The 144,179-nt window shown below is 42.6% G+C and overlaps 3 protein-coding genes and 2 long non-coding RNA genes across 8 annotated transcripts in view; 1 reads left to right on the forward strand and 4 right to left on the reverse strand.

The window, feature by feature from the left end:
• Positions 1 to 13,124: 13,124 nt before the first annotated feature.
• Positions 13,125 to 19,766, forward strand: si:dkey-3h3.3 (RING_Ubox and Deltex_C domain-containing protein). Of its 2 annotated transcripts, none has more exons than XM_021622258.2 (4): positions 13,125 to 14,091; positions 16,844 to 17,821; positions 18,140 to 18,357; positions 19,062 to 19,766. In XM_021622258.2, the coding sequence occupies exons 1-4, from the start codon at positions 14,068 to 14,070 to the stop codon at positions 19,129 to 19,131; spliced, it is 1,290 nt and encodes a 429-aa protein (XP_021477933.2). In that variant the 5' UTR covers positions 13,125 to 14,067; the 3' UTR covers positions 19,132 to 19,766. The 2 variants fall into 2 exon arrangements, with proteins under 2 accessions (XP_021477933.2, XP_021477934.2); XM_021622259.2 differs by having other exon boundaries at positions 13,125 to 13,937.
• A 661-nt stretch (positions 19,767 to 20,427) lies between these two features.
• On the reverse strand, positions 20,428 to 22,017 carry LOC118937423. The gene is made up of 2 exons (XR_005034758.1): positions 21,759 to 22,017; positions 20,428 to 21,721 (listed from the first exon to the last, which is right to left on the reverse strand). It is a non-coding gene; the product is annotated as an uncharacterized LOC118937423 (long non-coding RNA).
• Positions 22,018 to 23,741: 1,724 nt separating this feature from the next.
• On the reverse strand, positions 23,742 to 107,948 carry LOC110535140 (poly (ADP-ribose) polymerase family, member 8). The gene is made up of 27 exons (XM_036936522.1): positions 107,202 to 107,948; positions 105,245 to 105,299; positions 89,317 to 89,354; positions 73,691 to 73,780; positions 72,595 to 72,665; positions 64,335 to 64,403; positions 55,580 to 55,674; positions 54,031 to 54,091; positions 49,594 to 49,751; positions 45,715 to 45,843; positions 45,082 to 45,452; positions 44,778 to 44,886; positions 42,435 to 42,573; positions 42,239 to 42,292; positions 41,994 to 42,089; positions 38,717 to 38,809; positions 38,511 to 38,636; positions 37,538 to 37,603; positions 36,865 to 36,932; positions 35,781 to 35,829; positions 32,871 to 32,983; positions 32,278 to 32,350; positions 31,665 to 31,734; positions 30,586 to 30,653; positions 27,967 to 28,036; positions 26,244 to 26,328; positions 23,742 to 24,330 (listed from the first exon to the last, which is right to left on the reverse strand). The coding sequence occupies exons 1-27, from the start codon at positions 107,290 to 107,292 to the stop codon at positions 24,228 to 24,230; spliced, it is 2,610 nt and encodes an 869-aa protein (XP_036792417.1). The 5' UTR covers positions 107,293 to 107,948; the 3' UTR covers positions 23,742 to 24,227.
• Positions 107,949 to 115,301: 7,353 nt separating this feature from the next.
• On the reverse strand, positions 115,302 to 120,231 carry LOC110536485. Its single transcript, XR_005034759.1, has 2 exons — positions 119,561 to 120,231; positions 115,302 to 119,514 (listed from the first exon to the last, which is right to left on the reverse strand). It is a non-coding gene; the product is annotated as an uncharacterized LOC110536485 (long non-coding RNA).
• A 372-nt stretch (positions 120,232 to 120,603) lies between these two features.
• Positions 120,604 to 144,179, reverse strand: part of LOC110536484 (PDZ domain-containing protein 2) — a 264,553-nt gene continuing 240,977 nt past the window's right edge. For all 3 annotated transcript variants that reach the window (XM_036936523.1, XM_036936524.1, XM_036936525.1), the window contains 6 exons: positions 140,980 to 144,179; positions 140,651 to 140,768; positions 130,212 to 130,313; positions 127,873 to 128,170; positions 122,619 to 122,753; positions 120,604 to 121,864 (listed from right to left, as the gene is read on the reverse strand). The exon at positions 140,980 to 144,179 is cut by the window's right edge and continues 1,097 nt beyond it. In XM_036936523.1, the coding sequence (XP_036792418.1) occupies positions 121,698 to 121,864; positions 122,619 to 122,753; positions 127,873 to 128,170; positions 130,212 to 130,313; positions 140,651 to 140,768; positions 140,980 to 144,179 (4,020 nt within the window). In that variant the 3' untranslated portion in view covers positions 120,604 to 121,697. The remainder of the gene's footprint in view (positions 121,865 to 122,618; positions 122,754 to 127,872; positions 128,171 to 130,211; positions 130,314 to 140,650; positions 140,769 to 140,979) is intronic.

Raw genomic sequence — 144,179 nt, forward strand, 5'->3', positions numbered from 1 at the left:
TTCCCGTTCTCCTGCTTTTTGCTATTCTCCTTTCTCCTAGTCCTCTTGGTTTTGAATCTTGCCTGTTTCTGGACTCTGTACCCGCCTGCCTGACCATTCTGCCTTCCTTGACCACGAGCCTGTCTGCCACTCTGTACCTCCTGGACTCTGATCTGGTTTTGACCTTTTTGCCTGTCCACGACCATTCTCTTCCCTACTCCTTTTGGATGAATAAACATTGTAAGACTCCAACCGTCCGCCTCCTGTGTCTTCATTTGGGTCTCGCCTTGTGCCTTGATACTCTCCTTATGTAGCTTTTCTCTTATTGAATTCAACTCCGACGTTGTCCTTGTTGCCTCAGTGGATCGACGGTAACTTTTTCTGCCCTAAAATTATTTTGCAGTTGACGCACTGCAGTTATGCCCTAAAGCTGACGCTACGCACTAACGGCAAATTATAAACTAAAAAACCTCAATGTAGCCTATAGATGTGATAGAGTATATTTACAGTACATCAAGACACTAAACCCGCCCTTCCCCGGGGATATAGCCACGGGGAAGGGCGGGTTATGAGTCAACCCAAGCAGCACAATCATCCATTCCCACGAATCACAGGCAAGCAAGGAGAGTGGTTGTTGTCTATCCTCCAGCTGCTTGGCCTGTCTGTGACTCTGGTGACACCCACGCTAGTCTGGTGGTGACACACACACACACACACACACACACACACACACACACACACACACACACACACACACACACACACACACACACACACACACACACACACACACACACACACACACACACACACACACCGCAGTGAAAACAGTCGGAGCTGCAGTTGAAGAGCCTTGTACAGCACGGTATAGTTTCAGATTTTACTCGTTCATCTCAAATTCTACTAAAAGAGTCATGTTCTAAATGAAAGTTAGTTTGGTGTTAATTTTAGAAACAGATTTTGTGTCATCCCAATAGCAGATGGTGAAATCTTGAGATCACATGAATAGTAAAGGTCTAAGATTTTCTCTGAGACTGTCAAAATGCCCCTCCCCCCCAAAAAAATTACAATATCAAATCAAATCAAGTGTATTTATAAAGCCCTTCTTACATCAGCTGATATCTCAAAGTGCTGTACAGAAACCCAGCCTAAAACCACAAACAGCAAGCAATGCAGGTGTAGAAGCACGGTGGCTAGGAAAAACTCCCTAGAAAGGCCAGAACCTAGGAAGAAACCTAGAGAGGAACCAGGCTATATGAATGGTGGCCAGTCCTCTTCTGGCTGTGCCGGGTGAAGATTATAACAGAACATGGCCAAGATGTTCAAATGTTCATAGATGAACAGCAGGGTCAGATAATAATAAACACAGCGGTTGTCGAGGGTGCAGCAAGTCAGCACCTCACCTCAATACATTTTCAGTCGTTAGGTGTACCCTATCCAAGCAGGCCTCATCCTACTTATACTCTATATCCCTTTGATTATCTCTATACTTCTGTTTTCCCATCAGAATCTCTACATTTCACATGGTTCCCGGTTAAACTAGCTGAGAATAGAACGGAGATTCTCTCAGGATTTTGATGAGTCATCTGAGCGCTCCTGACAGGCTCACTAAAACATTTTGATGAGTCATCTGAGCGCTCCTGACAGGCTCACTAAAACATTTTGATGAATGTGTTGTTTCTCCGTCAAGCACAGGATGCTCGCAAGAGATCACTTCAATTTCTCTTTTACTGTAACATGAATATTAGAACATAATTACTGTAATATAATTATTGTAACATAATTACTGTAATATGATTACTGTAACATAATTACTGTAATATAATTATTGTAACATAATTACTGTAATATGATTACTGTAACATAATTACTGTAATATAATTACTGTAATATAATTACTGTAACATAATTACTGTAATATAATTACTGTAACATAATGACTGTAACATGAATATTAGAACATAATTACTGTAATATAATTACTGTAATATAATTACTGTAACATAATGACTGTAATATAATTACTGTAACATGAATATTAGAACATAATTACTGAAATATGATTACTGTAACATAATTACTGTAATATAATTACTGTAACATAATTTCTGTAATATAATGACTGTAATATAATTATTTTAACATAATTACTGTAATATAATTACTGTAACATAATGACTGTAATATAATGACTGTAATATAATTACTGTAACATAATGACTGTAATATAATGACTGTAATATAATTATTTTAACATAATTACTGTAATATAATTACTGTAACATAATTACTGTAATATAATTACTGTGATATAATTACTGGTTATTTTGAAGGGAACAACAGCAAATTAGTTTCTTATTGCTTTTATATTTGTATTTATATTTATTATGGATTCCCATTAGTTCCTGCCAAGGCAGCAGCTACTCTTCCTGGGGTTTATTATGGATCCCCATTAGTTCCTGCCAAGGCAGCAGCTACTCTTCCTGGGGTTTATTATGGATCCCCATTAGTTCCTACCAAGGCAGCAGCTACTCTTCCTGGGGTTTATTATGGATCCCCATTAGTTCCTGCCAAGGCAGCAGCTACTCTTCCTGGGGTTTATTATGGATCCCCATTAGTTCCTGCCAAGGCAGCAGCTACTCTTCCTGGGGTTTATTATGGATCCCCATTAGTTCCTGCCAAGGCAGCAGCTACTCTTCCTGGGGTTTATTATGGATCCCCATTGGTTCCTGCCAAGGCAGCAGCTACTCTTCCTGGGGTTTATTATGGATCCCCATTAGTTCCTGCCAAGGCAGCAGCTACTCTTCCTGGGGTTTATTATGGATCCCCATTAGTTCCTGCCAAGGCAGCAGCTACTCTTCCTGGGGTTTATTATGGATCCTCATTAGTTCCTGCCAAGGCAGCAGCTGCTCTTCCTGGGGTTTATTATGGATCCCCATTAGTTCCTGCCAAGGCAGCAGCTACTCTTCCTGGGGTTTATTATGGATCCCCATTAGTTCCTGCCAAGGCAGCAGCTACTCTTCCTGGGGTTTATTATGGATCCCCATTAGTTCCTGCCAAGGCAGCAGCTACTCTTCCTGGGGTTTATTATGGATCCCCATTGGTTCCTGCCAAGGCAGCAGCTACTCTTCCTGGGGTTTATTATGGATCCCCATTAGTTCCTGCCAAGGCAGCAGCTACTCTTCCTGGGGTTTATTATGGATCCCCATTAGTTCCTGCCAAGGCAGCAGCTACTCTTCCTGGGGTTTATTATGGATCCTCATTAGTTCCTGCCAAGGCAGCAGCTGCTCTTCCTGGGGTTTATTATGGATCCCCATTAGTTCCTGCCAAGGCAGCAGCTACTCTTCCTGGGGTTTATTATGGATCCCCATTAGTTCCTGCCAAGGCACCAGCTACTCTTCCTGGGGTCCAAACACATTAAAGCACTTACATCACATATAAAACAGTACATTATATAACAATATTACACCACTACATATCTACAATACCAAACATTTGATACCACTACAAAACAATATCACAATGCATGCATATGCATGTGTTGTGGTACCTTTGTTTGTGTGTCTCTTCACAGTTTATATAGTTGGTAGACTAAGAATTTTGTCCTGTTTTGTAATGTTAGATCATGTAGATTAATCAGCTGATTGCTCTGTTACAGTATCTTACCCACCTGCTAAATCAGCCGTGTGATTGATCGTATCCATGCAATAATGACTGATCATTAGCCAATTAAAATTCAGATAAAGCTAGCCCACAACGCAACGAGACACCTTCTCGAGAATATAAAAAAAAAAATGATGAACCGCCGGAAGAGTCAGTCCTCGTCTTGGCATTCACATTATGAAGATTGAATCTATTTATTTATGCCATGCCACTACTGGCATCAGTTAGCTATCATTAATTATCATCATGTTGACTCATTAAGCAGTCGGGTGCATCTCCTTCGATGTGTCCCAAATGACATACTATTTTCTATGTAGTGAACTTCCCAATGGGGCTCTGGTCAAAATGTGTGCACTATATAGGAAATAGGGTGCAATTTAGGACTTGTATTAGCTGCCTCCATGCTGCTGTCTCTCTGGCTCCATAGTTCCAGTGTCAGCTATAGTCAATAAAATGGCTTTGCCCAGCCCCATGTTCCCACATCACTTATCACCTCATTGATCCACTAATCACATCATCATAATGTCTCATCATCTCATCACATCTCATCACAATGTCTCATCACCTCATCACATCTCATCACCTCATCATCCTGTCTCATCATCTCATCATGATGTCTCATCACCTCATCAAAATGTATCATCATAATGTCTCATCACCTCATCATAATGTCTCATCACCTCATGATCTCATAATAATGTATCATCACCTCATCATCTCATCATAATGTCTCATCACCTCATCATAATGTCTCAACACCTCATCATCTCATCACCTCATCACAATGTCTCATCACATCATCATAATGTCTCATCTCATCGCAATGTCTCATCACCTCATTACAATGTCTCATCACCTCATTACAATGTCTCATCTCCTCATCACAATGTCTCATCACCTCATCATAAGGTCTCATCACCATGTCTCATCACCTCATCATAATGTCTCCTCACCTCATCTCATCACCTCATCACAATTTCTCATCATCTCATCATAATGTCTCATCACCTCATCACAATGTCTCATCACATCATCATAATGTCTCATCACCTCATCATAATGTCTTATCACCTCATCATAATGTCTCGTCACCTCATCATAATGTCTCATCATAATGTCTCATCACCTCATCATCTCATCATAATGTCTCGTCACCTCATCATAATGTCTCATCATAATGTCTCATCACCTCATCATCTCATCATAATGTCTCATCACCTCATCATAATGTCTCATCATGTCTCATCACCTCATCATAATGTCTCATCACCTCATCATAATGTCTCATCATAATGTCTCATCACTTCATAATAATGTATTTCTAATGATTCTAGGGATGGTGGGATAATGCATTCCAAATAGCACCATATTCCCTATTCAGTGCACTACTTTTGACCAGGGCTTTTATTACGGGCATGCAGCGAAATCTTCAAAATATGTACATCCTTCCACTTCCACTCTTCAAATTGGATTGCCTAGCATTTGTAAACTGAAGGGTAAGGTAGTATCCAGACCCGGTTGTTGAGACTATGACAATTTAAAGACTGAATTTATGTGGTCTTGAGTGGACTACTAGATCAAAAGTCCATGGGCCCTTTCTTCAATTGTAAGAAAGTCAAGTAAACCTGAATACAGTAGAGTAGAATACAGTAGAGTACAATAGAGTATAGCAGAGTATAGAACAGTACAATAGAGTATAGCAGAGTACAGTACAATAGAGTACAATAGAGTATAGTACAATAGAGTACAGTACAGTAGAGAAGAGTACAGTAGAGTATAGTACAATAGAGTACAGTACAGTAGAGAAGAGTAGAGTCGAGCACAGTAGAGTCGAGCACAATAGAGTATAGCAGAGTATAGAAGAGTACAGTACAGTAGAGTAGAGTAGAGCACATTATATTACAGTACAGTAGAGTACAGTAGAGTACAGTACAGCACAGTAGAGTACAGTACAGTAGAGTAGAGTACAGTACAGCACAGTAGAGTACAGTACAGTACAGTACAGTACAGTAGAGTAGAGTAGAGTACAGCACAGTACAGTAGAGTACAGTACAGTACAGTAGAGTACAGTATAAAACAGTACAGTAGAGTACAGTAGAGTAGAGTACAGTAGAGTACAGTACAGTAGAGTACAGTAGAGTAGGTGGAGTAGGGTACAGTAGAGTAGAGTACAGTAGAGTACAGTACAGTATAGTACAGTACAGTAGAGTACAGTAGAGTACAGTACAGTATAGTACAGTACAGTAGAGTACAGTAGAGTACAGTACAGTAGAGTACAGTACAGTAGAGTACAGTACAGTAGAGTACAGTAGAGTATAGTAGAGTACAGTACAGTATAGTACAGTACAGTAGAGTACAGTAGAGTACAGTAGAGTATAGTAGAGTACAGTAGTTTCAAATGTTATTGTCATGTGCACAAATACAGTGAAATGCCTTTTTTGCTTGCTCTTTCCCAACAATGCAGTAATCAATATCAGCAGTAATCAATATCAGCAGTAATCAATATCAGTAGTAATCAATATCAGCAGTAATCAATATCAGCAGTAATCAATATCAGCAGTAATCAATATCAGCAGTAATCAATATCAGTAGTAATCAATATCAGCAGTAATCAATATCGGTAGTAATCAATATCAGCAGTAATCAATATCAGTAGTAATCAATATCAGCAGTAATCAATATCAGTAGTAATCAATATCAGCAGTAATCAATATCAGCAGTAATCAATATCAGCAGTAATCAATATCAGTAGTAATCAATATCTACGTACTGGGCTGTCCGCACCCCCCTCTGTAGCACCATGCGATCGACGGCGGTGCAGTTGCCGTACCAAGCAGTGATGCATTAAGTCAAGATGCTCTCAATGGTGCAGCTGTAGAACTTTTTGTGGATGTGCAAGGTAGGGTACAGTACAGTATAGTACATTATAGACGTTTATGTTTTGTAAAAATCGATGTTTAGGCTCTTGGAGGTTGGAGCCACTCTGTCGGCTATGCATCTCAAAACTCTGTACTTGACCACTAGACACATGGTTGTCCTCTGTAGCTCAGTTGACAGAGCACAACGCGATGGCTCTGTCACAGAGGCAATAACAGAACAGACACAAAGATGACACCTCTATATATTCTATGGTGTCAATTGTTTTGGATGTGACCATTTCTGATTGGACAATTTGGAATTATTTTGGAATTCAAAGAATCCACCACCTCTTTCATTTGGAACAGATTTACATTCCAGCAAACATATACTGTATATTGATTGCTCAAAATAATGGCGAAATTATAATATTAAATATCAATGCAATTCCTCCAAAAAATAGATTTAGCTTAATTAACAAGTAAGGTTTTTTGAAAGACATGCTAACCTCTTAACATTAACCAATAACATTGATTGTGATTGTAACATCTTAACATTCTAGTATGGGTCGGTTAAGGTTAGTGCATTTCAAAACAATAAATACCACTTGTGTCTGTGCGCTGTAAACAAATAAGCATGCAACAGTAATTAGTGCATTGTGAACATTTGTTAATTAGCAACTGTAATTGAAAGAACAGAGCCACTTGTTCGTTTATTGAGTGTTGTTGTTTTATCTGCTTTGAGGTCTTAGAGTACAGTAACATAGATCTGCACTTCATGTAAAATAGATATAGTACCATAGATCTGCACTTCATGTAAAATAGATATAGTACCATAGATCTGCACTTCATGTAAAATAGATATAGTACCATAGATCTGCACTTCATGTAAAATAGATATAGTACCATAGATCTGCACTTCATAGCTAATAGATATAGTAACACAGATCTACACTTCATATCTCTATAAATATAGTAACATAGATGTACACTTCATATCTAATAGATATAGTAACACAGATCTACACTTAATATCTAATATATATATTAACATAGATCTAAACTTCATATCTAATAGATATAGTAACATAGATCTACACTTCATATCTAATAGATATAGTAACATAGATTCTACACTTCATATCTAATAGTACAGTAACATAGATCTACACTTCATATCTGATAGTACAGTAACATAGATCTACACTGCATATCTAATAGATATACACAATAACATAGATCTACACTTCATATCTAGTAGATATAGTGCAGTAACATAGATCTACACTTCATATCTAATAGATATACACAATAACATAGATCTACACTTCATATCTAATAGTACAGTAACATAGATCTACACTTCATATCTAATAGATATAGTAACATAGATCTACACTTCATATCTGATAGTACAGTAACATAGATATACACTTCATATCTAATAGATATAGTACAGTAACATAGATATACACTTCATATCTAATAGTACAGTAACATAGATCTACACTTCATATCTGATAGTACAGTAACATAGATATACACTTCATATCTAATAGATATAGTAACATAGATATACACTTCATATCTAATAGATATAGTAACATAGATCTACACTTCATATCTGATAGTACAGTAACATAGATATACACTTCATATCTAATATATATAGTGCAGTAACATAGATCTACACTTCATATCTAATAGATAAAGTAACATAGATCTACACTTCATATCTAATAGATAGATAAAGTAACATAGATGTACACTTCATGTCTAATAGATATAGTACAGTAACATAGATCTACACTTCGTATCCAATAGATATAGTACAGTAACATAGATCTAGACTTCATATCTAATAGATATAGTAACATAATCTACACATCATATCTAATAGATATAGTACAGTAACATAGATATACACTTCATATCTAATAGACATAGTAACATAGATCTACACTTCATATCTAATAGATATAGTATATTAACATAGATCTACACTTCATATCTAATAGATATAGTATATTAACATAGATCTACACTTCGTATCTAATAGATATAGTACAGTAACATAGATCTACACTTCATATCTAATAGTACAGTAACATAGATGTACACTTCATGTCTAATAGATATAGTACAGTAACATAGATCTACACTTCATATCTAGTAGATATAGTAACATAGATCTACACTTCATATCTGATAGTACAGTAACATAGATATACACTTCATATCTAATATATATAGTGCAGTAACATAGATCTACACTTCATATCTAGTAGATATAGTAACATAGATCTACACTTCATATCTAGTAGATATAGTAACATAGATCTACACTTCATATCTGATAGTACAGTAACATAGATATACACTTCATATCTAATATATATAGTGCAGTAACATAGATCTACACTTCATATCTAGTAGATATAGTAACATAGATCTACACTTCATATCTGATAGTATATTAACATAGATCTACACTTCATATCTAATAGATATAGTACAGTAACATAGATCTACACTTCATATCTAATAGTACAGTAACATAGATGTACACTTCATGTCTAATAGATATAGTACAGTAACATAGATCTACACTTCATATCTAATAGATAAAGTAACATAGATCTACACTTCATATCTAATAGATATATACAGTAACATAGATATACACTTCATATCTAATAGTAGAGTAACATATATCTACACTTCATATCTAATAGATATATACAGTAACATAGATATACACTTCATATCTAGTAGATATAGTAACATAGATCTACACTTCATATCTAATAGATATAGTAACATATATCTACACTTCATATCTAATAGATATATACAGTAACATAGATATACACTTCATATCTAGTAGATATAGTAACATAGATCTACACTTCATATCTAATAGATATAGTAACATAGATCCACACTTCATATCTAATAGATATAGTAACATATATCTACACTTCATATCTAATAGATATATACAGTAACATAGATATACACTTCATATCTAGTAGATATAGTAACATAGATCTACACTTCATATCTAATAGATATAGTAACATAGATCCACACTTCATATCTATTAGATATAGTGCAGTAACATAGATATACACTTCATAATAATATGGTGAAGTTTATTAGGCCTACTCCTGTAGCAACTGTGTTATTTTGATATAGACAATTAGAAAAGTCTAATTACAAATTATATGTTGTGCATTTCCATATGCCGTCATTAATATAAGCAATTAGACAACTAAGTGTGAAGCCTACAAAATAGCAATATATTGTGCGATGTTGATGTCTGTATAGCCTAGTTTACTATATGATATAAACAAACACACAAAGGACGCTTAACAGAGGATGAACCGTAGCTTATAGTCAAAAAAACACGGAATTATAGCTGCCTTTTCACAACAGAAAACAAGATAATTTTGCTAATGACAATGACAGTTTCATGAACCTTGAATCAAAGTGTCAATGAAAATATTTTCCACCCGTTACAAAAAACAACAACAGAGTCATAACAACAAGGTAATTAGTACGTGTGCCCCATGACATCTCTAGATGGGATTAGTGATGGGTTCTTGGAGGCTGGCTGGCTGTTCTGGGTGACTGTTGTCTCTCTATCCAGTTTATAAAAAGAGAGAGAGAGAGAGAGAGAGACAGAAAGAGACAGAGACAGAGAGAGAGAGAGAGAGAGAGAGAGAGAGAGAGAGAGAGAGAGAGAGAGAGAGAGAGAGAGAGAGAGAGAGAGAGACCCATTGTTTGACACGCGTCGAGGCGAGCCTGGCTTTGGCGCAACAGACAAACAGAGAGACCTGGCTCCAACCAGCGGCTGGAATCCAATGATTCGCCTGGCAACCCTTTTTTTTTGATTCAGCTACACATGGCACCTAGACCTTTATACCGGCATCAATTCCCTTTCAACCACTCGTAGAACAGTATCGATAATTAAACATTAATTTGGGAACAATAAAGCGTTGTTTATTGTGGGTAAATTGTATTCTCCTTTCGTTCCTTTTAGTTGGTCAACACACGCAGCAACAGAGGTCTGTGCACTTGAGATGTTGACGCCATTTAGTATTTCGGATATTTGATTAACTAAATTAAAGCACTTTTCGAAATATAAACCGAATTTCTAAATAAAGCGGATATTATACTTTATAGTTCCCCCATAAGAACACACAGTGAATAAGACAGCTAGGCGTTTCACATGACAGCTAGATGTTTTCCGTTTTCTCCATTTTTTTTAATGTAACCTGATATCAGCCAGTTGGAAATCAGCAGTAGGGCTGTTCAGGATATGGAATTAACTGTGCTGCTCCCTTGTCATCCCTGCCACGAGCCTGTTGGGGATGTGAACTGTGCTGTTCCCGTGCCATCCCTGCCATGAGGCTGTTGGGGATGTGACCTATGCTGCTCCCGTGTCCCGTGTCATCCCTGCCATGAGGCTGTTGGGGACGTGAACTATTCTCTCGTGTCATCCCTGCCATGAGGCTGTTGGGGATGTGAACTATTCTCCCGTGTCATCCCTGCCATGAGGCTGTTGGGGATGTGAACTATTCTCCCGTGTCATCCCTGCCATGAGGCTGTTGGGGATGTGAACTATTCTCCCGTGTCATCCCTGCCATGAGCCTCTTGGGGACGTGAACTATTCTCCCGTGTCATCCCTGCCATGAGGCTGTTGGGGATGTGAACTATTCTCCCGTGTCATCCCTGCCATGAGGCTGTTGGGGACGTGAACTATTTTCCCGTGTCATCCCTGCCATGAGGCTGTTGGGGATGTGAACTATTCTCCCGTTTCATCCCTGCCATGCCGTGCCGCCTGGATGCTCTCAATCAGCATTGCCGTTTTCCCTTGGCAGATTATGAATTGTACTTAATCCTTGTTGGATCCGCCACCGGCGTCCCTCCCTTGGTTCAATATTACTAATGTACATTCTATTGGCTGCATTAGACAGATGTCTAAATCTCCCTCAATCCGATTCGACATAATACTTTCACTGCTATTAAATCCACAGTGGTGTATTGTATGGTGGGCGCTGGGCTGTCTGGCTGGCTGCATAAATGCGTGGGCTGATATTTCGTTCACGAGAGGCAGCAAAGTGTCACATGGGTGTCTTTTTAGTTCTCAATTCAAGTTGTTGTGTTCTGAATGTGAACGGGTCTGTAGAGTCAGCGACTGGAAAGATGCTGTATCCTGCGAGATGCGCAAATCAATATAGAAAGAGAGACACATAAATCTGCCATCATGTCAGGACAGGACGGATCAAAAATAATGCTGGTCTTTTTTTTCCAATCCATGCATCATTTTCATCCGCAGCGTCAGATGGTTGGGTGTGTGTCTAGATGAGATACCCTACCTCGGCTTAAAGTATCTGAATAGGCCTAGGCTACTTATTCACAGATGGTAGGCTAGCGATGTACATACCCGAATGTCCATATCGCGTATGCTTTTGATATCTTTGATTTTAAATTTTTATTATCTTGGATTTTCAATTGTTATTTGATATCTTGGATTTTCAATTGTTAAAACGGCTGAATAATAATTATACATTAATGATAGTAACAATACTTGTTCTAATAATTCATAATATTACAGGCTAATCATTTATCTACAAATCAAAATGAAAAGTTAAAGTAATATGTCTTTAATGTTGATACATATTATTTGGAGATAAATACATGACAAGATTGTTTCATTATATTGTAGCTTATTTATTTAGAAAAAAAGGTGACTGTCAAGAAATATATCCGTTGTTATTTCCATATTCATTATCCAGTATGCAATATAGAGTTACAGTACAATGACGCCATACAAATGAATGGCTAAAATCTTTTTTATTTTGCCAACCAAAATATTTGTTACCGATAACTAGCACATTTTCGGTAACAAGGTACTACACCTTGACATTTGTGCTAAGGTTTTCTCAAGTTCCGTTTGCATTTGAGGTATGACATTGACATAAACAGAAGATTGATTTATATTTTTTGGGGGTATTTTAATGCATGTATTCTTTAAGCACAAAATATTAATTATAAAATCAACTATTGACCAAACATTTAGATGTATTAAAGAATTCACATCCTTTAAATTGAAATATAGTATTTGTTTTCCCTTACAAACAAGTGGTATAAAGCATGTTACATCATTTTATAAATTATTATAATTTAATAGCTAGAATTTTTTTTAAACTATGAAAAAAAGTCTACAGCGCTCTCTAAAATTATTATCACATAGGATGCATTATCAGGATTAAAATGACAAAATACTACCGAATAGAATCACAAGATAACACATTGTTAAAACATACTTCGTGTTATTACTACAATACAGAAATTGCAGAAATTTGAGGACAACACAAAAACAATTTTGAGGTTATTAAAAGACAATTAGTCTTCAACGAATCTGAATAGGCTAAATAAACCTTGAGGATAAAATTGTCCCTTACAAAACTCAACTCATAATCTTTCCGACTCCATCCATTGCAATAGCCCCATGCTCCACAGTCTAAACCGCCCGCGGCATGTATACAATAGGCTACAAACATACATACTGTGATCTCTGTTCCGGTCAGGCAGTCTCCAATTTTTTTTTTTTAGAAATGCTGCCTAAAATCTCTGTGCTCTCGTCTTCTTATATGGAGACTTAATTTAGAGTCTTTCATTCAGTGGCAGTCCTAGTGCAGGTGGCGTGTCTGTGAATACTGCGCCGATTCAATTGCAGAGCCTCACTCTTAGTCGAGTACCGTATCATTAATTTTAAGTTACTGAGAGCACCATATCATTACCGGCCAGAATAGAAAAAGTGTGTCACCAAAACAGCTGATTTGCATACAGAGATCTGTCTCTCAGTGTTGCCAATATAGCGGGTTTATCAGATTTGTTCACTAAAAAATAAAAAATAAATAAAAAAAACATAGATAAGGGAAACTCTCATACAGATCATGAAATATAGTTTCGTGTGATGTTTTGTTTGTGGGATGCTGGTTTATCCAAATGACATTCAATTCTAGCCAATCTAATATGCCAACTATCTTTACCCGAATTTAAAACATGTGTAAGGCTATGTGATTTAGCATTGTAGCGCATCGACGAAATAATCAATGAAAGCAATGTTAAACAAATATGATCCCAGTGTAAATAGAAATGATGACGATACCTGCTGTCACTTCTGTGGAGGACAGCACCATCTCGCTTAAAGAGAAGTCTCTGTGAAGAGTGTATATACAGTGTTCTACTGTCCTCTAGCGGACGAAGAGAAGCGGAGCAGCTGATCTGGGATGAACACAAGAGATCACTCCCCTTTATCAAAACGAAACTAAATGGTTGGACAGTTTAGGATCGGTTTCAAATTTGAAAAATGCTGAATGCGACTCAAGAATAAAACGACGGACATCGATCAAATAGATTGCTACGGTAAAGACAATATAGCCTTGATCATTTGTTTCTATATACTGCAGAAGTAGATTTAGCGAACCCCGGGAACAGGAAAGTTAGTTGGCTCTACCTCATAGCAACGAAGGACGCACAACAACATACTTGCACCATGGCAAATGCGTCATTGAAAGAGGTATGTATGTGTACCCTAAAAATACAATTAAGAAAAAACAACATTCTAATCTAGCCTTAAAACGCATTTAAACTGGCTCATTACATTTCGATCTACTCATTTATGTAATCGAAGATTCCCAAACACAGTGTAACGTTACCGTGTGGATTTGAGTCCGTTTTGGCTCTATCGAGCTCTATGGTCGACCGAAATGGTTCATCGGAGCACTAATATCAGCTTAATAACATTGGAAGTAAATGGACCAAATATGATTTTAATGCTACCATGCTTTTAGCGAAACCCAACCCAGGTATATTGCCTCGTGATAGACTGTAGTTGTTCATCAAAATGCAGGTGGAAACCAGTTTTAGCCACACTGTAAAAAAAAACACCCACCAATCTAGTTGTTTCAACTAATTATTATTAAGTAACTGGTTTCAGTCTTCTTTTTATTTTCTATACTGGACGTTTTGGGCCAAGTGTTACCTGAACTAAAAATATTTAGTTAGGCCAACTTTCGCTCAAATTTGAGAAAACTTCAATTTAAAACGTGTTGGTTCATAAAACTATACATTATTATTTAAGCATCTTAACTAAAAAAAAAAAAGGTAACGTTACACGCGGTTCTTGACCGGCACATAACATTTTCTACTGCTTGAGTTCCTGTTACTCGTATAGAATATTAGCTCAAAAGTGTTGTGGAGCTCCTGCATCTATATATAAACAGTACCGGCATCCAAAATAAGTACCGGAACCGATTTCAGTCCAAGTTAAGCACTGGTTACAAACACACAGTGCTTTTAACATATACACTACCGTTCAGGAGTTTGGCATCACTTAGAAATGTCCTTGTTTATGAAAGAAAAGCACTTTTTTTTGGTTCATTCCAAATAACATCGAATTGATCAGAAATACATTGTAGACATTGTTAAATGTTGTAAATGACTATTGTAGCTGGAAACGGCTGATCTACACAGGCGTACAGAGGCCCATTATCAGCAACCATCACTCCCGTGTTCCAATGGCACGTTGTGTTAGCTATCCCGTGTTCCAATGGCACGTTGTGTTAGCTATCCCGTGTTCCAATGGCACGTTGTGTTAGCTATCCCGTGTTCCAATGGCACGTTGTGTTAGCTGTCCCGTGTTCCAATGGCACGTTGTGTTAGCTATCCCGTGTTCCAATGGCGCGTTGTGTTAGCTATCCCGTGTTCCAATGGCACGTTGTGTTAGCTATCCCGTGTTCCAATGGCACGTTGTGTTAGCTATCCCGTGTTCCAATGGCACGTTGTGTTAGCTATCCCGTGTTCCAATGGCACGTTGTGTTAGCTATCCCGTGTTCCAATGGCACGTTGTGTTAGCTATCCCGTGTTCCAATGGCACGTTGTGTTAGCTATCCCGTGTTCCAATGGCACGTTGTGTTAGCTATCCCGTGTTCCAATGGCACGTTGTGTTAGCTATCCCGTGTTCCAATGGCACGTTGTGTTAGCTATCCCGTGTTCCAATGGCACGTTGTGTTAGCTATCCCGTGTTCCAATGGCACGTTGTGTTAGCTATCCCGTGTTCCAATGGCACGTTGTGTTAGCTATCCCGTGTTCCAATGGCACGTTGTGTTAGCTATCCCGTGTTCCAATGGCACGTTGTGTTAGCTATCCCGTGTTCCAATGGCACGTTGTGTTAGCTATCCTGTGTTCCAATGGCACGTTGTGTTAGCTATCCCGTGTTCCAATGGCACGTTGTGTTAGCTGTCCCGTGTTCCAATGGCACGTTGTGTTAGCTGTCCCGTGTTCCAATGGCACGTTGTGTTAGCTATCCCGTGTTCCAATGGCACGTTGTGTTAGCTGTCCCGTGTTCCAATGGCACGTTGTGTTAGCTGTCCCGTGTTCCAATGGCACGTTGTGTTAGCTATCCTGTGTTCCAATGGCACGTTGTGTTAGCTATCCCGTGTTCCAATGGCACGTTGTGTTAGCTATCCTGTGTTCCAATGGCACGTTGTGTTAGCTATCCTGTGTTCCAATGGCACGTTGTGTTAGCTATCCTGTGTTCCAATGGCACGTTGTGTTAGCTATCCCGTGTTCCAATGCCACGTTGTGTTAGCTATCCTGTGTTCCAATGGCACGTTGTGTTAGCTAATGCACAACTGAGCAAAAGGACAAGTACATTATTATGTCTAGTTTTGAGAAACAGACGCCTCACAAGTTCCTAACTGGCTTCTTCATTAAATAGTACCCGCAAAACACCAGTCTCAACGTCAACAGTGAAGAGGTGACTCTGGGATGCTGGCTTTCTAGGCAGAGTTCCTCTGTCCAGTCTCAACGTCAACAGTGAAGAGGTGACTCTGGGATGCTGGCCTTCTAGGCAGAGGTCCTCTGTCCCAGTGTCTGTGTTCTTTTGCCCATCTTAATCTTTTCTTTTTATTGGCCAGTCTGAGATATGGCTTTTTCTTTGCAACTCTTATGTCCATAGCCTCTTTTTTTTGGTAAGATGCCCAAATGATAATTTCTAATTGAATGAACATATGAGACAATTTGAGTGAACACATGTTTTTAAGTTGACTGAATTTTTTTGCCTAAAAATGTTAAGTTCAGCTAACCCTTTGACTGAAAAGTTGAGTAAACAATTGTATTTATTTATTAGTATTTCGTTGAAAGAACTAGATGCATTTTACAGTGCAGGTTTGGTCAGATAAAGGTCTCGTAATGAGCCATCTGTCATTGTGCTATTTATGTCACACTCATTTACGTATTGAACTCGCTGAATGCTTCATGTTTTTCAGGTATTTTCAGATGTCACTCTCACTGTAGATCCTAACACTTTCAAAGAGCCCAACCAGGTGAAGTACCTTCTCACTGGATGTGGTAACCGCGTTACAAGAACCTTGCACTACGAAGTGCGGGGATCATTTGATGAAATAGAGGACCTGTTTGTGAAGATGTCAAGTCTAGACAGATGTGCCGCCCCCAATCTCAGAGACAGTCCTCTTCGTCACCGACAGCGTCCTCGGTCACCTAGTCCAGTGAAACCAGTGGCGATAGTTGGAGCCGTTTGGGATTTCATCCAACAGAGATGCTCAAAGGAGTTGAAGAGAATCCAAGGGGAAGACGTCTTAATTCGTAAACCTCGGGACAAAATGGTGGTGACCTTTCAAAGCCACGGAAAAGACCCGGTTCGGGTTCATTTCGCCAGAGAGCGCTTTGTCACGTTCTATCAGAGACTCGCTACAGATCTGAAAGTGAAGACTTACAGTTTGGATCCACAATACTACAAAAGCTTGCAGGGACAGTTTCCAGAACTTTTGATTGAAGGAGGCCCCAGTAAAGACAATATTACAGTGACAGGGCGCTACATGCATATTGTGATGTTGGAGGATTTTCTACGGCACGGTTCCAGTTCCCCTGTGACATCACAACGACCCCTGACACCCCAGAGAGTTAGCCCCCGAGCCTCTGGTACTACACGCAACAAGCAATCGGACGACAAAGAATTAGAGTCATGTCCGATTTGTCTGGACACCATTAAAGAGGACAGAAAGAAGACGTTGGCATGTAAACACTCGTTCTGTAGAGGCTGTCTGGAGGAGGCGTTCAAGACCAAACCTGTCTGTCCAACATGTGGGGCAGTCTATGGGGAACTGAAGGGGACGCAGCCAAAGGGCGGGACTATGGCTGTTACTAAGGAACGATCTTCTTTGTCTGGATATGAGAAGTATGGAACAATCGTGATTCAGTACCACATTCCAAGTGGAATACAGAAGGTAAGCGAGTTAAACATTCAAACTACATACAAAGCCACTACTCTACCACGGGCACATATCTAGCAGTGCTGTGTATTTTTTCATCCTTTCCTAGTTTATCCTTTCCTAGTTTCCATCCTTTCCTAGTTTTCATCCTTCCTAGTTTCCATCCTTTCCTAGTTTTCATCCTTCCTAGCGAATGTCCTTCCTTCAGCGAGACGATGGCCAGAATCCCAAGCACCCACCCTTTTTACGTGATCAAGATGCGCAAATCTACACAAAGCCATCTTGCTCATGTCGATCCTCTTCTGTTATACTAATACTGATCTGGTCACATAGGAGGAGCATCCCAACCCAGGTCAGACTTACCAGGGTGCATCCCGTACAGCGTATCTCCCAGATTCCTCGGAGGGCAGGAATGTTCTGGCTCTCCTGAAGAGGGCCTTCGACCAGCGACTCACGTTCACTATTGGCCGATCTTCCACCACAGGCATGGAAAACATGGTCACGTGGAACGACATCCACCATAAAACCTCCAGGAGCGGAGGCACCAGTTGGTAAGTACAGTATGGATGGATGCACTCCATTCTGTAGAACGGGTTACATGTTGCAATGCATGACTTACACGCATAATGAGCTAATTACAAGACATTTTATAAACTGGGTGGTCCGATCCTTGAATGCTGATTGGTTGACGGCCGTGGTATATCAGACCGTATACCACAGGTGTGACAAAACATGTATTTTTACTGTTCTGATTGGTAACCAGTTTATAATAGCAATAAGGCAACTCGGAGGGGGTTTGTGGTATATGGCCAATATACCACGGCTAAGGGCTGTGTCCAGGCACTCCGCGTCGCGTCATGTTAAATCAGCCAGGGGAGGCTGGCTCATAATAATGGCTGGAACGGAGCGGATGGAATGGAATCAAACACATGGAAACCGTATGTTTGATGTATTTGATATCATTCCATCTATTTCGCTCCAGCCATTACCACAAAGCCCATTTTCCTCAATGAAGGTGCCACCAACCTTCTATATTGTCCATATACCACACCCCCTGGGCCTTATTGCGTAATTATAAAGGGGGTTATACATTCTCATAACATGTCTGTCAATGCATTATAACGGCATCATACTGCATTAGATCTGCGAGATGGAAGCGTTACCTTAAATTCCATTATAGGAAGTACAAACTCAAAAGGGGGACAGTCGTTATGAACTTAAGGTTTTAAAAAAAACAATTTTTATGGTTTCCCAGCTATGGATACCCTGACCCCGACTACCTGAGACGTCTACAGGATGAACTGAAGGTCAAAGGAATCTATTGACATGTCATCTGCATGTCACGCAACTACCGATATGCAAGAATGAAGAAAGAGAGGTCACAAATACATGTGGTACACACAGCTTCAGGTTAACTCTTGTGAAATGAAGATGTTTTTTCTTGTTGGGGAAACGTAACAAAATAATGTCACTAAAACAGAAGGGGTACTTAACAGTCACTGATAATCAGAACAAAACAGGTTTTAGGAGGGGTTCTGAAAGACAGTCATGGGCATGGTGCTAACAACACCCACGGTGCTAACGACACCCACCGAGATCTGCCCAAGAAGAGGCAAACAAAAGGCCACACACCAAACTTAAAAGACAGGAAACAAACCAAAATGGTGAGCAAAACAAAAACAAAAAACCAGGGAAGATCAGACAAAGGAATGTTTGTCTAGAAATCACACAGGGATCGGCAACTAAAAGGTGTTAACCCTCCACTTCTGTGAAGACAACTAGAGCACTGGGCTAGCCACTCTTAAATATCACCGAAACCAACTTACCACTAACGAGATGGTAACCAGCATAAGTGTAACACATACTAACGAGGTGCCCCCACTCAGTGTGCCCTACGTGCCAACGTGCTAAAAAAAAAAAAAACTTGACCAAATTTTTATTTGTAGGCTGTCACTCAAAAGAAAACAACACTAAGAAATACACTGAGTTTAAGATGTAATAAAATTACAGAAAAATAACCCCCCTTCCCCCCCCCATCTCCCACTCACAGAAACCATTCAGAGTAAAGAACCCCCCATCTCCCACTCACAGAAACCATTCAGAGTAAAGAACCCCCCCCCCCCCATCTCCCACTCACAGAACCCATTCAGAGTAAAGAACCCCCCCCCCCATCTCCCACTCACAGAAACCATTCGGAGTAAAGAAATTAACAAATTGTGGTTTCTTCTTTTAATTTATTGAACATAAACAAGTACATAAGCTACTATTTTCATAACTTGTAAAAAGCCCCCCCCCCCCAAAAAAAAGCTGAATTCATTTGAAGAAAAAGCCATAAAAACTGAATACAGAAAATATTTGGCCTTGTTGTTGTGACAATATATTCAGTATGTATTGTTATATTACCATTAATTCATGTCTATAAGGCACCAAATGATAAGTAGCATAATAACATAATACTTTAAAAAAATTAAATAAAATACAAAAATCATCCAGATAAAAGAGATCAAAAATCCAAGTATACCACTGACCATCATATACATCTCCAACTGATTAACATTTCCTGTGAAATATTTGACTTAAGTTTGTACTTTTGAGTTGCTTTTAAAAAATAAAAAAAAATGTTTATGTTAATTGATATTCATGACGTCATCCCTTGGTGCACTTGATTTATGTGCTTCCAGTTGCAACAGTATACCCTTCTTCATTAGATACATGACACTGTGGTACTGCTAAAAAAAAAAAAATGGCAAGATAGCCTTATAAAATGTCAGTAATACAGATTATGAACAACGTGTTAGTAACAAAACGCCTTTGGAATCTTTAATAAAACCAAAGTCAAGAAACCAACGTCCACCTGTGTGCTGATCCGGTTCGTGTTACTATTCCAACGACCGGTATTTAAAACAATATTCATGTGATTTGGCCACTGAATTATGGAATACAAAACGAACAACGTGTTGCTAAATTAACTCTCCGTCGGTGTTTATATTTGTTACAATAACCTGACGTATATTTAAAATGGTAAAATCATTAGTCATTCATTTTTGTTTTATTAAAAAAAATAATATATAAAATAAAATAATATATGACCTGTTTTTTACAGTACTGTTTTTATTTTTGCTAGGAAACTTAAGACTTGTATCATGTACAGAGTGGTTGGTGTCCTCTATGACCAAATGTTGACTTTAAACTAACATCCATTCTTAGAAATATATAATTTACAATTAACACACGGGTTAGAATACATCAATCTGAGCTCTGATTGGTCATTGAAATCACAGCAATATATATATATATATATATATATATAAACAACAGCAGCGAACACCAATGCTTTATATGTATAGAACAAAAGGAAACTATTTTAAAATGTTATTTTAAATTGGCGTGTCGATTATACAATCCACCCATAGTTTTTAAATCAAAAGTACAAATATCAATCTGAAATGTTTTATTTTATATTTGAAAATAGGTGTTGGAACTGGTTGTGAGTGGTACGTAACTGTGTGAATTGACAAATGTATCACATCCATACTGTAATATGTATCTATTCTTGACTGGAATCAAAGTCTTCCCCATTGTAAAACCAGTAGACCCCCCCCCCTTATAAAAGGAGAAGAAACCAATATATACATTTCTTGTTATGATATGTGAAGGAAATGGATCTACTTTCCTAAATTAACACAGCATACATTTCTGCTCATTTTTGTGATGACATGTCAGTCAAGGGTCTTTACACCAGGGTCAGGGTCCGAACGGCCATTTTGGGCTATGCACCATTTAAAGGCAATGTTACCACGATCGAGGAGATGGCCTAAGTAAACGCTGCAGATGTCGGCCTCGAATGGGAAATCACCTTTAAAATGTCAACTGCACTAAAATGCGGATCGTCCGCAGTCCTGATTGAACCCTGACCTTAATGTTGATTCTACTCAATGTCTTGAATCCTGACCTTAATGTCGATTCTACTCAATGTCTTGAACCCTGACCTTAATGTCGATTCTACTCAATGTATTGAACCCTGACCTTAATGTCGGTTCTACTCAATGTATTGAACCCTGACCTTAATGTTGATTCTACTCAAATGTATTCAATCCTGACAATGTCGATTCTACTCATTATTTTGCTGTGTGCCTCAGTCTACATGGAATGGTTACCAATATAACGTATATACACACACACACACACACGTTATATTGGTAACCATTCCATGTTATATATACACAGTACCAGTCAAAAGTTTGGACACACCTACTCATTCAAGGGTTTTTCTTTATTCTACATTGTAGAATAATAGTGACGACATCAAAACTATGGAATCATGTAGTAACCAAAACAGTGTTAAATAAATCCTTTGCCATGACAGCGTTGCACACTCTTGGCATTCTCTCAACCAGCTTCATCTGGAATGAATTTCAATTAACAGGTATGCCTTGTTAAAAGTGAATGTGGAATTTCTTTCCTTCTTAATGCGTTTGAACCAATCAGTTCTGTTGTGACAAGGTAGGGGTGGTATACAGAAGATAGCCCTATTTGGTAAAATACCTATTTGGCAAGAACAGCTCTAATAAGCAAAGAGAAACGGCAGTCCATCATTACTTTAAGACATGAAGGTCAGTGAATACTGAAAATGTCAAGGAATTTTAAAGTTTAAAGTTTCTTCAAATGCAGTCGCAAAAACCATCAAGCACTATGATGAAACTGGCTCTCATGAGGACCGCCACAGGAAAGGAAGACCCAGAGTTACCTCTGCTGCAGAGGATAAGTTCATTAGAGTTACCAGCCTCTGAAATTGCAAGCCAAATAAATGCTTCACAGAGTTCAAGTAACAGACACATCTCAACATCAACTGTTCAGTGGAGACTGCGTGAATCAGGCCTTTATGGTCGAATTGTTGCAAAGAAACCACTACTAAAGGACATCGATAATAAGAAGAGACTTGATTGGGCCAAGAAACACTAGCAATGGACATTAGACTGGTGGAAATCTGGCCTTTGGTCTGATGAGTACAAATGAGATTTTTGGTTCCAACTGCTGTGGCTTTGTGAGACGCAGAGCAGGTGAACGGTTGATCTCTACATGTGTGGTTCCCACCGTGACGCATGGAGGAGGTGTGATGGTGCTTGCTGGTGACATTGTGTGATTTATTTAGAATTCAAAGGCACACTTAACCAGCATGGCTACCACAGCATTCTGCTGGTTTGGGCTTAGTGGGACTATCATTTGTTTTTCAACGGGACAATAACCCACACACCTCCAGGCTGTGCAAGGGCTATTTGACCAAGAAGGAGAGTGATGGAGTGATGCATCAGATGACCTGGCCTCCACAATCACTCGACCTCAACCAGATGCTGTCCAACAAATCCCAAAGCAGAGTGAAGGAAAAGCAGCCAAGTGCTCAGCATATGTGAGAACTCCTTCAAGATTGCTTTTCCAACATTCCAGGTGAATATGGTTGAGAGAATGCCAAGAGAATGCAACGATGTCATCAAGGCAAAGGATGGCTACTTTGAAGAATCTCATAAAATATTTTGATGTGTTTAACACTTTTGGTTACTACATGATTCCATATGTGTTATTTCATAGTTTTGACATCTTCACTTATTCTACAATGTAGAAAATAGTAAAAATAAAGAAAAACCCTGGAATGAGTAGGAGTGTCCAAACTGTTGACTGGTACTGTGTGTCTGTACGTACACACACACACACACACACACACAAAATAATAAGGTGGGAAATAAGTTGTAGTTTTTTAGGTTATGAACCAGTTGTATGACATTAAGAAACAGTGCATGTCAACACCTTCAGTATACATTGTACTTTAAAAAGGTACAACTCTATAGTAAACCAGGTCAGATGGATGGGACCATTTTCCTAGACAGGAAGGAACTTTTTCCTAGACAGGAAGGACCTTTTTCCTAGACAGGAAGGACCTTTTTCCTAGACAGGAAGGACCTTTTTCCTAGACAGGAAGGACCTTTTTCCTAGACAGGAAGGACCTTTTTCCTAGACAGGAAGGAACTTTTTCCTAGACAGGAAGGAACTTTTTCCTAGTTATTTTTCCCCGAAAAGGCCCACTAGCAAAAAGTCTCAAAATATTCACCAAAGAGTTACCGTTTTAAACGTTCTCTACAAAAAAATGAAATCGTCCCAATCAGTCAAACAAAGACGTACTGTGTCTTCAGGAAAAGCAGGATTCTTCATAGTATTTAGAAACTTAGCAAAAATGTGTTCTTCCCTCGAGTTCTGTTGCGTTTCAGTTGTACATGTGTGTGCTGAGGTTTCAAACTTTGAAGTTGTTTGTGTGTTCTCTGCGTTGATCGGAAGGAAACACTTGGTACGACGGGCCTCCGCAGCTCAAAAAAAATCCAGCTTTGAGCTGAGAGGTGGAGGAGGAGAGGCAGCAGTATTGCTGTGTTGTTCATCCCGTGGCAGTCTGGTTGCCGATGACTCGTAGGATCTCTCGATGGATGCCAGCGTCTTGTGTGTTGATGCTCGTATCCCCCACCTGACCATCTTCATAACTGGACCAGAAGAAGAATCACACAAGAACACCACTTCTCAGTACCAACCCCCCCATAGAACATAATTCCCTGAGGGAACTCCAGCTATTAATAAGACTCTTGTAAAATGTCAAACGTAAATGTTTATTCACTTGTATTATCAAATACTGGTATGTGTTATTTCTTTAACAGACCACTTTGATAAACATCCATTTTCTGTAAAGGACCTTTAACCCCTAGTCTGTTACCCTAACCCCTAGTCTACTACCCTAACCCCTAGTCTACTACCCTAACCCCTAGTCTACTACCCTAACCCCTAGTCTTCTACCCTAACCCCTAGTCTTCTACCCTAACCCCTAGTCTTCTACCCTAACCCCTAGTCTTCTACCCTAACCCCTAGTCTTCTACCCTAACCCCTAGTCTTCTACCCTAACCCCTAGTCTTCTACCCTAACCCCTAGTCTTCTACCCTAACCCCTAGTCTTCTACCCTAACCCCTAGTCTTCTACCCTAACCCCTAGTCTTCTACCCTAACCCCTAGTCTACTACCCTAACCCCTAGTCTTCTACCCTAACCCCTAGTCTTCTACCCTAACCCCTAGTCTTCTACCCTAACCCCTAGTCTTCTACCCTAACCCCTAGTCTGTTACCCTAACCCCTAGTCTTCTACCCTAACCCCCAGTCTACTACCCTAACCCCCAGTCTACTACCCTAACCCCCAGTCTACTACCCTAACCCCCAGTCTACTACCCTAACCCCCAGTCTACTACCCTAACCCCCAGTCTACTACCCTAACCCCCAGTCTACTATCCTAACCCCTAGTCTGTTACCCTAACCCCTAGTCTACTACCCTAACCCCTAGTCTACTACCCTAACCCCTAGTCTACTACCCTAACCCCTAGTCTACTACCCTAACCCCTAGTCTACTACCCTAACCCATAGTCTACTACCCTAACCCCTAGTCTACTACCCTAACCCCTAGTCTGTTATCCTAACCCCAGTCTACTACCCTAACCCCTAGTCTGTTACCCTAACCCCTAGTCTGTTACCCTAACCCCTAGTCTACTACCCTAACCCCTAGTCTACTACCCTAACCCCTAGTCTACTACCCTAACCCCTAGTCTACTACCCTAACCCCTAGTCTGTTACCCTAACCCCTAGTCTACTACCCTAACCCCTAGTCTACTACCCTAACCCCTAGTCTACTACCCTAACCCCTAGTCTTCTACCCTAACCCCTAGTCTACTACCCTAACCCCTAGTCTACTACCCTAACCCCTAGTCTGTTACCCTAACCCCTAGTCTGCTACCCTAACCCCTAGTCTACTACCCTAACCCCTAGTCTACTACCCTAACCCCTAGTCTGTTACCCTAACCCCTAGTCTACTACCCTAACCCCTAGTCTACTACCCTAACCCCTAGTCTACTACCCTAACCCCTAGTCTTCTACCCTAACCCCTAGTCTGTTACCCTAACCCCTAGTCTACTACCCTAACCCCTAGTCTACTACCCTAACCCCTAGTCTGTTACCCTAACCCCTAGTCTACTACCCTAACCCCTAGTCTACTACCCTAACCCCTAGTCTACTACCCTAACCCCTAGTCTACTACCCTAACCCCTAGTCTACTACCCTAACCCCTAGTCTGTTACCCTAACCCCTAGTCTACTACCCTAACCCCTAGTCTACTACCCTAACCCCTAGTCTACTACCCTAACCCCTAGTCTTCTACCCTAACCCCTAGTCTACTACCCTAACCCCTAGTCTACTACCCTAACCCCTAGTCTACTACCCTAACCCCTAGTCTACTACCCTAACCCCTAGTCTACTACCCTAACCCCTAGTGTGCTTTGATGAATTGGAGGCGACTGTAAGGGATGTCAATAAAGGGCATACCGTCCAGTAACTACTGCAAGGAATACTGTTTAAGCCTACTTACACGAAGAAGAAGCGTGTACAGACATGATCAGTGTTGGGAACGACCCAGATGTCTCCATGTTTGTGCAGGTCAGGGGATGTGATTACTGTTAAGAGGACAAACAGTTTATTGCAAAAACAATGCTATATATTCATTTTCAGAAATGTTTTTTTATTTAGTAAATTAACATTTATTGTTTAAAGAAATTATGAAATGTAATCTTGTCTGTCCCCCCCTCACTATCTAATCATGGCATGGTGTTTGTTCAATGACAGTTGTGTTTGTTTAAAATCGTACCGCTTGGTTTAATTTCAGAGAGACAAATAATAATTTTGTTTGGCAAAACTCTATACGGTACATCCACCTCACTCTCAGAGAAATAAGTAGCACTGCTCGGTTTTACACAGTCAAATGTAACAAATAACTACATTTTTAATAAACAACTGTTCAAATAATACATTTGTAATATTTTTTTCTCCTAATTCAATACAGTAATGAGATCTGTATGCAAAACATTTACATTTAGCAGATGCGAGTGACTTATAGTGAATGCATTCATCTTAAGATGAATCTTAAGACCACATATCCCAGTCATCTTAAGACCACATATCCCAGTCAATTATACAGGAAACCAACATTCCGTTCCAGCTAAACAATGGATCTATTCAGATGTAGGATTTTAATTTGATCATTTTTGTTGCTGAGAATTTCCTTGCACAGTAGGAAATGCAACCTTGTAGTGTATTCAATTTTTAAAAAGGCTTCTAAAGTTAAAATTTCCACTTTAAAATGTAAGACTTTATTTGTCCTTAAAAAAAAAAAAAGGTCAAACCTTAATTATAATCCACATAATTCACATTTCCTGTTGCTGCGGGATTATTTTCATGACGTAGCATACTGGCTCAAATTAAGATCCTACATACATCTGTAGCGTTTTGTGAAAATGAAAATGCGAATAAAAAAAAAAATCTGTGAATAGGAATATTGTACACACAGGTAAGCAATACTTCGATGAAAAAGTCAAAGATGTGAAATATTTCATTTTGGAAATAAACTCTATGTACACATATATTAAAATAGAGTTCACATGCTGTGGCTTCAGAGTGTAGTAGCCACTTATTCCACATTTTGTTGCGTTACAACCTGAATTCAAAATGGATTACATAAAATTTGTTTTAGGTTATTGCTATTGTGAATTCATCTCCCAGTGTCTGGTGGAAAGCAGACAACCAGGTTTTCCTCTAGGATTTTGTCTGTGCTTAACTCCATTCCGTAATTTTTAAACCTATTATTGCACACATAGTGAGACCCTGCAACTTATTATGTGACTTGTGAAACACTTTTTTTTTTTAACTCCTGAACATATTATGTCTTGCCATATAAAAAAGATGAACACATTTTTAAAAGGGAACAAGTCTTTGTTTTAACTGTGAATATTCCGTCTACAATATTTTAGAAATAACAAAGGGGTTGAATACTTATTGACACAAGACATTTCAGCGTTTCAATTTTTTTTAAATTAATTTGTAACACATTTCGAAGAACATAATTCCACTTTGACATTATGGGTAATTGTGTATAAGCCAGTGACATTTCTTTTTTTTAATCCATTTTAAATTCAGACTGTACCAAAACAAATCAAGTCCCGGGGGTGTGAATACATTCTGAAGACACGGTATGTGTTATAAGTTAATGTCTCCATGGTTGTTCTGTGGTTACTCCAGCCCAGAGCACACATACCTACCTTCACATAAGGCTATGCACTTTAGGTTCCGACTTTGCAAAAACTGGGGCTGCTGTCCTTTCTTTGTTGACTGCAAAAGGACACAACTCTAGTGAACACAACGTTCGTTTCCCCCCAGTTAACACCAGTTTTAACACAATGTTCATTTCCCCCCAGTTAACACCAGTTTTAACACAACGTTCATTTCCCCCCAGTTAACACCAGTTTTAACACAACGTTCATTTCCCCCCAGTTAACACCAGTTTTAACACAACGTTCGTTTCCCCCCAGTTAACACCAGTTTTAACACAACGTTCGTTTCCCCCCAGTTTACACCAGTTTTAACACAACGTTCGTTTCCCCCCAGTTTACACCAGTTTTAACTCAACGTTCGTTTCCCCCCAGTTTACACCAGTTTTAACACAACGTTCATTTCCCCCCAGTTTACACCAGTTTTAACACTGTACAGAAGTGAACACAACGTTCGTTTCCCCCCAGTTAACACCAGTTTTAACACAACGTTCGTTTCCCCCCAGTTTACACCAGTTTTAACACTGTACAGAAGTGAACACAACGTTCGTTCCCCCCCAGTTTACACCAGTTAACACAACGTTCGTTTCCCCCCAGTTTACACCAGTTTTAACACTGTACAGAAGTGAACACAACGTTCGTTTCCCCCCAGTTAACACCAGTTTTAACACAACGTTCATTTCCCCCAGTTTACACCAGTTTTAACACTGTACAGAAGTGAACACAACGTTCGTTTCCCCCCAGTTAACACCAGTTTTAACACAACGTTCGTTTCCCCCCAGTTAACACCAGTTTTAACACAACGTTCGTTTCCCCCCAGTTTACACCAGTTTTAACACAACGTTCGTTTCCCCCCAGTTAACACCAGTTTTAACACAACGTTCGTTTCCCCCCAGTTTACACTAGTTTTAACACTGTACAGAAGTGAACACAACGTTCGTTTCCCCCCAGTTAACACCAGTTTTAACACAATGTTCGTTTCCCCCCAGTTAACACCAGTTTTAACACAACGTTCGTTTCCCCCCAGTTTACACCAGTTTTAACACAACGTTCGTTTCCCCCCAGTTAACACCAGTTTTAACACAACGTTCGTTTCCCCCCAGTTAACACCAGTTTTAACACAACGTTCGTTTCCCCCCAGTTAACACCAGTTTTAACACAACGTTCGTTTCCCCCCAGTTTACACTAGTTTTAACACTGTACAGAAGTGAACACAACGTTCGTTTCCCCCCAGTTAACACCAGTTTTAACACAATGTTCGTTTCCCCCCAGTTAACACCAGTTTTAACACAACGTTCGTTTCCCCCCAGTTTACACCAGTTTTAACACAACGTTCGTTTCCCCCCAGTTAACACCAGTTTTAACACAACGTTCGTTTCCCCCCAGTTAACACCAGTTTTAACACAACGTTCGTTTCCCCCCAGTTTACACCAGTTTTAACACAACGTTCGTTTCCCCCCCCCCAGTTAACACCAGTTTTAACACAACGTTCATTCCCCCCCCAGTTAACACCAGTTTTAACACAACGTTCGTTTCCCCCCAGTTTACACCAGTTTTAACACTGTACAGAAGTGAACACAATGTTAGTTTTCCCCCAGTTAACACCAGTTTTAACACAACGTTCGTTTCCCCCCAGTTTACACCAGTTTTAACACTGTACAGAAGTGAACACAACGTTCGTTTCCCCCCAGTTTACACCAGTTTTAACACTGTACAGAAGTGAACACAACGTTCATTCCCCCCCCAGTTAACACCAGTTTTAACACAACGTTCGTTTCCCCCCAGTTTACACCAGTTTTAACACTGTACAGAAGTGAACACAACGTTCATTCCCCCCCCAGTTTACACCAGTTTTAACACAACGTTCGTTTCCCCCCAGTTTACACCAGTTTTAACACAACGTTCGTTTCCCCCCAGTTAACACCAGTTTTAACACAACGTTCGTTTCCCCCCAGTTTACACCAGTTTTAACACAACGTTCGTTTCCCCCCCCCCAGTTAACACCAGTTTTAACACAACGTTCGTTTCCCCCCCCCCAGTTAACACCAGTTTTAACACAACGTTCATTCCCCCCCCAGTTAACACCAGTTTTAACACAACGTTCGTTTCCCCCCAGTTTTAACACTGTACAGAAGTGAACACAACGTTCATTCCCCCCCCAGTTTACACCAGTTTTAACACAACGTTCGTTTCCCCCCAGTTTACACCAGTTTTAACACAACGTTCGTTTCCCCCCAGTTTACACCAGTTTTAACACTGTACAGAAGTGAACACAACGTTCGTTTCCCCCCAGTTTACACCAGTTTTAACACAACGTTCGTTTCCCCCCAGTTTACACCAGTTTTAACACTGTACAGAAGTGAACACAACGTTCATTCCCCCCCCAGTTTACACCAGTTTTAACACAACGTTCGTTTCCCCCCAGTTAACACCAGTTTTAACACAACGTTCGTTTCCCCCCAGTTTACACCAGTTTTAACACAACGTTCGTTTCCCCCCAGTTAACACCAGTTTTAACACAACGTTCGTTTCCCCCCAGTTTACACCAGTTTTAACACAACGTTCGTTTCCCCCCAGTTTACACCAGTTTTAAGTTTGCATTATGATTACCTGTAAGTTGGTCTTGTTTGTAGCAGTTTCGTCCTTCGAAGTAACTTTCAGCTGTTTTTTGTTCATCCCTGAATGGGAGAGATGTTATAATAACAATCAGGACAACATTTGGTCTGCAAATCAGACACTGCTCTGCTCTGAAAACCCGGCACGTTTAAAACAATTTTTTTTAATGTTTTTATTTTTAAAAACAGGTGAGTAAATGAATCTTGACTTTATTGTGCAGAAAGAACATGTCGGTCACAATGTCTTGGTTCACGTACTGCAGAGTTGAACTGTTACATTGTAACTTTAACTACTCTGGTAGGACAACAGACTCAGTCATCACATAACTTTAACTACTCTGGTAGGACAACAGACTCAGTCACACAACTTTAACTACTCTGGTAGGACAACAGACTCAGTCACACAACTTTAACTACTCTGGTAGGACAACAGACTCAGTCACATAACTTTAACTACCCTGGTAGGACAACAGACTCAGTCATCATATAACTTTAACTACTCTGGTAGGACAACAGACTCAGTCACATAACTTTAACTACCCTGGTAGGACAACAGACTCAGTCACATAACTTTAACTACCCTGGTAGGACAACAGACTCAGTCACATAACTTTAACTACTCTGGTAGGACAACAGACTCAGTCATCATAACTTTAACTACCCTGGTAGGACAACAGACTCAGTCACATAACTTTAACTACCCTGGTAGGACAACAGACTCAGTCACATAACTTTAACTACCCTGGTAGGACAACAGACTCCGTCACACAATTTGTAATTCACGTATTAATGGCTCAGCGATATGACAGACGCACAAAGTAAATAGCATAAAGGGGGGTCAATTTCCGCAACTACTAAGAGCGTTGAAGCGCGAGGCTCAACTTGTCCCTCTGTTTTGGTGCCCTGGCGACCACGCTGTAACCTCTCTTAAAGCCAAACCGTACAGATACTGCGTGACAGCGAAGTCTTGCATCTCGCTCATCCTAATATCTGCGGCGCTGTTAGTGTCAACGTAATTTCGCTGAGTCTACCTGTTAAAATGAATTACAAAGTTCCTGTAGGTTTTCTGGGTACCTGAGTAACCAAATGATATGCTTGACATTGGGCTGATATAGATCCCACTCCCGTAGATGGCGCCATGGAGCTGCCGACAGACAACAACCACAACTATTAGAGGTGTTTGGTCTACAGAGATAACGTGCAAAATATATGCAACATATTTTAAATATGTATGGTAAAGGTTAGGGCCGCGACGATACCAGTATCGCGATACAAAACACAAAGCAGATTTAACTTGTTTAAGGAAAAACGGCCTTAGTGTTGGAAAACAAACACGTTGTCATCCACAATTACATGTATTTATTATCCAGGCTACACACACACACACACACACACACACACACACACACAATATATATATTACATACTAAAAGGACCAACGAGTTGCCTGCTTCATGTTTTCATTTTTGTCTCGGGGAAAAAAACATTGCAATACTGGTGTCATCACAGCTCTAGTAACAGTGTGGTTTGGAGTGAATGCTGTTTGTGTTCAGGTCTTGAAGAGTTATTACATTTACTCAGACCTACTGTTTATCATACACAGTAGTCTCAGGCAGTTGAAATCACAGATTGTGCTTTTTAAAAGGCTGATAAAACAATTATTGGATTTGAAGATATATATTTTTACCTGAAGTCTTGTGTTGGATGCAACCACCAAACCGTTTCTCAAAATGGAGTGCCAATTCTCTATGTGAGAACCACTGAACAGAGAAAAGGTCATTATTAATTATCCAATACATGATCTACTGTGTTCATCAAATAAAAGTTCATTCTCCAACTGAAAATAGCAGTGATTATAAAAACAACATGTTTCAGAAACATAGTGTACGACTGAAGTACTTTTAAAACAAGTGTAAGATTTTTTTTTTTTTAAACTTCAAAAACAGTGAGTGCACTGTGTGCCTTCATGAGCATATGAATGATACAAAGGAAGACCAGCTAACGTTACCAACATATCCTGAAATAACATTATATATATATATTTATTTTTTGATAGTTAAACTTAAAATGGGCATGGTCTAAATTGACTCAACAACCAAAAACAAATCTCTATATTTAACTTTCTTAAAATGACCCAACAAATCTAGTTATTTCCAGTTGTTTATCAAAGTTAACTGGTTTTGTACTAACCCCCCCCCCCTCCCCCCTCTGTTATATATATATATATATATATATATATATATATATATATATATATGATGAAAAAAAGGGGGAACATACTGGAAAGCGAAGGTACTCCCAAAGAGGTTTTTGGCAGCTCTGAAGTTGGACTCTTTGGCAGGAGGACTGCTGAGTAGAAGGAACTGGTGCGGGGTGTGCATGAACTTCAACTGCTGCAGTCGTGACACGAGAGACAGGAGACAACAACACGTCACAGGTGTCCCAAAGGGCACCCTAGTCCCTATATAGAGCAGGTAAAAAGTAGTGCACTATATAGGGAATAGGGCTGTAGGATAAAGTAGTGCACTATATAGAGAATAGGGCTGTAGTATAAAGTAGTGCACTATATAGGGAATAGGGCTGTGGTATAAAGTAGTGCACAATATAGGGAATAGGGCTGTGGTATAAAGTATTACACAATATAGGGAATAGGGTGCGATTTGGGACACCACATTCACTCTCTCCTTTTCTGTTCTCTCTGTTCTTCACAACTCTACAATCAGCCTGTCTTCTGACCTCACTCTACAATCAGCCTGTCTTCTGACCTCACTCTACAATCAGCCTGTCTTCTGACCTCACTCTACAATCAGCCTGTCTTCTCACCTCACTCTACAATCAGCCTGTCTTCTGACCTCACTCTACAATCAGCCTGTCTTCTCACCTCACTCTACAATCAGCCTGTCTTCTCACCTCACTCTACAATCAGCCTGTCTTCTGACCTCACTCTACAATCAGCCTGTCTTCTGACCTCACTCTACAATCAGCCTGTCTTCTGACCTCACTCTACAATCAGCCTGTCTTCTCACCTCACTCTACAATCAGCCTGTCTTCTCACCTCACTCTACAATCAGCCTGTCTTCTCACCTCACTCTACAATCAGCCTGTCTTCTCACCTCACTCTACAATCAGCCTGTCTTCTCACCTCACTCTACAATCAGCCTGTCTTCTCACCTCACTCTACAATCAGCCTGTCTTCTCACCTCACTCTACAATCAGCCTGTCTTCTCACCTCACTCTACAATCAGCCTGTCTTCTCTCAATCAGCCTGTCTTCTCACCTCACTCTATAATCAGCCTATTTTTATAAACATTTTATTTAACCTTAATTTAACTAGGCAAGTCAATTAAGAACAAATTATTATTTTACAATGACGGCCTACCCCGGCCAAACCCTCCCCTAACCCGGACGACACTGGGCCAATTGTGCGCCGCCCTATAGGACTCCGGATCACGGCCGGCTGTGATACAGCCCGGGATTGAACCAGGGTCTGTAGTGAAGCCTTAGACCGCTGCGTCACTCGGGAGCCCATGTCGTATGACTTCATTCTATAAATCAGCCTGTCTTAGGACTTCACAGGAACACCCAGAAAAGACCTAACGCCGGACGAGAAAATACCATCAGAGATATATTACATCTTAATAACGATACATATAGATATTACATCGTCTAGGGAGATTAAGATTAAGCCAGACTTAATAACCATACATATTATATAATGTCTAAAGAGATTAAGATTAAGCCAGACTTAACCATATATATATATTTTTTTTTTATTTGTAGTTTTTCAGTAACTCTAGTTCCATCTAGTGGGGCAGCAGGGTAGCCTAGTGGTTAGAGCTTTGGACTAGTAACCAGCAGGTAGCCTAGTGGTTAGAGCGTTGGACTAGTAACCAGCAGGTAGCCTAGTGGTTAGAGTGTTGTACTAGTAACCAGCAGGTAGTCTAGTGGTTAGAGTGTTGGACTAGTAACCAGCAGGTAGCCTAGTGGTTAGAGCTTTGGACTAGTAACCAGCAGGTAGCCTAGTGGTTAGAGCGTTGGGCTAGTAACCAGCAGGTAGCCTAGTGGTTAGAGCTTTGGACTAGTAACCAGCAGGTAGCCTAGTGGTTAGAGTGTTGGACTAGTAACCAGCAGGTAGCCTAGTGGTTAGAGTGTTGGACTAGTAACCAGCAGGTAGCCTAGTGGTTAGAGTGTTGGACTAGTAACCAGCAGGTAGCCTAGTGGTTAGAGTGTTGGACTAGTAACCAGCAGGTAGCCTAGTGGTTAGAGTGTTGGACTAGTAACCAGCAGGTAGCCTAGTGGTTAGAGCTTTGGACTAGTAACCAGCAGGTAGCCTAGTGGTTAGAGCTTTGGACTAGTAACCAGCAGGTAGCCTAGTGGTTAGAGCTTTGGACTAGTAACCAGCAGGTAGCCTAGTGGTTAGAGCTTTGGACTAGTAACCAGCAGGTAGCCTAGTGGTTAGAGCTTTGGACTAGTAACCAGCAGGTAGCCTAGTGGTTAGAGCTTTGGACTAGTAACCAGCAGGTAGCCTAGTGGTTAGAGTGTTGGACTAATAACCAGCAGGTAGCCTAGTGGTTAGAGGGTTGGACTAGTAACCAGCAGGTAGCCTAGTGGTTAGAGGGTTGGACTAGTAACCAGCAGGTAGCCTAGTGGTTAGAGGGTTGGACTAGTAACCAGCAGGTAGCCTAGTGGTTAGAGCGTTGGACTAGTAACCAGCAGGTAGCCTAGTGGTTAGAGCGTTGGACTAGTAACCAGCAGGTAGCCTAGTGGTTAGAGTGTTGGACTAGTAACCAGCAGGTAGTCTAGTGGTTAGAGTGTTGGACTAGTAACCAGCAGGTAGTCTAGTGGTTAGAGCGTTGGACTAGTAACCAGCAGGTAGCCTAGTGGTTAGAGTGTTGGACTAGTAACCAGCAGGTAGCCTAGTGGTTAGAGTGTTGGACTAGTAACCAGCAGGTAGCCTAGTGGTTAGAGCGTTGGACTAGTAACCGGAAGGTTGCAAGATCGAATCCCCGAGCTGACAAGGTACAAATCTGTCGTTCTGCCCCCTGAACAAGGCAGTTAACCCGCTGTTCCCCGGTAGGCCTTCATTGTAAAATAAGAATTTGTTCTTAACTGACTTGCCTAGTTAAATAAAAGCTAAAATTATTATTGTTTTAAAAAATGTAATCTCCTCTAATGATGTATAAAACTCACTCTGGTTACTGGTAGCTTGACGATGTGTGACCTGTTACTGCATATTACCCTAGAGAGAAAAACAAAACGGGTTACATTAGACATGAACAGTTTGCAATACAATACCTCCTTCTACTGTTAGATTGACCTGTTGGTACATACTTAAACTGTCATTCACACTTTCTCTTCTGTTGAATGTATGAATCCACTGTCTCATGTCCTGGTCTAACTGTACATTCAATATGACAGTCAATGTCTCTGACTACTGATTGAATTGCAGGCTGACAATAGCCTAACAGCCGGAAACATTGGTTTTGCTCCTTTTGCCTCTTGAAATGAATAAATAACATAAAACAATTTGGAAACCTTTTTTTGATTTCGGGACTCAGTAAAGGGTCTCTTACCATGGCAGTAAGGGGTTTACTTACCATGGCAGTAAGGGGTTTACTTACCATGGCAGTAAGGGGTCTCTTACCATGGCAGTAAGGGGTTTACTTACCATGGCAGTAAAGGGGTTACTTACCATGGCAGTAAGGGGTCTCTTACCATGGCAGTAAGGGGTCTCTTACCATGGCAGTAAGGGGTCTCTTACCATGGCAGTAAGGGGTCTCATACCATGGCAGTAAAGGGGTTTCTTACCATGGCAGTAGGGGGTCTCTTACCATGTCAGTAAGGGGTTTCTTACCATGGCAGTAAAGGGTCTCTTACCATGGCAGTAAAGGGGTTTCTTACCATGGCAGTAAGGGGTTTACTTACCATGGCAGTAAGGGGTTTCTTACCATGTCAGTAAGGGGTTTCTTACCATGGCAGTAAAGGGGTTTCTTACCATGGCAGTAAAGGGTCTCTTACCATGTCAGTAAAGGGGTTTCTTACCATGGCAGTAAAGGGTCTCTTACCATGGCAGTAAAGGGTCTCTTACCATGGCAGTAAAGGGGTTTCTTACCATGGCAGTAAAGGGGTTTCTTACCATGGCAGTAAAGGGTCTCTTACCATGTCAGTAAGGGGTCTCTTACCATGTCAGTAAGGGGTCTCTTACCATGTCAGTAAGGGGTCTCTTACCATGTCAGTAAGGGGTCTCTTACCATGTCAGTAAGGGGTCTCTTACCATGTCAGTAAGGGGTGAGCTAAAGGATCATGCTTGTCCATCTGCCTCTTAATCTCCAGGTAAGGTGCCTGTAGAGAAACAACCTTGATTTAACACCACTGGCTCAATGGGTACAACGGGACAGCACACACACACACACACACACACACACACACACACACACACACACACACACACACACAGGGGAGACATAGGAGGGGATGAGAGACATGATGAATTAGGTCCTAAACACGATGAAGAGGTAAGGGTCAAGGGTTAGGGTTAGTTACCTGGGACATTTCTCTGATAGAGCTAAGGGTCAAGGGTTAGGGTTAGTTACCTGGGACATTTCTCTGATAGAGCTAAGGGTCAAGGGTTAGGGTTAGTTACCTGGGACATTTCTCTGATAGAGCTAAGGGTCAAGGGTTAGGGTTAGTTACCTGGGACATTTCTCTGATAGAGCTAAGGGTCAAGGGTTAGGGTTAGTTACCTGGGACATTTCTCTGATAGAGCTAAGGGTCAAGGGTTAGGGTTAGTTACCTGGGACATTTCTCTGATAGAGCTAAGGGTCAAAGGGTAGGTAGGGTTAGTTACCTGGGACATTTCTCTGATAGAGCTAAGGGTCAAGGGTTAGGGTTAGTTACCTGGGACATTTCTCTGATAGAAGTAAGGGTCAATGGTTAGGGTTAGTTACCTGGGACATTTCTCTGATAGAGGTGAGACTGTCAAGGGCTCTCATCACTCGGTCATAGTCCTTTTTCTGAAATGAACCACAAGCATCATGGATCACAGGCAGTATGAACCACTTCAGAAAAGGACACAGTGAAACTCAGCAAGGATCTACCAACAACAACTAAAGTCCTCTGCATATTCAACTAAATGGTCTCTATATGGATTAGTCTTATAAATCTTATATTTTTTGTGGGGGGGGGGGTGGATTTATTGCGGGAATTCATCAAATTACTGCTGATAAAAGCTATATCCTGGGGTTGAAGGTCTAAGGCTGTTAGTAGGTTCAGGGTTAGTACACCATACCAGGGGGTTGAAGGCCTAAGGCTGTTAGTAGGTTCAGGGTTAGTACACCATACCCGGGGGTTGAAGGCCTAAGGCTGTTAGTAGGTTCAGGGTTAATACACCATACCCGGGGGTTGAAGGCCTAAGGCTGTTAGTAGGTTCAGGGTTAGTACACCATACCCGGGGGTTGAAGGCCTAAGGCTGTTAGTAGGTTCAGGGTTAATAAACCATACCCGGGGGTTGAAGGCCTAAGGCTGTTAGTAGGTTCAGGGTTAATAACCATACCTGGGGGTTGAAGGTCTAAGGCTGTTAGTAGGTTCAGGGTTAATAACCATACCTGGGGGTTGAAGGTCTAAGGCTGTTAGTAGGTTCAGGGTTAATAACCATACCTGGGGGTTGAAGGTCTAAGGCTGTTAGTAGGTTCAGGGTTAATAAACCATACCCGGGGGTTGAAGGTCTAAGGCTGTTAGTAGGTTCAGGGTTAGTACACCATACCCGGGGGTTGAAGGCCTAAGGCTGTTAGTAGGTTCAGGGTTAGTACACCATACCCGGGGGTTGAAGGCCTAAGGCTGTTAGTAGGTTCAGGGTTAATAACCATACCCGGGGGTTGAAGGCCTAAGGCTGTTAGTAGGTTCAGGGTTAGTACACCATACCCGGGGGTTGAAGGCCAGTGCCTGGGAGTCACACGGATCCACCACAGAGGGATATGGCTCAAAGATGACCACTTTCCTGGGAGACTCTAGAGCAGACCTACACATGGACACCAACAGGTCCACCACCTAGGAAACAGAGACGGACACTTAGTCAGCTGTGTGTGTGTGTGTGTGTGTGTGTGTGTCTCGTGTGTGCGCGCGCATACCTGAGCCCCTGTGGCGATCTCGTCGGCTGCCTCGTTCATCACCCCCAGTGTTTGAAAGGCAAACACACACAGTTCCCGCTCACACACGGTGGGCTGTGGGGTGGACACACCACATAGGATCATTCAGATAGATCTCTTGTTTAGCGTTATAGCACATTTTCTCCCTCTAACTCATATATATATAGATAGTAATGGGTGTGCTGCTCGTTAGCAAGTAGGTTGTTTTGGGTTAATTGAGTCAGATACAGCCACAGTCACTCTACCAAAAGTACTACTGGTATACAAAGCCCTGACCTACAGTCGTATCATTAGGACTCAGGACAGTGATCTATAGTTGTATCATTAGGACTAGTTAGGACAGTGACCTATAGTTGTATCATTAGGACTCAGGACAGTGATCTATAGTTGTATCATTAGGACTAGTTAGGACAGTGATCTATAGTTGTATCATTAGGACTAGTTAGGACAGTGATCTATAGTTGTATCATTAGGACTAGTTAGGACAGTGATCTATAGTTGTATCATTAGGACTCAGGACAGTGATCTATAGTTGTATCATTAGGACTCAGGACAGTGATCTATAGTTGTATCATTAGGACTCAGGACAGTGATCTATAGTTGTATCATTAGGACTCAGGACAGTGACCTATAGTTGTATCATTAGGACTCAGGACAGTGATCTATAGTTGTATCATTAGGACTCAGGACAGTGATCTATAGTTGTATCATTAGGACTCAGGACAGTGATCTATAGTTGTATCATTAGGACTCAGGACAGTGACCTACAGTCGAATCATTAGGACTCAGGACAGTGATCTATAGTTGTATCATTAGGACTCAGGACAGTGACCTACAGTCGTATCATTAGGACTCAGGACAGTGACCTATAGTTGTATCATTAGGACTCAGGACAGTGACCTATAGTTGTATCATTAGGACTCAGGACAGTGACCTACAGTCGTATCATTAGGACTCAGGACAGTGATCTATAGTTGTATCATTAGGACTCAGGACAGTGACCTATAGTTGTATCATTAGGACTCAGGACAGTGATCTATAGTTGTATCATTAGGACTCAGGACAGTGATCTATAGTTGTATCATTAGGACTCAGGACAGTGACCTATAGTTGTATCATTAGGACTCAGGACAGTGATCTATAGTTGTATCATTAGGACTCAGGACAGTGACCTATAGTTGTATCATTAGGACTCAGGACAGTGATCTATAGTTGTATCATTAGGACTCAGGACAGTGACCTATAGTTGTATCATTAGGAGGACTCAGGACAGTGATCTATAGTTGTATCATTAGGACTCAGGACAGTGATCTATAGTTGTATCATTAGGACTCAGGACAGTGATCTATAGTTGTATCATTAGGACTCAGGACAGTGATCTATAGTTGTATCATTAGGACTCAGGACAGTGATCTATAGTTGTATCATTAGGACTCAGGACAGTGACCTATAGTTGTATCATTAGGACTCAGGACAGTGATCTATAGTTGTATCATTAGGACTCAGGACAGTGATCTATAGTTGTATCATTAGGACTCAGGACAGTGACCTACAGTCGAATCATTAGGACTCAGGACAGTGATCTATAGTTGTATCATTAGGACTCAGGACAGTGACCTACAGTCGTATCATTAGGACTCAGGACAGTGACCTATAGTTGTATCATTAGGACTCAGGACAGTGACCTATAGTTGTATCATTAGGACTCAGGACAGTGACCTACAGTCGTATCATTAGGACTCAGGACAGTGATCTATAGTTGTATCATTAGGACTCAGGACAGTGACCTATAGTTGTATCATTAGGACTCAGGACAGTGATCTATAGTTGTATCATTAGGACTCAGGACAGTGATCTATAGTTGTATCATTAGGACTCAGGACAGTGACCTATAGTTGTATCATTAGGACTCAGGACAGTGATCTATAGTTGTATCATTAGGACTCAGGACAGTGACCTATAGTTGTATCATTAGGACTCAGGACAGTGATCTATAGTTGTATCATTAGGACTCAGGACAGTGATCTATAGTTGTATCATTAGGACTCAGGACAGTGACCTATAGTTGTATCATTAGGAGGACTCAGGACAGTGATCTATAGTTGTATCATTAGGACTCAGGACAGTGACCTATAGTTGTATCATTAGGACTCAGGACAGTGATCTATAGTTGTATCATTAGGACTCAGGACAGTGACCTATAGTTGTATCATTAGGACTCAGGACAGTGACCTATAGTTGTATCATTAGGACTCAGGACAGTGATCTATAGTTGTATCATTAGGACTCAGGACAGTGACCTATAGTTGTATCATTAGGACTCAGGACAGTGATCTATAGTTGTATCATTAGGACTCAGGACAGTGACCTATAGTTGTATCATTAGGACTCAGGACAGTGATCTATAGTTGTATCATTAGGACTCAGGACAGTGACCTATAGTTGTATCATTAGGAGGACTCAGGACAGTGATCTATAGTTGTATCATTAGGACTCAGGACAGTGACCTATAGTTGTATCATTAGGAGGACTCAGGACAGTGATCTATAGTTGTATCATTAGGACTCAGGACAGTGACCTACAGTCGTATCATTAGGACTCAGGACAGTGACCTATAGTTGTATCATTAGGACTCAGGACAGTGACCTATAGTTGTTTCATTAGGACTCAGGACAGTGATCTATAGTTGTATCATTAGGACTCAGGACAGTGACCTATAGTTGTATCATTAGGACTCAGGACAGTGACCTATAGTTGTATCATTAGGACTCAGGACAGTGACCTATAGTTGTATCATTAGGACTCAGGACAGTGATCTATAGTTGTATCATTAGGACTCAGGACAGTGATCTATAGTTGTATCATTAGGACTGAGTAATTCTCTGGTTGGTGCCAACATCACATCATGCTTTAAAACAGGAGTGGGCAACTCCAGTCCTCCAGGGTCTGATTGGTGTCACTCTTGTTCTCCATCCCTGACAAACACAGCTGATTAATCAAATTGCATTCTAAACTGAAGATCGTGATTAGGTGATTATTGGAGTCAGGTGTGTTAGCTGGGACCGGTGTCAAAACTGTGACACCAAATCAGGCTCCCGAGGACTGGGGTTGCCCATCCCTGCTTTATTAAAACCTTACGGGGGGGGGGGGGGGGGGGGGGGTCTGGTTACATTTAGCTGTATGGGCTGAACTGAATATAGCTCTGTTTTCTTCTTCTCTCTTCTTGTACTGTGTGTTAGTATGTGTGTACAGTACTCACTCGGAGCATGGGTCCGTTCCTGAACACATGTGGTTCGTCACACACCACACAGAACTCGTTCAGGACCGGAATCCTCTGCTCAGCATATTCCATGGTCTGAAGACAGAACACATGATTAGAGGACATGATAAATGCCTATAACACATGTCAACTCATTCTACATGTACACATTTGCTTGAAGTAAACGTTTACAAAACATATTATTGATAGAAGAAGAGCTCAGGTGAAATTCAGGGAGTATTTACCTGGACGAGGAAACCTCTGTCTTTTATTGGTATGGACTTGGCTCCATTGTTTGGCTGTAAAGGAAGAGAGGGAAGTTTGTTACCTGCCTGTGATCCAAAAAAAGGTCAACAATCCCTGTTTCTAATGACAAATCAAGATCAACCAATCATGAGAGGATGCCTTTCGGATCAACCAATCACCAGCAGCCTTACTGACCGGCGTTGGCGTGGCGAGCGAGGGGGCGAGGATCCCGATGAGCCCTGAGGTAAGAGAGAGCCGCCTCCCCTCAGACAGAGACACAGAGTCCTTGAAGATGTCCGCTGCTTTGCCCATCTTGGTACTGCTGGAGTAGGACCTGAGGTAACATGGAGGCATTGATGAGGCAGTAGGACCTGAGGTAACATGGAGGCATTGATGAGGCAGTAGGACCTGAGGTAACATGGAGGCATTGATGAGGCAGTAGGACCTGAGGTAACATGGAGGCATTGATGAGGCAGTAGGACCTGAGGTAACATGGAGACATTGATGAGGCAGTAGGACCTAAGGTAACATGGAGACATTTATGAGGCAGTAGGACCTGCAGTAACATGGAGGCATTGATGAGGCAGTAGGACCTGCAGTAACATGGAGGCATTGATGAGGCAGTAGGACCTGAGGTAACATGGAGGCATTGATGAGGCAGTAGGACCTGAGGTAACATGGAGGCATTGATGAGGCAGTAGGACCTGCAGTAACATGGAGGCATTGATGAGGCAGTAGAACCTGCAGTAACATGCATTGATGAGGCAGTAGGACCTGAGGTAACATGGAGGCATTGATGAGGCAGTAGAACCTGCAGTAACATGCATTGATGAGGCAGTAGGACCTGAGGTAACATGGAGGCATTGATGAGGCAGTAGAACCTGAGGTAACATGGAGGCATTGATGAGGCAGTAGGACCTGCAGTAACATGCATTGATGAGGCAGTAGGACCTGAGGTAACATGGAGGCATTGATGAGGCAGTAGGACCTGAGGTAACATGGAGGCATTGATGAGGTAGTAGGACCTGCAGTAACATGCATTGATGAGGCAGTAGGACCTGCGGTAACATGCATTGATGAGGCAGTAGGACCTGCGGTAACATGCATTGATGAGGCAGTAGGACCTGCAGTAACATGCATTGATGAGGCAGTAGGACCTGCAGTAACATGCATTGATGAGGCAGTAGGACCTGCAGTAACATGCATTGATGAGGCAGTAGGACCTGCAGTAACATGCATTGATGAGGCAGTAGGACCTGCAGTAACATGCATTGATGAGGCAGTAGGACCTGCAGTAACATGCATTGATGAGGCAGTAGGACCTGCAGTAACATGCATTGATGAGGCAGTAGGACCTGAGGTAACATGAGTTGATGAGGCAGTAGGACCTGCGGTAACATGAGTTGATGAGGCAGTAGGACCTGCGGTAACATGCATTGATGAGGCAGTAGGACCTGAGGTAACATGAGTTGATGAGGCAGTAGGACCTGCGGTAACATGAGTTGATGAGGCAGTAGGACCTGCGGTAACATGCATTGATGAGGCAGTAGGACCTGCGGTAACATGCATTGATGAGGCAGTAGGACCTGAGGTAACATGGAGGCATTGATGAGGCAGTAGGACCTGAGGTAACATGGAGGTATTGATGAGGCAGTAGGACCTGCGGTAACATGCATTGATGAGGCAGTAGGACCTGCAGTAACATGCATTGATGAGGCAGTAGGACCTGCGGTAACATGCATTGATGAGGCAGTAGGACCTGCAGTAACATGCATTGATGAGGCAGTAGGACCTGCGGTAACATGCATTGATGAGGCAGTAGGACCTGCAGTAACATGCATTGATGAGGCAGTAGGACCTACAGTAACAGGCATTGATGAGGCAGTAGGACCTGCAGTAACATGAGTTGATGAGGCAGTAGGACCTGCGGTAACATGGAGACATTGATGAGGCAGTAGGACCTGCGGTAACATGCATTGATGAGGCAGTAGGACCTGCAGTAACATGAGTTGATGAGGCAGTAGGACCTGCAGTAACATGCATTGATGAGGCAGTAGGACCTGAGGTAACATGGAGACATTGATGAGGCAGTAGGACCTGCAGTAACATGGAGACATTGATGAGGCAGTAGGACCTGCGGTAACATGAGTTGATGAGGCAGTAGGACCTGAGGTAACATGGAGGCATTGATGAGGCAGTAGGACCTGCAGTAACATGGAGGCATTGATGAGGCAGTAGGACCTGAGGTAACATGAGTTGCTGCTTTTAGTGTTTGTTTTTGCGTATTTATGTATCATCTGGTGCCAACAAATGTTCCTTCCTTTGGGGATCAATAAAGTACTATGTGACGTTAATATGTTATCTTTGGGGATGTTACGTTAATATGTTATCTTTGGGGATGTTACGTTAATATGTTATCTTTGGGGATGTTACGTTAATATGTTATCTTTGGGGATGTTACGTTAATATGTTATCTTTGGGGATGTTACGTTAATATGTTATCTTTGGGGATGCTATGTTAATATGTTCTCATCTTACCTGCTGAGGAGGTGGTGGTGTTTCAGTCCATCCAGCTCCTCCGTCCTGATAGAACCAGAGCACGACCTACTGAGCAGCCTGTGGTGCTTTAAACCTCCCCCAAGACTACCTCCACCAAGACTACATCCACCAAGACTACCCCCTCCACCACCACTCGGGCCCAGCCCACCAACACCTCCCCCAAGACTACCCCCTCCACCACCACTCGGGCCCAGCCCACCAACACCTCCCCCAAGACTACCTCCCTCAAGACTACCTCCCCCAACACTACCTCCCCCAAGACTACCTACACCCCCTCCCCCACCTCCTCCCACTCCCGCATGCTCACAGCGGGGGTCGCCAGAGCACGAGCGAGGCAGGAGCTTATGGGGAGCGGGTCGGAGGTCCTCTGGTTTGACCACAGCCATGCAGGGCCTGCCCAGGCGGTGGGGTTTGAAGGGCAGTGGTCCGGGCCCTCCTCCGTGGTCCATACGGGGGTCTCCGCTGGACAGGGAAAGGCCCAGGAGACGGTGGGTAGTCTTGGTCCCGGGGCCGCAGCCGTCCACCTCCACCTGCTGTTTGGCGGTGCTGGTGTAAGTCCGTCGGAGAAGGCGGTGGGATTTAGAGACGCCATCTTGTTCTGGCTTCAGCTTCTTTTTGCTCTTGACACAGCCGGGAGGCGGGTAGCTGGGAGATCTGAAGACGAAGATAACTTTATTGTCCAATATACACAAATGATGGGAACGGAGAGAGTAAACCCAGGCTCAATTCTGCCTAACCAATCAGAGAGCAAAGTGGAGATACTACCATATCATACCTATCTGATCCTTTCAGATACAGTAAGTGCCTATGTGGTAAGGAACAAGAAATGTCTGTAGTTTAATTACAGTGACAGACAGGTTTCAAATCGATAATTATGTTAGACGTAAAAATGTCAGTATTATGATGTTTCTCTGACCTGCGGAGGGTCGAGAAGATGTGGAGGGGAGATTTGCCCTTCTTGTCGCCCTTGTTTTTGTTGCGAGAGCAGTTGAGTTTCTCTTCACTTTGGAGTTTCCACTGCAGGGTGACAAACGTCTGCATTATCCTGAAGAGAGAGGGGGGGGGGGGGGGGGGAGGATGTAACATCTACATTATCTTTGTAGAGAGAATAGAGAGAGGGGAGGGGGGGGGGGGAGGATGTAACATCTACATTATCTTTGTAGAGAGAATAGAGAGAGGGGGGGGGGAAGGGTGTAACATCTACATTATCTTTGTAGAGAGAATAGAGAGAGGGGAGGGGGGGGGGAATGATGTAACATCTACATTATCTTTGTAGAGAGAAGAGAGAAGAAACAAACGTGTTATCCAATGAAGGGATCCACAATTCAACAGATTCGGGCTCATTTCCTTCAAAGAAAGACATTTCCTTGTCTCCACTAATTTCAACTATTGAGAACTGTATCTGGTTGTATAAAAAATGAAAACCCCACGGGGTTGGATTGACACACCAGTGCGTAGTTACATAACAAAACAATACCCATAGAAATCCATACATTTAAGAGATATGTTGTTGTTTTTTTGTTGTTGCATTGGATACGTCTCAATCCACCAGTTTCGCACTTCCGCCTCTGCGGTGAAATATTGCCACCTACACTGCCATCAGAATGTATTCAGACCCCTTCCCCTTCTCCATGTGTTGTTAAGTTACAGCCGTATTCTAAAATCTATCTACACACAATACCCCATAATGACAAAGCGAAAACAGTTTTTTGGGGGGGAAAAATGTGCTAATTTATTTTTTAAAAAGAAAAGAAAACAGAAATACCTTATTTACATAAGTATTCAGACCCTTTGCTATGAGAATATAATTGAGCTCAGGTGCATCCCTGTTTCCATACATCTTCCTTGAGATGTTCCTATAACTTGATTGGAGTTTGCGGCATTGAAGGTCCCCAAGAACACAGTGGCCTCCATCATTCTTAAATGGAAGAAGTTTGGAACCACCAAGACTCTTCCTAGTGCTGACCGCCTGGCCAAACCGAGATATCGGGGGAGAAGGGCCTTGGTCAGGGAGGTGACCAAGAACCCGATGGTCACTGACAGAGCTCTAGAGTTCCTCTGTGGAGATGGGAGATCCTTCCAGAAGGACAACCACCTGTGCAGCACTCCACCAATCAGGCCTTTATAGTAGTGGCCAGACGGAAGCCACTCCTCAGTAAAAGGCACATGACAGCCCGCTTGGAGTTTGCCAAAAGGCACCTAAAGAACTATCAGACAAACGAGAAACAAGATTCTCTGGGCTGATGAAGCCAAGATTGAACTATTTGGCCTGAATGCAAAGCATCAAACCTGTCACCATCCCTACGGTGAAGCATGGTGGTGGCAGCATCATGCGGTGGGGATGTTTTTCAGCGCCAGGGACTGGGAGATTAGTCAGGATCGAGGGAAAGATGAACGGAGAAAAGTACAGAAAGATCCTTGATGAGAACCTGCTCCAGAGTGCTTAAGACCTCAGACTGGGGTGAAGGTTCACCTTCCAAGAGGACAACCACCCTAAGCACACAGCCAAGACAATGCAGGAGTAGCTTCTGGACAAGTCTCTGAATGTTCTTGAGTGGCCCAGCCAGAGCCTGGACTTGAACCTGATCGAACATATCTGGAGAGACATGAAAATAGCTGTGCAGCGACGCTCCCCATCCAACTTGACAGAGCTTGAGAGGATCTGCAGAGAAGAATGGAAAAAACTCCCCAAATACAGGTGTGCCAAGCTTGTAGCGTCATACCCAAGAAGACTCAAGGCTGTAATCACTGCCAAAGGTGCTTCAACAAATTACTGAGTAAATGGTCTTGTAATTTTATGTAAATGTGATATCAGTTTTGTATTTTTGTACTAAATTTGCAACAAAAAAAAATTGTCATTATGGGGTATTGCTTGTAGATTGAGGAAAAACTAAATTTTATAAATTTTAGAATAAGGCTGTAACGTAAGAAAATGTGGAAAAAATCAAGGGGTCTGAATACACTGTACTTTATATATTTATTTATGACAGACACTTCTAAACCTGGTTGCTTATCATACATTGTTTGACCTTCAGTTCTTGCTATTTATGAACGCATTTCTATGGGCCATAGTAGTAAAGTTTCAGCACCTCCTCATTCACAGGGTTTTTTGTCTTCACTATTATTCTACAATGTAGAAGATAATCAAAACTATGAAATTCCACATATAGAATCATGCAGTAACCAAAACAAGTGTTAAACAAATCAAAATATATTTTAATATTTGAGATTCTTCAAAGTAGCCACCATTTGCCTTGATGACAGTTTTGCACACTCTTGACATTCTCTCAAGCAGCATCATGAGGAATGCTTTTCCAACAGTCTTGAAGGAGTTCCCATAGAATATTATGCTGAGCACTTGTTGGCTGCTTTTCCTTCACGCTGTGGTCCAACTATTCCCAAACCATCTCAATTGGGTTGAGGTTGGGGGATTGTGGAGGCCAGGTTCTCTGATGCAGCACTCCATCACTCTCCTTGGTTAAATAGCCCTTACACAGCCTGGAGGTGTGTTTTGGGTCATTGTCCTGTTGACAAACAAACCAGACAGGGTGGCGTATCGCTGCAGAATGCTGTGGTAGCCATGCTGGTTAAGCGTGCCTTGAATTCTAAATAAATCACTGACAGTTTCACCAAAGCACAGCACCCCCACACTATCACACCTCTTCCATGCTTCACGGTGAGAACCACACACGTGGAGATCATTCGTTCACCTACTCTGCGTCTCACAAAGACAAGGCAGTTGGAATCAAAAATTACAAATTTGGACTCATCAGACCAAAGGACAGATTTCCACCAGTCTAAGGTCCATTGCTCGTGTTTCTTGGCCCAAGCAAGTCTTCTTGTTGGTGTCCTTGAGTAGTGATTTCTTAGCAGAATTTTGACCATAAAGGCCTGATTCACGCAGTCTCTGAACAGTTGATGTTGAGATGTGTCTGTTACTTGAACTCTGGGAAGCATTTATTTGGGCTGCAATCTGAGGTGCAGGCAACTCTAATGAACTTATCCTTATCTTCTGGGTCTTCCTTTCCCGTGGCGGTCCTCATGACTGCCAGCTTCATCACAGCGCTTGATGGTTTTTGTGACTGCACTTGAAGAAACTTTCAAAGTTCTTGAAATGTTCTGTATTGACTGACCTTCATGTCTTAAAGTAATGATGGACTGTCGTTTCTCTTTGCTTATTTGAGCTGTTCTTGCCATAATATGGACTTGGTCTTTTATCAAATAGGGATATCTTCTGTATACCACCCGTACCTTGTCACAACACAATTGATTGGAAAGAAATTCCACAAATTACCTTTTAACAAAGCACACCTGTTAATTGATATGCATTCCAGGGGACTACCTCATGAAGCTGGTTGAGAGAATGCCAAGCTGTCATCAAGGCCAAGGGAGGCTACTTTGAAGAATCTCACATTGAAAAATATATTTTGATTTATTTAACACTTTTTTGGTTACTACTTGATTCCATATGTGTTATACAATGTAGAATATAGAAAAACCTTGAATGAGTAGGTGTGTCCAAACGGGTACTGTATATTTATATATATTTTTCTTATATACCTAAAGTATATAAGTAATATTCCTAAAATTCAAAATCAAATAGCCAAGTGAAACATAGTATGCCCATTTTAAAACAATTCCATATGTCCGATTATCACCCCGCTCTCTCTCTCTCAACTCTAAAGAATTAAGTAATTGTATCTATTAATTGAGAGATTGAAGTGCATGCAAGCAATTCCACTGAACTCTCTAGGTGTTGAAAGGGCACGTGATATTAGAACCATCTGTCACTTACTTCTTCATCTGATGTCCCAGTCCAAACCGGTCTTTAGTCGACACCTGGAATACGTCCACCGTGGGGACCGGTCCATTCAGGTACTGTGTCAGAGAGCAGTGGAGACGCACGATCACTGGCTCCCTGCGGATCACGTCCCACGCCAGGGCTATTTCCTCCTGCGACCAAAACAAAATCAAAAACATGTCTTCTTCTATTCTTTTCTTTTTAGTGTTGACATATTGTTGTTTGCCTTGTTTGATTGCAAGACAAGGTAATCAAACAAGCTAAGCGTCAGTATAGAGACAAAGTAGAGTTGCAATTCAGCGGCTCAGGCACAAGAGGTATGTGGCAGGGTCTACAGTCAATCACGGATTACAAAAAGAAAACCAGCCCTGTCACGGACCAGGATGTCCTGCTCCCAGGCAGACTTAATAACTTTTTTGCCCGCTTTGAGGACAATACAGTTCCACTGACACGGCCCGCAACCACAACCTGCGGACTCTCCTTCACTGCAGCCGAGGTGAGTAAAACATTTAAACGTGTTAACCCTCGCAAGGCTGCAGGCCCAGACGGCATCCCCAGCCGCACCCTCAGAGCATGCGCAGACCAGCTGGCTGGTGTGTTTACGGACATATTCAATCAATCCCTATCCCAGTCTGCTGTCACCATTGTCCCTGTTCCCAAGAAAGCTAAGGTAACTGAGCTAAACGACTACCGCCCCGTAGCACTCACTTCCGTCATCATTAAGTGCTTTGAGAGACTAGTCAAGGACCATATCACCTCCACCCTACCCGACACCCTAGACCCACTCCAATTTGCTTACCGCCCAAATAGGTCCACAGACGACGCAGTCGCAACCACACTGCACACTGCCCTAACCCATCTGGACAAGAGGAATACCTATGTGAGAATGCTGTTCATCGACTACAGCTCAGCATTTAACACCATAGTACCCTCCAAGCTCGTCATCAAGCTCGAGACCCCGGGTCTCGACCCCGCCCTGTGTAACTGGGTACTGGACTTCTTGACGGGTTGCCCCCAGGTGGTGAGGGTAGGTAACAACATCTCCACCCCGCTGATCCTCAACACTGGGGCCCCACAAGGGTGCGTTCTGAGCCCTGTCCTGTGCACCCTGTTCACCCACGACTGTGTGGCCATGCACGCCTCCAACTCAATCATCAAGTTTGCGGACAACACTACAGTGGTAGGCTTGATTACCAACAACGGCGAGACGGCCTACAGGGAAGAGGTGAGGGCCCTCGGAGTGTGGTGTCAGGAAAATAACCTCACACGCAACGTCAACAAAACAAAGGAGATGATTGTGGACTTCAGGAAACAGCAGAGGGAGCACCCCCCTATCCATATCGATGGGACAGTAGTGGAGAGGGTAGTAAGTTTTAAGTTCCTCGGCGTACACATCACGGACAAACTGAATTGGTCCACCCACACAGACAGCGTCGTGAAGAAGGCGCAGCAGCGCCTGTCCAACCTCAGCACTCACAAACTTCTACAGATGCACAATCGAGAGCATCCTGTCGGGCTGTATCACCGTACGGCAACTGCTCCGCCCACAACCGTAAGGCTCTCCAGAGGGTAGTGAGGTCTGCACAACGCATCACCGGGGGCAAACTACCTGCCCTCCAGGACACCTACACCACCCGATGTCACAGGAAGGCCATAAAGATCATCAAGGACAACAACCACCCGAGCCACTGCCTGTTCACCCCGCTATCATCCAGAAGGCGAGGTCAGTACAGGTGCATCAAAGCTGGGACCGAGAGACTGAAAAACAGCTTCTCTCTCAAGACCATCAGACTGTTAAACAGCCACCACTAACATTGAGTGGCTGCTGCCAACACACTGACTCAACTCCAGCCACTTTAATAATGGAAATTGATGGAAATTGATGAAAAATATATCACTAGCCACTTTAAACAATGCTACTTAATATAATGTTTACATACTCTACTAGAGGTCGACCGATTATGACTTTTCAACGCCGATACCGATTAGTCGGCCAATTTTTTTATTTCTATATATAATAATGACAATTACAACAATACTGAATTAACACTCATTTTTAACTTAATATAAAACATCAATAAAATCAATTTAGCCTCAAATAAATAATGAAACATTCAATTTGGTTTAAATAATGCAAAAACAAAGTGTTGAAGAAGAAAGTAAAAGTGCAATATGTGCTATGTAAAAAAGCTAACGTTGAAGTTCCTTGCTCAGAACATGAGAACATATGAAAGCTGGAGGTTCCTTTTAACATGAGACTTCAATATTCCAAGGTAAGAGGTTTTAGGTTGTAGTTAATTATACTACTTATAGGACTATTTCTCTCTATACCATTTCTATTTCATATACCTTTTGACTATTGGATGTTCTTGTAGGCACTATAGTATTGCCAGTGTAACAGTATAGCTTCCGTCCCCCTCCTTGCCCCTACCTGGGCTCGAACCAGGAACACATCGAAAACAGCCACCCTCGAAGCATCGTTACCCATCGCTCCACCAAAGCCGCAGCGCAAGGGGAATAACTACTCCAAATCTAAAAGCGAGTGACGCTTGAAACAGTATTAGCGCACACCCAGCTAACTAGCTAGCCATTTCACATTGGTTACACCAGCCATTAGGCTGGTGGCTTGAAGTCATAAACAGTGCTGTGCTTGCGAAGAGCTGCTGGCAAAACGCATGAAAGTGCTGTTTGAATGAATGATTACGGGCCTGCTGCTGCTCAGTCAGACTGCTCTATCAAATCAGACTTAATTATAACATAATAACACACAGAAATACGAGCCTTTGGTCATTAATATGATCGAATCCGGAAACTATCATTTTGAAAACAAAACGTTTATTATTTCAGTGAAATACGGAACCGTTCGGTATTTTATCTAACGGGTGGCATCCCTAAGTCTAAATATTCTTGTTACATTGCACAACCTTCAATGTTATGTCATAATTACGTAAAATTCTGGCAAATTAGTTCGCAATGAGCCAGGCGGCCCAAACTGTTGCATATACCCTGACTCTGCATGCAATGAACGCAAGAGAAATGACACAATTTCACCTGGTTAATATTGCCTGCTAAACTGGATCAGTAGTTATTATTAGTGATTATGATTGATTGTTTTTTATAAGATAAGTTTAATGCTAGCTAGCAATTTACCTTGGCTTCTATTGCATTCGCGTAACAGGCAGGCTACTCGTGGAGTGCAATGGTTAGAGCGTTGGACTAGTTAACTGTGCGGTTGCAAGAATGGAACCCCTGAGCTGACAAGGTGAAAATCTGTCGTTCTTCCCCTGAACAAGGCAGTTAACCCACAGTTCCTAGGCCGTCATTGAAAATAAGAATGTGTTCTTAACTGATTTGCCTAGTTAAATAAAAGGTCTAAAAAATATATTTTTTTTAATGTTAAATAAAAAAATAATCGGAAGTCGACGCCCAAAAATACCGATTTCCGATTGTTATGAAAACTTGAAATCGGTCCTAATTAATCGGCCATTCCGATTAATCGGTCGACCTCTATACCCAACATTACTCATCTCATATGTATATGTATATACTGTACTCTATATCATCTACTGCATCTTTATGTAATACATGTATCACTAGCCACTTTAAACTATGCCACTTTGTTTACATACTCATCTCATATGTATATACTGCACTCGATACCATCTACTGCATCTTGCCTATGCCGCTCTGTACCATCACTCATTCATATATCTTTATGTACATATTCTTTATCCCTTTACACTTGTGTGTATAAAGTAGTAGTTGTGGAATTGTTAGGTTAGATTACTCGTTGGTAATCTACATCTGCATTGTCGGAACTAGAAGCAACAAGCATTTCGCTACACTCGCATTAACATTTGCTAACCATGTGTATGTGACCATTAACATCTGCTAACCATGTGTACGTGACAAATTTGATTAGATTTTTTATTATTTTAACATTATTATTTTAACATGGGGTCAATACATTAAAACCATGTTATCTAAATGGTACAGACCTACAAGGTTAACATGGGGTCAATCCATTAAACCATGCTATTTTAGGGTGCAGACCTACACGGTTAACATGGGGTCAATCCATTAAACCATGCTATTTTAGGGTGCAGACCTACACGGTTAACATGGGGTCAATCCATTAAACCATGCTATTTTAGGGTGCAGACCTACACGGTTAACATGGGGTCAATCCATTAAACCATGCTATTTTAGGGTGCAGACCTACACGGTTAACATGGGGTCAATCCACTAAACCATGCTATTTTAGGGTGCAGACCTACACGGTTAACATGGGGTCAATCCACTTGTGTGCCTGAATTACATTTCTCCATTTTTTCAAAATAGTCAAATAAATTTGAAATGCCAGCGTTAAGCTCATCAGATCAAAACGGACAACATGAAAGGAACGGTAGGTAATAAAACCATAATACTTACATCTAGGAAACTGACGTCGATGTGGAGATCAATGTCCACATCGTCGATGGCACCGTATTCCCTACGACAGGTTAGGAAGATGAACAGATTTCACTTCTCTATGGTCTCATAAAGACACCTTCAGTCAGAGTCAACATGCATGTTATGGAAAACATGGGAGATTTCCGCATTGTCCCTTGGCTACTTTGATATCTCAAACATAGAAATGCCACAAAGAGGCTGATCGAGAGCTTTTTGCATCTTGAAAACATGTTTGAAGTCGTATATCAGCATTACAATGAAAATGCATTATTCAGCACAGCTATCCTTTCATATCTTATTCTCAGCATAGAATGGTGCGCGCACACACACACACACACACACACCCCCCCCCCCCCCCTGGAAGACCAGCTCTCTACTCTGTGATGAGTCATCCAGTAGGCCCTGCCATACACCACCACCCCCCACCCCCTCCCCATTCCACAGGGATGCTGGCCTATGTTGACTCCAATGCATTCCACAGTTGTGTCACGTTGGCCAGAAGTCCCTGACCAAAGGCCCTTCTCCCCCGGATCACTCAGTTTGGCTGGGCAGCGCTAGGAAGAGTCTTGGTGGTTCAAAACGTCTTCCATTTAAGAATGGGAACCTTCAATGCTGCAGACATTTTATGGTACCCATCTCCAGCTCTGTGCCTCAACACAATCGTGTCTCGGAGCTCTACGGACAATTCCTTCAATCTCACAACTTGGTGTTTGCTCTGATATGCACTGTCAACTGTGGGACCGTATATTGACAGATATGTGCCTTTCCAAATCATGCCCAATTAATTGAATTGACCACAGGTGGACTCCAATCAAGTTGTAGAAACATCTCAAGGATGATCAATGGAAACAGGATGCACCTGAGCTCAATTTCGAGTCTCATGGCAAAAGGTGTTTTAAATTTTGTATAAACTTGGAAAAAATAACAAATGAACGTATATTCGCTTTGTCATTATGGGGTAGTGCGTAGATCAAATGAAGATTTTTCATTTATTTAATCAATTTTAGATTAAGGCTGTAACGTCACAAAATGTGGAAAAAGTCAAGGTGGTCTGACTACTTCCCGAATGCCCTGTATATTATTATCACCTGAGAGATACTGCGTGGTGTCACTGTATATTATTATAACCTGAGAGATACTGCGTGGTGTCCCTGTATATTATTATTACCTGAGAGATACTGCGTGGTGTCCCTGTATATTATTATCACCTGAGAGATACTGCGTGGTGTCCCTGTATATTATTATTACCTGAGAGATACTGCGTGGTGTCCCTGTACATTATTATTACCTGAGAGATACTGCGTGGTGTCCCTGTATATTATTATTACCTGAGAGATACTGCGTGGTGTCCCTGTACATTATTATTACCTGAGAGATACTGCGTGGTGTCCCTGTATATTATTATTACCTGAGAGATACTGCGTGGTGTCCCTGTACATTATTATTACCTGAGAGATACTGCGTGGTGACCCTGTAAATTATTATTACCTGAGAGATACTGCGTGGTGTCCCTGTATATTATTATTACCTGAGAGATACTGCGTGGTGTCCGTACATCTCCCGGACCGCAGCCAGGTCCACCTCCAACTGGGGGTGCTTGTGGAGCTCGCCATCAGAGTTCACCTACCAGAGAGAGACGTCACCCACCCATCAGCAGTATAGTCAAACCTCTTCACAGTAACTTAGACCCCAAAGAGCAAAGACAATCACAGTGAACAGCAAAAATCTCCCTAGAAGGACGATACCTAGAAAGGAACCGGACTCAGAGGGGAGACCTGAAAGGCTTTTTTTTTTTTTTTTTTTTTAAGTGCGGTCCTTTGCCCTCCCCCTTCCACTAAAATGTAATGATTGGACAGTTTTCTAAAGAGAACCAAAACACGACCAATCAGCTGCTAAGGACATTTTGTGCTTTTGTCTGGCAAGTTCAACCTACAGCAGAACAATAATCCGTTTGTGGGATGTGTTTGACCACCTACAGTATACCCACTGTGCAAAACTGATTGAATCAATGTTGTTTCCACGTTATTTCAACAACTAAACTCAATGTGATGATGTTGAATCAACGTGGAAAAACTGATTGTATTTGTAAAAAGTCAAATCAATGTAAAGGAAATGGTATACATTTTTTTCACTCAACTTTTAATATAAATCCAATGACATTGTGTTTTTTCTTTGTGAATTTCACGATGAATTCAACCAAAATTGTATCAAAACTAGACGTTGAAATCTGTGCCAAGTGGGTATGCTTTAATCTTTCATCCAAATACTCGTGGAGAACAAAAAAGTTTCACTGAGCAGGACTGTCTTCGTCCCATGTAGCACCCTATTCCCTATGTAGTGCACTACATTTGACTAGAGTAGTAAAAACGAGGGCACTACATAGGGATAAGGATGCCATTTGGGAGACAAACTGTATAAACAACCAGCTAACTCACTGTGTCATCTCCTGTTCTATTTCATTGGCCGGTTCAATTTCTGGGAGGAGCTAAATGAAATCCAATATATTCACTGGAATATCAACAAACAAATTCTCCCTAGAGCTGTCCAGACACATTAAACATGAAGTCTCCTAGAGCTGTCCAGACACATTAAACATGAAGTCTCCTAGAGCTGTCCAGACACATTAAGTCCCCTAGAGCTGTCCAGACACATTAAACATGGTCTCCTAGAGCTGTCCAGACACATTAAACATGAAGTCTCCTAGAGCTGTCCAGACACATTAAACATGAAGTCTCCTAGAGCTGTCCAGACACATTAAACATGAAGTCTCCTAGAGCTGTCCAGACACATTAAACATGAAGTCTCCTAGAGCTGTCCAGACACATTAAGTCCCCTAGAGCTGTCCAGACACATTAAACATGAAGTCTCATAGAGCTGTCCAGACACATTAAACATGAAGTCTCCTAGAGCTGTCCAGACACATTAAACATGAAGTCTCCTAGAGCTGTCCAGACACATTAAACATGAAGTCTCCTAGAGCTGTCCAGACACATTAAACATGAAGTCCCCTAGAGCTGTCCAGACACATTAAACATGAAGTCTCCTAGAGCTGTCCAGACACATTAAGTCCCCTAGAGCTGTCCAGACACATTAAACATGAAGTCTCCTAGAGCTGTCCAGACACATTAAACATGAAGTCTCCTAGAGCTGTCCAGACACATTAAGTCCCCTAGAGCTGTCCAGACACATTAAACATGAAGTCCCCTAGAGCTGTCCAGACACATTAAACATGAAGTCTCCTAGAGCTGTCCAGACACATTAAACATGAAGTCTCCTAGAGCTGTCCAGACACATTAAACATGAAGTCTCCTAGAGCTGTCCAGACACATTAAACATGAAGTCTCCTAGAGCTGTCCAGACACATTAAACATGAAGTATCCTAGAGCTGTCCAGACACATTAAACATGAAGTCTCCTAGAGCTGTCCAGACACATTAAACATGAAGTCTCATAGAGCTGTCCAGACACATTAAACATGAAGTCCCTTAGAGCTGTCCAGACACATTAAACATGAAGTCTCCTAGAGCTGTCCAGACACATTAAACATGAAGTCCCCTAGAGCTGTCCAGACACATTAAACATGAAGTCTCCTAGAGCTGTCCAGACACATTAAACATGAAGTCTCCTAGAGCTGTCCAGACACATTAAACATGAAGTCTCCTAGAGCTGTCCAGACACATTAAACATGAAGTCTCCTAGAGCTGTCCAGACACATTAAACATGAAGTCTTCTAGAGCTGTCCAGACACATTAAACATGAAGTCTCCTAGAGCTGTCCAGACACATTAAACATGAAGTCTCCTAGAGCTGTCCAGACACATTAAACATGAAGTCTCCTAGAGCTGTCCAGACACATTAAACATGAAGTCTCCTAGAGCTGTCCAGACACATTAAGTCCCCTAGAGCTGTCCAGACACATTAAACATGAAGTCTCCTAGAGCTGTCCAGACACATTAAACATTAAGTCTCCTAGAGCTGTCCAGACACATTAAACAGGAAGTCTCCTAGAGCTGTCCAGACACATTAAACATGAAGTCCCCTAGAGCTGTCCAGACACATTAAACATGAAGTCTCCTAGAGCTGTCCAGACAGATTAAGTCCCCTAGAGCTGTCCAGACACATTAAACATGAAGTCTCCTAGAGCTGTCCAGACACATTAAACATGAAGTCTCCTAGAGCTGTCCAGACAGATTAAGTCCCCTAGAGCTGTCCAGACACATTAAACATGAAGTCTCCTAGAGCTGTCCAGACACATTAAACATGAAGTCTCCTAGAGCTGTCCAGACACATTAAACATGAAGTCTCCTAGAGCTGTCCAGACACATTAAGTCCCCTAGAGCTGTCCAGACACATTAAACATGAAGTCTCCTAGAGCTGTCCAGACACATTAAACATGAAGTCTCCTAGAGCTGTCCAGACACATTAAACATGAAGTCTCCTAGAGCTGTCCAGACACATTAAACATGAAGTCTCCTAGAGCTGTCCAGACACATTAAACATGAAGTCTCCTAGAGCTGTCCAGACACATTAAACATGAAGTCTCCTAGAGCTGTCCAGACACATTAAACATGAAGTCCCCTAGAGCTGTCCAGACACATTAAACATGAAGTCTCCTAGAGCTGTCCAGACACATTAAACATGAAGTCCCCTAGAGCTGTCCAGACACATTAAACATGAAGTCCCCTAGAGCTGTCCAGACACATTAAACATGAAGTCTCCTAGAGCTGTCCAGACACATTAAACATGAAGTCTCCTAGAGCTGTCCAGACACATTAAACATGAAGTCTCCTAGAGCTGTCCAGACACATTAAACATGAAGTCTCCTAGAGCTGTCCAGACACATTAAACATGAAGTCTCCTAGAGCTGTCCAGACACATTAAACATGAAGTCTCCTAGAGCTGTCCAGACACATTAAACATGAAGTCTCCTAGAGCTGTCCAGACACATTAAGTCCCCTAGAGCTGTCCAGACACATTAAACATGAAGTCCCCTAGAGCTGTCCAGACACATTAAACATGAAGTCTCCTAGAGCTGTCCAGACACATTAAGTCTCCTAGAGCTGTCCAGACACATTAAACATGAAGTCTCCTAGAGCTGTCCAGACACATTAAGTCTCCTAGAGCTGTCCAGACACATTAAACATGAAGTCCCCTAGAGCTGTCCAGACACATTAAACATGAAGTCTCCTAGAGCTGTCCAGACACATTAAACATGAAGTCTCCTAGAGCTGTCCAGACACATTAAACATGAAGTCTCCTAGAGCTGTCCAGACACATTAAACATGAAGTCTCCTAGAGCTGTCCAGACACATTAAACATGAAGTCTCCTAGAGCTGTCCAGACACATTAAACATGAAGTCTCCTAGAGCTGTCCAGACACATTAAACATGAAGTCTCCTAGAGCTGTCCAGACACATTAAACATGAAGTCTCCTAGAGCTGTCCAGACACATTAAACATGAAGTCTCATAGAGCTGTCCAGACACATTAAACATGAAGTCTCCTAGAGCTGTCCAGACACATTAAACATGAAGTCTCCTAGAGCTGTCCAGACACATTAAACATGAAGTCCCCTAGAGCTGTCCAGACACATTAAACATGAAGTCTCCTAGAGCTGTCCAGACACATTAAACATGAAGTCTCCTAGAGCTGTCCAGACACATTAAACATGAAGTCTCCTAGAGCTGTCCAGACACATTAAACATGAAGTCTCCTAGAGCTGTCCAGACACATTAAACATGAAGTCTCCTAGAGCTGTCCAGACACATTAAACATGAAGTCTCCTAGAGCTGTCCAGACACATTAAACATGAAGTCTCCTAGAGCTGTCCAGACACATTAAACATGAAGTCCCTTAGAGCTGTCCAGACACATTAAACATGAAGTCTCCTAGAGCTGTCCAGACACATTAAACATGAAGTCTCCTAGAGCTGTCCAGATACATTAAACATGAAGTCTCCTAGAGCTGTCCAGACACATTAAACAGGAAGTCCCCTAGAGCTGTCCAGACACATTAAACATGAAGTCTCCTAGAGCTGTCCAGACACATTAAACATGAAGTCTCCTAGAGCTGTCCAGACACATTAAACATGAAGTCTCCTAGAGCTGTCCAGACACATTAAACAGGAAGTCTCCTAGAGCTGTCCAGACACATTAAACAGGAAGTCCCCTAGAGCTGTCCAGACACATTAAACATGAAGTCTCCTAGAGCTGTCCAGACACATTAAACATGAAGTCCACATGAGTTAATGTGTCATAATTATTTGCTTTAAAACTAGGGGTGTGTCAAGTACTCAAACAAAACGAGTATCGTAACGGATATTGAGAATTTTCCCGAAATAAAATTATGACAAGTATTTTTAGTAATTATGAGTGCCAGCAAACATCTCTCTTTCACTCAAACAGTATGAAGCACTGTGTTCTCTCAACAACTATTGGCTAGTTCTTCTGTCTGTAAAGAAACAGGGCGGGGGTGTCAGTTGAGCCTGCTGTCACAATTGGCTTAGAACAAGCCACTCCTCCTCTGCTCTCATTTCCCCAGACAGACAACAGACTGTTTCGGTCACTGTCTCAGGACACAAGTCTCTCCTTCTCCAAACATCATGCATGAATCAGAATCCATAGCTAGGTCATTTTTTGTTCAAATCGAGTAACTTCCTGTCAACTGAGTCCATATGGTTGTTTTGGTCTGTCTACTTGGCGTTGTTCAGCAGGACTACTTCGTCTTTCTGTATACTTATTGCATTCCTGACCACATCTGTCATTATGTAAATCGGTGAATAGCCCACCCAATTTTACATACCTCATCCCCATACTGTTTATATTTATTTACTTTTCTGCTCTTTTGCACACCAGTATCTCTACCTGTACATGACCATCTGATCATTTATCACTCCAGTGATGCCTCATGCCTTTTGCACACAATGTATATAGACTCTTTCTTTTCTTTCTACTGTGTTATTGACTTGTTTATTGTTTACTCCATGTGTAACTCTGTGTTGTTGTCTGTTCACACTAATATGCTTTATCTTGACCAGGTCGCAGTTGCAAATGAGAACTTGTTCTCAACTGGCCTACCTGGTTAAATAAAGGTGTTCTCAACTGGCCTACCTGGTTAAATAAAGGTGTTCTCAACTGGCCTACCTGGTTAAATAAAGGTGTTCTCAACTGGCCTACCTGGTTAAATAAAGGTGAAATAAAAATAATACAAATGAAATGTAGTGATCCAAGCCCATGCTTGCTATTATTATTTCTACTGGGCCAGGCATGTTGACCGAGCGACATGTCATTACAAAATAAAAAATGTTTATTTTGATTGTACAAATGTACAATCAGCAGAGTATCATATTTACATTAGTATTCAGACCCTTTACTCAGTACTTTGTTGAAGCACCTTTGGCAGTGATTACAGCCTCCAGTCTTCTTGGGTATGACGCTACAAGCTTGTCACACCTGTATTTGGTGCCTTTTGGCAAACTCCAAGCAGGCTGTCATTTGCCTTTTACTGAAGAGTGGCTTCCTACTGGCCACTCTACCATAAAGGCCTGATTGGTGGAGTGCTGCAGAGATGGTTGTCCTTCACGAAAGGTTCTCCCATCTCCACAGAGGAAATCTGGAGCTCTGTCAGAGTGAACATCAGGTTCTCGGTCACCTCCCTGACCAAGGCCCTTCTCCTCCGATTGCGCAGTTTGACCAGACGGCCAGCTCTAGGAAGAGTCTTTCCCAGATCTGTGCCTCGACACAAGTCTGTCTCGGAGCTCTAAGGACTATTCCTTCGACCTCGTGTCTTGTTTTTTTTTGCTCTGACATGCACTGTGCTTTTCCAAATCACGTCCGATCAATTGAATTTACCAAAAGTGGACTCTAATCAAGTTGTAAAAACATACGATTACTGGTATGATGAGATCAGCACTCCCCTATTTAAACCATTGGTTATGTTATTGATAAAGAAAACAATAACTACAGTAAACCTACTGACATCAAGTAAACATTATCTAGGCCAACAACCATTAATGGCTTTTAAGCTAGCCTGAGGCTAGTACTTTTCAGACCAGGCTAGTAGAAAACATTACATTTTGACACTGGCAAATGCCATTTTTTTCTTTTCAAATATCCTATGGCATATTTTGTACATGGGCTATTAAAAGAAATGGTGGTCGACTGGCTAGAGCCCAACATCCTTAAAATGACATCCCTGCCTTCTCCCCATACTACATAATCAAAGATCCAAAGAATATCAATCATCACAGGTGTATGAAACAAGGTCCTACTCACTCTGTAATTGTTTATGACAGCTTCAACATTATGTAAATTAAAAACCCACGAGTTACCCTCCAATCTAGGAGGTTAATAAGGAGTGTTTTATCTAGAAGCTTTTAAAGAATAGCCAATAGGGCCCATATATAATGTGTTGCTGACGTGACACGTTTCCCAAAGCCTCACCACAGGGCACACACACACACACCCCCACACACACAATACCCCTCCCCCCACACACACACACAATACACCCCCCCCCACACACACACACACACACACACTCACACAATACCCCCCCCCACACACACACACACACACACAATACACCCCCCCCCACACACACACACAATACCCCCCCCACACACACACCCCCCCACACACACACACAATACACCCCCCCCGACATACACACAATACCCACACACACACAATACCCCCCCACCCCCCACACACACATACAATACCCCCCCACCCCCCACACACACACACACAATACCCACACACACACACAATACCCCCCCACACACACACAATACCCCCCCTCCTCCCACACACACACACAATACCCCCCCCTCACACCCCCACACACATGACCCCTCAGAGGAAGACGGCCATATTACGGTGCCTGACTTTGCAACGGCATTAAATTCTAAAGCCTGTCACGCGAAACAATTTGGACGCAATTTAAGTTGCAGATGCACACTCCCAAGTGACATGCTGATACACGAAGCAATTCAAACAAAAATGTAAATTGCAAGCAACATCCAATTCTATCATACATCACATGATTTCATAAATGATTTGCTTAGCCAAATGTCTGGTAATTGTAACAGCATCGAGACACAAAATGCTGATTGTACAATTTAGATAGCTAGCCAAAAATGTTGCCCAAAACGATGTTTTACCAAGCTAGTAAGCTAAGCTAGCTAGCTGTAGTCATGTTGGAACAATGTCAGCTGAAACTGGACAGAGAAAAGGTCTAGTTTCACTTTTAAAATGACACATTTATTGACTGCCAGACCATATACATAAACCACGACTAGCCATGCGGTCTAGGATTTTTTTTTTTTTATACATTTCCCATTTGGCATGTCTCTTTTCGTCCTGCTTTGCGGCAGCACCGACACCTGTGTTGGCATGGCAACTGGGTCGGAGTTCAGAACGGAACAATATGACGTGTCATGTGAACTTTTTTCTGCTCACTGATTGGACATTGCATACAGACAATTGAGTGAAATAGGATTGATTTCTATCGCTGGCGATGCAATGCAACTAATTTGCAGGGGGAAATTGTTTGAGGGTTACACATGGAGCAACCCAGAAGCAAGCAACATAAATTTAGTCCAGATTGCTTCGTGACCGACCGGAGGCATCAATCACAATCTTTAAAACAGACTCGCTACTCTCACAGAAACTGACTAATCACTCAAACAAACTTCAGAAACTGTCGCTTTGTCACAAGAGGCCGAAACAAAGTTCACCAATCAACAGTTAGGAGGAGAAGGAAGGAAAGAGACGATGCGAGAGCGAGAGAGAGAGAGAGGCAGCCATCGCTCATCAGAACAGCCGTATATTTCCATATGGAAAGTCATTTCATTTTGGTGACAGAAACGTCCCACTACGGTGAATGAGCAGCCTCGGGTCTCTTTCTGAGTGAGCGGACTGAAAATATAAAAGAGCTTTATATACTTGATGAGTCTAGGACCACTTTAGGGAATTCTGCCATGGACTCAGGTGGAGAAGCCAGGGGAGGTCTGGACCTTTGATTTCTGCCTTCTCCTTAGTCTCTCACTGCCACTGTAGCTACGGGGTGGTTTCCTGGACACAGATTAAGCCTTGACCCGGACTAAAAAAAAACAATATTTTCCAAAGTGCTTTTTAGTCCAGGACTAAGCTTAATTTGAGTCTGGGGAAACCTGCCCTAAGAAATCTACTGCCTCTGTAGCTAAGAGAGGGCTGAACACTGGCGATCTAATGGTTTGATAAGTTATAGCAGTTGTTATGGAGGAGATGAGGCTTGATGCTTACCTGACCTCCATAGTAAAACTCCTCAGAGTCAGCATCCCCCTCAGAGTCCTCCTCTATGGCATAGTGGCACTGGGGGAAGTTAGACATGTTATTACACACTATTACACCGTTACTACACCCGTTATTAACTGTTATGGCTGGGGGGCAGTATTGAGTAGCTTGGGTGAATATGGTGCCTAAAGTAAACGGCCTGCTCCTCAGTCTCAGTTTCTAATACATGCATTTTCGTAGTAGTATTGGATAGAAAACACTCTAAATTTTCTAAAACTGTTTGAATGATGTCTGTGAGTATAACAGAACTCATATTGGCAGGCAGAATCCTGAGTTGAAATCAAAACAGGAAGTCAGAAATCTGAGCTTTGTATGTATTCACCAGAGTCCCCAATGAAATCCCCTTGAGATATGAATGATGTTGCACTGCCTAGGGGTTCCACTAGATGTCAACCGTCAATATAAATTATAATGAGACTTCTATGATGTTGCGGGAGTGAATGATAGCAGAATCAGTCAGGTGTCTGGCAGTCAGCCATTTTCTGATCATGTTTATTCCTCATGGTAGTCACTTGCGTTCCATTGCTCATGAAGACACAAAGGAATACTCCGGTTGGAACTTTATTGAAGCTATATGTTAAAAACATCCTAATGATTGATTCTGTACTTAGTTTGAAATGTTTCTTCGACCTGTAATATACCTTTTTGAAGTTTTTGTCTGATATAACGCTGACCAGAATTAGCGTTTGGATATGTATACCAAACTCGCTAACAAAAGAAGGTATTTGGACATAAATAATGGACATTTTCGAACAAAACAAACATTTATTGTGGACCTGGGATTCCTGGAGTGCTTTCTGATGTAGATCATCAAAGGTAAGGGAATATTTAACATGTCATTTCTTGTTTATGTTGACGCCATCGTTGCGGCTATTGTGATTTTTACTTCTGAGCGCCGTCTCAGATTATTGCATGGGTTTCTTTTTCCAGTAAAGTTTTTTTAAATTCTGACACAGCGGTTGCATTACGGAGAGGTATATCTATAATTCCATGTGTATAACTTGTATTTATCTACATTTAAGAGGAGTATTTCTGTTGAATGATATGGTTATGCAAAATCACTGGATGTTTTTGGAATTAGTGAATCTAACGTGCCAATGTAAACTCAGATTTTCTGATATAAATATGAACTTTATCAAACAAAACATGCATGTTTTGTGTAACATGAAGTCCTATGAGTGTCATCTGATGAAGATCATCATGATTTTATCTCTATTTGTGCTTTTTCTCTCTCTCTCTTTGGCTGGTAAAATTGGCTGTGTATTTTAGTGAGTTGTTGGTGACCTAACATAATCGTTTGTGGTGCTTTCTCCGTAAATCCTATTTGAAATCGGACACTGGTGGGATTAACAACAAGATTACCTTGAAAACGATATAAGATACATGTATGTTTGAGGAATTTAAATTATGAGATTTCTGTTCTTTTGAATATGGCTCACTGCACTATCACTGGTTGTTGTTACATCTCTCCCGGTAACGGGATCTCAGCCATAAGAAGTTAAACACTATTACACTGTTACTACACCCATTATTACAGTTACTACACCTGTTACTACACACTATTAGTTACTACACCCATTATTACACACTATTACACCTTTACTACACCCATTATTACAGTTACTACACCTGTTACTACACACTATTAGTTACTACACCCATTATTACACACTATTACACCGTTACTACACCCATTATTACAGTTACTACACCTGTTACTACACACTATTAGTTACTACAGCCGTTACACACTATTACACCTTTACTACACCTGTTACTAAACACTATTAGTTACTACACCCATTACAGTTACTACACCCGTTACTACACACTATTAGTTACTACACCCATTATTACACACTATTACACCTTTACTACACCCATTATTACAGTTACTACACCCGTCACTACACACTATTACACCATTACTACACCCGTTATTACACCCTATTACACCGTTACTACACCCATTATTACAGTTACTACACCTGTTACTACACACTATTAGTTACTACACCCATTATTACACACTATTACACCTTTACTACACCCATTATTACAGTTACTACACCCGTAACTACACACTATTAGTTACTACACCCATTATTACACACTATTACACCGTTACTACACCCATTATTACAGTTACTACACCTGCTACTACACACTATTAGTTACTACACCCATTATTACACACTATTACACCGTTACTACACCCATTATTACAGTTACTATACCTGTTACTACACACTATTAGTTACTACACCCATTACACACTATTACACCTTTACTACACCTGTTACTAAACAATATTAGTTACTACACCCATTAGTTACTACACCCGTTACTACACCCATTATTACAGTTACTACACCTGTTACTATTACACCATTACTACACCCATTATTACAGTTACTACACCTGTTACTACACACTATTAGTTACTACACCCATTATTACACACTATTACACCGTTACTACACCCATTATTACAGTTACTATACCTGTTACTACACACTATTAGTTACTACACCCATTACACACTATTACACCTTTACTACACCTGTTACTAAACAATATTAGTTACTACACCCATTAGTTACTACACCCGTTACTACACCCATTATTACAGTTACTACACCTGTTACTATTACACCGTTACTACACCCATTATTACAGTTACTACACCTGTTACTACACACTATTAGTTACTACACCCATTATTACACACTATTACACCGTTACTACACCCATTATTACAGTTACTACACCTGTTACTACACACTATTAGTTACTACAGCCGTTACACACTATTACACCTTTACTACACCTGTTACTAAACACTATTAGTTACTACACCCATTACAGTTACTACACCCGTTACTACACACTATTAGTTACTACACCCATTATTACACACTATTACACCTTTACTACACCTGTTTCTACACACTTAATTACTACACCCATTATTACAGTTACTACACCCGTCACTACACACTATTACACCATTACTACACCCATTATTACACACTATTACACCGTTACTACACCCATTATTACAGTTACTACACCTGTTACTACACACTATTAGTTACTACACCCATTATTACACATTTACTACACATGTTACTACACGCTATTAGTTACTAAACCCATTATTACACTGTTAGTACACCCATTATCACAGTCACTACACACTATGAGTTACTACACCCGTTACTACACACTATTACGGCGTTACTACACACTATCACAGCGTTACTACACACTATCACAGCGTTACTACACACTATCACAGCGTTACTACACACTATCACAGCGTTACTACACACTATTACATCACTACACTATTACACCACAACACCACTATAATATTACACCACTTTAACACCACTATTACACCACTAAACGATTACACCACTATAATATTACACCACTATTACACCACTATAATATTACACCACTATTACACCACTACACTATTACACCACTATAATATTACACCACTACACTATTACACCACTACACTATTACACCACTATAATATTACACCACTATAATATTACACCACTAAACGATTACACCACTATAATATTACACCACTATTACACCACTATAATATTACACCACTATTACACCACTATAATATTACACCACTATAATATTACACCACTACACTATTACACCACTACACTATTACACCACTATACTATTACACCACTATAATATTACACCACTATTACACCACTATACTATAACACCACTATTACACCACTAAACGATTACACCACTATTACACCACTATAATATTACACCACTATAATATTACACCACTATTACACCACTATACTATAACACCACTATTACACCACTAAACGATTACACCACTATTACACCACTATAATATTACACCACTATTACACCACTATAATATTACACTACTATTACACCACTATAATATTACACCACTAAACTATTACACCACTATACTATTACACCACTATTACACCACTATACTATTACACCACTATTACACCACTACACTATTACACCACTATAATATTACACCACTATTACACCACTATAATATTACACTACTATTACACCACTATAATATTACACCACTAAACTATTACACCACTATACTATTACACCACTATACTATTACACCACTATAATATTACACCACTATAATATTTCACCACTATAATATTTCACCACTACACTATTACACCACTATAATATTACACCACTATACTATTACACCACTATAATATTTCACCACTATAATATTTCACCACTATAATATTACACCACTACACTATTACACCACTATTAATCCACTACACTATTACACCACTATAATATTTCACCACTACACTATTACACCACTATTACACCACTATTACACCATTATAATATTACACCACTACACTATTACACCACTATACTATTACGCCACTATACTATTACACCATTATAATATTACACCACTACACTATTACACCACTACACTATTACACCACTACACTATTACACCACTATAATATTACACCACTACACTATTACACCACTACACTATTACACCACTACACTATTACACCACTATAATATTACACCATTATAATATTACACCACTACACTATTACACCACTACACTATTACACCACTACACTATTACACCACTATAATATTACACCACTATAATATTACACCACTACACTATTACACCACTATAATATTACACCACTACACTATTACACCACTATTACACCACTATTACACCATTATACTATTACACCACTATTACACCACTACACTATTACACCACTATACTATTACGCCACTATACTATTACACCATTATAATATTACACCACTACACTATTACACCACTACACTATTACACCACTACACTATTACACCACTATAATATTACACCATTATAATATTACACCACTACACTATTACACCACTACACTATTACACCACTACACTATTACACCACTATAATATTACACCACTACACTATTACACCACTATTACACCACTATTACACCATTATAATATTACACCACTACACTATTACACCACTATACTATTACGCCACTATACTATTACACCATTAAAATATTACACCACTACACTATTACACCACTACACTATTACACCACTACACTATTACACCACTATAATATTACACCATTATAATATTACACCACTACACTATTACACCACTACACTATTACACCACTACACTATTACACCACTACACTATTACACCACTACACTATTACACCACTATAATATTACACCACTACACTATTACACCACTATAATATTACACCACTACACTATTACACCACTATTACACCACTATTACACCATTATAATATTACACCACTACACTATTACACCACTATACTATTACGCCACTATACTATTACACCATTATAATATTACACCACTACACTATTACACCACTACACTATTACACCACTACACTATTACACCACTATAATATTACACCACTACACTATTACACCACTATTACACCACTATTACACCATTATACTATTACACCACTATTACACCACTACACTATTACACCACTATAATATTACACCACTACACTATTACACCACTATTACACCACTATTACACCACTACACTATTACACCACTACACTATTACACCACTATAATATTACACCACTACACTATTACACCACTATTACACCACTATTACACCACTATTACACCACTACACTATTACACCACTATTACACCACTATAATATTACACCACTACACTATTACACCACTATTACACCACTATTACACCACTATACTATTACACCACTATTACACCATTATACTATTACACCACTATTACACCACTACACTATTACACCACTATAATATTACCCCACTACACTATTACACCACTATACTATTACGCCACTATACTATTACACCATTATAATATTACACCACTACACTATTACACCACTACACTATTACACCACTACACTATTACACCACTATACTATTACACCACTACACTATTACACCACTATACTATTACGCCACTATACTATTACACCATTATAATATTACACCACTACACTATTACACCACTACACTATTACACCACTATACTATTACCCCACTACACTATTACACCACTATAATATTACACCATTATAATATTACACCACTACACTATTACACCACTATAATATTACACCACTACACTATTACACCACTATTACACCACTATTACACCATTATACTATTACACCACTATTACACCACTACACTATTACACCACTATACTATTACGCCACTATACTATTACACCATTATAATATTACACCACTACACTATTACACCACTACACTATTACACCACTACACTATTACACCACTATAATATTACACCATTATAATATTACACCACTACACTATTACACCACTACACTATTACACCACTACACTATTACACCACTATAATATTACACCACTACACTATTACACCACTATTACACCACTATTACACCATTATAATATTACACCACTACACTATTACACCACTATACTATTACGCCACTATACTATTACACCATTATAATATTACACCACTACACTATTACACCACTACACTATTACACCACTACACTATTACACCACTATAATATTACACCATTATAATATTACACCACTACACTATTACACCACTACACTATTACACCACTACACTATTACACCACTACACTATTACACCACTACACTATTACACCACTATAATATTACACCACTACACTATTACACCACTATAATATTACACCACTACACTATTACACCACTATTACACCACTATTACACCATTATAATATTACACCACTACACTATTACACCACTATACTATTACGCCACTATACTATTACACCATTATAATATTACACCACTACACTATTACACCACTACACTATTACACCACTACACTATTACACCACTATAATATTACACCACTACACTATTACACCACTATTACACCACTATTACACCATTATACTATTACACCACTATTACACCACTACACTATTACACCACTATAATATTACACCACTACACTATTACACCACTATTACACCACTATTACACCACTACACTATTACACCACTACACTATTACACCACTATAATATTACACCACTACACTATTACACCACTATTACACCACTATTACACCACTATTACACCACTACACTATTACACCACTATTACACCACTATAATATTACACCACTACACTATTACACCACTATTACACCACTATTACACCACTATACTATTACACCACTATTACACCATTATACTATTACACCACTATTACACCACTACACTATTACACCACTATAATATTACCCCACTACACTATTACACCACTATACTATTACGCCACTATACTATTACACCATTATAATATTACACCACTACACTATTACACCACTACACTATTACACCACTACACTATTACACCACTATACTATTACACCACTACACTATTACACCACTATACTATTACGCCACTATACTATTACACCATTATAATATTACACCACTACACTATTACACCACTACACTATTACACCACTATACTATTACCCCACTACACTATTACACCACTATACTATTACGCCACTATACTATTACACCATTATAATATTACACCACTACACTATTACACCACTACACTATTACACCACTATAATATTACACCATTATAATATTACACCACTATAATATTACACCACTACACTATTACACCACTATAATATTGCACCACTACACTATTACACCACTACACTATTACACCACTATAATATTACACCACTATAATATTACACCACTATTACAATTCCACCACTACACACATTGCTACACATTACACACTAATAGTCATTACATACTACCATGCAGTTAACATTTATACACTAAACAGTTCTTACCCATTATTACATACTATTATAGTTATTACATAATACTATATAGTTACACATTACATACTATTATACCTGTTATTACATACTAGTTCACACTGAAAAAGTTCTCTATAAACTTGATATTAAATAGCTGACGTTATAATGCTTAATGACTTGCTTGGAGCTTTTATAATGTCTTATTAAATCAGTGATGTACATCTCACCTGATTCTTGTCTATCTGATGTTTGGACTTGATGGACAGGCAGCAGTTGGCGTCATTATTGACCCTAATCTCTGTTTACAAAACACACACACACACACACAAAAACAAAACAATACACAGTTAGCCAGGACGTCTGTTCATCTAAGTATCTGCTATACCAACAAACAGTCTGATAAACAGAGATATGACAGCAGAGTGGCTACAGACAGTCTGATAAACAGAGATACGACAGCAGAGTGACTACGGACAGTCTGATGAACAGAGATACGACAGCAGAGTGACTACGGACAGTCTGATAAACAGAGATACGACAGCAGAGAGACTACAGACAGTCTGATAAACAGAGATACGACAGCAGAGTGACGACAGAGAGACTACAGACAGTCTGATAAACAGAGATACGACAGCAGAGTGACTACGGACAGTCTGATAAACAGAGATACGACAGCAGAGTGACTACAGACAGTCTGATAAACAGATACGACAGCAGAGTGACTACGGACAGTCTGATAAACAGAGATACGACAGCAGAGTGACTACGGACAGTCTGATAAACAGATATACGACAGCAGAGTGACGACAGAGAGACTACAGACAGTCCGATAAACAGAGATACGACAGCAGAGAGACTACAGACAGTCTGATAAACAGAGATACGACAGCAGAGTGACGACAGAGAGACTACAGACAGTCTGATAAACAGAGATACGACAGCAGAGTGACTACAGACAGTGATAAACAGAGATACGACAGCAGAGTGACTACAGACAGTCTGATAAACAGATACGACAGCAGAGTGACTACGGACAGTCTGATAAACAGAGATACGACAGCAGAGTGACTACGGACAGTCTGATAAACAGATATACGACAGCAGAGTGACGACAGAGAGACTACAGACAGTCTGATAAACAGAGATACGACAGCAGAGTGACTACGGACAGTCTGATAAACAGAGATACGACAGCAGAGTGACTACGGACAGTCTGATAAACAGAGATACGACAGCAGAGAGACTACAGACAGTCTGATAAACAGAGATACGACAGCAGAGTGACGACAGAGAGACTACAGACAGTCTGAAAAGCAAACAAACCTGTTGCTATCCTGTGGAAGATGACGGGGATCTGGTCTCTGGTGACTAGAACTTCATCCTCGTTCTCAGAGTTTGACACGTATGTATTGTCTGGATTGGGAAAAGAAGAAAGAAGACACTTAATTTGGAGGCTAACTAAGATAAGTGCTCATAACTCATATACCGTTCAAGTCGGGAAGTTGAGTCAAATACATTTAACCTCAGTTTTTCACAATTCCTGACATTTAATCCTAGCAAATTTGTCTTGGGTCAGTTAGGATCACCACTTAATTTTAAGAATGTGAAATGTCAGAATAATAGTAGAGAGAATGATTTATTTCAGCTTTTATTTCTTTCATCACATTCCCAGTGGGTTAGAAGTTTACATACTCAATTAGCATTTGGTAGCATTGCCTATAAATTGTTTAACTTGGGTCAAACGTTTCGGGTAGCCTTCCACTAGCTTCCCACAATAAGTTGCTTGAATTTTGGCCCATTCCTCCTGACAGAGCTGGTGTAACTGAGTCAGGTTTGTAGGCCTCCTTGCTTGCACACGCTTTTTCAGTTCTGCCCACAAATTTTCTAAAGGATTGAGGTAAGGGCTTTGTGATGGCCACTCCAGTACCTTGACTTTGTTGTCCTTAAGCCATTTCGCCACAACTTTGGAAGGATGCTTGGGGTCATTGTCCATTTGGAAGACCCATTTGCGACCAAGCTTTAACTTCCTGACCGATGTCTTGAGATTGTTGCTTCAATATATCCACATAATTTTACTGTCTCATGATACCATCAATTTTGTGAAATGCACCAGTCCCTCCTGCAGCAAAGCACCCCCACAACATGATGCTGCCACCCCCATGCTTCACGGTTGGGATGGTGTTATTTTGCTTGCAAGCCTCACCCTTTTTCCTACAAATACAACGATGGCCATTATGGTGAAACAGTTCTATTTTTGTTTCATCACATCAGGGGACATTGTCCCCATGTGCAGTTGCAAACCGTAGTCTGTCTTTTTTTTGATGGCGGTTTTGGAGCAGTGGCTTCTTCCTTGCCGAGCGGCCTTTCACGTTATGTCGATATAGGACTCGTTTTACTGTGGATATAGATACTTTTGTACATGTTTCCTCCAGCATCTTCACATGGTCCTTTGCTGTTGTTCTGGGATTGATTTGCACTTTCGCACCAAAGTACGTTCATCTCTAGGAGACAGAACGTGTCTCCTTCCTGAGCGGTATGACGTCTGCGTGGTCCCATGGTGTTTATACTTGTGTACTATTGCTTGTACAGATGAACGTGGTACCTTCAGGTGTTTGGAAAATGCTCCCAAGGATGAACCGGACTTGTGGAGGTCTACAATTGTTTTTCTGAGGTCTTGGCTGATTTCTTTTGATTTTCTCATGATGTCAAGCAAAGAGGCACTGAGTTTGAAGGTAGGCCTTGAAATACATCTACAGGTACACCTCCAATTGACTCAAATGATGTCAATTAGCCAATCAGAAGCTTCTAAAGCCATGACATCATTTTCTGAAATTTTTCAAGCTGTTTAAAGGCACAGTCAACTTAGTGTATGTAAACTTCTGACCCACTGGAATTGTGATACAGTGAATTAATCTGTCTGTAAACAACTGTTGGAAAAATTACTTGTGTCATGCACAAAGTAGATATCCTAACAGACTTTCCAAAACTATAGTTTGTTAACAAGAAATTTGTGGAGTGGTTGAAAAATGAGCTTTATTGACTCCAACCTAAGTGTATGTAGTAAACTTCCGACTTCAACTGTATCACGTTGAACTAGATAAGTGGTCATAACCCGTATATCACAGTCAACTAGATAAGTACTCGTAACCCATATATCACAGTCAACTAGATAAGTACTCGTAACCCGTATATTACAGTCAACTAGATAAGTACTCGTAACCCATATATCACAGTCAACTAGATAAGTACTCGTAACCCATATATCACAGTCAACTAGATAAGTACTCATAACCCATATATCACAGTCAACTAGATAAGTAATCATAACCCATATATCACAGTCAACTAGATAAGTACTCGTAACCCGTATATCACAGTCAACTAGATAAGTACTCGTAACCCGTATATCACAGTCAACTAGATACAGTGCCTTGCGAAAGTATTCGGCCCCCTTGAACTTTGCGACCTTTTGCCACATTTCAGGCTTCAAACATAAAGATATAAAACTGTATTTTCTTGTGAAGAATCAACAACAAGTGGGACACAATCATGAAGTGGAACGACATTTATTGGATATTTAAAACTTTTTTAACAAATCAAAAACTGAAAAATTGGGCGTGCAAAATAATTCAGCCCCTTTACTTTCAGTGCAGCAAACTCTCTCCAGAAGTTCAGTGAGGATCTCTGAATGATCCAATGTTGACCTAAATGACTAATGATGATAAATACAATCCACCTGTGTGTAATCAAGTCTCCGTATAAATGCACCTGCACTGTGATAGTCTCAGATTTCCGTTAAAAGCGCAGAGAGCATCATGAAGAACAAGGAACACACCAGGCAGGTCCGAGATACTGTTGTGAAGAAGTTTAAAGCCGGATTTGGATACAAAAATATTTCCCAAGCTTTAAACATCCCAAGGAGCACTGTGCAAGCGATAATATTGAAATGGAAGGAGTATCAAACCACTGCAAATCTACCAAGACCTGGCCGTCCCTCTAAACTTTCAGCTCATACAAGGAGAAGACTGATCAGAGATGCAGCCAAGAGGCCCATGATCACTCTGGATGAACTGCAGAGATCTACAGCTGAGGTGGGAGACTCTGTCCATAGGACAACAATCAGTCGTATATTGCACAAATCTGGCCTTTATGGAAGAGTGGCAAGAAGAAAGCCATTTCTTAAAGATATCCATAAAAAGTGTCGTTTAAAGTTTGCCACAAGCCACCTGGGAGACACACCAAACATGTGGAAGAAGGTGCTCTGGTCAGATGAAACCAACATTGAACTTTTTGGCAACAATGCAAAACGTTATGTTTGGCGTAAAAGCAACACAGCTGAACACACCATCCCCACTGTCAAACATGGTGGTGGCAGCATCATGGTTTGGGCCTGCTTTTCTTCAGCAGGGACAGGGAAGATGGTTAAAATTGATGGGAAGATGGATGGAGCCAAATACAGGACCATTCTGGAAGAAAACCTGATGGAGTCTGCAAAAGACCTGAGACTGGGACGGAGATTTGTCTTCCAACAAGACAATGATCCAAAACATAAAGCAAAATCTACAATGGAATGGTTCAAAAATAAACATATCCAGGTGTTAGAATGGCCAAGTCAAAGTCCAGACCTGAATCCAATCGAGAATCTGTGGAAAGAACTGAAAACTGCTGTTCACAAATGCTCTCCATCCAACCTCACTGAGCTCGAGCTGTTTTGCAAGGAGGAATGGGAAAAAAATTCAGTCTCTCGATGTGCAAAACTGATAGAGACATACCCCAAGCGACTTACAGCTGTAATCGCAGCAAAAGGTGGCGCTACAAAGTATTAACTTAAGGGGGCTGAATAATTTTGCACGCCCAATTTTTCAGGTTTAGATTTTTGAAAAAAGTTTGAAATATCCAATAAATGTCGTTCCACTTCATGATTGTGTCCCACTTGTTGTTGATTCTTCACAAAAAAATACAGTTTTATGTCTTTATGTTTGAAGCCTGAAATGTGGCAAAAGGTCGCAAAGTTCAAGGGGGCCGAATACTTTCGCAAGGCACTGTAAATAAGAATTTGAGGTTAACTGACTTGCCTAGTTAAATAAAGGTTAAATTAAATACTTATTTTCCACCATAATTTGCAAATAAATTCATAAAGTCCAAGGTTCTTGGCAGTCTGGCGAAGTACACTTTCAAGCAAGTCTTTGGGATGGAGATGCAGTATGGCAGTCGTGCCAAACATCTTATCAACCACCTGGTGGAAGGGACTTTGTGGATCTGAGGCTCTTTCCCCTGTTGCCTCCATCATCCTCCAAATCCCACCAACAACAGTCGCCTCAGAGAGCAACTAGTCCATGTTTGGGAACACACACACCAAAGCACGCAACAGGCTGACCAATACAAGGGTTGAAAGATTGGTGGCCATCCGAGCAAATTTGAGGCTTTTTGAGCCAAGGTTGGAAAGCGACAGTGAAGATGAGGCCCCAGAGTCTAATGTTCAAGAGCTGGACCTTGAGGAGGTCCAGGGAGAAGACATGGAAGCCTGAGAGAAAGACAACCAAAGCTTTATTTTCTATACTATAATTTTACAGATGTTGAAAACGCTTTTGGGAGATGCGATGGATCGTTGGGGATCATTCAATATTCCCTTTTGTTGTACAGTGAAATCCTCCCATGTGAAGAGTCAACTCATTTAATTAAAGTTCAATTCGTAACTAAATAGTTTTTTACATTTCTAATGGAAGGATTTACTCATTTGCAATTATGTGTAGTTGATGATATGATATGATATGATATGATGTAAAAAGTGTATGTTTCTGTCTCCATATGATATGGTAAACATACATTTAAATAGTATTAAAATTAATTTGCATATATTTCTGTTGATTCCCACGGAAAGTTTCCAACTCTGAATATTCCCCAAAATGTCACCTAGTCATCACCAATGTTTCCTCGTTTTTTTCCCCACACTGGTCAACATTCAGGTCTACAAACTTGAACATTGTGAAAATTCTGTGCAACTTCCAGTGTGTGTTTCCTGTAAACATTGAGGCTTTGCCCACTTTAAGTTACAGTTGTAGTTACCAGTGGCCAAGTAGGCTACTGTGGCTATGTGATCATAATGTAGGCCTACCAGTGTGGCCATTCATCAAAAACAAATGGAAAAAATGCATCCCAACACATTTAAAACAATAGCTGTTTTATCATTCAACCTACAGTAGCAGCCAATATGTGGTGTTACATGTACTGTAGGCCTACATTCCATGAGATTCTTGAAAAAAAGCATGCAGGGCTTGACATTAACCGGTTAACCCACTTCTCTTTTAAACAAGGAAGTGACTGAAAATGTTGCAGTGTTTGATGCAAGAGACCACTTTACAAAATAAAATGCATTATTCCCATACAGTTATTACAGAGTATCAGACAAATTATACTATTCCCTGCCTATTGGGTTACTCAAAATACAAAACTGCCCCTTTAAGACAAAAAGAAAGCTCTCTGACTCCCTTTTCAAAGATGTTTTGACATCTACACGTTTTGTGCTCTTGTAGGAAGCTATCACTCCTTTTTTGCTGACGAAAAAGTTTCTAGAATTGGGCTAATAACTCACTAACTAGAGAAGGATATGAACAAATGGTCAAATGATCTATAACTACATGTAGCTTTCGCTTTCATCTCAAAATAAGAGCATTTACCCATCACCGCTCATGCTGTAAACACAGTCCAGTTCAAAGTGAATAGCACAGAGGCTGTACTGTAAGCATGTCTATTTGCATATAGGCCTACTACAGCTCTGATTGGTTATGGTCGTTCTAGCTATAACAGAATCTCTTGCATGGACAACAGTGAGGAACCGCTGGAACATTGGGACAAACACAACACAGTCGAGAACAGGGTCTTCCCCTCAGGAGGCTGAAAGTCCTACAGCTGCACCATCGACTGGCTGCATCAAATCAAATTGTATTTGTCACGTGCGCCGAATACAACAGTGAAATGCTTACTTACAAGCCCTTAACAAACAATGCAGTTAAGAAATTGAGTTGATAAAATATTTACTTAATAAACTTAAGAGCCGGTGTAGTAGGATTCAATCTTAGTCCTGTATTAACGCTTTGCTTGTTTGATGGTTCGTCTGAGGGCATAGTGAGATTTCTTATAAGCATCCGGATTAGTGTCCCGCTCCTTGAAAGTGGCAGCTCTAGCCTTTAGCTCGGTGCAGATGTTACCTGTAATCCATGGCTTCTGGTTGGGTACGTTCGGTCACTGTGGGGATGACATCGTCGATGCACTGAGGTGGTGTACTCCTCCATTGGATGAATCACAGAACATATTCCAGTCTGTGCTAGTAAAACAGTCCTGTATCGTAGCATCCGTGTCATCTGACCACTTCCGTATTGAGCGAGTCCCTGGTACTTCCTGCTGTAGTTTTTGCTTTTAAGCAGGAATCAGGAGGATATAATTATGGTCAGATTTGCCAAATGGAGGGTGAGGGAGAGCTTTGTACACGTCTCTGTGTGTGGAGTGAAGGTAGTCTAGAGTTTATTCCCCCTCTGGTTAGACGTGACATGCTGGTAGAAATGAGGTAAAACGGATTAAAGTGTGCCTGCATTAAAGTCCTCGGCCACTAGGGGCGCTGTTTCTGGATGATCATTTTATTGTTTGCTTATGGCCTTATACAGCTTGTTGAGTGCAGTCTTTGTGCCAGCATCGGTTTGAGGTGGTAAATAGACAGCTACAAATAATATAGATGGTAGATAGTGTGGTCAAATTCACTGCCCTTGACAACAAACCGCGACAGAGTGGGGTGCGGAAAAGCCCAGTACATCACTGGGGCCGAGCTCCCTGCCATCCAGGACCTCTATATTGGTGTCAGAGAAAGGCCCTGAAAAATTGACAAAGACTCCAGCCAGCCAAGACATAGACTGCCAGGCGGTAGCAGGGTGAACAAATTGTACCAGTGCATCAGCTCTCCGTATAACAGACTCCAAGACAACTTCTACCCTTGAATGAGTAGGCGTGTCCAAACTTTTGACTGTTACTGTACATACCTACACTACCGGTCATAAGTTTTAGAACACCTACTCATTCCAGGGTTCTAGAACACCTACTCATTCAAGGGTTCTAGAACACCTACTCATTCAAGGGTTCTAGAACACCTACTCATTCAAGGGTTCTAGAACACCTACTCATTCAAGGGTTTTAGAACACCTACTCATTCAAGGGTTTTAGAACACCTACTCATTCAAGGGTTTTTCTTTATTTTTACTATTTTCTACATTGTAGAATATCAAGATATCAAAACACATCCGGAATCATGTAATAACCAACAAAGTGTTCAACAAATAGCCACCCTTAGCCTTGATGACATCTTTGCACACTCTTCACATTCTCTCAACCAGTTTCATGAGGTAGTCACCTGGAATGCATTTCAATTAATAGGTGTGCCTTGTTAAAAGTTAATTTGTGGAATTTCTTTCCTTCTTAATGCGTTTGAGCCAATCAGTTGTGTTGTGACATGGTAGGGTTGTTACACAGAAGATAGCCCTATTTGGTAAAAGACCAAGTCCATATTATGGTAAGAACAGGTCAAATAAGTAAAGAGAAACGACAGTCCAGCATTACTTTAAGACATGAAGTCAGTCATGTATAGCTCCACATTGATCTGGTACTCCCTGTATATAGCTCTACATTGATCTGGTACTGGTACTCCCTGTATATAGCTCTACATTGATCTGGTACTGGTACTCCCTGTATATAGCTCTACATTGATCTGGTACTGGTACTCCCTGTATATAGCTCTACGTTGATCTGGTACTCCCTGTATATAGCTCTACATTGATCTGGTACTGGTACTTCCTGTATATAGCTCTACATGCAGCTATTCCCTCCGCAAGGCTATCAAACAAGCTAAGCGTCAGTACAGAGACAAAGTAGAATCTCAATTCAACGGCTCAGACACAAGAGGCATGTGGCAGGGTCTACAGTCAATCACGGACTACAGGAAGAAATCCAGCCCAGTCACGGACCAGGATGTCCTGCTAACCAGGCAGACTAAATAACTTTTTTGCCCGCTTTGAGGACAATACAGTGCCACTGACACGGCCTGCAACGAAAACATGCGGTCTCTCCTTCACTGCAGCCGAGGTGAGTAAGACATTTAAACGTGTTAACCCTCGCAAGGCTGCAGGCCCAGACGGCATCCCCAGCCGCGCCCTCAGAGCATGCGCAGACCAGCTGGCCGGTGTGTTTACGGACATATTCAATCAATCCCTATACCAGTCTGCTGTTCCCACATGCTTCAAGAGGGCCACCATTGTTCCTGTTCCCAAGAAAGCTAAGGTAACTGAGCTAAACGACTACCGCCCCGTAGCACTCACTTCCGTCATCATGAAGTGCTTTGAGAGACTAGTCAAGGACCATATCACCTCCACCCTACCTGACACCCTAGACCACATATGTCAGAGTCAAGGCCCGCGGGCCACATCCGGCCCGCAAGAAGGTTTTTTACGGCCCCTGGGATGATCTTGATTTATTATTAGAACCGGCCCGCAGCAAGCCGGCAGCCCGCAGATCTTTTACACGCACCAATACTACATTTCCCACAATGCAAAGGTGACGCACCGAGCAGTAGGCTGCTTCATTTCAATATTTATTGGCACAGCAGTCGTCAGCATCACAGTAAAATTAACTTTCAGATACCCATCAAAAATGGCAAAACGGAAGGTGGATACTGAGAACCGGGGGTTTCAAACAAGGTGGGAGTCGGAGTATATGTTCACGAAGGTAGCTGGAAAACCTGTGTGTCTTCTGTGTGGAGAAAGTGTGGCGGTACTGAAAGAGTATAATCTGAGACGACATTATGAAACGAAACACGCGGACAAAAACAAGAATATGGACATGGAACAAAGGCTACAAAAGGCAGAGGAATTAAAACGAGGCCTCAAATCTCGACAGGCTCTGTTCAAAAAAGCCAAATCACAAGGCCAGGCTGCTGTCAAGGCCAGTTTTATTTTGGCAGAAGAGATCGCTAAATCAGCCCGGCCATTTACGGAGGGGGATTTCATCAAAAACTGCATGATTAAAGTTTGTGACGAAGTTTGCCCAGAAAAAAGGCAACTCTTTTTAAATGTGAGTCTGAGCAGAAACACCATTGCCGAGAGAGTAGACCAGTTGTCCATCAATCTAAAAGAGCAGCTTGTGAAAAAGGGAAAAGATTTTATTGCATATTCCTTGGCTGTGGATGAGAGCACCGACATTTCTGACATTGCCCAGTTGTCAATTTTCATCCGCGGAGTGGACTCCAACCTAAGCGTGACAGAGGAGTTTTTGGCTTTACGTCCTATGCATGGCACAACTACGGGGCATGATTTGTATGAAGAGGTGTCAAGATGTGTAAATGAGATGGAGCTGCCTTGGGAAAAACTCGTGGGTTTGACAACCGACGGAGCACCTGCGATGTGTGGACACAGGAGCGGACTGGTGGCGAAGATACGGGAAAAGATGCAAGAGGAAAACGCGACAGGTGAGCTGACAGCTTATCATTGTATCATACACCAGGAAGCGTTGTGCGGTAAAGCCTTGAAAATGGAGCATGTAATGAGCATCATCACGCGCACAGTTAACTTTATCAGAGCCAAAGGTTTGAATCACCGCCAGTTCAAGGCATTTCTGACGGAGTTAGAAACGGAGCATGGTGATTTGCCTTATCACACAGAGGTGCGATGGCTAAGCCAGGGAAAGGTGCTTCAAAGATGTTTCGAGCTTCGTGAGGAGATTTGTCTGTTCTTGGACAGCAAAGGGAAAGACACAACACAACTCCGAGACGAAATGTTTCTGTGTGAAATGGCTTTTCTGTGTGACATTACGAGTCATCTGAATGCAATAAACTTGCAGCTGCAGGGTCGGGATCGTGTCATCTCTGATATGTACAGTACAGTGAAGGCATTTAAAACCAAACTGACTCTGTGGGAGACGCAGATGCGGAAAGAAAATTTGAGCCACTTTCCCAGCTGCCAGACCATGAAAGAGAAGCTCTCTACCAGTGCGTTCCCGAGCACACAGTTGGCTGATAAAATAGGTATGCTTGCCGCTGACTTTCGACGCCGATTTGCTGACTTTGAAGCACAAAAAAGCAGGTTGGAACTGCTCGGTAACCCATTTGCTGTTGACGTGGAAAGCTCACCACCAAACCTCCAAATGGAGTTGATTGACCTCCAATGCAATGATGCACTGAGGGCAAAATATGCGGCAGTGGGTGCTGCGGAGTTCGCCCGTTTCCTCCCCGGCACAATGCCCCAGCTGCGCATCCAGGCTGCTCAAACGTTGTCTATGTTTGGCAGCACATACCTGTGTGAACAACTGTTTTCTTTGATGAACCTGAACAAAACATCACACAGAAGTCGACTTACTGCTGAACACCTCCACTCAATTCTGAGGATTTCTTCAGCTCAGAGCCTTACCCCGAACATTGATGAACTTGTGGAAAAGATGGGACACCACCAAGTATCACCCTCAACCTCAAACAAGTGAACATTACTGTGCAATCACATATTTAGAGTTTTTACTCAGTTCAAGTTTAAAAGTTAAAATTTAATATTTGTTTTCACTGCATGTTACTTCTCCTTAAACAAAGTGTTGTTTTTGATTAATAGATTTTTGCACTTTATTTTTTTGTATTTCAATCCAATTATATTTTAAAAATATTTCAGTTGAGTGGATGATAGAAAATTGCTATTATTGTTTTTTCTTTGAAGTAAATTTAGCCCACTTTTGCTAAAATAGAAAATATAGTCTACTGATGGTGCCTTGAATACCGGTTTCTTTCATTTAATGTTCATGTTATGGGGATATTTATATAAAGGAAATTTGTCTTTTGTGTCTGTTGAAAATTAAAGATTACTGACAGAGCCATAAGAAAATATTGCTTTATTTATCTGATCATATTGTAATATATTTGTTAGGTTTTCAGTAGGTTCAATTAGGTTCACTAGACTATATGCGTCATTTAAAAATTTTTCAATGAACATTCGAACAGTCCGGCCCTCGTCTTGTAGCTGATTTTTTTATTTGGCCCTCCGTCCATTTGACTTTGACACCCCTGCCCTAGACCCACTCCAATTTGCTTACCGCCCAAATAGGTCCACAGACGATGCAATCTCAACCACACTGCACACTGCCCTAACCCATCTGGACAAGAGGAATACCTATGTGAGAATGCTGTTCATCGCCTACAGCTCAGCATTCAACACCATAGTACCCTCCAAGCTCGTCATCAAGCTCGAGACCCTGGGTCTCGACCCCGCCCTGTGCAACTGGGTACTGGACTTCCTGACGGGCCGCCCCCAGGTGGTGAGGGTAGGCAACAACATCTCCTCCCCGCTGATCCTCAACACTGGGGCCCCACAAGGGTGCGTTCTGAGCCCTCTCCTGTACTCCCTGTTCACCCACGACTGCGTGGCCACGCACGCCTCCAACTCAATCATCAAGTTTGCGGACGACACAACAGTGGTAGGCTTGATTACCAACAACGACGAGACGGCCTACAGGGAGGAGGTGAGGGCCCTCGGAGTGTGGTGTCAGGAAAATAACCTCACACTCAATGTCAACAAAACTAAAGGAGATGATTGTGGACTTCAGGAAACAGCAGAGGGAACACCCCCCTATCCACATCGATGGAGCAGTAGTGGAGAGGGTAGCAAGTTTTAAGTTCCTCGGCATACACATCACAGACAAACTGAATTGGTCCACTCACACAGACAGCATTGTGAAGAAGGGAGCAGCAGCGCCTCTTCAACCTCGGGAGGCTGAAGAAATTCGGCTTGTCACCAAAAGCACTCACAAACTTCTACAGATGCACAATCGAGAGCATCCTGGCGGGCTGTATCACCGCCTGGTACGGCAACTGCTCCGCCCTCAACCGTAAGGCTCTCCAGAGGGTAGTGAGGTCTGCACAACGCATCAACGGGGGCAAACTACCTGCCCTCCAGGACACCTACACCACCCGATGTTACAGGAAGGCCATAAAGATCATCAAGGACATCAACCACCCGAGCCACTGCCTGTTCACCCCGCTATCATCCAGAAGGCGAGGTCAGTACAGGTGCATCAAAGCTGGGACCGAGAGACTGAAAAACAGCTTCTATCTCAAGGCCATCAGACTGTTAAACAGCCACCACTAACATTGAGTGGCTGCTGCCAACACACTGACACTGACTCAACTCCAGCCACTTTAATAATGGGAATTGATGGGAAATGATGTAAATATATCACTAGCCACTTTAAACAATGCTACCTTATATAATGTTACTTACCCTACATTATTCATCTCATATGCATACGTATATACTGTACTCTATATCATCGACTGTATTCTTATGTAATACATGTATCACTAGCCACTTTAACTATGCGACTTTGTTTACATACTCACCTCATGTATATACTGTACTCGATACCATCTACTGTATCTTGCCTATGCTGCTCTGTACCATCACTCATTCATATATCCTTATGTACATATTCTTTATCCCCTTACACTGTGTACAAGACAGTAGTTTTGGAATTGTTAGTTAGATTACTTGTTATTACTGCATTGTCGGAACTAGAAGCACAAGCATTTCGCTACACTCGCATTAACATCTGCATGTGACAAATAAAATTGGATTTGATTTGATTTGACATTGATCTGGTACTGGTACTCCCTGTATATAGCTCTACATTGATCTGGTACTCCCTGTATATAGCTCTACATTGATCTGGTACTCCCTGTATATAGCTCCACATTGATCTGGTACTCCCTGTATATAGCTCCACATTGATCTGGTACTCCCTGTATATAGCTCCACATTTATCTGGTACTCCCTGTATATAGCGCCACATTGATCTGGCACTGGTACTCCCTGTACAGTGCCTTGCGAAAGTATTCGGCCCCCTTGAACTTTGCGACCTTTTGCCACATTTCAGGCTTCAAACATAAAGATATAAAACTGTATTTGTTTGTGAAGAATCAACAACAAGTGGGACACAATCATGAAGTGGAACGACATTTATTGGATATTTCAAACTTTTTTAACAAATCAAAAACTGAAAAATTGGGCGTGCAAAATTATTCAGCCCCCTTAAGTTAATACTTTGTAGCGCCACCTTTTGCTGCGATTACAGCTGTAAGTCGCTTGGGGTATGTCTCTCTCAGTTTTGCACATCGAGAGACTGACATTTTTTCCCATTCCTCCTTGCAAAACAGCTCGAGCTCAGTGAGGTTGGATGGAGAGCATTTGTGAACAGCAGTTTTCAGTTCTTTCCACAGATTCTCGATTGGATTCAGGTCTGGACTTTGACTTGGCCATTCTAACACCTGGATATGTTTATTTTTGAACCATTCCATTGTAGATTTTGCTTTATGTTTTGGATCATTGTCTTGTTGGAAGACAAATCTCCGTCCCAGTCTCAGGTCTTTTGCAGACTCCATCAGGTTTTCTTCCAGAATGGTCCTGTATTTGGCTCCATCCATCTTCCCATCAATTTTAACCATCTTCCCTGTCCCTGCTGAAAAAAAAGCAGGCCCAAACCATGATGCTGCCACCATCATGTTTGACAGTGGTGATGGTGTGTTCAGGGTGATGAGCTGTGTTGCTTTTACGCCAAACATAACGTTTTGCATTGTTGCCAAAAAGTTCAATTTTGGTTTCATCTGACCAGAGCACCTTCTTCCACATGTTTGGTGTGTCTCCCAGGTGGCTTGTGGCAAACTTTAAACAACACTTTTTATGGATATCTTTAAGAAATGGCTTTCTTCTTGCCACTCTTCCATAAAGGCCAGATTTGTGCAATATACGACTGATTGTTGTCCTATGGACAGAGTCTCCCACCTCAGCTGTAGATCTCTGCAGTTCATCCAGAGTGATCATGGGCCTCTTGGCTGCATCTCTGATCAGTCTTCTCCTTGTATGAGCTGAAAGTTTAGAGGGACGGCCAGGTCTTGGTAGATTTGCAGTGGTCTGATACTCCTTCCATTTCAATATTATCGCTTGCACAGTGCTCCTTGGGATGTTTAAAGCTTGGGAAAAAATATTTTTGTATCCAAATCCGGCTTTAAACTTCTTCACAACAGTATCTCGGACCTGCCTGGTGTGTTCCTTGTTCTTCATGATGCTCTCTGCGCTTTTAACGGACCTCTGAGACTATCACAGTGCAGGTGCATTTATACGGAGACTTGATTACACACAGGTGGATTGTACTTATCATCATTAGTCATTTAGGTCAACATTGGATCATTCAGAGATCCTCACTGAACCTCTGGAGAGAGTTTGCTGCACTGAAAGTAAAGGGGCTGAATAATTTTGCACGCCCAATTTTTCAGTTTTTGATTTGTTAAAAAAGTTTGAAATATCCAATAAATGTCGTTCCACTTCATGATTGTGTCCGACTTGTTGTTGATTCTTCACAAAAAAATACAGTTTTATATCTTTATGTTTGAAGCCTGAAATGTGGCAAAAGGTCGCAAAGTTCAAGGGGGCCGAATACTTTCGCAAGGCACTGTATATAGCTCTACATTGATCTGGTACTGGTACTTCCTGTATATAGCACCACATTGATCTGGTACTGGTACTTCCTGTATATAGCACCACATTGATCTGGTACTGGTACTTCCTGTATATAGATCCACATTGATCTGGTACTGGTACTTCCTGTATATAGATCCACATTGATCTGGTACTTGTACTTCCTGTATATAGCTCCACATTGATCTGGTACTGGTACTTCCTGTATATAGCTCCACATTGATCTGGTACATCCTGTATAGAGCTCCACATTGATCTGGTACTTCCTGTATAGAGCTCCACATTGATCTGGTACTTCCTGTATATAGCTCCACATTGATCTGGTACATCCTGTATAGAGCTCCACTGCATCATTGGGAAGATAACATCTGACAAATACATTTTTGACTATATTCCCTTTGTAGTGAACTACATTTGACCAGAGTCCTAGGGGCACTATATAGGGAATAGGGTGCCAGAGTCCTAGGGGCACTATATAGGGACTAGGGTGCCAGAGTCCTAGGGGCACTATATAGGGAATAGGGTGCCAGAGTCCTAGGGGCACTATATAGGGAATAGGGTGCCAGAGTCCTAGGGGCTCTATATAGGGAATAGGGTGCCAGAGTCCTAGGGGCACTATATAGGGAATAGGGTGCCAGAGTCCTAGGGGCTCTATATAGGGAATAGGGTGCCAGAGTCCTAGGGGCACTATATAGGGAATAGGGTGCCAGAGTCCTAGGGGCTCTATATAGGGAATAGGGTGCCAGAGTCCTAGGGGCACTATATAGGGAATAGGGTGCCAGAGTCCTAGGGGCAATATATAGGGACTAGGGTGCCAGAGTCCTAGGGGCACTATATAGGGAATAGGGTGCCAGAGTCCTAGGGGCAATATATAGGGACTAGGGTGCCAGAGTCCTAGGGGCACTATATAGGGAATAGGGTGGCAGAGTCCTAGGGGCTCTATATAGAGAATAGGGTGCCAGAGTCCTAGGGGCACTATATAGGGGATAGGGTGCCATTGCGGATGGATACTCCATAGTTTTAGAATCTACGGAGGCCTTGTGCAACAAGTGCCATGGTCTTATTGGACGCTCCCAAGCACTGAGTCCCGATGTGAGTCACTCAAGCCTGAGGTTAGAGGTCAGGGGTCAGTCAACTAATATCATGCATCATGGCAGCTCAGGATTTAATATAAGATATGATAATATGATCACATCATACCTAGATGGTGAGCTGGGTACATCTCTGTGAATATGACAAGACTTCTCACACTGTGCACTTAAATTTGTTTTTTTTTAAAACGCTAGTCAACTTATTTGTTTCTATGAATCCTTCATAAGACTGTCATTACAGCTTGTATAATGGACGACAGCCATGCAGAGACACACAGTGAGCTCATGTCGAGACAGTGAAGACGCAGTCTCTTACCTGGGTAGTCATCAGAGACGTGCACAGAGTACGACACCCTGAGGGAGAAGAGAGGAAACATTACCACATAATATCACCGTTATCATCCATCAAATTCCTTTACAAAAGCCCCCTTTCACGTCAACAGTTGTCAGAGTGACAGAACGAGGCAGGTGTGAACAGTAGCTATCAGGAGTTACAGTAAACGGAAGAAAAAAAATACCCAGAAACCAGTTGGGCTTATAAACCAGTGCATTACTGTATCGTCTCTCCTGTGATCTGAGTGTGTAGGCTTCAATAAGATCCTAAATGAACCTGACGCAATAGTTCCTGGTTGACTTAACACTGGAGCCGGTGAAACTGGAAGCCTGAGCGGCTCTGTGTGGCTCAATGGATCATCAGGCGCATTGGCAGCCAGCCCCCCTTTGGCCCATTTCCTCACTCCCACCCCACCCCCACCCCCACACTCCACTACCCAGCGATGTCTGGCTGACGGTGACATACTGCAGTACCGGATGCAAGCCAGCGATGGCTGGCTGATGGTCACAGTGCAGTACATTAATCTCTTAGCTACTTCATGTTGCTAACATATTCATTCTTCGCCTATTTCGCATTGATTTAGAAGATTCTGTTGCACAAACAACATGCAGATTACAGCCTACACCATCACTGGTATCAGGCTATATAGCTAGCTACGCTTGCTCTGACTCAGTACATTGATTAACTAGCTAGCTAGCTACGCTTGCTCTGACTCAGAGCATTGATTAACTAGCTAGCTACGCTTGCTCTGACTCAGAGCATTGATTAACTAGCTAGCTACGCTTGCTCTGACTCAGAACATTGAATAACTAGCTAGCTAAGCTTGCTCTGACTCGGAACATTGATTAACTAGCTAGCCAGCAGCTAACTAAACTCAGCAAAAAAAGAAACGTCCCTTTTTCAGGACCCTGTCTTTCAAAGATAATTTGTAAAAATGAACCATAAACAATTAATGAACTGTGGAACGGTCATTAAGACACTAACAGCTTACACACGGTAGGCAATTAAGATCACAGTTATGAAAACTTAGGACACTAAAGAGGCCTTTCTACTGACTCTGAAAAACACCAAAAGAAAGATGCACAGGGTCCTTGCTCATCTGCGTGAACGTGCCTTGCAGCATGCCTAAGGAGGCATGAGGACTGCAGATGTGGCCAGGGCAATAAATTGCAATGTTCGTACTGTGAGATGCTTAATACAGCACTACAGAGAGACAGGACGGACAGCTGATCATCCTCGCAGTGGCAGACCACATGTAACAACACCTGCACAGGATCGGTACGTCCGAACATCACACCTGCGGGACAGGTACAGGATGGCAACAACAACTGCCCGAGTTACAGCAGGAACGCACAATCCCTTTATCAGTGCTCAGACTAGAGGTCGACCGGCATGGCCGATTAATTAGGGACGATTTCTAGTTTCATAACAATCTATAATCTGTATTTTTTGGATGCCGATTATAGCTGATTACCATTGCAATCCACGAGGAAACTGTGCGGCAGGCTGACCACCTGTTATGCGAGTGCAGCAAGGAGCCAAGGTAAGTTGCTAGCTAGCATTAAACTTATCTTATAAAAAACAATCAACACAAGGGGCGCTGTTTTCAAACACCACTGAGGCTCTGTAATCCGAAGGTTAGCAATGCTAACAAGTACATGTAAAAATCCTATAGAGAATGATAACTAAAAGCTAACGAACGCATTGCCAACATTTTATCGTCTCTGACCCAAACTATACAAAATGTCACTCACAGTTTGCTGCAACGCACAAAGCAAATAATTAGACAACAAGGCTCTTGATCCAGGAGGGGATTCTCTGCTGTTACCAAGAGAAGATTAATAAATGGAAGAAGCTAACCACTAAAATGCATCTTGTTATGCTCATTACACATTAGCAAACCAAATGCACCACTGCAGAGCATTTACCACATTTCAAACAGGTAACTAAATAGTTATAAAAAAGGTCTCTAGCTATTTAGTTGTGAATTCCTATAATGTAACTAGATCACCTGATGTGTACCACAGCAAGTGATGGAACGGCTCACGTCGTTATTGTTATTTGTTGTAAACAAAACACCACAGGGCTTAGGACAGGTGAAATGAAGAACACGACCTTCTTTATCTCCTTAAAAAAGGTATTGCACAAGAGTGACCTCGGGTATTTACTTAAAAAAAGTAGCTACAAATATTTACATGTATTAAAAAAACTGAAATGAAAATGGTCTCAACGGTATTGAAAAACCATCCCATGGCTCTTGCCCAATACACTGGTTAAATACAGTTGAAGTCAGAAGTTTACATGAACGAGTTTTAATGACTCCAACATAAGCGTTTTTCAACCACTCAACACATTTCTTGTTAACAAACTATAGTTTTGGCAAGTCGGTTAGGACATCTACTTTGTGCATGACACAAGTCATTTTTCCAACAATTGTTTACGGACAGATTATTTCACTTATAATTCACTGTATCACAATTCCAGTGGGTCAGAAGTTTACATACACTAAGTTGACTGTGCCTTTAAACAGCTTGGAAAATTCCAGAAAAGCATGTCATGGCTTCAGAAGCTTCTGATAGGCTAATTGACATCATTTCAGTCAATTGGAGGGGTACCTGTGGATGTTTTTCAAGGGCTACCTTCAAACTCAGTGACACTTTGCTTGACAACATGGGAAAATCAAAAGAAATCAGCCAATCAGACAAGTCTGGTTCATCCTTGGGAGCAATTTCCAAACGCCTGAAGGTACCACGTTCATCTGTACAAACAATAGTACGCAAGTATAAACACCATGGGACCACGCAGCAGTCAAACTGCTCAGGAAGGAGATGCGTTCTGTCTCCTAGAGATGAACGTACTTTGGTGTGAAAAGTGCAACTCAATCCCAGAACAACAGCAAAGAACCTTGTGAAGATGTTGGAGGAAACAGGTACAAAAGTATCTATATCCACAGTAAAACGAGTACTATAGCGACCTAACCTGAAAGGCCACTCAGCAAGGAAGAAACCACTGCTCCAAAACCGCCATAAAAAAAGCCAGACTACGGTTTGCAACTGCACATGAGGACAAAGATCATACTTTTTGGAGAAATGTCCTCTGGTCTGATGAAACAAAAATAGACCTGTTTGGCCATAACGACCATTGTTATGTTTGGAGGAAAAAGGGGAGGCTTGCAAGTCAAAGAACACCATCCCAACCTTGAACCGCACGGGGTGGCAGCATCATGTTGTGGGGGTGCTTTGCTGCAGAAGGGACTGGTGCACTTCACAAAATAGATGGCATTATCAGAAGGGAAATTATGTGGATGTATTGAAGCAACATTTCAAGACATCAGTCAGGAAGTTAAAGCTTGGTCGCATATGGGTCTTCCAAATGGACAATGACCCCAAGCATACTTCCAAAGTTGTGGCAAAATGGCTTAAGGACAACAAAGGCAAGGTATTGGAGTGGCCATCACAAAGCCCTGACCTCAATTCCATAGAAAATTTGTGGGCAGAACTGAAAAAGTGTGTGCGAGCAAGGAGGCCTTCAAACCTGACTCAGTTACACCAGCTCTGTCAGGAGGAATGAGCCAAAATTCACCCAACTTATTGTGGGAAGCTTGTGGAAGGCTACCCAAAACGCTTGACCCAAGATAAACAATTTAAAGGCAATGCTTGGACTGAAAACCCACAGGACTGTAGATCTCCAGGAAGAGGGTTGGACTGAAAACCTACAGGACTATAGATCTCCGGGAAGAGGGTTGGACTGAAAACCTACAGGACTGTAGATCTCCAGGAAGAGGGTTGGACTGAAAACCTACAGGACTGTAGATCTCCAGGAAGAGGGTTGGACTGAAAACCTACAGGACTGTAGATCTCCAGGAAGAGGGTTGGACTGAAAAGGCTATTGATGCACGCTTCCAGGAGAAGAGGTTGTGTCTGTGTGCTGTAGATAAATGTAGGATCTGATTTAGTCTTGTCACCCAGAACAACCTACTGTTCCTGTTCCACATTACTGCTTTCTGCAGTTTGTTGTCCCAGCGTCTTAAAAATCAGTTGTCTGACCACAACAGACACTGCTCCCTTGCCTCCCTCACATTCGCAGGGCCAAAGCACTGTTGAAGTCTGGGCCGTTTGTGGTCTACCTGGGAGGCTAAAGCCAGCAGAGACCATCTGAAGGGCATTTTAAAAACACTAGATCTGGCTAGGGAGCCAGTGGGACCTTGTTAATCTTCGAAGTGACAGGACCCGTTGATTGCTGCTAATCAAAAACTCAGAAAGTTTGGAGTGACAGAATTTGACTTGATGAAATGACAACTCAGTCAGCAGCTAATGTCTTAATCCAACGATGACATACGTTCCTCAGACATCGGCGTAGTGTATACTATAGACAGATGCTAGCGTAGTCCCACTCTGTGTGTGTAAAATTACATATTTACCTGATTTGTTTAAGCATATAATTGTTAACTATTAATATTAACAATAGTAAGACATGTATATTCTACCAATTCTGTTGTTTTGATTAAATATGGTTCCCCTTTTCAATGTTCACTCCCTGCCGCTGGTCTGGGCTTATGGTCAAGGCCATGGGATAGAGATAAACTTGAGGAACAGGATAGACCTGTAATGTCCCAATCGTCTTTGCTTTTGAGTAACTTGGTCACACGGCATAAAGACGAAGAGCCTCTCAGAGTGACCACAGTTCTTCAGTCCATCCTGTTCTTTTTGCTATCTTCCACAGGCACAGCTGTGTAGTGATATGAAGTGAACAGAGACTGAGCTTGAGCGTCATTGACAAGTCAATCAGCAGAAAGGAGTAACGCTATAGTTTGTTTGTACACTATGACCTCACACACCCCATACACAGAGCCACAAGAAGAAAACAAGGGAGCTTATGATGCCCAGATCTGCCGGGGAGGGGTGGAACCAACCATGAATAAGACGTTTTTGGGGGTTTCTATATAAACACCTCGAGTTTCAGTATTATTCGCGTTCGCAAAGATCACTGGTCGATGACCAGCTCCATTATTACAATAATTAATCAATATTAAATATATTATTACTTCTTATCCCTGCAAGTCACATTACTCTGGATGGCAAAGTGATGTGTAATTCCTATTGGAATCCAGCCTGAGAAAATCCAACATTTGGATATATATTTTTTTTATTCACAATGACTGCCAGGGTTGGGAAGACTATGATATGAGAGCAGCCCTATAGCCCAGCCCAGCCCTTAAAACATCTAAACAAAGACAAACATTTTGGTTACGGTTGCAATAAGTCCAAGTAACAGATTGAAATGGTTTAGAAAAATGCATGTCATTTATATATATGAGTAGAATAAGATTAAAATCAATGCAAATTTTTTTTTAAATTTTGTTTCAAATTTTGTTTCAATATCTAGAAAATGTAAGAAAGGATATCAACCTGCAATATAACGCCAAGCATGGTTTTGGTTGAACTCTGGTTATTAACACCAACACTGGGGTTATTTTTTACACCACTGAGTGTTATACATTTAACTCTTCAATCAACACTAGAAATGCTACACAGCAAAATCAACACTAGTTAACACTGGTCAATTTGCTGTGTGCCATGAAAAGGGTTATTCTGGAAAACCGTAGAGGCCACGTCAAGAACCCCACATTTAACTAAAGGTTTTTAAAATAATAATAAATAATAATAATAATAATGTTTTTAAATAATAATAAATGTTTTTAAATAATAATAAAAAATAAAATAATCGGGTAAGAGTTTACCTTTAAGAGCAGAGGAAGAACCATTTAAGAACTAGGACTGACCCCCCATTTAGTCAAGCGGTCGATTGTTTGGTCAATAGGCTGTTGGTTGACCGATAAGTATTTAGTCATGCAAATAGACAACAAAATAAATGAATCATGGCACAGGAGACACCGGTCTGTTTCTCCAGAACGTGAATTGTTTGCCCTTTGATTGTTAGTGTTGATCAATTCCTCAGATCACCAGTAGTAGCCTACATTAACCGTTAATTTCCATCACCTCTAATGTACAATGTTTGATTACATTATTTCAACAAACGTTAAACCCATGGAGCTGCAATAATCACGTAGCCAATTAGTGAAGAGAAAGAATCCTGCTAAAGCGTTCAATGCCACGATTCAGAGAAGGGCACAGGGCCAGATATGATGGGTCTTTTATTAGTGTCTAGCAGAGAGTCAATCAGCTCTTTTGAAAATCCAGTTTCAACTGTTCAGAGCTGCCCTTCATTATGTCAGTAGAACCCAAATGGACTACGATAGAATCAATGTCCATGTCCTGACGTAGTCCATTCAGGAGCAGCTTAGTAATGTCATTTACTCCAGCTCTGGGATATAGGACATTGTTTTTGCACCAGGAACGGTCACATTTCTTACCGTGAAGCTGTCCAAAATCACGGCTGGCGAGAAGGACGAGGAAATCCGCCCACTCCCGCGCTTCACAGGATCCGGTTGCCGACGTCGATTTCGAAATCGTAGTAGTAGGCACTGCTGTCGCAAAACACAGGCAGCCCCAGTGACTAAGGTTCCTCAAACGTATTTAAAAACAGTTACTGCTCTGATCCAGTGGAAACGTCACAGAATACCTGATTACTTCTTATCCCTTTCCACAAATAGTCCACAGCTGTGTCTGTCCCGAGCTCACTGGCAAAGGAAACTGAGGGCACAGAATATTTTATAAAATGCTGCAAGTTTGCTAGCGTTCAGGCCAGACACAGTTGATACAATGTTTCAAGTTGATTGCAGACAGGCCATGCATAGCCAATGTGATATATCCTATACATATTTATTTTAAAATCAGGATATTTTCTACCCGCAGGCTGCAATGTTTCTATTTGTTGGCTTTATGTATGCTATTTTTACACAGTTACGTTTAGATTCGTATAATTCTTAATTGAATGTAGGCTAACCACATGATAATGATTTTGAGATAGACTATTATAAATTATAACTGGCACAGAGACCAGTAGAAATGGTAGGCAGGCAGAATCAGCGAAGGCCAGCAGCATGAGGAGGGGTCAGGTTATCTTGATCTCTGGCTCCCTCTTAATTATTTAATCAAACTGTGTGCTTAAAAAAAAGACAAGTTCAATACATATAGTTGATTTTTTATTAAAACACATAGGGTGTGTCTATATATGGGAAAAAATACACATTTTTAAAAAAGACAACGGCTCTCGGGGACAAGCCAATTAAAGAACCTTCTTTTCAGAGTAGACTTCAGATGTTTCTCACAAGTGTCTGAATGTTACAGTAGACAGGAAACATGTGACTTCCCTGTTCTACCATAATGACACAGAGTCCACACACACACACACGGAGAAACGACAGGAAGAAGAATCTTGGTTGAGAAACAAAAAAAAAGGCCTCATTGCTTTCGATGCACTTTGGAAAAACTGTCTGCTTCAGAGTGACTGACAGAGGTCTGTCAATCAGCCCTTACAGGTCCTTTTGAAATAAAGTACTGCCAGATGAACGACAAGACAACAAGCATTGTGGTTTTTATTTTATTTTAAACAGCTTGACGGTTCCTGCCAGTCATCACCCTTCTTAGAACCTGAGGCCATGTGGAACCCTATCTGAGACATTGTACTACCCAGGTAGTGTACTTTTAGAAACCGTGTGTCTAATACCATTCCACTGACTCCGCTCCAGCCATTACCACGAGCCAGTCCTCCCCAATTAAGGTGCCACCAACCTCCTGTGAGACACAGGCATGACACAGGCATGACACAGGCATGACACAGGCATGACACAGGCATAACGAGCTGCATGTCATTATGTCAGCAAGGGAAAACACTACATTAAACTTTACTCTTCAATTAATGCAGAAACACACCCTCCCTTCCTCACACACACCCTCCCTTCCTCACACACACCCTCCCTCCCTCACACACACCCTCCCTTCCTCATACTCATAAACACACACCCTCCCTTCCTCACACACACCCTCCCTTCCTCACACACACCCTCCCTTCCTCACACACACCCTCCCTTCCTCACACACACCCTCCCTTCCTCACACACTGTCTCACACACACCCTCCCTTCCTCACACACTGTCACACACACACACCGTCTCACACACACCCTGCCTTCCTCACACAGTCTCACACACACCCTCCCTTCCTCACACAGTCTCAAACATACCCTCCCTTCCTCACACACTGTCTCACACACACCCTCCCTCACACACACCCTCCCTTCCTCACACACACCCTCCCTTCCTCACACACTGTCTCACACACACCCTCCCTTCCTCACACACACCCTCCCTTCCTCACACACACACCCTCCCTTCCTCACACACTCCCTCCCTTCCTCACACACTGTCTCACACACACCCTCCCTTCCTCACACACTGTCTCACACACACCCTCCCTTCCTCACACACCGTCTCACACACACCCTCCCTTCCTCACACACTGTCTCACACACACCCTCCCTTCCTCACACACACCCTCCCTTCCTCACACACCCTCCCTTCCTCACACACACCCTCCCTTCATCACACACACCCTCCCTTCATCACACACACTGTCTCACACACACCCTCCCTTCCTCACACACACCCTCCCTTCCTCACACACACCCTCCCTTCCTCACACACACCCTCCCTTCCTCACACACACCCTCCCTTCCTCACACACTGTCTCACACACACCCTCCCTTCCTCACACACTGTCTCACACACACCCTCCCTTCCTCACACACACCCTCCCTTCCTCACACACACCCTCCCTTCCTCACACACACCCTCCCTTCCTCACACACACCCTCCCTTCCTCACACACACCCTCCCTCACACACACCCTCCCTTCCTCACACACTGTCTCACACACACCCTCCCTTCCTCACACACTGTCTCACACACACCCTCCCTTCCTCACACAGTCTCACACACACCCTCCCTTCCTCACACACTGTCTCACACACACACCCTCCCTTCCTCACACACTGTCTCACACACACCCTCCCTTCCTCACACACTGTCTCACACACCCTCCCTTCCTCACACACTGTCTCACACACCCTCCCTTCCTCACACACACCCTCCCTTCCTCACACACTGTCTCACACACACCCTCCCTTCCTCACACACCGTCTCTCACACACCCTCCCTTCCTTCCTCACACACTGTCTCTCACACACCCTCCCTTCCTCACACACTGTCTCACACACACCCTCCCTTCCTCACACTCTGTCTCACTCATAAACACACACCCTCCCTTCCTCACTCTCATAAACACACACCCTCTCTTCCTCACTCTCTGTCTCACTCTCATACACACAAACCCTCCCTTCCTCACACACTGTCTCACACACACCCTCCCTTCCTCACACACTGTCTCACACAAACACCCTCCCTTCCTCACACTCATAAACACACACCCTCTCTTCCTCACTCTCTGTCTCACTCTCATACACACAAACCCTCCCTTCCTCACACACTGTCTCACACACACCCTCCCTTCCTCACACACACCCTCCTTTCCTCACACACACCCTCCTTTCCTCACACACTGTCTCACACACACCCTCCCTTCCTCACACACTGTCTCACACACACCCTCCCTTCCTCACACACTGTCTCACACACACCCTCCCTTCCTCACACACTGTCTCACACACACCCTCCCTTCCTCACACACACCCTCCTTTCCTCACACACACCCTCCTTTCCTCACACACTGTCTCACACACACCCTCCCTTCCTCACACACTGTCTCACACACACCCTCCCTTCCTCACACACTGTCTCACACACACCCTCCCTTCCTCACACACTGTCTCACACACACCCTCCCTTCCTCACACACTGTCTCGCACACACCCTCCCTTCCTCACACACTGTCTCACACACACCCTCCCTTCCTCACACACACCCTCCCTTCCTCACACACTGTCTCACACACACCCTCCCTTCCTCACACACTGTCTCACACACACCCTCCCTTCCTCACACACACCCTCCCTTCCTCACACACGGTCTCACACACACCCTCCCTTCCTCACACACTGTCTCACACACACCCTCCCTTCCTCACACACTGTCTCGCACACACCCTCCCTTCCTCACACACTGTCTCGCACACACCCTCCCTTCCTCACACACTGTCTCGCACACACCCTCCCTTCCTCACACACTGTCTCACACACACCCTCCCTTCCTCACACACACCCTCCCTTCCTCACACACTGTCTCACACACACCCTCCCTTCCTCACACTCATAAACACCCTCCCTTCCTCACACACACCCTCCCTTCATCACACACACCCTCCCTTCCTCACACACTGTCTCACACACACCCTCCCTTCCTCACACACACCCTCCCTTCCTCACACACACCCTCCCTTCCTCACACACACCCTCCCTCACACACACCCTCCCTTCCTCACACACTGTCTCACACAAACACCCTCCCTTCCTCACACTCATAAACACACACCCTCTCTTCCTCACTCTCTGTCTCACTCTCATACACACAAACCCTCCCTTCCTCATACACTGTCTCACACACACCCTCCCTTCCTCACTCTCATAAACAAACACCCTCTCTTCCTCACTCTCTGTCTCACTCTCATACACACAAACCCTCCCTTCCTCACAAACTGTCTCACACACACCCTCCCTTCCTCACACACACCCTCCTTTCCTCACACACACCCTCCTTTCCTCACACACTGTCTCACACACACCCTCCCTTCCTCACACACTGTCTCACACACACCCTCCCTTCCTCACACACACCCACCCTTCCTCACACACTGTCTCACACACACCCTCCCTTCCTCACACACTGTCTCGCACACACCCTCCCTTCCTCACACACTGTCTCGCACACACCCTCCCTTCCTCACACACTGTCTCACACACACCCTCCCTTCCTCACACACACCCTCCCTTCCTCACACACTGTCTCACACACACCCTCCCTTCCTCACACACTGTCTCACACACACCCTCCCTTCCTCACACACACCCTCCCTTCCTCACACACGGTCTCACACACACCCTCCCTTCCTCACACACTGTCTCACACACACCCTCCCTTCCTCACACACTGTCTCGCACACACCCTCCCTTCCTCACACACTGTCTCGCACACACCCTCCCTTCCTCACACACTGTCTCGCACACACCCTCCCTTCCTCACACACTGTCTCACACACACCCTCCCTTCCTCACACTCATAAACACCCTCCCTTCCTCACACTCATAAACACACGCTCCCTTCCTCACACTCATAAACACACGCTCCCTTCCTCACACTGTCTCACTCATACACACAAACCCTCCCTTCCTCACACTCAAACACACACCCTCCCTTCCTCACTCTCATAAACACACACCCTCCCTTCCACACTGTCTCACTCTCATAAACACACCCTCTCTTCCTCACTCTCTGTCTCACTCTCATACACACACCCTCCCTTCCTCACTCTCATAAACACACACCCTCCCTTCCACACTGTCTCACTCTCATAAACACACACCCTCTCTTCCTCACTCTCTGTCTCACTCTCTTAAACACACACCCTCCCTTCCACACTGTCTCACTCTCATAAACACACACCCTCTCTTCCTCACTCTCTGTCTCTCTCATAAACACACACCCTCCCTTCCTCACACTCTGTCTCACTCTCATAAACACACACCCTCTCTTCCTCACTCTCTGTCTCTCTCATAAACACACACCCTCCCTTCCTCACACTGTCTCACTCTCATAAACACACACCCTCTCTTCCTCACCCTCTGTCTCACTCTCATAAAACACACCCTCCCTTCCTCACTCTGTCCCACTCTCACAAACACACAACCTCCCTTCCTTACACTCTGTCTCACTCTCATAAACACACCTCTCACTCACCCTCATTAACACACCTCTCTGTCTCCCACACTCACTCATAAACACACACCCTCCCTTCCTCACACTGTCTCACTCTCATAAACACACCCTCCCTTCCTCACACTCTGTCTCACTCTCATAAACACACCTCTCTCTCTCTCCCTCACTCTCATAAACACCTCTCTCACTCACTCTCAAACACACCCATCTCACTCACTCTCATAAACACCTCTCTCACTCACTCTCAAACACACCCATCTCACTCACTCTCATAAAAACACCTCTCACTCACTCTCATAAACACACCTCTCTCTCGGTCTCCCTCACTCTCATAAACACACCCCTGTCGGTCTCCCTCACTCTCATAAACACACCCCTGTCGGTCTCCCTCACTCTCATAAACACACCCGTCTTGTAAGGGTTTTGACTTGAGGTTATTATTTATAGGGGTGCCAGAAAACATTGGTTTCTCCTTTTGGTTTGGGAGGGAATGAGTCCCATCTGGTCCGTCAAGTCTACACCAATACAAAGGACTTATGCAAAAGTCAGGATGGAAATAAACTTTTCAGAAACCCTTAAAACATTAGAAAGAACTTCAAAAACAACTATATTCTTTTGAGTGGGTTGTATTACCAACATAAATTATTACACACACACACATAATATAACACAATGAGTTCTGGTTCCTCCAGAAATGTCCTGTACCTCGGGCCTAAAAAAATAAAAATTAAAAATTTAAAAATTTAAAAAAGAAGGAGTCCAGCCCGGTAAAGGAGTTCAGGGAACTCCCGTGACCTTAGTCACGCAATGTTTGTCCGTTCATTCCGTGTAGCGTAAACCCGGTATTAAACCATACAATCAATAAAACAATTATTTTACCACAGAACTTTAAAGCGTATCAACTCTTACTAAGTCCTCAACTACAACTAACTACACAAATCATCACCGTATATGTCACATCAAAACAAATGAAATACCGTATACAAAAAAAGGTTGTAGTCAGTCGGTCAGTCAGACAATCCCATCCGCCAACAGATCTCCAGCGGAGAAAGGCCACGAAGAACAGAGAGGTGTAAGTTCACGGACGCAAAGAGTGGATCCGATCCTGGGTAAACTCTATTAGGCTACAAAACACACGGAATAGAGAAGCTTCGGGAACTGAGGGTTGAACACATCCTCCTTCACCTTGGCACCTTGGCATAGATTATACAAGTGTCTGGAACTTCCTGTGTGGAAGCACCTGCTTTCAATATACTTTGTATCCCTTGTTTACTCAAGTGTTTCCTTTATTTTGGCAGCTACCTGTGGAATGGCCAGAGAGGTATCACTTGCAACAAAATGGAATATAACATTGAAGATAAAGTTTGTGTGTACAACATCTAAAAGACTTGCGTCACCATACAGAGAGATTTCCCATTTCAACCATATCACATTCTGGGTAACTACAGAGTTGACCCTACCGGGGGGGGGGGGGGGGGGGGGGGGGGGGGGTGGGGGGACAACAACAACACAATAAAAACAAGATGAATCAAAAAAAACTATCACATTATGTCCCTCAGAATGGATCTAAACTGGCCAATGGAGATCAGCGAGTCCAGCTTCAAGGTGGCCTAAAGGCTATTCCACGAGCAGGGGGAATAAAAACAAGTATTCCCCCCCCCCCCCCCCAGCTCAGTGGAGACCCGCAGGACACCCAGAACCGGCCAGGGGGAGGGCTGGATCTCCAATTAATATGGGAGCTGAGGTAGTGGGGGGAGTCTCTGAAGAACTGCTTCACATACAAAATGCCCTTCTGGAAGTCAGACTGCCAGCCAACAGAACTATACAAAATGCAGTGATGTGAATGAGAAAAAACTGTCCCCAGTGGTAAACCACAATGCTGAGTGATGGACTGAGTCTGAAGGTTTTAAAAACAGAGACTGCAGAATGCATGGAGATTAGATCACCATAATCAACTACTGGGAGAAGAGTTTGCTTGAACAATCTTCCTTCTACTTTTCAAAGTGAGGCAGGAATTCTTTCTACAAAAAAAGAAACCAAACTATATGCTCAGCATTTCAATGTGCGTTTTAAAAAAGAGAGAGCTTATCGTCAATCAAAAATAGTCATTAATAAGTCATTATAAAAATTTAAAAGATGGGTAACTTGCTCAATTTGGACTCCATTTAAAATGTGCAAAATACGCAGGTACCCAGGGTCAGTATTACGAAACCTAGAGAATGACACAACTGTGGTTTTATTAACATCTAGCACGAGTTTCAGATCAGGAAGACATTTTTTTAATGACTACAGAGTCAACCCTACCCAAGTCCAGGATATAGTAACGACTACAGAGTCAACCCTACCCAAGTCCAGGATATAGTAACGACTACAGTCAACCCTACCCAAGTCCAGGATATAGTAATGACTACAGAGTCAACCCTACCCAAGTCCAGGATATAGTAACGACTACAGAGTCAACCCTACCCAAGTCCAGGATATAGTAATGACTACAGAGTCAACCCTACCCAAGTCCAGGATATAGTAATGAATACAGAGTCAACCCTACCCAAGTCCAGGATATAGTAACGACTACAGTCAACCTTACCCAAGTCCAGGATATAGTAATGACTACAGAGTCAACCCTACCCAAGTCCAGGACATAATAATGTCTACAGAGTCAACCCTACCCAAGTCCAGGATATAGTAATGACTACAGAGTCAACCCTACCCAAGTCCAGGATATAGTAACGACTACAGAGTCAACCCTACCCAAGTCTAGGATGTAATAACGACTACAGAATCAACTCTACCCAAGTCTAGGATGTAATAACGACTACAGTCAACTATATTAGAAGACTTGACGAAAATGAAGTCTTATATACCAGACATACCTAAATCTATCAGGGCCTGGGACCAGTCTCATCGATAATGGTGCTGGTCCAGTGAGCAACGGTTAGGTACTGTAGGTTCAGACCTCAACAGCATCATTTAAAATTAGCATATATATCCAATGAATTACAGGCCTGAAGGAGGGCAGTCCTGGTAGTTAATTTGTGCCTCACAGGGGGACTGTCAAGTGGATTTAAAGGTAGGTCCAACGGTCCAGCCCCCCTCACCCCAGCAAACACACATCATTCATATGAAAAACCCAGCTGAACAACCAGCCCTGATGACAACCAGTAGACAAGCCCAGTAAGATACAGGAAGTGTAAACAACCAGCCCTGATGACAACCAGGAGACAAGCCCAGTAAGATACAGGAAGTGTAAACAACCAGCCCTGATGACAACCAGTAGACAAGCCCAGTAAGATACAGGAAGTGTAAACAACCAGCCCTGATGACAACCAGTAGACAAGCCCAGTAAGATACAGGAAGTGTAAACAACCAGCCCTGATGACAACCAGGAGACAAGCCCAGTAAGATACAGGAAGTGTAAACAACCAGCCCTGATGACAACCAGTAGACAAGCCCAGTAAGATACAGAACGTGTAAACAACCAGCCCTGATGACAACCAGTAGACAAGCCCAGTAAGATACAGAACGTGTAAACAACCAGCCCTGATGACAACCAGTAGACAAGCCCAGTAAGATACAGAACGTGTAAACAACCAGCCCTGATGACAACCAGTAGACAAGCCCAGTAAGATACAGGAAGTGTAAACAACCAGCCCTGATGACAAACAGTAGACAAGCCCAGTAAGATACAGAACATGTAAACAACCAGCCCTGATGACAACCAGTAGACAAGCCCAGTAAGATACAGGAAGTGTAAACAACCAGCCCTGATGACAACCAGTAGACAAGCCCAGTAAGATACAGGAAGTGTAAACAACCAGCCCTGATGACAACCAGGAGACAAGCCCAGTAAGATACAGGAAGTGTAAACAACCAGCCCTGATGACAACCAGTAGACAAGCCCAGTAAGATACAGAACGTGTAAACAACCAGCCCTGATGACAACCAGTAGACAAGCCCAGTAAGATACAGGAAGTGTAAACAACCAGCCCTGATGACAACCAGTAGACAAGCCATGACCCAGTAAGATACAGGAAGTGTAATTCTCTGAACGTTGTACTGTACCTTCTGGAGCCTTTGGAATAGGTGAAGGTGAAGGTGGCGTCAGAGTATCTGAAATCTGAAATAAATAACAGGGGAAACAGAACCGGTCAGAACAGAAACCAAAGAGGAGGGTTATTAACCAAGCCACTGCTATGCCAGGCCACAGGGAGAAGAAAGGGGGGGGGGGGGGGGGGGGGGGAAGTCCCCTTTCAACAAATGCAGTTTCCATGGAAACATTGAAAGGGGGTGCCCACTGATGGACAAAATATATAAAAAGGAGGTAAAAAAATTGTTGGCTCAACAAAAATATAAATCACAACATGCAACAATTTCAAAGTTTTTACTAAGAGTTACAGTTCATATAAATGAATGAATTAGGCCCTAATCTATGGATGTCACGTGACTAGGAATACAGATACGCATTATGGGTCAAAGATACCTTTTAAAAAATATTTTTAAAAAGGGGTGTGGTCAGTATCTGATGTGACCACCATTTTGTTTTTATTTAACTAGGCTATGGAGTACAACACCTTTATTTAACTATGCCTCATGCAGCACGACACATCTCATTCATATAGAGTTGATCAGGCTGTGGAATGTTGTCCCACTCCTCAAATGACTGAAGACGCTAGATATTGGCGGGAACTCCAGAGCATCCCAAACATGCTCAACGGGTGACATATCTGGTGAGTATGCAGGCCATAGAAGAATTGGGACATTTTCAGCTTCCAGGAATTGTGTACAGATCCTTGCGTTACATGGGGCCGTGCATTATGCTGAAACATGAGGTGATGGCGGTGGCTGAATGGCACGACAACGGGCCTCAGGATCTCGTCACGGTATCTCTGTGCATTCAAATAGCCATCGATAAAATGCAACTGTTTGTTGACCGTAGCTTCTGCCTGCCCATACCACCCCACCATGGGGCACACTTCACAACGTTGACGTCACCCACATGATGTCATACACGCACGCTGTCTGCCATCTTCCCGGTACAGTTGAAACCAGGATTCATCCGTGAAGAGGACACTTCTCCAGCGAGGCCAGTGGCCATCGAAGGTAAGCATTGGCCCACTGAAGTTGGTTACGACACCGAACTGTTGGACATACTGACAAATTCTCTAAAAAGACATTAGAGGCAGCTTATGATAGAGAAATTAACATTTAATTCTCTGGTGGACATTCTTGCTGTCAGCCTGCCAATATGCACGCTCCCACAACTTGTCCCCAGCACAAGGTGCACCTGTATAATGATCATGCTGTTAAATCAGCTTCTTGATATGCGACATCTGTCAGGTGGATGGATTATCTTGGCAAAGGATAAATACTCACTAACATGGATGTAAAAATAATTTGTGCACAACATTTGAGAGAAATAAGATTTTAGTGCATATGAAACATTTCTGGGATATTTTATTTCAGCTCATGAAACATGGGACCAACACTTTATTTGTTGCGTTAATATGTGTCAGTATAAGTTTACACAACCGTTAGCCTACGTCCGGTACAACTAACGTCGATAGGCGAATAGACTAGCTACGGCTGGTGTCATCAATATTATGGCTGTCCGTCAATCTGTAGGGATGTTGAACCAAAGCCGTGTCATCATGACAAGCATATTAATGTTGTTTTTCTACTCCATTCTATTTTAAATGTTTCAAATAATTAGTCACATTTAAAAAATAAAAACTTTCCGTACCATGGTCTAATATTTTGCCACACCAAAATGTAATGATAACTCAAGACACTTTAGGCTTGACCAATTTAATCACCGCACACACCTATCAAATAAAATGTCGGTCAATAATTAGATTCATTTGTGATGTTGACAACTGTGTCTAGAAGATGCTTTTGATGTTTTTTTGCTATCGAGGACAAGAACGAAACGGATGAGTGTGTGTGTGTGTGTATCAACATACGGCTTTATTAACCTGGGTGGAACACGTACCGTTCCACTACTGTACACAGACACACTCACCAGAGAAAAGGCAGTCTTTCTCTGCCTTGCACCTTTGAATTACGATGTTGACGTCTTTTTGTATTCTCTCTTGTCTTGAACACATCCCCATGAAATAAACCCCACGGGAATGGCTTCTCTTCTCTAATAAAGGCAAAATAAGATCCCATCAAAGGACTGATGTATTTCCAGTAAACTGAATGTTCGATGGAGCTGGGCTGGCTGGTTGATTCTGCTTTGGTTGTATTCCAGGTGTCCGATCTTCGTACCGTTTCGTTTCAGCTCGTAGCGGATATCATCTCGAATAACAACCGATGATGATACTATTATACAGCAGGAGTCGGCAGTAGTAGTAGTTCCGCACTTCGATGGATTTCATTAAAATAGCCTGTTCCACTTTTACTCCTAAAGCCCCAGTCTGCACTCTTAATCGCTATTCCACTGCTAAACCCAATAATGGCGATCTGTAAAGCTTAGATCAAAGATTGTTATTAACCAAGATAGACCTGAGCCTGTCGTTTCCAATGAAGGCAAATGAATCATAACGGGCCGAACAAGCGCCAGTTAGTGAGATCCTCTGGCATTTATTTGGATTTTTCCGATGGGGAACGCCTACTCTGTGATGTTGGCGTGTGCATTCAATTAAAATGGAGAGAAAGAAAAACACTTCTGGCAAAGGGTAAAGTCTGCAAAAAGCATTCCACTCGGTTTGTTACAGATTCAAATTTTGTAAATCGATAACCGGTAAGAGATCAAATGTTTCAGTGATGAGAAAATGTGCAGAATTTCGGCCAAAATAATATCTCGCGATATGTTCTTCAACTAACCGAACACTGGGCTTCCATTTATCGCCATATTTGGAAACGCCAACCGGATGATTCATATTTATATATCCGGTGAAATATCTGGCTCATTGTTCCATCTGTGCTAAAACTATGAGCCGACTGCTAGTCTTAAAGTGAAACCAACATCGCTTTAACTCCAACTAAGGTCGTCGCTAGTTACCACAGCCACAAAGTCATAAACCTCGCCTATTTCCACCACTGCTCTTTTTAAAACCAGATTTGAAACCTAACCTTAACCACACTGCTAACCTTATGCCTAATCATCATCTTAAATTTAGACCACAAAGCAAGTTTTATGAGACTCGAAATCGAGCTCAGGTGCATTCTGTTTCCATTGATCATCCTTGAGCTGTTTCTACAACTTGATTGGAGTCCACCTGTGGTAAATTCAATAGGCTGGACATGATTTGGAAAGGCACACACCTGTCTATACAAGGTCCCACAGTTGACAGTGCATGTCTGCATTCCAAACACTTAAAAGACCATCCCCTCAGCCCTCAAGTGAAGTGGACACTTGCAGAACAAGGGAGGCAGGAATGATTTTTATAGATGGACTGCACTTGCCCGGAAAGTCATCACTCGTTCATCCCGTGATGATTGTGTTTCCAGCTTGTGGGTGCTTGATATGGGCTACAGTCAATTACGAGTGCATGTCTACTTATATTAAATATATCATTATTAATATACGCCTACTGTATGATAGCTAGCTAATTAATTAGCTAACTAACGTTAGCCTGCCCACTGTATGATAGCTAGAAAATTAATTAGCTAACTAACGTTAGCCTGCCCACTGTATGATAGCTAGAAAATTAATTAGCTAACTAACGTTAGCCTGCCTACTGTATGATAGCTAGCTAATTAATTAGCTAACTAACGTTAGCCTGCCTACTGTATGATAGCTAGCTAATTAATTAGCTAACTAACGTTAGCCTGCCTACTGTATGATAGCTAGCTAATTAATTAGCTAACTAACGTTAGCCTACCTACTGTATGATAGCTAGCTAATTAATTAGCTAACTAACGTTAGCCTGCCCACTGTATGATAGCTAGCTAATTAATTAGCTAACTAACGTTAGCCTGCCCACTGTATGATAGCTAGACAATTAATTAGCTAACTAACGTTAGCCTGCCCACTGTATGATAGCTAGAAAATTAATTAGCTAACTAACGTTAGCCTGCCCACTGTATGATAGCTAGCTAATTAATTAGCTAACTAACGTTAGCCTGCCCACTGTATGATAGCTAGCTAATTAATTAGCTAACTAACGTTAGCCTGCCTACTGTACGATAGCTAGCTAATTAATTAGCTAACTAATGTTAGCCTGCCTACTGTATGATAGCTAGATAATTAATTAGCTAACTAATGTTAGCCTGCCTACTGTATGATAGCTCGCAAAATAATTAGCTAACTAACGTTAACCTGCCTACTGTATGATAGCTAGCTAATTAATTAGCTGGAACTTCTGAAGAAGGAAACTGTTTTATTTGTACAATTTCCAAAAGACAACCAAACAAAAACATATTTACTTTTTGCGAGACGTGTATGTGCCGTCATGTGCATTAGTAGCACAATTTTCACTTACACTTTGTATGTCGACTTATCCATATTGAAGTTGAGGTTCAAAGTTTCGGCTGACTTTTCTTAGCGAATGTACAAACAATGCGAATTGAATTACGGGGCGTTTCAGGCCACGGAGTGAAAATAATTGTACACTCGCAAGCTTCGCAAGCTAGATCAAAAAAACGAGGGTTGAGGGGCTTACGTTACAAACTTCCTTTGTTTTCCTTTGGACCGCCAGCCAAGATGGTGACAGGGATTCCCCTGATGTGGGTCACCTTGGGGTCATGATAGGGGCTGCACCAAATGATTGATGTATTATAATAATTGATTATGCTTGTGTTGTATTAATAGAAGGGGAATGGTTATAAGACCCTCCGACACTACATTTATAGGGTCCTGGACTACAATATAAGCAGTATAAGGTTTAATACTGTTCCACAGTTCTTTTCTAGTCTCTGCCTCTTATAAGAAACGGTCTGGGGGATGTGTGTGCAGTCAAAACAGGGTGTCTGTGAGAAAGCGCCTCAAGGCTAAAAGCGATACATAGACACAGACCTCTGCAGGGGAGTAAATAGATAAGAGATAAATCAAACATACCACTCACTGTAAACCACACGGGAATATAACATTACTGCTGAGCCCTTAGAAAACACTGGACTATTGCTTTCTCATGCGAGTATGTATAACTGTATATGCACGGGCTTGGTCTCATGAGTAGAAGGTGTTGATGTAGGCAGTTACATCACTCGACTGCAAGTATATTAAAGCAACTTTGACCTTTTTTATTTTGCAGAATTTAGTCTGAAACATACGTGCTGTGTTTCTGTTGTCAACTTCTGTCTGCAATTGCATTAATAAAGGTTTGATTGATTTACTTAAAGAATATATTATCTGACTGCTGATTTCACCAATAAGCCAATGATTGACAAGGAACAAGGACCCTACCCCAACACCCCCAAGGGCACAAGGCGAGGATAAGTGGACGAGGGTGTGTCTTTAATAAGTTTGAAATGCAGCCCATGTCAGAGCAAAAACCAAACCGTGATGTCAAAGGAATTGTCCATAGAGCTCAGAGACAGGATTGTGTCGAGGCACAGATCTGGGGAAGGGTACCAAAACATTTCTGCCATATTGAAGGTCCCCAAGAACACAGTGGCCTCAATCATTCTTAATTTGAAGAAGTTTGGAACCACCAAGACTCTTCCTAGAGGTGGCCGCCCGGCTAAACCGAGCAATCGGGGGAGAAGGGCCTTGGTCAGGGAGGTGACCAAGAACCTGATGGTCACTCCGACAGAGCTCCAGAGTTCCTTTGTGGAGATGGGAGAATCTTCCAGAAGAACAACCATCTCTGCAGCATCAGGCCTTCACGGTAGAGTGGCCAGACGGAAGCCACTCCTCTGTAAAAGGAAAATGACAGCCTGCTTGGAGTTTGCCAAAAGGCATCTAAAGACTCTAAGACCATGAGAAACAAGATTCTCTGGTCTGATGAAACCAATGTTTAACTCTTTGGCCTGAATGCCAAGCGTCACGCCACGCGTCAACATAATATATTACATTTTTTAATGTCCTGTTGGTAGGATAGTTTCGAGTGGAGATCATCCAGTTTATTTTCCAGTGATGGCACGTTGACAGGGATTTGGTTCTTCGTCCAGTTCGAGGTGAGTAATCGCTGTTCTGATTCCAGAAGCTCTTTTCGGTCATAAGAGACTGTAGCAGCAACATTATGTACAAAATAAGTTAAAAACAATGCAGAAAAACACACAGTAGAACAGTCGGTTAGGAGCCCGTAAAACGTCAGCCGTCCCCTTCGGCGCCATTATTAATAATCTCAGTCAAATTGTCTACAGTATTGAATTAACTGGCAGGGGTTCATTCTATAGGCTAAAGGACTCCTGATATAATGTTTGTCTTAATCTGTTGTTGTCTAGCACTGTCTTTTTGCAAGCTAGCTAGGACAATCTACTTTATGAACTGCTGACTGTCTTCCCAGAATCCTACAGGGTGTGTGAACTGCTGACTGTCTTCCCAGTACCCTACTTGGTGTGAACTGCTAACTGCTCATAACTTGCAGCTGATTGTTGACACATCAACCAGGATCAAGGGGCAGTGCAATTTGTGATTGTTGTTGTTTTAATAATTAGTAGCTTTTATGGAGGGGGAGTGGTTTCATCTCTGCAAGGCAATTAGAAATTAGTGTTAGTATTTAGTACTGTCTAAATTTAGTCGCACTCTTCTCTCTCTCCCACTACTCTCTCCTCTTCTATCCTATTATCGCTCCCTTTTGCTAAATCCTTCTCGCTCCGGTCTCCTGATTCTGCCTCTTCGACCCTACTCTCCTCCCTTTCTACATCCTATGACTTGCACTGTACCCTTTCTTCCCGGCTGACTGGGCCCTCCCCTCCTGCTCCGTGGCCGAGTGACTCATGGGGAGCTTACCAAACAGGGCGGTGGTCAGCTGAGCAAAAATGGAGGAAAACTAAACTTCTGGAGGCCTTTTCATCCTTTCACTCCCACCTCTCTACCTTCTCCTTCTCTGTATCCACTGTCAAAGCCACTTCATATCGCTCTAAATGTCAAGCTTCTGCCTCTAAACCTAGGAAACTATTTTCCACCTTCTTCTCCCTCCTTAATCCTCCACCCCCGCCTCCTCCCTCTCTGCGGATTACTTTGTCAACCCCTTTGAAAAGAAGGTTGACGACATCCACTCCTCATTCACTCAAGTCTATTGAGTCCACGGGTCCCACTCACACAGAACAACTCAAAAAAAGTGACTCGCCCCTGCCGGTTCATGCTCTACAACAGCCGTAGAGTATCACCTTTCCTCACACACGAAGCGGCGCAATTCCTAATCCAGGCACTTGTCATCTCCAGTCTAGACTACTGCATCTCGCTGATTTGCTGGTTTCTCCGCTTCTACCATCAAACTGTAAACCCTGTAACTTATCCAGAACACCACAGCACCACAGCCCGCCTGGTGTTCAACCTTCCTAAGTTTTCCCTAAGTCACCCTGTTCCTCCGCACACTTCACTGGCTTCCAGTCAAAGCTCGTATTCACTACAAGACCATGGTACTTGCCTACAGAGCAGCAAGAAGAACTTCCCCTCCCTACTTTAAGGCTGTGCTCAAACCCTTACACCCCAACCCAAGTACTCCACTCTGCCACCTCTGGTCTCTTGGCCCTTCCATCCCTCCTAAATTTCAGTCACTATGGATTTGATTTTACCTTTATTTAACTAGGCAAGTCAGTTAAGAAATTCTTATTTACCAAGACGGCCTACCCCGGCCAAACCAGAACCAGGACGACGCTGGGCCAATTGTGCGCCACAATCACGGCTAGTTGTGATACAGCCTGGAATCGAACCAGTAATGACACCCCGAGCACCGAGATGCAGTGCCTTAGACCGTTGCGCTACTCGGGAGCCCAAGAGGATAAGAGGATCTGCTAAATTAAATCGGTTTCTAAAGTCCAGGCTCTGTCTTGGTTAAATAAAGGCTGAATGACCTGAAGGCTGAATGACCTGAAGGCTGAATGACGTGAAGGCTGAATGACGTGAAGGCTGAATGACGTGAAGGCTGAATGACCTGAAGGCTGAATGACGTGAAGGCTGAATGACGTGAAGGCTGAATGACCTGAAGGCTGAATGACCTGAAGGCTGAATGACCTGAAGGCTGAATGACTTGAAGGCTGAATGACGTGAAGGCTGAATGACGTGAAGGCTGAATGACGTGAAGGCTGAATGACGTGAAGGCTGAGGAGTTATTGGACTGAGTAGAGAGAGAGAGCTGTTGGTTTGGCGTAGTGTGCACGGCATTCGCCCTGAGGAGCGTGTTATCTGTCCGATGCCACCTGTGTCAGTTCCTCGTACTCAGCCTGAAACTTGTGTTAGAGTTCCGGAAGATTTGATGCCGGCTATACACACCAGGTCTCCAGTACATCTTCACAACCCGGTGTGTCCTGTTCCTTGCACTCACCCTGAGGTGCGTGTCCCCAGCCCGGTACTACCAGTGCCGGCACCCCGCACCAGGCTTTCTCTCCGTTCTTTGGCAACAGGTGCTCCCGCCTGTCCAGCGCTGCTAGAGCCTTCATACTCTCCAGCGCTGCCGGAGTCTCCCGCCTGTCCGGCGCTGCCAGAGCTTCCGCCCCTCAGTCCAGAGGCGCCAGAGCCCCTCAGTCCAGAGGCGCCAGAGCCCCTCTGTCCAGCGCTGCCAGAGCCACTCAGTCCAGAGGCGTCAGAGCCCCTCAGTCCAGAGGCGCCAGAGCCCCTCAGTCCAGAGGTGCCAGAGCTCCTCTGCCCAGCACCGCCTGAGCTGCCCGTCTGCCCAGCGCCGTCTGCCCAGCGCCGCCTGAGCTGCCCGTCTGCCCAGCGCCGCCTGAGCTGCCGGTCTGCCCAGCGCCATCTGAGCCGCCCGCCTGTCCAGAGCTGCTAGAGTCTCCCACTTGTCCAGAGCTGCTAGAGTCTCCCGCTTGTCCGGAGCTGCTAGAGTCTCCCGCTTTTCCGGAGCTGCTAGAGTCTCCTGCCTGTCCGGAGCTGCTAGAGTCTCCTGCCTGTCCGGAGTTGCTAGAGTCTTCAGTCTGTCAGGAGCCTCCAGAGCCGCCAGTCTGCAAGGAGCCGCCAGAGCCGCCAGTCTGCAAGGAGCCGCCAGAGCCGCCAGTCTGCAAGGAGCCGCCAGAGCCGCCAGTCAGCAAGGAGCCGCCAGAGCCGCCATTCAGCCAGGATCCGCCAGAGCCGCCATTCAGCCATGAGCCGCCAGAGCCGCCATTCAGCCAGGATCCGCCAGAGCCGCCATTCAGCCATGATCCGCCAGAGCCGCCATTCAGCCAGGATCCTCCAGAGCCGCCATTCAGCCAGGATCCGCCAGAGCCGCCATTCAGCCAGGATCCGCCAGAGCCGCCATTCAGCCAGGACCCGCCAGAGCCGCCATTCAGCCAGGACCTGCCAGAGCCGCCAGTCAGCCAGGAGCTGCCAGAGCCGTCAACCAGCCTGAGCTACCTCTCAGTCCTGAGCTACCCCTCAGGCCTGAGCTACCCCACAGTCCTGAGCTACCCCTCGGTCATGAGCTACCTCAGTCCCGAGCTGCCCCTCAGTCCGGAGCTGCCCCTCAGTCCAGTGGGGCCCTTTGTTAGGGTTCCTAGGCCAAGGTCGGCGGTGAGGGTCGCCACTCAAAGGACGCTAGGGAGGTGGACAAAGACAATGATGGAGTGGGGTCCACTTCCAGCGCCAGAGCCACCACCGCGGACAGATGCCCACCCAGACCCTGCCCTATATGTTTAGGTTGTGCGGTCGGAGTCCGCACCTTGGAGGGGGGGGGGGGGGGGGTACTGTCACGTTCTGACCATAGTTCTTTTGTGTTTTCCTTGTTTTAGTGTTGGTCAGGACGTGAGCTGGGTGGGCATTCTATGATTTGTGTGTCTAGGTTGTTTTTCTGTGTTCGGCCTAGTATGGTTCTCAATCAGAGGCAGGTGTCGTTAGTTGTCTCTGATTGAGAATCATACTTAGGTAGCCTGGGTTTCACTGTGTTTTTGTGGATGATTGTTTCCGTGTCTGTGTTTTGCACCACACGGTACTGTTTTCGGTTTTGGTTATTCACGTTACGTTTATTGTTTTTGTATGGCGTGTTCAGTTTATGTGTTTAAATAAATACCATGGACACTTACCACGCTGCGCTTTGGTCCTCTCCTTCAACGAAAGAAAACCATTACACAGACAGTTAAATTAGACAATTGAAAACGCTTTAATGACACTGAAAATGTGTACATTACCGATTCAGATTTGTACAAAAATATTCCCAAATACTGATTATTATTATTTATTTTTTTACAGAAATGCCACATCCAAGAAACTATTAATTTAACTCTGGGCCCATATTCACAAAGCGTCTTAGAATATAAGTGCTGATCTAGGATCAGATCGATCCTGTCCATATACTGTAATCTTACTTATTATGATGTAAAAGCATGCACTGATTCTAGATCAGCACTCCTACTGTGAGATGCTTTAAGACTACAGGTCCTGGTGCTGTGTGAAAGGTGACACCGACTAGGATTCGAATCCAGGTCAGCGGTCACAAGACTGTATTAGCCATTTATGAGACACTTCCTGAATAGGGCCTTTATCATAGCACCACAGTAGGGTAAGGCAACCCTCCCGCAGGCACTTCATGTTTGGATTTAACCAACCTAGAAGACCAGGTGTGATGAATTTAGGCAATCACTGAACTGATCAATTAGTTCAGTTGGTCAGATGTGGCGCGTAGTTGGAACCATATCCTGCTGTACCTGAGGCCCTTTAGGAACAGGGTTGCCTACCCTGCACCACAGGGACTATGTTCCTTGCCACACACACACAACGTATTAATCTACTCTAATTTAGTTCAAAATGGCATCCTATTCCCTATGTAGTGCACTACTTTTGACCACTCATGTAAGTGAGCAAACTTGGATTTCCTGTCTGTATGTAATATCAAAACCAAACGCAAAAAAATATATATAATAATAACAATAATAATAATGTACACATTAAAAGAACATGAACAAAGTAGAAGAAAAACCTGAATTGACCAAAAGTTTGTTGTAGCTTTTTGTTAACCACCATTATCAGAAGATATTCAACAGCAGATCAGTTCCTTTTACAGCAACAGAATATCATTTATTTTATTAAATCAACCGCATTAAAACCCAAGATTAGAGCGATATTCTGAGCAATGTCATATTTTTCAACCATTGCCGTTAAAATAGCCCTGTAATGTACAAATTCTCCAAGTGTATGTCGTGCTGCACGACAATATGCGTTAATGATCATACGTACACCAAAACAATCTAAACATACCTTGCAGTCATACAATTCAAAATGACAGTTTAAATTGACACTAAACCAATGGAAAGACGATCAAGTCAGCCTAATTCAAATGTACAGAAACACGAGACAGTATTTACAACCAGCGTTCTGAAACAAGAGTTGTGCTTCAGAATGTAAGAGCTGTGGGTATTGTAATACACGGTTTGAACCCTGCCAGATACAGTAACCTACCAGACATGTCACATTTACAGTAACCTACCAGACATGTGACATTTACAGTAACCTACCATACATGTCACATTTACAGTAACCTACCAGACATGTCACATTTACAGTAACCTACCAGACATGTCACATTTACAGTAACCTACCAGACATGTCACATTTACAGTAACCTACCAGACATGTCACATTTACAGTAACCTACCAGACATGTCACATTTACAGTAAACTACCAGACATGTCACATTTACAGTAACCTACCAGACATGTCACATTTACAGTAACCTACCATACATGTGACATTTACAGTAACCTACCATACATGTGACATTTACAGTAACCTACCATACATGTGACATTTACAGTAACCTACCATGCATGTCACATTTACAGTAACCTACCAGACATGTCACATTTACAGTAACCTACCAGACATGTCACATTTACAGTAACCTACCAGACATGTCACATTTACAGTAACCTACCATGCATGTCACATTTACAGTAACATACCATACATGTCACATTTACAGTAACCTACCAGACATGTCACATTTACAGTAACCTACCAGACATGTCACATTTACAGTAACCTACCATGCATGTCACATTTACAGTAACATACCATACATGTCACATTTACAGTAACATACCATACATGTCACATTTACAGTAACATACTTGTCACATTTACAGTCGCCTACCATACATGTCACATTTACAGTAACCTACCATACATGTCACATTTACAGTAACATACCAGACATGTCACATTTACAGTAACCTACCAGACATGTCACATGAATGGTGGGACATCAGGTTCTGTTGTATTTCAGAGAGAGAACTAAAAACGGAAATCACATGTGGTTACTCTGTACTGTATATCTTTCAACACCTTTAACAGCAAGACACGTTAGATCAATGGTGTGGAATTTCAGGAGATAAAAAACATGTTATAAATATGGATAAAGTAGAAACTTCAACACACTCTATCCTTAATCATTAAAATGAATAATTTCAATTCATTTCTAAAATGTCTTGTTTTCAAATATCAGGTTTAGAGCATTGGATTGGAGCCCGATATTCACACCATGCACACACATTAAGTACCGTACAATGCAACTCCAGTAGCGTAAGGCCGTAGCTCTAATCCAACTCAACTCCAGTAGCGTAAGGCTGTAGCTCTAATCCAACTCAACTCCAGTAGCGTAAGGCCGTAGCTCTAATCCAACTCAACTCCAGTAGCGTAAGGCCGTAGCTCTAATCCAACTCAACTCCAGTAGCGTAAGGCCGTAGCTCTAATCCAACTCAACTCCAGTAGCGTAACGCTGTAGCTCTAATCCAACTCAACTCCAGTAGCGTAAGGCCGTAGCTCTAATCCAACTCAACTCCAGTAGCGTAAGGCCGTAGCTCTAATCCAACTCAACTCCAGTAGCGTAAGGCCGTAGCTCTAATCCAACTCAACTCCAGTAGCGTAAGGCCGTAGCTTTAATCCAACTCAACTCCAGTAGCGTAAGGCCGTAGCTCTAATCCAACTCAACTCCAGTAGCGTAAGGCCGTAGCTCTAATCCAACTCAACTCCAGTAGCGTAACGCCGTAGCTCTAATCCAACTCAGTTTTCAAATAGAGTTATCTTCCAACGATGCAGAAAGAGGTGAGTCTCTGACACAGGTACTGTAAGTGTCACATTGGGTCAGTGTGAGGATTTAGGTGACAAGATACAGGGTAAACTGATGGATACCTACAGGGTAAACTGACGGATACCTACAGGGTAAACTGAGAGGATACCTACAGGGTAAACTGACCGATACCTACAGGGTAAACTGACCGATACCTACAGGGTAAACTGACGGATACCTACAGGGTAAACTGACGGATACCTACAGGGTAAACTGAGAGGATACCTACAGGGTAAACTGAGAGGATACCTACAGGGTAAACTGACGGATACCTACAGGGTAAACTGAGATGATACCTACAGGGTAAACTGAGAGGATACCTACAGGGTAAACTGACGGATACCTACAGGGTAAACTGACCGATACCTACAGGGTAAACTGACGGATACCTACAGGGTAAACTGACGGATACCTACAGGGTAAACTGACGGATACCTACAGGGTAAACTGACCGATACCTACAGGGTAAACTGACCGATACCTACAGGGTACACTGACGGATACCTACAGGGTAAACTGACCGATACCTACAGGGTACACTGACCGATACCTACAGGGTAAACTGAGAGGATACCTACAGGGTAAACTGACGGATACCTACAGGGTAAACTGACCGATACCTACAGGGTACACTGACCGATACCTACAGGGTACACTGACGGATACCTACAGGGTAAACTGAGAGGATACCTACAGGGTAAACTGACGGATACCTACAGGGTAAACTGAGAGGATACCTACAGGGTAAACTGACGGATACCTACAGGGTAAACTGACGGATACCTACAGGGTACACTGACCGATACCTACAGGATAAACTGACCGATACCTACAGAGTACACTGATGGATACCTACAGGGTACACTGAGAGGATACCTACAGGGTAAACTGAGAGGATACCTACAGGGTAAACTGACGGATACCTACAGGGTACACTGAGAGGATACCTACAGGGTAAACTGATGGATACCTACAGGGTACACTGAGATGATACCTACAGGGTAAACTGAGAGGATACCTACAGGGTAAACTGATGGATACCTACAGGGTACACTGATGGATACCTACAGGGTAAACTGACGGATACCTACAGGGTAAACTGAGAGGATACCTACAGGGTACACTGAGAGGATACCTACAGGGTAAACTGAGAGGATACCTACAGGGTAAACTGATGGATACCTACAGGGTACACTGATGGATACCTACAGGGTAAACTGAGAGGATACCTACAGGGTAAACTGATGGATACCTACAGGGTACAATGATGGATACCTACAGGGTAAACTGAGAGGATACCTACAGGGTACACTGAGAGGATACCTACAGGGTAAACTGAGAGGATACCTACAGGGTACACTGATGGATACCTACAGGGTAAACTGACGAATACCTACAGGGTAAACTGAGATGATACCTACAGGGTAAACTGAGAGGATACCTACAGGGTAAACTGATGGATACCTACAGGGTACACTGATGGATACCTACAGGGTAAACTGACGGATACCTACAGGGTAAACTGAGATGATACCTACAGGGTAAACTGAGAGGATACCTACAGGGTAAACTGATGGATACCTACAGGGTACACTGATGGATACCTACAGGGTAAACTGACGGATACCTACAGGGTAAACTGAGATGATACCTACAGGGTAAACTGAGAGGATACCTACAGGGTAAACTGACGGATACCTACAGGGTAAACTGATGGATACCTACAGGGTAAACTGAGAGGATACCTACAGGGTAAACTGACGGATACCTTGACATAAAATAAGGTTGGTTCAAATAAGAGGTAAAGGTTTTAAAGGCAAAGTGACAATTTAATTTTATTCATAAAATAATCACATTTTAAGAGAGAAAAAGATAAAACTTTTGCTGTAGTGAAGTCTGATTGAGCTGATTGCACACAAACGGCAGTTGATTATAAACAGCAGTTATATATAACAGCAGTTATACTAGTATACAACACTGAGTGTACAAAACATTAGGAACACCTGCTCTTTACATGACATAGACTGACGAGGTGAATCCAGGTGAAATCTATGATCCTTATTGATGTCACTTGTTAAATCCACTTCAATCAGTGTAGATGAAGAGGAGGAGACCGGTTGAAGAAGGACTTTTTAAGCCTTTGAGACATGGATTGTGTGTGATTGCCATTCAGAGGGTGAATAGGCAAGACAACAGATTTAAGTCCCTTTGAACAGGGTATGGTAGTAGGTGCCACGCGCACCAGTTTGTGTCAAGAACTGCAACGCTGCTGGGTTTTTCACGCTCAACAGTTTCCCGTGTGTATCAAGAATGGTCCACCACCCAAAGGACATCCAGCCAACTTGACACAACTGTGGGAAAGCATTGGAGTCAACATGGGCCAGCATCCCTGTGGAACGCTTTCCACACCTTGTAGAGATATTCCAAGATGCCACCATAAAGACACTCTCTTATCCTCCTGTAAAACACACTATATTAGCCTCTCGTCTTCCTGTATAAAACACTATAATAGTCTAATATCCTCCTGTATAAACCACTATAATAGCCTCTTGTCCTCCTGTATAAACCACTATAATAGTCTAATATCCTCCTGTATAAAACACTATACTAGTCTCTCTTGTCCTCCTGTATAAAACACTATACTCGTCTCTCTTGTCCTCCTGTACAAAAACACTATAATAGCCTATTGTCCTTCTGTATAAAACACTATAATAGTCTAACATCCTCCTGTATAAGACACTATAATAGCCTCTTGACCTCCTGTATGAAACACTATAATAGTCTAATATCCTCCTGTATAAGACACTATAATAGCCTCTTGTCCTCCTGTATAAAACACTATAATAGTCTAACATCCTCCTGTATAAAACACTATAATAGTCTAATATCCTCCTGTATAAAACACTATAATAGTGTCTTGTCCTCCTGTATAAAACACTATAATAGTATCTCGTCCTCCTGTATAAGACACCATAATAGCCTCTTGTCCTCCTGTATGAAACACTATAATAGTGTCTCGTCCTCCTGTATAAGACACTATAATAGTATCTCGTCCTCCTGTATAAGACACCATAATAGCCTCTTGTCCTCCTGTATAAAACACTATAATAAAAGAAAGAATGCCTCATGCTCCACGATCTGGTTTTGACACTCTATTTGACATTCCGGACCTAATTGCAGTCTGCTTTAACAAAATAACCACTTGGCAATGTCTGTCCGTTTCATCAGAATATGTCATGATAATAAAATTTCAGCCACCGTAGCTATATGTATAGTTCTCTGAGATATGTCTGTTGTATGTCTGTCGTACAAAAATCCTGGATTATATATTATGTCACCTCGAGCTGACATTCGTGTTCTACGAGGTACGTCTGGTTCTTCATATTAGTTCTATATGTCTGTTGTGTGTCTGTCATACAGAGGTCCGCGGTTTCCTGATGACCAGCTGCACGGGGCCTTCGCTCACGGCCTTGATGATGCTCCAGGCGTCGTAATGCATGAGGCCCTGCAGCGAGCGTCCGTTGACCTCCAGTACCTCGTCCCCCACGTCCACCACCCTCGACAGCTCCGCAGCACCACCTAGAGGAGGTTGGGGTTCATTATGATCAGACGTTATAATGGGTCATAAATGGTCATGACAAGTATTACAACGCATTATACCTGTATCATAATGCATTATACCTGTATCATAATGCATCATAACTGTATCATAATGCATTATAACTATCATAATGCATGATAACTATCATAATGCATCATAACGTTATCATAATGCATTATAACTATCATAATGAATTATAACTGTATCATAATGCATGATACCTGAGTACTTAAATGTTGGATCTATAAAACCTTGTTGTAATAGATAGTGTAGGATTCTAAAAGCTCTCTTACGCCATGGCATCTCTCCCCTACATGTAACCCAACCCAGCTGTCTACACAGGATCTCTCCTCTCCCTCTTCTCCTCCTCTCCCCCTCTCCTCCTCTCCCCCTCCTCTCCTCTTCTCCTCCTCTCCCTCTCATCTTTTCTCTCCTCTCCTCCTCTCCCCCTCCTCTCCCTCTCCTCTCCTCCTCTCCCGCTACTCTCCTCCTCTCCCCCTCTCCTCTCCTCTCCTCTCCTCTCCTCTCCTCTCCCCCTCCTCTCTTCATTGGAAAGTCTGTATTGGCAGACAAACTCACTGACCGTGTCTGTTTTGACTGCCATGCTGGGGAAATGCCCCCTCTGGTGGCCACACTGCCACACCACCATAGGAATAAAGACCAAGGTATTGGGTGTGTGTATACTTACGTTCCTGCGTGTGTGTTCCTTTGTGTGTGTGTGTGTTGGCTGACCTTTGAAGACTCGTTTAACGTTGAGGGGTAGGTCTCCGTGTGCCGAGGCTTTGCCCCCCTCCAGACTGAAGCCCAGACCAGCTGACGTCTTCAGCAGCTCCACCCTCAGAGCCCCGTCAGGACCCACCTCCACCACTATGGGAACACACAGAGGCACAGTGAGCACCCAGTCCCGCAGGAATCATGTCAGCTCTATACAAATAGCGCTTTGGTTTTAGGAACTGAAGCCACTGCCTGTTCACCCCGCTACCATCCAGAAGGCGAGGTCAGTACAGGTGCATCAAAGCTGGGACTGAGAGACTGAAAAACAGCTTCTATCTCAAGGCCATCAGACTGTTAAACAGCCACCACTAACATTGAGTGGCTGCTGCCAACACACTGACTCAACTCCAGCCACTTTAATAATGGGAATTGATGTAAAATATATCACTAGCCACTTTAAACAATGCTACTTAATATAATGTTTACATACACAACATTATTTATCTCATATGTATATGTATATACTGTACTCTATATCATCTACTGCATCTTTATGTAATACATGTATCACTAGCCACTTTAAACTATGCCACTTTGTTTACATACTCATCTCATATGTATATACTGCACTCGATACCATCTACTGCATCTTGCCTATGCCGTTCTGTACCATCACTCATTCATATATCTTTATGTACATATTATTTATCCCTTTACACTTGTGTGTATAAGGTAGTAGTTTTGGAATTGTTAGGTTAGATTACTCGTTGGTTATTCCTGCATTGTCGGAACTAGAAGCACAAGCATTTCGCTACACTCGCATTAACATCTGCTAACCATGTGTATGTGACCATTAACATCTGCTAACCATGTGACCATTAACATCTGCTAACCATGTGTATGTGACCATTAACATCTGCTAACCATGTGTATGTGACCATTAACATCTGCTAACCATGTGTATGTGACCATTAACATCTGCTAACCATGTGTATGTGACCATTAACATCTGCTAAACATGTGACCATTAACATCTGCTAACCATGTGTATGTGACCATTAACATCTGCTAACCATGTGTATGTAATCATTAACATCTGCTAACCATGTGTATGTGACAAATAACATCTGCTAACCATGTGACCATTAACATCTGCTAACCATGTGACCATTAACATCTGCTAAACATGTGACCATTAACATCTGCTAACCATGTGTATGTGACCATTAACATCTGCTAACCATGTGACCATTAACATCTGCTAACCATGTGACCATTAACATCTGCTAACCATGTGACCATTAACATCTGCTAACCATGTGTATGTGACCATTAACATCTGCTAACCATGTGTATGTAATCATTAACATCTGCTAACCATGTGTATGTGACCATTAACATCTGCTAACCATGTGACCATTAACATCTGCTAACCATGTGACCATTAACATCTGCTAACCATGTGACCATTAACATCTGCTAACCATGTGTATGTGACCATTAACATCTGCTAACCATGTGTATGTAATCATTAACATCTGCTAACCATGTGTATGTGACCATTAACATCTGCTAACCATGTGTATGTAATCATTAACATCTGCTAACCATGTGTATGTGACCATTAACATCTGCTAACCATGTGACCATTAACATCTGCTAACCATGTGACCATTAACATCTGCTAAACATGTGACCATTAACATCTGCTAACCATGTGACCATGAACATCTGCTAACCATGTGTATGTGACCATTAACATCTGCTAACCATGTGTATGTGACCATTAACATCTGCTAACCATGTGACCATTAACATCTGCTAACCATGTGTATGTGACCATTAACATCTGCTAACCATGTGTATGTGACCATTAACATCTGCTAACCATGTGTATGTGACCATTAACATCTGCTAACCATGTGTATGTGACAAATAACATATGATTTGAAGTGTGGTTATGAAACAAAAAACCTTTTCTGATAATGGTTAATGAGAAAATGAGTTTTGATTAACGTCTCTATCAAACATGGTTATTGATACAATATTATACAACGGGTGGGTCTAATGTTGAATGCTGATTGGTTAACATCTATATCAAACAAAATGGCAGAGAAGTTCATTACTTCTCTGTTTGCAGGACAACCGTCCTCTAAATCAAATCAAATCAAAGTTTATTGGTCGCATACATAGATTTGCAGATGTTATTTCAGGTGCAGCGTAATGCTTGTGTTTGTAGCTCCAACAGTACAGTAATATATAATGCTTGTGTTTCTAGCTCCAACAGTGCAGTAATATCTAATGCTTGTGTTTCCAGCTCCAACAGTACAGTAATATATAATGCTTGTGTTTCTAGCTCCAACAGTGCAGTAATATCTAATGTCTCTAGCTCCAACAGTACAGTAATATCTAATGCTTGTGTTTGTAGCTCCAACAGTGCAGTAATATCTAATGCTTGTGTTTCTAGCTCCAACAGTAATATCTAATGCTTGTGTTTCTAGCTCCAACAGTACAGTAATATCTAATGCTTGTGTTTCTAGCTCCAACAGTACAGTAATATCTAATGCTTGTGTTTCTAGCTCCAACAGTGCAGTAATATCTAATGCTTGTGTTTCTAGCTCCAACAGTACAGTAATATCTAATGCTTGTGTTTCTAGCTCCAACAGTGCAGTAATATCTAATGCTTGTGTTTCCAGCTCCAACAGTACAGTAATACCTAATGCTTGTGTTTCTAGCTCCAACAGTGCAGTAATATATAATGTCTCTAGCTCCAACAGTGCAGTAATATATAATGTCTCTAGCTCCAACAGTGCAGTAATATCTAATGCTTGTGTCTCTAGCTCCAACAGTGCAGTAATATCTAATGCTTGTGTTTGTAGCTCCAACAGTACAGTAATATATAATGTCTCTAGCTCCAACAGTGCAGTAATATCTAATGCTTGTGTCTCTAGCTCCAACAGTGCAGTAATATCTAATGCTTGTGTTTGTAGCTCCAACAGTACAGTAATATATAATGTCTCTAGCTCCAACAGTGCAGTAATATCTAATGCTTGTGTTTGTAGCTCCAACAGTACAGTAATATATAATGTCTCTAGCTCCAACAGTGCAGTAATACCTAATGCTTGTGTTTCTAGCTCCAACAGTGCAGTAATATATAATGTCTCTAGCTCCAACAGTGCAGTAATATCTAATGCTTGTGTTTCTAGCTCCAACAGTACAGTAATACATAATGCTTGTGTTTCTAGCTCCAACAGTGCAGTAATACATAATGCTTGTGTTTGTAGCTCCAACAGTACAGTAATATCTAATGCTTGTGTTTCTAGCTCCAACAGTGCAGTAATACCTAGCAATACAAAAACAATGCACACATAATCCATGAAGTAAAAATAAAGAATGAAAGAAATATCAGAACAAGCAATGTCAGAGTCCGGCATACAGTGCATTCAGAAAGTTTTCAGACTCCTTGACTTTTTCCACATTTTGTTACATTACAGCCTTATTCTAAAATGGATGACAATTTTTTAAAATGCTCAGCAATCTACAAACAATACCCCATAATTACAAAACGAAAACAGGTTTTAATTTTTTTTATTGAAATTTGCTGAGACACAAAATTGAACTCAGGTGCATCCTGTTTCCATTGATCATCCTTGAGATGTTTCTACTACTTGATTGGAGTCAACCTGTGGTAAATTTAATTGATTGGACATGATTTGGAAAGGCACACACCTGTCTATATAAGGTCCCACAGCTGACAGTGCATGTCAGAGCAAAAATGAGGTCAAAGGAATTGTCCGTAGAGCTCCGAGACACAGATCTGGGGTAAGGCACCAAAACATTTCTGCAGCATTGAAGGTCCCCAAGAACACAGTGGCCTCCATCATTCTTAAATATAAGAATTTTCCTAGAGCTGGCCGCCCGGCCAAACTGAGCAATTGGGAAAGAAGGGCCTTGGTCAGAGTGGTGACCAAGAGCCCAACGGTCACTCTGACGGAGCTCCAGAGTTCATCTGTGGAGATGGGAGAACCTTCAAGAAGGACAACCATTTTCGCAGCACTCCACCAATCAGGACTTAATGGTAGAGTGGCCAGACGGAAGCCACTACTCAGTAAAAGGCTCGCTTGGAGTTTGCTAAAAAGCACCTAAAGGTCTCAGACCATGAGAAACAAGATTCTCTGGTCTGATGAAACCAAGATTGAACTCTTTGGCTTGAATGCCAAGCGTCACGTCTGGAGGAAACCTGGCACCATGGCAGCATCATGCTGTTGGGATGTTTTTCAGCGGTAGGGACTGAGAGACTAGTTAGGATCGAGGGGAAAGATGAACGGAGCAGAGAACAGAGAGATCCAGAGCACACAGGACCTCAGACTGGGGCAAAGGTTCACTTTCCAACAAGACAATGACCCTAAGTACACAGCCAAGACTACACAGGAGTGGCTTCGAGACAAGTCTCTGAATGTCCTTGAATGGCCCAGCCAGAGACCAGACATTAACCCAATCTAACAGCTCTGGGGAGACCTGAAAATAGCTGTGCAGCGACGCTCCCCATTCCAACCTGACAGAGCTTGAGTGGATCTGCAGAGAAGAATGGTAGAACCTCCCAAATACAGGTGTGCCAAGCTTGTAGCGTCATACCCAATTAAAAAAAAATAGTAAAGAGAATGATTTATTTCAGCTTTGGAAGATCCATTTGTGACCAAGCTTTAACATCCTGTCTGATGTCTTGAGATGTTGCTTCAATATATCTGCACAGAAAGATATCATGATTAATGTAAATGTAATTGTTTGTATGTAACGTAATGTATGTTATGTCATTGGGTGTCAGTTGTTTAGTGAACTCTGCCATGACGTGCTGTAGCACTAGGCAGAAACATTACTAGACCAATTTACTCCTCTCTTTCTAAATATGCTATTAAATCTAAACTTGTTTGTTTTCTTTGTTTAAGACTTAAAAATTGGTCTTATGATGTGATTAATGGCATTACACGGACTTAGAACAACCATACCGAGAGTAAACAAGTCCTACTAGATCTAAAACCAGGAAAAAATAAAACGGACACAACGTAATTCTGGAAAATATAATGTTATGAGCCCTTAAGAGTTGTTTATTAACCATTAGTTTACCCGTTGGCAGAAAAACACATCTCCTGTACACCAAGGACTCAGGGAAGAGTTGCAGGGTATAGGAGAAGAATGTGCCTATTTGAAAGCTACAAAAAAAATGTGCAGATCACTCCGGCTATGCAGTGTGTTAACGTTTCCTATCCTGTACCTCCCAGTCCCATAACAGATCTAGTCGTCTCAGGCCGGTTCTCTCTGCATCCCAGGGAGTAGCTTCTTCCGGTGTGGTGGGCCAGGTCATGTTGTCTCGGGGACATCTGTCCTTCACTGTCCTTCCCCCTGCGAATAACCACCAGGACCTGAGAGGACAGTCTAGCCTGGTGGAGACAGGACACGGCTTCTACGTGGGACGTCCCCTCCAAGCTGCTGCCGTTGATGGACAGGATACTGTCCCCACGCTGAATGGTTCCTTCCAGGCCGGCCACGCCTTTAGAGAACACCCGATGGACCTGCCCCAAACAGAGGTAAGTGGGAGAGTTAAGAAGTGAAGTTAAATCCCAAATCAACTCCTAGCCTACTGTTATACTAATGTTATACTACTGTAATACTACTGTTATACTACTGTTATCTTCTTATGGCTGGGGGGCAGTATTGAGTAGCTTGGATGAATAAGTTGCCCAAAGTAAACAGGCCTGCTCCTCAGTCTCATTTGCTAATATATGCATAATATTATTAGTAATGGATAGAAACACTCTAAAGTTTCTAAAACTGTTTGAATGATGTATTTGAGTATAACATAACTCATATGGCAGGCAAAATCCTGAGGAGAAATCAAAACAGGAAGTGAGAAATCTGAGCTTTGTATGTATTCACCAGAGTCCCCAATGAAGTTGTTGTGGGAATGAATGAGAGCAGAATGTATCAGGTGTCTATAAAGCAGCCATTTTCTGATCACGCTTACACAAAGGAATACTCCGGTTGGAACTTTATTGAAGCTATATGTTAAAAACATCCTAATGATTGATTCTGTACTTAGTTTGAAATGTTTCTTCGACCTGTAATATAACTCTTTGACGTTTTTGTCCGATGTAACGCTGACCAGAATTAGCGTTTGGATATGTATACCAAACGCACTAACAAAAGAAGGTATTTGGACATAAATAACGGATATTATCGAACAAATCAAACATTTATTGTGGACCTGGGACTCCTGGAGTGCTTTCTGATGTAGATCATCAAAGGTAAGGGAATATTTATCATGTCATTTCTTGTTTATGTTGACGCCATCTTTGCGGCTGTGGTGTTTTTACTTCTGAACGCCGTCTCAGATTATTGCATGGGTTTCTTTTTCCAGTAAAGTTTTTTTGAAATCAGACACAGCGGTTGAATTAAGGAGAGTTATATCTATAATTCCATGTGTATAACTTGTATTATCATCTACATTTATGATGAGTATTTATGTTGAATGATGTGGCTATGCAAAATCACTGGATGTTTTTGGAACTAGTGAATGTAGTAACGCGCCAATGTAAACTCAGATTTTCACAAATATTAACTTTATCAAACAAAACATGCATGTATTGTGCAACATGAAGTCCTATGAGTGTCATCTGATGAAGGTGATCAAAGGTTAGTGATTCATTTTATCTCTATTTGTGGTTTTTGTGACTCTGTCTGGAAAATCTTTGGCTGGAAAAATGGCTGTGTTTTTCTGTTGCTATGTGGTGACCTAACATAATCGTTTGAGGTGCTTTTGCTTTAAAGCATATTTGAAATCGGACACTGTGGTGGGATTAACAACGAGAATAGCTTTAAAATGGTATGAGATACATGTATGTTTGAGGAATTTTAACTATGAGATTTTGATGTTTTGAAATTGGCGCCCTGCACTTTCACTGGCTGGTGTCATATCGCTCCCGTTAACGGGATTGCAGCCATAAGAAGTTATACTACTGTAATACTACTGTTATACTACTGTAACACTACTGTAATACTACTACTGTTGTAATACTACTGCTGTAATACTACTGTTGTAATACTACTGTAACACTACTGTAATACTACTGCTGTAATACTACTGTAATACTACTGCTGTAATACTACTGTAATACCACTGCTGTAATACTACTGTAATACTACTGTTATACTACTGTGATACTACTGTAATACTACTGGTATACTACTGTAATACTACTGTTATACTACTGTAATACTACTTTTATACTACTGTAATACTACTGTTATACTACTGTAATACTACTGCTGTAATACTACTGCTGTAATACTACTGTTATACTACTGTAATACTATTTTTATACTACTGTAATACTACTGTAATACTACTGTTATACTACTGTAATACTGTTATACTACGGTTATACTACTGTAATGCTACTGTAATAATAATGTAATAATACTGTTATACTATTGTTATACTACTGTAATACTACTGTAATACTACTGCTGTAATACTACTGTTATACTACTGTTATACTACTGGTATACTACTGGTATACTACTGGTATACTACTGTAATACCACTGTACTTACAGTTATGGACTTCTGCTCAAGGTCCATTCCACCAGCGATGCTGAAACCAAGTCCAGATCCCTCTTCTTTAGAGAAGACTACAAAGTGGGTATCATCTTTATCCTAGGTGGGGGGCAGAAACAACACACACAACGTGAATCTTTCAAGACAAGGATGAAAATACTTCAACAATGTCTCAGACATTATATCCCTGACACTCCTCTCCTCTAGCCTGGTGCTGTCTTAACAACTAATATAAATATATATATATATATATTTCACCTTTATTTAACCAGCTAGGCAAGTTGAGAACAAGTTCTCATTTACAATTGCGACCTGGCCAAGAAAAAGCAAAGCAGTTCGACACATACAACAACACAGAGTTACACATGGAGTAAAACAAACATACAGTCAATAATACAGTAGAAAAATAAGTCTATATACAATGTGAGCAAATGAGGTGAGATAAGGGAGGTAAAGAAAAAAAAAATGCCATGGTGGCATTTGTGTAGTTCGTTCCAGTCATTGGCAGTAGAGAACTGGATGGAGAGGCGGCCAAATGAGGAATTGGCTTTGGGGGTGACTAGAGAGATACACCTGCTGGAGCGTGTGCTGCAGGTGGGTGCTGCTATGGTGACCAGCGAGCTGAAATAAGGGGGGACTTTACCTAGCAGGGTCTTGTAGATGACCTGGAGCCAGTGGGTTTGGCGACGAGTATGAAGCGAGGGCCAGCCAACGAGAGCGTACAGGTCGCAGTGGTGGGTAGTATATGGGGCTTTGGTGACGAAACGGATGGCACTGTGATAGACTGCATCCAATTTATTGAGTAGGGTATTGGAGGCTATTTTGTAAATGACATCGCCGAAGTCGAGGATCGGTAGGATGGTGAGTTTTACGAGGGTATGTTTGGCAGCATGAGTGAAGGATGCTTTGTTGCGAAATTGGAAGCCAATTCTAGATTTAACTTTGGATTGGAGATGTTTGATGTGAGTCTGGAAGGAGAGTTTACAGTCTAACCAGACACCTAGGTATTTGTAGTTGTCCACATATTCTAAGTCAGAACCGTCCAGAGTAGTGATGCTGGACGGGCGGGCAGGTGCAGGCAACAATCGGTTGAAGAGCATGCATTTAGTTTTACTTGTATTTAAGAGCAGTTGGAGGCCACGGAAGGAGAGTTGTATGGCATTGAAGCTCGTCTGGAGGTTTGTTAACACAGTGTCCAAAGAAGGGCCAGAAGATTACAGAATGGTGTCGTCTGCGTAGAGGTGGATCAGAGACTCACCAGCAGCAAGAGCGACATCATTGATGTATACAGAGAAGAGAGTCGGCCCAAGAATTGAACCCTGTGGCACCCCCATAGAGACTGCCAGAGGCCCGGACAAAAGGCCCTCCAATTTGACACACTGAACTTTATCAGAGAAGTAGTTGGTGAACCAGGCGAGGCAATCATTTGAGAAACCAAGGCTATCGAGTCTGCCGATGAGGATGTGGTGATTGACAGAGTCGAAAGCCTTGGCCAGGTCAATGATTACGGCTGCACAGCATTGTTTCTTATTGATGGCGGTTACGATATCGTTTAGGACCTTGAGCGTGCACCCATGACCAGCTCTGAAACCAGATTGCATAGCGGAGAAGGTGCGGTGGGATTCAAAATGGTCAGTTATCTGTTTGTTGACTTGGCTTTCGAAAGACATTAGAAAGGCAGGGTAGGATAGATATAGGTCTGTAGCAGTTTGGTTCAAGAGTGTCCCCCCTTTGAAGAGGGGGATGACCGCAGCTGCTTTCCAATCTTTGGGAATCTCAGACGACACAAAAGAGAGGTTGAACAGGCTAGTAATAGGGGTGGCAACAATTATTTCGGCAGATCATTTTAGAAAGAAAGGGTCCAGATTGTCTAGCCTGGCTGATTTGTAGGGGTCCAGATTTTGCAGCTCTTTCAGAACATCAGCTGACTGGATTTGGGAGAAGAAGAAATAGGGAAGGCTTGGGCAAGTTGCTGTGGGGGATGCAGGGCTGTGGACCGGGGTAGGGGTAGCCAGGTGGAAAGCATGGCCAGCCGTAGAAAAATGCTTATTGAAATTCTCAATTACAGTGGATATATCGGTGGTGACAGAGTTTCCTATCTTCAGTGCAGTGGGCAGCTGGGAGGTGTTCTTATTCTCCATGGACTTTACAGTGTACAATAACTTTTTTGAGTTTGTGTTGCAGGAAGCAAATTTCTGCTTGAAAAAGCTAGCCTTGGCTTTTCTAACTGCCTGTGTATATTGGTTTCTAACTTCCCTGAAAAGTTGCATATCACGGGAGCTGTTTGATGCTAATGCAGAATCCCACAGGTTGTTTTTGTGTTGGTTAAGGGCAGTCAGATCTGGAGAGAACTAAGGGCTATATCTGTTCCTGGTTCTACATTTCTTGAATGGGGCATGCTTATTTAAGACGGTGAGGAAGGCATTTTTTTTTTAAATAACCAGGCATCCTCTACTGCCGGGATGAGGTCAATATCCTTCCAGGATTCCATTATATGGTCAATGTCACGCCAGATACCGTTGGAAAGAGGGCACAAACAGACGTAGGACCATGCTAACTTTCCTCAACCGACTCCAACCGAATATCTGAAGTGTTTAGATATTTGTGCTATTGTGTTCATTTCCCAGAATCCTTTATTATCTAAACTCATCCCCTGTTAAACCCGAACAACCGGATCCCCTGAACAACCGGATTCCCTGAACAACCGGATTCCCTGAACTACATGATCCCCTGAACAACCGGATCCCCTGAACAACCGGATCCCCTGAACAACCGGATCCCCTGAACAACCGGATCCCCTGAACAACCGGATCCCCTAAACTACCTGATCCCCTGAACAACCGGATACCCTGAACTACCGGATCCCCTGAACAACCGGATCCCCTGAACTACCGGATCCCCTGAACTACCGGATCCCCTGAACAACCGGATACCCTGAACTACCTGATCCCCTGAACTACCTGATCCCCTGAACTACCGGATCCCCTGAACTACCGGATCCCCTGAACTACCTGATCCCCTGAACTACCGGATCCCCTGAACAACCGGATCCCCTGAAGTACCTGATCCCCTGAACTACCGGATCCCCTGAACAACCGGATCCCCTGAAGTACCTGATCCCCTGAACTACCGGATCCCCTGAACTACCTGATCCCCTGAACTACCTGATCCCCTGAATAACCGGATCCCCTGAACTACCTGATCCCCTGAACTACCTGATCCCCTGAACTACCGGATCCCCTGAACAACCGGATCCCCTGAACTACCGGATCCCCTGAACTACCTGATCCCCTGATCTACCGGATCCCCTGAACTACCGGATCCCCTGAACTACCGGATCCCCTGAACTACCTGATCCCCTGAACTACCTGATCCCCTGAACTACCGGATCTCCTGAACTACCTGATCCCCTGAACTACCTGATCCCCTGAACTACCGGATCCCCTGAACTACCTGATCCCCTGAACTACCGGATCCCCTGAACTACATGATCCCCTGAACTACATGATCCCCTGAACTACCTGATCCCCTGAACTACCTGATCCCCTGTTAACCCTGAACAACCTGATCCCCTGAACAACCTTATTCCCTGAACAACCTGATCCCCTGAACTACCTGATCCCCTGAACTACCTGATCCCCTGAACTACCGGATCCCCTGAACAACCGGATCCCCTGAACTACCTGATCCCCTGAACTTCCTGATCCCCTGAAGTACCTGATCCCCTGAACTACCGGATCCCCTGAACAACCGGATCCCCTGAAGTACCTGATCCCCTGAACTACCGGATCCCCTGAACTACCTGATCCCCTGAACTACCTGATCCCCTGAATAACCGGATCCCCTGAACTACCTGATCCCCTGAACTACCTGATCCCCTGAACTACCGGATCCCCTGAACAACCGGATCCCCTGAACTACCGGATCCCCTGAACTACCTGATCCCCTGATCTACCGGATCCCCTGAACTACCGGATCCCCTGAACTACCGGATCCCCTGAACTACCTGATCCCCTGAACTACCTGATCCCCTGAACTACCGGATCTCCTGAACTACCTGATCCCCTGAACTACCTGATCCCCTGAACTACCGGATCCCCTGAACTACCTGATCCCCTGAACTACCGGATCCCCTGAACTACATGATCCCCTGAACTACATGATCCCCTGAACTACCTGATCCCCTGAACTACCTGATCCCCTGTTAACCCTGAACAACCTGATCCCCTGAACAACCTTATTCCCTGAACAACCTGATCCCCTGAACTACCTGATCCCCTGAACTACCTGATCCCCTGAACTACCGGATCCCCTGAACAACCGGATCCCCTGAACTACCTGATCCCCTGAACTTCCTGATCCCCTGAACTACCTGATCCCCTGAACTACCTGATCCCCTGAACTACCAGATCCCCTGAACTACCGGATCCCCTGAACTACCTGATCCCCTGAACTACCTGATCCCCTGAACTACCAGATCCCCTGTTAACCCTGAACAACCTGATCCCCTGGACTACCGGATCCCCTGAACTACCTGATCCCCTGAACTACCGGATCCCCTGAACAACCGGATCCCCTGAACAACCTGATCCCCTGAACTACCTGATCCACTGAACTACCGGATTCCCTGAACAACCGGATCCCCTGAACTACCTGATCCCCTGAACTACCTGATCCCCTGAACTACCAGATCCCCTGAACTACCTGATCCCCTGAACTACCTGATCCCCTGAACAACCGGATTCCCTGAACTACCTGATCCCCTGAACTACATGATCCCCTGAACTACCTGATCCCCTGAACTACCTGATCCCCTGAACTACATGATCCCCTGAACTACCGGATCCCCTGAACTACCTGATCCCCTGAACTACCTGATCTCCTGAACTACCTGATCTCCTGAACTACCTGATCCCCTGAACTACCTGCTCCCCTGAACTACATGATCCCCTGAACTACCTGATCCCCTGAACTACCTGATCCCCTGAACTACATGATCCCCTGAACTACCTGATCCCCTGAACTACCTGATCCCCTGAACTACATGATCCCATGAACTACATGATCCCCTGAACTACATGATCCCCTGAACTACATGATCCCCTGAACTACCTGATCCCCTGAACTACATGATCCCCTGAACTATCTGATCCCCTGAACTACCTGATCCCCTGAACTACCGGATTCCCTGAACTGCCTGATCCTCTGAACTACCGGATTCCCTGAACTACCTGATCCTCTGAACTACCGGATCCCCTGAACTACCTGATCCACTGAACTACCTGATCTCCTGAACTACCGGATCCCCTGAACTATCTGATCCCCTGAACTACCTGATCCCCTGAACTACCGGATCCCCTGAACTACCTGATCCCCTGAACTACCTGATCCCCTGAACTACATGATCCCCTGAACAACCGGATTCCCTGAACTACCTGATCCTCTGAACTACATGATCCCCTGAACTATCTGATCCCCTGAACTACCTGATCCCCTGAACAACCGGATCCCCTGAACTACCTGATCCCCTGAACTACCTGATCCCCTGAACTACCTGATCCCCTGAACTACATAATCCCTTGTTTACCCTGAACTACCTGCTCCCTTGTTTACCCTGAACTACCAGATCCCTTGTTTACCCTGAACTACCTAATAAATGGACCTGAGAACTGAGAGATCCTGGTGTTCTTAGACACTCCACTGAGAAGCACTCCATCCCACACCAGCAACCCTCCAATATGTTTCACTAATGGAGCCAACAGATGCAGCTACAGACAGACGTCTCTGGTTACCTCAGAGAGAGACTTGGCTTCCTTCAGCAGGGCCAACATGTGTTTGTGTGTTAGTCCTAAGAGATAAAAAAATAAATACAATGTTGGGGGGGATTCTTTTTTTTCATTATCCAATTGGAAGTTAGTCTTGTCCCATCGCTGCAACTCCCGTGCATCCTCCGAAACACAATCCAGCCAAGCCACACAGCTTCTTGACACAACGCCTGCTTAACCCGGAAGCCAGCCGCACCAATGTGTCGGAGGAAACACTGTACACCTAGTCCGGCCCACCACAGGAGTCGCTAGAGTGCGTTGGGACAGGAACATCCCTGCCGACCAAACCCTCCCTTAACCAGGACAACTCAGGCCAATTGTGCACCGCTCCATGGGTCTCCCTATCGCGGCCAGCTGCGACCGAGCCTGGACTCAAACCAGGATTTCTAGTGACACAGCTAGCACTGTGATGCAATGTCTTAGACCACTGGGCCACTCGGGAGGGCAGGGGGGATTATTAACAACTACTTCTGTTTTTTGGTGAGTTCTAGAGAGAAATCAAATCATTCACAATAGAAATGAGTAGTTTTCATTAGGCAAATACTCAACCTAGTTCAGCGCAGAAAACGTGGTAATTAACTACAATGACCATAATCCATGGCACTTGTTCATTAACGGCCCAGGATAGAAGCGGATACACACAGACCACATGAGAAAGGAATCAACACAACACAAGAGAGGGATAGAGACAGTTGATGAGGTAGCTACTAAAACGATTTGGTCAGACAGCTCTGCAGCATAGCTAGTAGCCTAGCTAAATAGGATCAATCAATGGGGAGCACAGACATAACATTGCATGGTTGTCTGGCTGGCTGGCCGGCTGCTACTGCCTCAGCAGAGATGAGATGATGACTTTAAGGAATTAAATAATGAAGTAATAAACCCAACTGAAATATTTTATTAAAGTAATATCAATAAATGATGGACACGCCCCCACAGAAATGGGCCTTCCGCATCTGCAGTGGAAGGTGGCAGAGCTACAGCAGTGTTTATCAGACCAGGGGACATTCTATCTGCAGTGGAAGGTGGCAGAGCTATAGCAGTGTTTATCAGACCAGGAGACGTTCCATCTGCAGTGGAAGGAGGCAGAGCTACAGCAGTGTTTATCAGACCAGGGGACATTCCATCTGCGGTGGAAGGTGACAGAGCTATAGCAGTGTTTATCAGACCAGGGGACATTCCATCTGCAGTGGAAGGTGGCAGAGCTATAGCAGTGTTTATCAGACCAGGGGACATTCCATCTGCGGTGGAAGGTGGCAGAGCTATATCAGTGTTTGTCAGGCCATGGGACATTCCATCTGCAGTGGAAGGTGGCAGAGCTATAGCAGTGTTTGTCAGATCAGGGGACATTCCATCTGCAGTGGAAGGTGGCAGAGCTATAGCAGTGTTTGTAAGGCCATGGGACATTCCAAAAATCTGTCTTTTCATGACAACGTTTAGCTCTAAGTGTCACGGGAGTTGTCTGAAGGTAACCCAGTACCGGGCTGAAAAATGAATGGAAGTGAATGGGGCATTTCCACAACAAAGGCATAGGGCTAATTCCACTGTAAATGTATTTTCAATTTGTTTAGCTTTTTAATATCTCTCAGATATAGGACAGACACTTCAAAACCTACCTACTTTTGATTTATTTTGGGACTGTCAAATTCAAGTGTTAAAAAATGTAAATATATTATATATACAGGTGTCCTAAAATTCTAAATAAAATATCGAAATAATCCTTGGTATGACCATCTTAAAACAATTCCATATGACTATCTTAAAACAATTCCGTATGTTAGCTTATTAGAAACCAAGGACCAGCCCCTTAGACCTTAGGCGGTTAATAAGTGGATAAGCTGTACAGTAATGGGCAGTCACTACCTTATTAATGAAGTGTGGTGAGCAGTTGAATCAAAGAGAGAGAAAAGACCATAGTTAAACAGTTTTGAACAAATACATCCTGCCACACTGGGTAGCACAGAGCAACATTTTAAGGGGCATTGCACTAATAATGGCGCTGACTAGGGAAACGTATCTGCTGTTTAGTGCCATATTCAAACTAAAACAATGTAACTAATAATGGGCATCTTTATGCTTTCTTTAATAAAATAATGATAACAAATACTCTTTCAATATGCCTATGTTTATTTAGTTATGGATCCATAACGAATTACTATTGGAATAAATATCAATAAACTACAGAAATATTGGAACAAAGTTGTCTCATGAAGGTAAGCAAATTGTTGCTTACTGGAAAATACTCTTTCAAACACACACGGTCACGTTGTACAGCGCCATAATAGCTACTAACAGGTAGCTGGACAACAGACTTGCTTAGAAGGAGGGTAGGGGGAGAATTCTATCGTCAAATGTATTTATTAGTTAGGTTGGCTTTTTCACAAATGGCCATGATTGGTTGCAATTTCAGTTTAATTCACCAGAAATGACAAAACAAATCATACAACAAAAATCCTTATTATTATTATTATGTATCACATCCGACCATGATTGGGAGTCCCATAGGGCGGCGCACAATTGGCCCAGCGTTTCTCTCCCTCTAAAAACAGAAATAAATGTTTTGGCCTTTATTCAGATTACAATTGCTCACTTTCGTTTAATTTTTAAAATAAAAATTACATCAAAAATATTGTTACATATTATCAAGTGGATGGCACAGTCATATAGCCCCTGCAACTACATAAAGCTGAGTGACTCAGTCATATAGCCTCAGCACCTAAATACATCTGAGTGACTCAGTCATATAGCCCAGCACCTACATAAATCTGAGTGACTCAGTCATATAGCCCAGCACCTACATAAAGCTGAGTGACTCAATCATGTAGCCCAGCACCTACTTAAAGCTGAGTCACTCAATCATATAGCCAGGCACCTACATAAAGTTGAGTCACTCAATCATATAGCCCGACACCTACATAAAGCTGAGTGACTCACTCATTCATGGCTTTGGATCAAAATAGTACCAAAATTATTTCTGATAGTCTTTAATAAAGACATATTTTGGTTATCCTGACCTGGACAACATGTACAGTATAATAATATCCCATTATGGGCTGGTAGCAGGACAATATACCTTTACCAACACCTCTCTGTATTTTGATACTTTGTGGATGGGGCCTCCCCAGTGGATGGGGTCTCCCCAGTGGCGCAGCTGTCTAAGTCACCGCAATGCAAAATGCGTTGCTACAGATGCAGGTTTGATACCCGTGCCGGCTGAGTCACATCATATTTTTCGATATACTGTAGGCCTACCATAGGCGACATGAGTCTCGTTAGTGTTGAGTAATGTGCTGTTAAAAGTGGTGTCGGTCTCATTTATTTAAAGAGCATATTGAAGTTAGAAGCAACAGGATTCGAAGCAAAAGCCTACAACTATTTTAGCACCGTTTCACACTGCTTTGAGACAAGCATGGGGACTGGTCTTGATAAATCAATTAGATGTTTTATTTTCACTTAATCTCCATTTGGGTATTGGTTTGCCTAGAATTATACAATTAGGGTGTAGAAATGTTATGCCCTTAGTGTAACTTATATTTAACTAGGCAAGTCAGTTAAGAACAAATTCTTATTTACAAGGACAGCCTACTCCTTCCTCCCCGTCGAGGAATTGAACCCCAGTCTCCCGCGTGCCCGGACATCACGGGGATTCTTTGGCTAAATATCCCAGTACTGTAGCCTACTCCCGACCGTCACGTTGTACAGCGCCATATTTTCCATTCCATCCTAACGGAAACCCAGAGGGTTTTTCGTTGTTCTTGGAATAGAAACACCATAATATTAGTCAAATTAATCAAGCAACATTTCTTAAAATCAGTTCTTACAAAAAAACGTTTTAAATTCTCTAGTACAGCCACTATTGAAGACTATCAAATGCTTCTCAAAGACGCCCTCTGGTGGTCAAACTAGCACTAACTAGCAATAATGGTACCAGTGGATAGAATTCTGCGGCACTACGCAAGCTGTGCTGCAGTACGCTGCAACTTTTAAAGGTCGAACCACTGTAGGCTAGGTTGTAGCAACATCATGATGGGTATAGGAAAAATGCATGTATCATTAACAGCCTAAACCTATAGATGTTACATTGAACTGGGTGAATGGATTATGAAGGGAGGAGATACTGGTGGTCAGGGAGGAGAGACAGCTGGTCAGGGAGGAGAGACAGGGAGGAGAGAGTTAAGAGAAAGGGCCCTGTCAGCATCATATGGTATTTCTTTGGGAAAGCATGAAGGGAAACTTCAATATGCAGTGTGTAAAACTGAGTGTATGGCTGAGTGTATGGCTGAGTGCATGGCTGAGTGCATGGCTGAGTGTATGGCTGACTTAATGGCTGACTTAATAGCTGACTTAATGGCTGACTTTATGGCTGAGTGCATGGCTGACTTTATGGCTGAATTTATGGCTGACTTTATGGCTGAGTGTATGACTGAGTGCATGGCTGACTTTATGGATGACTTTATGGCTGAGTGTATGGCTGAGTGTATGGCTGAATGTATGGCTGAATGTATGGCTGAGTGTATGGCTGAGTGTATGGCTGGGTGTATGGCTGAGTGTATGGCAGGGAACAAATCATTAGACAAAGTTGTGTGTGTGTTGGTGTGTGTTACCGGTTACCTCAGAGAGAGCCTTGGCCTCCTGTAGCAGTGCCAACACGTCTGTCTTGGTGGTCACGGAGGCCAGGACCGCCTGCAGCTTACTCTGCTCCACCGGAGAGCCAGCCAGCACTGTCAAACTGCAGAGGAAACAGACCATTCCAATATGGGCTGTGACCTACTGCTTTACTCGTGTGTCTGTGTGTGTGTGAGTGAGTGCGTCTGTCTCTGTGTGTGAGTGTGCGTGTGTCTCCGTGTGTCTGTCTGTCTACAACCTTTGGAGGATTTACGTATTGTATATTTGAATCCTATTGTAGAAATAGTATAGACAGGGTTGGTGTTCGCACTTACCTGATGGACCAGTTCTGAATATCTGCCTGCTGACAGTTGGTTTTCCTCTGAATGGGGTCCAGGCTGGCCCCGGTATCCGCCCAGCTGGCCCTGGTCGGGTGCATCCCGGTGGGGTTAGGAGGCGGGGAACAGCCCCCTGTTTGGTTCTGAACGACCTCTGTGGGCCTGGCTGGGTGTATCTCCAGCGACGTCTTAATGGTGGCGTTGGTCCCTGGGTCGCTGGAGAAGTCATCGGTGCAGAGCTTGTCCAGGTCGGGCATGCTAAGGGCCCTGAGCTCCCTCAGTCTGGACCGGGACAGGTTGGCATGACCTCGGGCCTGGCGACTCCGCATCACCGGAGGCGTCTGAGGGGTTAGGGTTACAACTCCTGGGGAGATTCTGGGACTTTCTCCATCTCCAAGTTGGTCCTGGATATGTCCGAGGGGAGCTTCGCTAGTGCTGCAGCTTTGCGTCAACAGGTCAAAGTTTGTGAGGGTCAGGCTCGACGGTGACTTGCGAAGCTGAGGCGACATTGGGGTCAAGGGGGTTAATGCGTTGAAGTTGTCGATGCACGAACTGAAGCTCCTTCGTAGCGAACGACAGTCTATGGAGCTCACCGATCCAGACATGTAGCCAGACAGTCTCCGGTTGAGAGGCGGCTTCAACGTTGCTGTCAGAGCATAGGACTGAGCAAAGGACTGGATGTCGATGCATTTGAGCACTGGCTTGTCGAAGCTGGCCAGGTTCTCAAAGGACTTGATCCTCTGGCGGACAGAGAAGGGGTTTGGGTCCCCTGAGACGCTGTTGTCTGTGGAGAAACTACGACGCTCCATCGCCTTCAGTTTGGACTTGTTTGCTTTGAGGCTCTCAGTTTCATCCGTCTCTGTTATACTACAGTTCATGTGAGAGATGTCTATGGGACCATTGCTCATAGGCAAAGGAACCCCATCTACGGATTCTAGGACTATTGAGTTCACTGCTGATTCACTGGTAGTGTTGTTGACTTTTTCAAGATTACACACCGAGCCAGGGGTTGCAGGGGTTCCTGACCATAGACTGGTCTCTACTGGATTTCCATTGACCTGATCCTTGTGTTGAGTAATATTTTTGGTATGAGGAATTGAGTAATCGTTTGAATACACAACTTCCTTTGGTGCCAGAACTGGTGTAGGCGTGGAGGAGGGAGATGAGGATGAGAGTCGCACCTCGATGAAGGTCCTCTGGGTAGTTTGGACTGGCTCTGGTCGTTCTTTTGACTTGGCCACCGCCAAAATCCCTTGCTCCACCTCTTTGTGTAGACGTTGCTCCTCTACCTTCATCTTGGTAGTTGATTGTGATTGGCTTATTGGTTCTGGCGTAGTAGTGGTTGTGGGGTTGTCCTGGCCTCCATCTGTTATGGGTGTGGCAGGGCTACTACTACTGCTGCTCCGGTCTTGCTGTTTACTCTTTAGGCTGCTGGTTACGGCTGCCTTTCTGGTAAGCAAAGGGGAATCCACATTCCTGGTTTGCAGGGGGGAGCCCACCTTCTTGGCTTGCAGTTTGGGGGACTGGAGCGGAGAAGTGTTGTTGGCTTTCCTCAGAACCGACGGACTTTCTGCTCTGGCTGGTTTTGGGGAAAGTTGCTCCTGGGGTTTGGTTTTACTCTTGATGTTGAGCCCCTTCATTTTGGGTGCAGTGCTGCTGGTCTTCTGGACTTTGTCATTGACTCTGAGCCTGCTGCTACTGCTGGATAGAGGACTGTCTGTTGAAATGTTGTTGACTGATTTGGGACCGGATGTCCTGAGAGAGGGACTATTAGGGTTATTCTGGACCAACCTGAGGTCTAGGGATGTTAAGGGAACTTTCTCTCTCTCCCTGTCTCTTGTTGTTAGCGATGTTGACGAGGGAACTTTCTCTCTCTCCCTGTCTCTTGTTGTTAGCGATGTTGACGAGGGAACTTTCTCTCTCTCACTGTCTCTTGTTGTTAGCGATGTTGACGAGGGAACTTTCTCTCTCTCACTGTCTCTTGTTGTTGCCGATATTGACGAGGGAACTTTCTCTCTCTCCCTGTCTCTTGTTGTTAGCGATGTTGACGAGGGAACTTTCTCTCTCTCCCTGTCTCTTGTTGTTAGCGATGTTGACGAGGGAACTTTCTCTCTCTCACTGTCTCTTGTTGTTAGCGATGTTGACGAGGGAACTTTCTCTCTCTCACTGTCTCTTGTTGTTAGCGATATTGACGAGGGAACTTTCTCTCTCTCCCTGTCTCTTGTTGTTAGCGATGTTGACGAGGGAACTTTCTCTCTCTCCCTATCTCTTGTTGTTAGCGATGTTGACGAGGGAACTTTCTCTCTCTCACTGTCTCTTGTTGTTAGCGATGTTGACGAGGGAACTTTCTCTCTCTCCCTGTCTCTTGTTGTTGGCGATGTTGACGAGGGAACGTTCTCTCTCTCCCTGTCTCTTGTTGTTAGCGATGTTGACGAGGGAACTTTCTCTCTCTCACTGTCTCTTGTTGTTAGCAATGTTGACGAGGGAACTTTCTCTCTATCACTGCCTCTTGTTGTTAGCGATATTGACGAGGGAACTTTCTCTCTCTCCCTGTCTCTTGTTGTTAGCGATGTTGACGAGGGAATCTTCTCTCTATCACTGTCTCTTGTTGTTAGCGATATTGACGAGGGAACTTTCTCTCTCTCCCTGTCTCTTGTTGTTAGCGATATTGACGAGGGAACCTTCTCTCTCTCACTGTCTCTTGTTGTTAGCGATGTTGACGAGGGAACTTTCCCTCTCTCCCTGTCTCTTGTTGTTGGCGATGTCGACGAGGGAACTTTCTCTCTCTCCCTGTCTCTTGTTGTTAGCGATATTGACAAGGGAACTTTCTCTCTCTCCCTGTCTCTTGTTGTTAGCGATATTGACGAGGAAACTTTCTCTTTCTCACTGTCTCTTGTTGTTAGCGATGTTGACAATGGTTTAGATGCGCCTGACCAGACATTGCTATAGTTGGAGGGATTTGCCTCCCCCACCGTTGAGTGGGATGATGACGATTGTGTGTTAGATAGTTTTCCTAAAGCCGCAGCCGGTGAAACGTTTGCACGGAGTCGGGCTGACCTCTCCTGACTCTGTCGCGAGATGTTGTGGCTAGCCGCTGCAATGGGGGTAGTGCAGACGCTTAATGAAGGAGCATGGCCGGGTTTTATTGGATGTGTTATAACAGTGTCACAAACCCTGTTGACACCACTTTCTGAAGG

Source organism: Oncorhynchus mykiss, chromosome 11 (genome assembly GCF_013265735.2).
Source record: "Oncorhynchus mykiss isolate Arlee chromosome 11, USDA_OmykA_1.1, whole genome shotgun sequence".
Taxonomy (NCBI): Eukaryota; Metazoa; Chordata; class Actinopteri; order Salmoniformes; family Salmonidae; genus Oncorhynchus; species Oncorhynchus mykiss.

What these genes read in the sequence shown, in the direction of transcription:
- LOC110535140 (XM_036936522.1), bottom strand. Translation starts at nt 107,292, where the DNA reads ATGGGGATGTGTTCAAGACAAGAGAGAATACAAAAAGACGTCAACATC. An exon ending in GAAAGACTGCCTTTTCTCTG is followed by an intron (nt 105,300 to 107,201) that starts GTGAGTGTGTCT and finishes TATTTATTTCAG; the next exon opens with ATTTCAGATACTCTGACGCC. An exon ending in CTTCCACAGGATAGCAACAG is followed by an intron (nt 72,666 to 73,690) that starts GTTTGTTTGCTT and finishes TTTTGTAAACAG; the next exon opens with AGATTAGGGTCAATAATGAC.
- si:dkey-3h3.3 (XM_021622258.2), top strand. Translation starts at nt 14,068, where the DNA reads ATGGCAAATGCGTCATTGAAAGAG. An exon ending in TTCCAAGTGGAATACAGAAG is followed by an intron (nt 17,822 to 18,139) that starts GTAAGCGAGTTA and finishes CTGGTCACATAG; the next exon opens with GAGGAGCATCCCAACCCAGG. An exon ending in AGGAGCGGAGGCACCAGTTG is followed by an intron (nt 18,358 to 19,061) that starts GTAAGTACAGTA and finishes ATGGTTTCCCAG; the next exon opens with CTATGGATACCCTGACCCCG.